General features: G+C 41.3%; 1 long non-coding RNA gene across 1 annotated transcript in view; it reads left to right on the top strand.

Annotated features, from left to right (window-relative positions):
- The window catches only part of LOC147828532 (uncharacterized), a 13,444-nt gene extending 11,528 nt beyond the window's left edge, over nt 1-1,916 (top strand). The window contains exon 3 of the long non-coding RNA XR_015450639.1: nt 1,017-1,916. This is a non-coding gene — a long non-coding RNA (uncharacterized LOC147828532). The remainder of the gene's footprint in view (nt 1-1,016) is intronic.
- Nucleotides 1,917-144,179: the final 142,263 nt, after the last annotated feature.

Here is a 144,179-nt window from a genome sequence, read left to right as displayed (position 1 = left end):
GAAGTATAGGTACACTAATTTGTATTGCTCTTATTCCATCTGTTTTCTGGTTTAAAATGTCCTGTATTGTCTTAGACTCTATATGTAATATTTTCCACTTACAGAATTTTCCTGCATAACCCATTTTATTTTTCTGAGAGCTTTTGAAAAGCAGTATTAGTTAGTTTCAAATTCTCAGAGTCCAGTTTGATGTGATATGATTCTTGATCTTATAAACAGATGATAAAACCTAAAGGGGGAATCTAGGGAAACTTCTGGGGCTAAATACTTGTCCTGAAGATGCAGTGTAAATTCTACCAAAGAATGGATAACATAGAGCAGCTGGTCTTTGTACAGCATAGCCCATGTATTTTCCAGCAAATTCTTTCTGAGGCTACAGCTTCTTACCACCGCCCCCTGGTTATGCTTAAATACATGCTGCCTACATGCCTTCATGGAACTTGCTAATTTTTTGGAGCCATGGCAGCGTGAGTGTTTATAAAATTTTTTCTTCACTACTCAATTATGAAAGGGGGGTAGAAATGAGCAAAAATGTTAGTGATTACAGAAAAACACCATGCAAGTAACAGAAGTCTGTCTCTGTGACTCTGTGGGAGGAGGGTTGGAGGTGAGAAAGCAGCAGCTATAAGCCAGGATCTGGCCCTTCTCCTGTCTATTTTTCAGCAGTTACACTCAGCCACTTCTGTTCACAGCACTGGGAGGGCAGGCAAGGGGATCATGGAGCAAATAGATTCATCAATTCCAGCCACATTGTCTGAGTTTTCAAGTAACAAATAGGATTGTTTTGAAGGCAAGTTGGCAGACTATTTTCATGGTAATTGGAACTGTTTAGAAAAAAGATCCTTTGAAGCTCTTAGTCTAGAAACATTAGCAAGAATTTTCCATTTTGCCTCTTAGAGCATTAAACACCATTATACAGTTTACTTTTTATTCTACAACACTTCCATGGAATTATTTTACCTTACATTTTAATTCTACTTCTAGTATCCACATAATTTTCATAAATATTCTTCCAGTCAAAACTTCAGTGCGAGAGAAGCTGAGCCGGTCCCAGCACCCAGAAGGAAGCTCCCCCGCTGCCATCCCAAGCTCCTAGGGCAGAGAAGCTGAGCCACGCGGGCGCCAGAAGCCCCCCCCCCCACCATGGAAATGAGAAGACACATAAACAAGCCTCAGAAACAGATTTCCAGATCACCTACAGCAACCTCAAAGGGAAACAAGATGGAACAATCTAATACTTAACCACCTGGACTCTCTGAACTGGCAACAAAAGAGGATCTGGGAAAAATGAAATCAAAAATAATTACTCAGATAACAGCAAAGATTTTGCTCATGGTGCAAGATGTGATTAATAAATCTAGAGAGGACACAGATAAAAAAATAGAGGACCTGAGGAACATGATGGAATCCCAACATAGGAAACAAATGGAATGCATAAAACAGATGCAAATAGATTTCCAGGAGATTAAAAACTCCACTGAAAGTCTGCACAGCAGAATGAACCAATGTGAGGATAGAATTTCAGACATAGAAGAAAAGACTGCAATTATTGACCAGGAAAAGAAAAATTGCTTCAAAATTGTAAGGGAACATGAGAAATCAATCCAGCAGCTGCTAGATGATGCAAAGAAGAATAACATAAGACTGATTGGAGTCAATGAAGAAAGAGGAGAGAGTGCAGATGACATAAAAAAACCATTCACAAAAGTGATGGCAGAAAACTTTCCAAGGAGGGGAAAAGAACTTGACATACAGATAAGTGAGGCATATAGGACTCCAGCTAGCCTTGATTAAAAAAAAATCTACACATAGGCATATAATAGTTAGGATTCCAGAAACCCAATGGAAGAACAAAATTCTACAAGCAGTGAGAGAAAAGAAACAAATCACATACAAAGGCAAGCCCATCAGAATCACAGCAGACTTCTCAATGCAAACCCTCAAGGCAAGAAGAGCTTGGAGTGATGTATTTCAAGCCCTAAAGGAAAACAGCCTCCAACCCAGACTGATGTACCCTGCAAAACTATCTTTCAAAATTGATGGAGAAATAAGATACTTTCATGATAAAGAGCACCTCAGGAACTTCATGAATACCAAACCGGCACTCAAAAAAATTTTAGAAAATACCCTAGGAAAAGACAATGAGGATCACAACCCCAGGAAACCCAGCAGAACGAACCCATTGGGCGTGACAAATTAAACGCAAAGGGGGAGAATCCAACAAAAAGAAAAAGTCATGACAAGGATTTTAAACTTTTAACTTTATCTCCCTAATGAGTGTATAATTCAATCTTGTTATTGTACTGATTAGTATTTTTCTGATTCTAGAGTTGCAGACCTTTCCTTGTGCTACACTGGTTATTTATCATCTTATGTCTACTTTTTAATTGGGTTGTCTATTAATGAGCTCTAAGAATTCTTTATATATTCTGGTCATAGGTTATATGCATTGTAAATATGGTCTGTTTAAAGACTACTTTTCATTTTAATGATGTCATTTAAAGTTCTAAATTTTGATGGAATCTCATTTATCAATTTTTTACTTTTATACATCATGTCTTTTGTATCCTAAGTAGTTCTTGCCTACCCTGAATTCATAAACATTTTCCCTTATAATTTCTTCTTAAAGTTTTATACTTTTAGGCTTTCATATTTAGGTTCATAGATCCCTTCAAGTTATTTTCATGTATGGAAAAAAAGGGTTGAGGTTAATTTTTTACATACGGATACCAGGTGTTCTAGTGCCGTTTGCTGAAGACACTATCTCTTCCTTGGCTCTTGAATTGAGTTTATATTCTATAAAATGCTAATGTTAAATAATCTTTCAAAACTCAGTGAACCATACATGTGTGGTTCTATTTCTAGATTCTCTGTTTTATTCCAATGATCTATATGTCTTTCCTAACACCAACACTGCCTTGATTTACTGTAGCTTTAGAAGAAGTCTTTTTTTTTTTAAGAAGTCTTAAAATTAGGTACTAAACGTCTTCCAACACTGTTTCTTTTTTTTTTTTTTAACTTTCCTAGGTCCTTTGTACTCCTACATAACTTTTCAATTTCAATATCCAATTCTTCATTCATAGCAAGTATACACAGACCTGAATTTTTATATATACCTTGTGCTTTCTAATCCTACTAAATTCAAATACAAGTTCTAGGGGCTCCTAGAGATTTCTTAGTATTTTCTCTGTAGATAATCATTTCATCTACATATAAAGATTTTGCTTCTACCTTGCCAATCCTATCCTAACTGTGTCATTTTATTGCCATACTATTTTGGTGGGGCCTAGGTTTCAAAGTTTAATGGACAGATAAAGAGTAAGCATATCTGCTCTTGTTCCCCACCTTAAGGAGAAAGCATTGTATCTTTTCCATTCATATAAGGCGTTCTCGCTGGAAGTATGGAGTACATGTCTTTAATCTGTTGAGAAGGTTCTGTTCTACTTCTAGTCTCCTGATAGCTTTTACCATGAACAGCTGTAGAATTTAGTCCAATACTTTTTCTCCAACTAGTGACAGGATCATATGGCTTTTTCCTTTCCTCTGTTAAAATGATGACTTATGGGGGTGGATCTTCCAATGCTGAACCAACACTGCCATCCCTATAACAAAACCACTTTCTACATCCTGCCAGATCTGACTTCTAATAGTTTGTTTTGTTAAACAAATTTCTATCTATGTTCATACTTTTTTCTTCTATTTTCTTTATCCAGTTTTAGGATTAGCACAATGTTGAGTTCCTAAAATGAGGGGAGAAGTGTTCCTTCTTTTTTCTGCTTTAAATGTTTGATATAATTTACCAGTTAAAATGTATATGAGCCTGCTGTTGTCATATAGGTAGGTTTTCAAGCTAGGAATATACTTTCTTTAATAGGTGCTAGTCAAATTTTATATTTCCTCCAGAGTTAGTTTCATTAATTTGTCTTCCAAGGTACTTCTTAGAAGTTGTCAAATTTATTTCAAAACAGATTTTTATAATATGCTTTCTATATCCTTTTAAATTCTGTAAAATCTGTGGTAATGTCTCCTACACCTTGATTTTGTAATTTAAAAAATGTATAATTGATATTGTGTAACAGGAAGAAAAGGTCTAAAGGAGCAGGGGAAGTGGGAGGGGTAGGGGAAAGGAAAAAAGGGAAAAGAAAAAAATATGAGAAAAGGAAAAAATGGAAACAAAGTCTTTGCAAATAGGGAATGGTGGAGGGGGTGAAGGGAGGGCAAGGGAAAGGGAAAAAAAATCAGAACCAAGAGACTCATGTAATGGTACAAGATCCCAATGATGAATGTAACTGTATTTTATACCTCAAATATATCAATAAACTTAATGGGAAAAAAAACCTCCAGTGAGCAAAACTTCACAGGCACTAGAATGGATGGTATTATTATTTTATTGATGTAGGTGTGGAAATTAAGAGAAAGTGTAACTTGTTTAGGGACACAAAGCAAATAGGTGGCAAAGTGGGGACTTAGAACCAAAGTCTCCTGACTCCTTGTGCAGCCTTCATTCTACTGGAAAAGGCAGTGCTTAATGACACCGAGCACTATAGTGTCGTTCATGAAGAAAGGACCCTCTGTGTTCTGGACAGGAGGTCACTGCACTGTCCTTAGTAGACACTCATACCTAGGTCATTCTTCAGTTGGTGGCTGCAGATAGTGTCTGTCATGACAAGTTAGTCCTATCTGGCCTACTGGATTTTCTGGACAACTCACAACTTTTGCTGAAGAAGAGCCAGAATGCATCCTGTTTCTGGAACCTCACTAGTCTGTTGGCACACTCAGGTCCTAGAGGTACCTAGTGGTTTCTAAGTGCTTGAAACTCTGCTTCCCACACCTGTGAAGTTCATTGCTGTTTTCCCAGCATGCACTTGCCCTGGCTGATGCTTTAGACAAAAGCTGCCCAGTTATCACTAATCCCTGTATTGGTCCAGCCCGCAGGAAGTGCTCAGGAATGCACACTGCTCCCCAGATGGTAACTTGACTTTATTCTAGGAGATTTTGGTGTTGCTGTCTTATTGACTGGCATTCTGAAAGGCTGAGAGGAGACTGGTCTCATTGACCTAGCATGATTGTGGAATGTTTTAGTTTTGCTAATGTGTACAGAATACTTTCCATGCTTTTGACTACAATGAGGAATTCAATGCCAAATTGATGGTACAAACACCCAAGGAAGTGCTGGCTTTCTTTTTTTGTTTGTTTTAGCTTTTGTTTTTTTGAGACAAGGTCTTGCTATGTAGTTTGGGCACTTGTGGCTTTCTTGAAGGTGCAAGGAGTGGAAGTTGTAATCATTTAGTTTGCTGATAATCTGCACATTTTTTCTTCCCTCTATCCTTATTGCTGAGCTTAGTTAGTGTAGGGAGTTGCTTCAGAGCACTTCAAAGCCCAGGGCATTTAAGGACTCTTAAGGACACAACCCCTCCATTTAGTGCAGGTGCACAATGGGTCCTAATTATTTAAGAGCAGCTGAGCACAGACAATCATTCATCTGCAATATGGTCATGTCAGGACACAATGCTGCAATATCTGGAAATCTCTGATAATGGCTAATATAAGGGCAGAGAAATAAGGATGCTTGTTGCTGCTTTTGCTATGTTGGCCCCTCCATGTGTTTTCTTTACCTTGGGGATCTCACATAGGAAAGTACCCCTTTAGCCTGACCTCAAAAACTGGTATAGTTGGCAGGATGAGGAAACTGTGTCCCCAGAGTCTGTGGAAACAGAGCCTGAAGGTGAGGGAAAGCCTCAGGGAGTTACTTGCATGTGCCTTCTGGCCATGCTTTGGTTGCCTGTAGCAACCTTTTTGCCAGCATGGAAAGCCCCTAAGGACTGGCAAGCAGTCCACCTGACACTGGGAGATGTTTTAAGGGACTTAAAAGTGCTGAATGCACAAATTTCTCCTCTGTACCATGAATTTATGGGGCAGGTGAGCTGTTTTTTATTCTCTTTCACTGTGTGGGGCGAAAGACAGATGACTTCTTCCAGTGAATGAACCAAATGGAACAAATTAAGGAGAATTTGGAGCAACAACTGGCTGCCACAGAAATCATGCTGTGAAGCACAGGAAATACCACCTTTTTCCGTAGCATAAGTCCCCATCACTGGGAGAATCCCCTGCATGCAATTTCTGCATGCAAGGCCTGCCATTTGGTAAAGAGTAAAAATAGAGGAGCCCTTGGCCCAAGGTAGGGGGGCAGAGAGACCATGTATGTCTACTCACCATACCATATATATGACCTATGCAGCTATGGAGTTACGTGAGTTGGCAAAACAACTGAAACAAAGGGTAGGTAAAACAGTGCCTACATGGGTGCTGTGGTTGTGCAATAAAGGGGCTGATAACATGGAGTTTAGCCCACAGGAGATGTCCCAATTAGCCAGCATAGCCAGCATCCCTCTCTGTGTCAAGTTTTATAGGACATACAGAGGACTGACCTGAAAGAGGGTAACCAGACTCTGATTAATTGGCTGATAGCAGCAGCCTGCCTGGTTTGGGTGAACCTGGGTGACTTGTCAGAGTAAGTCACAAAATAGACAACCTACCTGGACTTGGTAGCTCTGCTGCAGGAAATGGGCATGTGACAGGTGATCTTTGCGGTGCAGTATCACAACCCTGATGAGGAACTGCTCACAGTGTGCATGAAGGATTTGATCCTGGACAGTGGCCTGGCTGGCATGTTTGGAATGGTCACAGCCCTGGTGGCACCTTTTACACATCACCCAATTCATGATATAGTAGATGCCTTGGTGCAGATAGGTGACGTAGAAGTGAAGTGCGAGACGTATGAGAACTCAGCCATGTAAACGAGTGGCTCCCAGCCAAAAAGATCAATCCCTGAAGGACAGACACTCGGACCACTAATGGTAAGCCAAGGCCAAATCTGGGTACACCTGCTAGCAGCCAGCTTAGCAGCAGAAAGGCTAGATGGACAGCCCTTAGACGTGCTGCTGTCTCTGTGAAAGCAATTGTGCCTGGAACAGCAATACTGGCCCAAAGGTAAAAGCAGCCCTGGTAAAATAGGGAGACATGGTGCTGGCATCTTTTTATCCAGATTAGGAGGCAGGCTGAAGAACTTGATTACTGGGGACCCCAGGAGACCAGAGGCCACATGTGAAATTAACTATTTATTGGTCTCCCAGAACATACAGCATATGCTGGCATTGGTGGATACCAGAGTCAAGTCATCGCTGATTTGTGGCAACCCAGATTGTTTCACAGGACCTACTACATGCATAGAAGAAAATGGAGGTCATTCTATCGGGTCCAGAAGGCCAAGATGACTTTGGGTATCAGGGACTTGGCCTCGAATCCTTATGATGTTTATGTTTCTTCAGTTGCTGAGTATACACTGGAGATGGACATATTAACTGGTGCTCAGATTGATACCACACAAGGAGAGTTCTGCTTGTGAATCTGCATGGTAAAAACTATTGTCTGAGGACACCCTAACCATGCAACACTGACTCTCCCTCAAGCTACATGGGTTGTGTGTGTAAAGTAGTATTGGCTGCCTAGGGGCCATGAGAAAATAGGACAGACTGTTTTAAAACTAAAAGAGGCGGTGGTGATATGCCCCCCACAGAGCCCTTTCAATTCTACACTGGTATGGCCAGTGTAGAATCCAGGTAGAATGTGGGAAATGACTATAGATTACTGGTAATTGAATAAAGTGACTCCCCTGTTGCATGCAGCAGTACCTAATATTACAGACTTGATAGATTATCTCACCCTGACACTGGATCCATATCATTACATGGTGGACTTGGCGAATGCCTTCTCCATTGCTATCACACCTGATAGTCAGGATCAATTTGCCATCACCTAGGAAAGCAGGCAATAGACCTTCCAGGTGTTGCCACAAGGCTATTTGCGTAGCCTGACTTTGTGTAATGGCCTGGTGGCCCAGGGCTTGGCCTCATGGATCAAGCCATTCTCAGTGCCATTGTTCTATTACATTGATGATGTCATGTTAACCTCTGATTGCCTTGCAAACTTGAAAGCTGCCACACATAGTCTAAAGGAAGGTCTGCTGGCTTGGGGGTAGGTCATAAACAAAGACAAGGTCCAAGGACCCAGCTTGTCTGTCAAATTCTTGGATGTTATCTGGTTGGGTAAGACAAAAGTAATCCCTGATGTAATCATTGATAAGATTCAGGCCTACCCCAGACTGACTACCATGTACCAGTTATAAGCGTATGTGGGCTTGCTAGGTTTCTAGCAGCTGTTTATACCACACTTAGCTATGTTATTGCACCCTCTGTACCAGATGACCTGTAAGGGCACAACATAGGAGTGGACTGACACAGCAGAAGCTGCTTTTCAGGACTTGAAGAAGGCAATCACACAAATAGAACCCTTCTGAGTCTTTGACCTTTACCTGTGTTTTACCCTGTTAGTGTAGATGGTGTTGGATTTGGCTGGGGCCTATGGCAAAAACAAAGAAAGTGAAAACACCCTGCTGGGTTTTGGTCAAAGTTGTGAAAAGGAGCTGAAAGCCAGTGTTTCTTGATCAAGAAACAGTTGGCAGTGGTATATGCTGCTCTGCATGCCTGTGAAGGAATCACGGGGCAGCAGACTGTGAAAGTATAGACTAGATACCCAATAGAGAGCTGGGTCCATGCATGGACATCTTGTCCTAGAAATGGGAGAGTCCAGGCCCCCACCCTCATGCTTTGGGGAACATACTTACAACAGGGTCTCCTTTTCAGCCAGCCCATTGGCAACAATGTTTGGATCTGTGATGTATACAGCACAGGAAACCATATAGGATGATGGACTACAGGTCATGGCACCTAGCCCCTAAATGGAAGGGAAAGAGGGACCTCCAGCGGAGGCTTAGTATACTGATGGGTCCAGCTGTAGCACAACCCCACAATGGACAGCAGTCACTGTCAGCCCAGTATGGAAACCCTCGGGTTTAAAATCAGAACAGACAAGTCAAGGCAATGGACAGAGTTATCAATAGTATGGTTACTTATAATACATAAAAAGGGACCCTGAATGTTTGCACAAACAGTTGTGTGGTATTCTGGGGGCTAACCCTTTGATTACCAACTTGGATGGCCCAGGACTAATAGGGCATTGACCCCTATGGGGCGCTGACTTATGGTGAGACTTATGGGAGCATGGCCAAACAATAACACATGTACCATGTGTCAGGGCATGAGCCTCTCCTCTTGCCAGGAAATGATTTAATAGACATCTTGAAAAGGGTAGCCATCCTCTGAAGACCACCTTCAGCTGTGGTACCTTCACTCCACAAGAAACTGGGACATGTAGGACTCTGCAGCATGCAAGCGGTAGCATGGCAATGGAACCTGGACCTGACTCCTGTGGAATCAAGAGGGACAATAAAGGCATGCCTAAATGTACTTGTCTGACTCCCTGGAGGAGAAGAGCACCCACACAATTGGGTGCAATACCCTACCTCCTGTAACACTGACAGGTAGATTATATCAGGGACATAAATATGCCTTGACTGCTGGGGATACAGTCACCAGTGTAGGCTTTGCCTACCCCTTGCCCTCTGCTCACCAAGCCCATACTATTAAGGAAGTACAGTGGTTGATTGCAATAGGAAGGATGCTGCTAGGAATAGCTTCAGACCAGGGAACCTTTCACAGGGGCTCAAATACAACAAGATCCCCTAACGCAGTGGTGGGAATTGCTGAAATCCACCTGGTGCTGGGCAGCCGCAAATGGCGCTGCGATAATGATGGAATTAATGGTTGTATGCTATTGCCTGCATTGTTGCTATGGTCTTTGTATACAAAGGTCAGCCCTATAGGCCACTCACAAGAAAAGGTAGTCTCCCAACCTTTGAGGGAATGGGACGTAGGGAGCCACTTCAGTGCATTTCAAAGCCCAGGGCATTTAAAGACCCATAAGGACATGATTCCGCTATTTAGCACAGGCACACAACGGGGCCTAATTATATAAATGACAACATAGACAATCATGCATGTGCAACACGGTCATATCAGGACACAATGCTGTAATGTCTGGAAATGCCTGATAATGGCTAATATAAGGGCCGAAAAATAAAGATGTTTGCTGTTGCCTTTGCTGTGTTGGTTCGGCAAGCTTTCTTTTTCTTGGGGATCTCACCTCGGGAAATACCACTTCAGCCCAACCCCAACAGTAAGAGTATCCTAAAATATATACCATTTCTTCTCAGTTTAAGTGAACCCCTCGTTAATTATCACAGAAACCTCTCTAGAAAGAGATCACCTGCTTGGCTTTTGGGAATGTGACTCAGTCTTTGCTCAGGTTATGTTTGTACCCTCTGTGTGTCTGCCAGAGCTCAAACAAAGTCCTTCATCAGGTATGCCCTGGCTTTAGCTCTACTCACCCCCTGTTTAAGAGGCTTCTCTACCTCTAGATCTGTCCCTTTTGCCTTGCTATGGTTTCAGTGTTGCTGTCCCTCCAAAAGCCAGTTTGAAATTTAGCCCACAATGTAATGTAGAAGTTTTCCTTTCTCCAAGGGGGCTAAGTTCCAAGGCCCTCAGTGGATACCTGAAACCACAAATGGTACCAGACCTTCCATGCTGTCTTTTTCCTATCTATTCACATTTCTATGATCAAGTTTCAATAACTAATAATGAAAGAGAACAATTATGACAATATGCTATGGCACATGAATGTGTTCTCTCCATGCCATGACCTTATTTTAATAACTGATGGACCCCTCTGTTACTTCTAGAGTACTACCCTTATGTTTTCCCAGAGGGAAGCTAGAGGGTGTGATGCCTTAGTCCTGAGGTGGTTCTGATCAGTGAGGAAGCACTTGGAAGAAGTCAGGATTATTGTCATCCTAGCTTATCACTGGGTGTCTACCAAAGTTGCTTTTTACCTTTTCTCTCTCATCCTTTCCGAAGAAATGATGATCCAGTGATCTTCACTGGACATTCACACTACCCAGGGTGAGCTTGGGTGGCTTTGGCTGTTGCTGTCACTCACTCTAGATGACTTCTGTGGAGCTCAAGGCACAGCAGAGGTGATATCCATAACTGTCAGGCCCCAGCCACTGCCAAGCAGAGGCAGGATGCAACAAGACACAAAAAAGCAGAATTCTTCTTGTTCCTGTAACATTTCCAGCTGGAAAACAAATCAGAGCCACACATTCCAGCTATGCTTGAGAAGCACTGAAGCATCCAGGCAGTAATCATCTAGGTATGCTAACTGCAGCTCAAAATAATTCAGGGGTTGCCAGTACCATATGCCTTGTAGTCTTTCAATTAACTGTGCTCACACTCTCTTTTCTCCAAGGAGCAATTATTGAGAAATTCAGCATTTCTCCTCTTCCCACCCCTCAGTCATTCAAGGAAAGGCTGTTATACAACAGAATACATAATCATTGCAATAAAGCTATCAGGCCATTCAGATGTAGGTGTTGGAAGAGTTAGCCCTTGAAATGTGGATTAAATACTTGAGGTTTATGAACATAGAATTTTCATTAGTGACTAATGGTTGGAAAGTTCTCTAGAGTGAGACAAACACACCTTCCAGTTTGACCAGGATGCTTCTTGTCTCAGTGTAATTACTAATAATGTTTTCTTTTCTCTCAAAAGTGCTCAGTTTGGGCCCACAATCACGCAGTCACTTTGCCTTAAGGATTATCCAGCCTGTCTTTCAGTTTGGTTCAAATTTAATGTAGAAAATATCTTTCTTTTTCTCCTCCTTCCAAACAAGTGATCTTCGGTTTACTGCTTAATATCACCAGTGATGGGAGGGTCACTGCTTTGTAAGGAACCCAATTGATGACTTCATGGTTCTGCATCAGAATCTTTTCTTTCTTTTTGGTCCACCCTTTGAGTCTAGTTTCTTCCTCTAGAAGAACACAAGAACAAGTTTCCTCTCTCTTCCACAAAGTATTTTCCACCTTGGTGTCACTTGTGGTATTTTTTTTTTCCCCTAGGAACCTACTTATGTTTTCTGCAATTACTTTTTTCAGGACTTCAAATTCCTGGGCACTTGTTCTGATTTTGGGATCATACATCTAAAAGACAAAAGCAAGAATTTTGCTAAGCTCTGTCACAGATTTCTTGGGAGAAACCAGACATAGTTGTTTGAAGTTGGTGGATAAAAGATGCTGGAGTTAACATGAGCATCCTGTAGTGAAAATTTCTTTAGAGCATTTATCATTTTATGAAGCCAGGTGGATGACTTAGATAATATCTCTAGATGAACATTACATGAATAAAACAAATCTTCAGTTAAAAACTATCATAAGCTAATGGCATGAGTAGGATTCATGCCTTGTTTTATTCTATGACTGTAGCAATAATACAAGATGATTGTTGCAGATTTATAGCATCTCAAAAAATAATGAAAAAACTTACATGTAATCCCACCATCAGAGGTAATATTTCTGTTAATATTTTCATATTTGTTTTTATGTTTATATATTTGATAAATACAGGATTTAACATGTATCTTTAAAAAGTAACAATCATTTTGTTCCTCCTCCTTTTCATCCTCTGTAGTCTGGGAGAGCTTGTCAGGCTTGTTCTCTATGTTACAGGTTTGATTTCCGAAGGTCTATTTCTCTGCCCTCCGTGCTGACTTTGTTTCTCGTCTTGTAACCTCAGCCTCCTTATCTCAGCAGCTCCCTTTTCATCCAGCTTTATTGTCTTTTCATTGCACAGTGTTGGCTTTTTATCCCATCGTGTTCTTTCAGTTCAACTTTTTGGCTTTTTGCTCCTGTTTCAGAGAGGGCATATATTCTCAGATACAATTAAAGATATAAAAACATTTCATACTATATCTTCTTTTGGACATAAATAATTTTCAAAGGTGTGTTCTTCTTGATCTCCAGGATATTGATCCCTTTCTCAAGAGGTTTGGAACTTTTTTTCATAGGCCTTTTTTTAGTTAACTGACTAATCTTTGGATTAGACAGGTTACCTCTGGATTCCATATTTGCCAACAGATTTGAGGTTCTCACCTATGGCCCAATTCTCTGACTCTCAGAAATGAGGAAATTGGTGGACATTTACAGCCCAGGCCTGCATAGTTGTTAGCTTTCAGTCTGTTTTCTTCAATTTGATAGCCACACCCTGTAGATGAAAAGCATCATGCTAGACCTTTTCAACCCTGTTCCTGCTTCCAGTTTATAGAACTGATAGAAAATGTGGGTGGGATGGGTTAGTGGGAGAGGACAGAGTGGAGAAGAGGTGACTGGTGTTTTATGTCAGTACTTTAGAAAGAAATTCTTGTATGGTAGTGTTTTGACCTGAGCAGACAGTGGGAAGGACCGGGACACTGTACTCTTCCTGAGGTGTAGGCTTCTCTGCTTTGCAAGACCAGCTGTAACTTGGCTACTCACTGTTTCTCTGAAGCTGCCTTCAGCCATCTTGGAGTGGGTGGAAATTCTTTCCACAGCTGGGCAATTCTATGGATTTCATTCTTTAAAATGTATAAGCCTATGTCTGTTTAATGGGATTTGGGAAGAGACTGAGTCAGGGACTGCTAAAGAGGTATCATTTTAACCTGGAAGTTCTTCACACTGAATCTTGTTTTTCTTCTTTGTTTTGTTCAGCAGTTTGTTCTTAGAATGCTGAACTTTGCTTACATGGGCATCAATGGCACCCAGTGTCAGGACTCTTCTTGATGCCTCATTCTCCACTTACCCGTTGTCAGGTCGAGTTTCTCACCTGTGTGGTCTTCACCTTCCCACCACTCCCACCAAGCTTTGGGCTCCTCACAACCTGCCTTGATGTTGTGTGGCTGCTGCCTGATTCAGCTCGCAGTCACCAGCCTCGCCCCTTCCCATCCATCGTGCTACTGTTGGATGTACTTCGCTGGCTCCTCACAGCTCCTCAGAAGCTCCTCTTCATGATTCTGGTAAGTTTTAGCTATGGACTGACGTCTAGATGCACAGTACTCCACCTACTGCACCCGTCTTAGTGCCTGAATTCTACCCTGGCCCCTTTGCTATGCCAGTCCTTCCACTGTGCTGTGGTCTCTGTCTCTCCATGTCTTTGTCTCTCTGTCTCTCCACAGTCTTACCCATCTTCTAGAACTGCATCAAATGCAATCTTCTCCAAGAGGCCTAAATGCAATCTCTTCTTTCTTTGATCCCTGAAAGCTGGATCATCTATCGAATTTATTCTTCTTTGTGTTAGAGTGTGTGTGAGCACTACCTGCTGCCTCACTTTCCAGCTTGTAAGCTTTAAGTCGCTTAACCACATTAAGCTTAAGCTATTCTATCTTGCTAGGCCTTACATTCCTGATAAAAAAAAGAACGAGTATATTAGTGCTTGCCTAGTGACTCTGCAACACTGTTCAAGGGGAAAATGTAAGAAGAGCACAGGGCAGACAACTTGGCATAATAAGGTGTACAGCATTTGTTGGTGGACTAAATGAACCAATGAGTCTTCTGATTTCCTTCTGTATCTCACTTTATTCTACATGTAAGTCATTTCCCCATCCTAAACTTTGCTAGATTTGCAAGGCTTTTACTACCAGTTGCATTTTATATATTTGTTGTGTGCTGCCAGTAAGTTTAAGGGCAAGGAGGGAATGATCAAATGTAATGACCATTAGTGAAAACCACAGGCGCTGAACAGCTGGGTAATGTGAACAGACAAGTTCAGCAGAATCTCCAGAAATTCATTAATCATAGAATGATGGCAACTTTCTGGGAAAGTTAAGAGATGCTTGAAAAGGAGCCAGAATGTGGAAGAAAAAGATTCTCGGATCTGGGTTTTCGAAACCAAAGTCTCCATCCTGGCCAAGGCACTTTGGGAAGGTGGTGAATTTGTGTGTAAGAAGACCTCTTCATTTTCTGGCCATCTTTAGGAAATTGGAGAGTTTGTTTTGTTTGGTTTTACTTTTTTGGGCAGCACAATAATAGAAATTGCCTCAGGGATGGCATCTGCCATTGCTCTAAGAATGCAACACTGCTCCCCCTCTGGGTATTGTACTGCAGGCTCTTAAAATGAATATTGCAAAAGCCACTAATAATGTTCCTTCTCAGGTAACATTTTCTGGTATAAAATATCTCAGCTTAATACAGTGTAAACACATCGAAGTGTAATGTGGTCAACATGATAACTTTCTGATATGTAATACTATCGTCTTTACTTCTGTCTTGGTTTCTGTGGTGTCAGGGGTCCAAAACGAGTCAAGACGACAAATTTTTATGAAGGCCATGTGGAAGCCACCACTGTGCTATATAGGATTTATAATACTTGTTTTCCCCATGAGAGGAAGTATGGAGTAAAGCAAAAGGCGATGAGTGAGTGTCAGGATTCAATCCTAATGGTTCAGGTGGGTGAAGCCAATAGACTTGGTCCTAGCACTTAACCACTGTGGCCCTTATCTCTTAATTGAAAGGAGCTTGGGAATCCTTCAGAATACAGACTTTTCAACTCTAAGATTTCTCCTGGCTGGAGAGGTATATATCACTATGGCTAGGTCTCTGGAATTGGCAGGTTTTGAACTAACCAAACCCATTTGTAGCTGAGAGTCTTAGACCAGTTGCTTAGATTACTGCTCCTGGTCTCACTTTCCTTATCTATAAGATAAGCACAGTGATAACAACCCTTGTAGCACTTTGGCTGTGCCACAGATGTTGGTTGAGCCCCTCAGTGGATTTATTAGGGCACCAGGCTCTTTCGGACAACTCCAACATCTTTAATTCCATCTTTCTTTTGGTTGCTTCATCTCACAAGATGGCTGAGGTCTCCCCATATGGAAGGTCTATATTCACAGCAGGAAGTAGGAAGGTGGAAGTGGGAGGTGATAGCAGGATTAAACACACACACACACACACACACACACACACACACACGTGTATATGGGAGAAGAGTCTGTGTTCCAGGGCTGCTTTCTCCTTCTTTTTTTGGTACCGGGGATCAAACTCAGGTCCTTGCGCTTAGGCAGCAGGCAGTGAAACCACTGAGCTAAATCCCCAGCCCCTATTGTCTCCTTTTTTATGAAAAGCTTTCCCCAAAGCTTCCAGATGACTCTCCCTCATATTTCATTGGCCAGAGCGAGGCCAGAGACCCCTCAGCTGCAAGTGAAGTAAGCTGCATATTTTTTCAGCTTCTGTACTGGTAGTTAAGGCAGGAGGTGTTGAGAGTGTTTCGGGATCAGCCAACAAGCAGGTTTTCTTCACTGCCCCACAGCCATGTCAGAACGTGGCAGGGAGAGAGCAGTTAATACTAATTGAGTGTTTAACTTCCAGGTAAGAGCCTGAGTCAGTGCCAACACTAGATAGCTGTTAGCTATTATTCCCCGGGAGCATATTCTTTTTGTGTCTGATTTGGCCTTACCGTAATAGTTTTCACCTTCATAGCATGGAAATCCAGGATCATTGCTGTTTGGCATTAGAATGTGGTTTGATTTCTCTCCCTTGGAGTAATGCGTTACTTTCTTGCAGGTGCCTTGCTTCTACGAGCTCTCATGTGCTGTCTGGAGTATGTGCATTTGCATTTGAGAAAGGAAAGCTGAGTGGCTGGGTGGAGGAGGTCACAATTGTCCTGGACAAGTTGTCTGCCTGTCTGTCCTCCAGGGCCCTCTGAACACAGCCATGGGGTGACACTTTTGCTTGGGTTGCCACACTTTGCACAGTGCACTGTTCTTTGGGCTTGGCCATTTTGAACAGAGGATGGCTTTGGATTCAAAGGCAGCCAGCCAGAGATTGCTGGGAGGATTTCTGTCCAATAAGAAAGTTCACAGTTCTTCTGTCTTTGTGTCACTATTTGAGCGTCAGTTTCTGGTGTTGTACAGAAATGAGAGGCATGCAGAGAACGGACAAGTAAGCAGATGTCATGAGCAACTGAGCTGTGAGAAGGCAGAAGCTAGGAGGTGGATGGAGGCACTGGTGCAGGAGCTGTAGAGTCTGAACAGAGTGGTGGAGTTGCCATGTCGAGAGCAATGGTCCATGCTGTTGAGGGACAAGGAGACCAGGTCTGGCCGTGGCGGGGACTGCTGCTTTGGCAGATGGTTTCTATAACTCCCCTGAATCCCAGGTTGGGTCACTACCTTCCTTGCTCCTCCTGTGTCCCTATTCTTGGCCCGATTCTGAGATGACCGCAAAAGCTCCGGTCCTGGTCATTGTGGGGCCTCACTCACAAAGGAGATAATTTAGATAATTTATTGTGAGATAATCTAGGTGTAGCAGAGAGCTGCTTTGTTATTAATTAGGGTAAGAGAAGGGGGCTGAAGTGCAGGCACTTCTCAGAGTGGCCACCCTCAAGGAGGAAGAAGCTACAGGCCAGAATGAGGCGACTCTGTCCTGAGCAGGCACAGTGGCCCAGCAGCTGGGCACCAGGGCACTGTGGCCCTGATGGCTGGCTGGAGAGTCCTTCAGAAGAGAATTCAGGGCTTCTTTTGCCACCAGACACCAGCTCCATTTACACAATCTTCTCTGGGCTGTGGCTGGTGTAATTTAGTTATTTGATTGACTTTACCTCGTGTGGTGCTAGAAGCAGTGAAGGAACAACAGGTTTTGGCTATACCCTCTGGCCTGCCCTGTTCTGTCTTGTTGGCTTCCAGTTTACCAGGCTTTGTGCCTCTGCCAGCTGTCTCCCCGGGTGTTGCTCACAAGCAGGATCCTGCTTCCCATGTGCAAATTTCCAAGGGACTCGCAGGAAGTGGGACAGGGATCTAGTCTTCTGGTTGTTGCTGTGTGGGTCGGGTGTGCAGACTGTGGAGGAATCCCATCCATGACCCCACATGTTGCAGAATCTCTCAAATCTTTCAGGCTCAAGCTCTGCCTTTTTCTCTTTTCCCTGGGAGGAAGGGCTGTATTTGATTGGAATGATCGCATTTTGTCTGGCAGCTCTAACACAAGTTAACACAGTTTTAAAAACCAGTTTCCCTAACATCTTGCCACAGCCAGTTCCTGGTATGGCTTTGTTCAAAGCCACATTTCAATGTCATTTCCAGACATGTGTCTTCTTTATTTATTAACTCCAAGTCTCTGCCATTTCTTATACAGCCCCATTCCTCTGTTATTTATTGTTGACATATTTTTTTCCTTTTCTTTCAACTTTAACTGAATTCAAGAACTCCCTGACGTGCAAGCACTGGGAAGTTTCTCTTGTCACAATGGGAACAGAATGTGGGCCTTCCTTGGGGACCCAGGAGGGGAAGCTTGGCCACCACCTTTGTCCTCGACCTCCCCTGGCTGTCTACACATTGCAGTATGTGGGTGGGTAGCACACGGGGTGTGGGGGCTGTTTTGTGCCTGACATCTGGAGTTAAAACCTAAAAAAATTTCCCCCAGAAACAATATTATTCATGGGCGCAGAACTATCCCCCTTCTAGAACCAAATACTACCGTGTATTTACATTTCTCATTTTGGTCCTGGCTATACATTTAACCCCCAGGGTATGTTTTTAACGCCCAAGTGGCTACCTCTACTGGAGATTCTGATGCCACTGGTCTTAGCATGGACTCAGGTACAGGTCCTTTAAAAATCTCCCTGAGCCTGGCTCATGACTGTAATCCCACTTTGGTAGGCTAAGGCAGAAGGATTGAAAGTTCAATCCCAGCCTAGGCAACTTAGCAACTTAGCAAGACCCTATCTCAAAATAAAAAATAAAAAGGGCTGAGGAGGAAGCTCAGTGTGAAGGCCTCGTGTTCTTCCCAGTAGCAGGGGTGGTGGCTAGTCTCTGGAAATTCTAATGTGCACACAGGGTGAGAACCTTGAGATTCTAGGCAAGACTAAGACTGATACTAAGTGGTACCCAGGTGCGCAATTTAAGGAGGGGTTTACTCTCAGGCTGTACAAGTCAGCCCTGTTTTGGGGTCACATCAGGAACTTAGTTAATGCACACAGGATTCAGTGTTCTGGGTGGAGATTAGCTTTTAGGTTTATACATTGTCAACAGATTTGCTAGGGTTCGACTCCTTTATAACTGGGGGATTTCTCCCTTCCTTTCTTCCCACTTATTGTCATCTGTCTTTTTAACTCTGCTCATCCCAAGCCTTTCTTGTTTGTTTTTTTTTCTCCCAGTCTTCCTCCTTTCCCTCTTTCCTTTTTTATCCCATTTTCCAGGTGCTTTGAGGGCAGCACTTTTCCAAATGCTCTGGCCGTTTCTGTACACTTCATTCCCTTTCCTAGTTCCATGCCTCTTCCATGGTTTGGACCTCTCTATTTCCCTTCTCCGGGTCCTTCCTTCCAGCACACCCACTCTTCCCCAAGTTGTTCACCTCGTTGGCTGAACCTGGCTCTCTTCGGTTGCACACCTTGGACCTCCGCTTGGTCTCCTTGACATCAGGCAGAGTTTCCAGGCAGGAAGGGTGAGGAGAGGCCCCTCAGCAGGAGGAAGTAAAGATTAAAAAGATCAAACTTTCGCTCATCCTTCTTCCTCCTGCAGCTATTTTGAGAAGTAAAGTTCTGTGAAAGTTTTCAGACTTTGATTCATGGCGAGGGGAGGCGGTTCTCATCTTGCTCTCCCGTCCCCATCCCTGGCAGCAGCTAATCTTTTGCCTGTTCCTGCCCTCTGGGTTTTTTGAAAGATAAACAGTTCTATCATCTTTTCTCTCTGCTGGGCTGGATTCCCCTTTTCTTGTGTGGGAAGATCAGAGTAAGGAAAAAAGCCCGAGGCCCAGAAGCATCAAGTTGGAACTGTTGAAACATTTCCTTTCTGCTAGGCTTTGTCAGGAAAGGCGGGAGAGGCAGCATCCTGGGGAAATTGTCCCTGGAGTGGCCTATGAGACTCTTGTGGAAGAAGAATGAGGTGCTCGGCCAAGGTTCTCTCTTTCACACAGCTGGCTGCTGTAACTCTAGAGTCTTGGCCTGTCTCTACATGCTCTGTTTGCATCTATACTAGGAACACAGGATGGGAGGAATGAACAGGCGGTGGGCAAGTGTGTCTGTGTATTTTCTGTTGCTGTAACAAAATACTGGAGCTCTGTAAATTATATAGTGAAGAGGTTCATTGAGCACACAGTTCTGGAGATTTGAGAGCATGGCACCAGCATCTGCACTCATCGAGGGCCTCATAGTGGTAGATGACACAATCATGATACCACCATGTCAAACAGAGATCACAAAGCCAAACAGGAAGACAGGAGTGGGGGGTGCAGCAGGAGAGAGTGCCAAGCCAGCTGAACTTGCTTTATAACAACCCATTCTTGTAAGAACTAACCCACCCTTTGAGACTAGCATTAATCTCTTCTATGGCGGTCCCATGGCCTAACCAACTTCTACTAGGCCCTATATCCTAATTGTTCTACCTCCCCCACTGGGGACTGTGTTTTCTGCATGTGAACATTTGTGTGACAAACATATCCAAGCCACGGCAGGGAAGGCCTGAGGTAGGCCTGTTTCTGGGGCTGTCTGGTGTGGACTGGGGGTGTCTGCACATGGACTGGTCTCTGGGACCCACCCCTTGGACCCTTTCATTCCAGGTTAGCATTAGTAGAGTTGTAAGAGGCTGAGATGGCCACAGCACACCAGAGAGAGAGAGAGAGAGAGAGAGGGAGGGAAAAGCAGGGCCACATGGCATTCACTGTGTGTCCCTCTGCAGGGCTTGGGGGTAGAAAATGAGTTTATGAGGGGGCAAGGAGGGGATGGACATAGTTTGGCTCTAGGTTGGCCGGTCTCTGGAGGGGAAGAGGAGACTGAAGCAATATTCATGTCCACTGTAACAATAATAATAATAATCACCTGTTATGTGTTATAGTCTTCAATCATTCTCATATATTATACCTTATTTGAGCCCAAGGATAAATACAGGACAGCAAAGTATTGTGCTATCCACATAGCACAGGAATCTACAGTTAAGTGATTTGCTCCAAGTTTACACTGCTGGGAAATTGCAGAGCCAAGTCCTGTTCTGGCCAGTGGCCTGGAGCATCTGCTTGGATGTCACGGTATTATGAGCTTGAAGTGTTGACCCAGCTGCTTTGGTAAGACACACGACAGGTGACACACACAGAACAACACAAATAAGTGAAATGAGCAGCTCCACGCCGATTTGGAAGGTAGGAGAACAAAAACCAGTGCGCTGCTCCAGGCAGGAGCTTCTTTGGAAGTGACAGTGGGCAGAGACACAGAATGCCCACCCCAGGGCAGGCCAGTGGGCTTCTGCTCAGCTGGACTGGGTGGATATGGGCCTTGAGGGGCAAAGTGAGAGTGGTAGAGCCCTCTCCATGGTGCCTGACAGGTTTGCATTAGGTCAAAGCGAGTCTGTGTGGTCAACATGGCAATTGTCAGGGCAAGAGTCCAGCTGGGAGGGGCTGCCATGGATGAGGGGAGGAGGCTTGGGTTTTTCAAACACAAAGGCTAGAGTTTCAGTGGGTAACCAAGGACAGAATGGGATCCGAGGTCACGATAAGAAGTAGAGCAGGATGTTAGGACCAAATGCTCTTACAGGATCTAGGGGCTGAGTCTGGCTATTTACAGATTTTTTTTTTGTATAGCCTTTTATTGGTACATTTTAGGTGTACAACATAATGCCATTCATCATTGGAAATTTGCACCTTTACATAGTCTCCCTTGGTTCTTATTTTTCACCCTTGCCCAGCCCTCCCTTCAACTCCTCTATCCCTCCCTATTTATGAAGACTTTGTTCCCTTTTTTCCATTTTCTCATATTAATCCCATTCCTTCTCCTTTCCCCTAGCCCTCCCACTTCCCCCTCCCCTTTGCCCCTTTTCTTCCTATTTCACCTTACCTATTATACCTTTTAGTCCTTATTTACACTTTCAGTTTCTCACGCTAGAGAAACTATTCGGTATTTACACATGTGTCCTATTTATTTCACTTAAGGAGTATCGCCTCAATGTGCATCCATTTAGCAATAAATGTCTCTAATTTCTCATTTTTGATGGCTGAGTAGTACTCCATTTTATTAAGAAAACCACATTTTCTTTATCCAGTCTCCAGTTGATGGGCATTTGAGCTGTTTCCAAGTTACCACCCTCCTTTTCAGTGGATGTGACAGTTGTATTTTTCAGGGATGGCTGCAGTAATCTCCCTTCAGACATCCTGTGTTTTCATTGTGGCTTTAACACGCATCCCATACTGAGGTGGAATCTGCATTCCCTCTCTGCATTTTGGCAGGTTTGTGACTGTGGCAGAGTGATACCATATGCCATCTGAGGCTGGATCATGACAGGTGCTGCAGTTTCTACCTTGCTCTCAGGAACTTTGGTGCTGAGCCCAGAGCCACTGTCCAAGCAGTCCAGCTGCCCTGAGATCATCATGATAGGAGAACTGCACCAGCAGAGGCCCTGAAACTTCGAAGACTGTGCCAGCTCCCCACCCACTGGCTGCAACCTCATGAGAGACCTCTGCTAGAGCCGGATCCAGAATGTCCCTCAGAGGCCCCGTGTTAAAGGGTGGTCCCCCACCTGCACTACAGGAAGGTAGTAGAAACCTTAGGAGGTGGAGATGAGTATAAGGTTTTAGATCATGGGGGAAAATGCCTTCAGAGGGGATCTGGGGACCCAAGTCTCTTCGTTTCCTTCTTTTTTGTGTCTAGGGTGTAAGGGGAACAGGTTGCTCTACCATGCCCTTCCAAAGCAGAGGGGCGTTTGGTCCTGGATTGAAACCTCTGAACCATGAGCCAAAGTCTGTCTTCTCCCTTTATAAATTGATGGAAATCTGACCAACACAGCCTTCAAGCTAGAACACTGCCACTGAGCATTTCGCAAATTCCTGATCCAAATAAGACACAAGAAGAGATAGAATGTTTGTTGTGACTTAAGGCACCCCTGGGGATCACTTGTTAGCAGGACCTGGAGCTACAGGAGCTCAGTTTCCATAGAGCAGGAGGTATTGAGATCAGTGGGAAGCAAGTGTGAATGGGTGAGGTGCCTGGGGATGGGTGACGTGGGGTCAGATCCTGGTGCTTGTGTTCAGAGAAAGCTCCATTTAGCTTGAATAACAGGGGATCTTGAGGATAAGCAAAAGCTCCAGAAGGTGCAGCTAGGTGGTGTTGAGAGTGTCCCACCTGGAAGAATGAGGTATTCCGGTGGAAGGTGGACTAAACCAGTATTCATAAATCCAGGATTCTTTAGCCCTTGCAACTGGCTGGTATGGGGGAACAGACCCTGGGTGTGATAGTGGCTTTCATGGGACATGCTAAACACTAATGAAATGAGCTTAAGCACTCAGGATAGTACCTGCCACATAGCAAGTGCTCAACTAATATTAGACCTTTATTGTTATATTATTATAGACTTTTTCCATATTAGGTTTTGTTGTCTCTGGTATTGCTGTTATTAGGTCTGGGAGTGTAGGCAGAGTCACAGCCCTGACAGAGCTGGTATTAAACCACAAGCAAAGACCCTGGTGCTCCTACTGATGGTCTGGCCTCCTAACACTGACAATTCAGAACTTACCACTTCCATACAGAGCCATTAGTTCATTCAGTTCCCATGGAAGCAGACAAATTAATATCTTTAATATCACCAGTTTCTACATGCAGCCCAGAAAATCCACTAACATCTAAAATCTTACAACTAATAAGTAGCAGGATCAGAATTTAAACCCAGGGGCTCCAATTGATTTGCATATGTTGAACTATCCCTGCATTCCTGGGATGAATCCCACTTGGTCAGGATGTATGATCTTCTTGATGATCTTCTGCATTCTATTTGCCAATATCTTAGTAAGGATTTTTGCATCCATGTTCATTAGTGAGATTGGCCTATAGTTCTCTTTTTCAGTTGGGTCTTTGATGCTTGCTTCCAGGAATGATTTTGGGAGTATTGCTTCCCTTTCAATTTCATTGAAGAGTTTAAACAGTAGTGGCAGCAGTTCCTCCCTAAATGTCTTGTAGAATTCAGCAGTGAAGCCATCAGGACCCGGGCTTTTCTTGGTTGATAAGTTTTTAATTACGTTTTCAATTTCAATTGATATTGGGTTGTTTAGAGTGTTTAGGTCTTCTTCATTCAACTTTGGTAATTCATATGTATCTAGGAATCTGTCCTTTTCTTCTGTGTTGTCCATCTTATTGACGTATAGGTTCTGGAAGTAGGTATTGATGATCCTCTGGATTTCTGCTGGGTCTGTTGTAATTTCACCCTTTTCATTCCTAATTGCATGGATTTGGGCCATTTCTTTCCTTTTTCTGATAAGGTTGGCTAAGGGTTTGTCAATTTTGTTGATTCTTTTGAAGAACCAACTCTTGGCTTCATTGATTTTTTGTATTGTTTTCTTAGTCTCCGTTGCATTGATTTCTGCCAGGGCCTCCAATTGAACAGCAATTATGCTTTCTTTATGTTCACGTGTGCACTGAGGTGTTAAACCAGAGGTCCTCAACTCCCCCTGGCTGAAGACCAGAGCAGGGTTGAATCTGAGGATGGTGGCAGAGCCTGGGGAGCTGGAAGATGAAAGTGCTTTCAAAGACTTCCCTTCTGCAAAATGGAGATCAGGGCCTTGTGTGGCAGAGACACTACCTACTGCTCACCCAGAAGTAGTGCTGTGTTGTAGGCTGAGGGCCTCCTGATGGTGGGGTCTGAGGACATCACCTTGCTTTTCAAGTTACAGGAAATGGTCAAGTTCATGAAGGCTGGAACATATTTCTTTGACTGTGAAAGTGGGTGTTTTCTCTCAAAGTCTTCATGGAATTTCCCTAGCAGAGATTTGGTTTCTCCTCCCTGTGTCATTGCAGTCATGATTCTCTAAGTTTATTTTTGTTGCATGATAGAGCCTCGTTTTAAAGTTGCCTGTATGTGAGCCACTTTTTGGCTCCCTCCCTCCTCACAGATTGTTGAAATGTGGTTGTGCAAAACGTTCCTACTTAATGGAAAGCCCTTGTTGTATTAGGACTATGAGTCTGTGCTGCAACCCATGGAACTGGATGTCTCTGGATTTTGGTTACAGCCCCAAAGCTGGGGATAGTTGGCATTAATGTCTCTGTATTTTAAGGAGAACAGCCCCTCCAGAGGGAGGTCAGGCTGGCCTTTGCCCTTCCCCCTCATCCCAGGCCATGTATGTTAGTACATATATGGGGGGATGTTGAGTAGTGAGCTGAGGGCTTTAGGGCATGAGGCTGTGGCATTTTCCTTTCCCTTCCCATGGTGCATCTTAATCAGGTGAGGGAGGGTCAAAAAAAGCACTCATCAGAACTGTCTTCAAAAGGAGTCCCTGCCTCCCCTCTACATCATACAGGTAGTCTCTCTCCCAGCAGACTCCTCCCCACAGGGACATGGTTCCCTCACACCTCTGCCTCTTCTCCCTTCACCCTGTTCCATGGGTCCAGGTTTCCCAGAATGCTCAAGTCCCCTACCAGGTTCTGCTCAGATCTGTCCTGGGGTACAAGGGCCCAGGGTGGACTGTGCTCAGCTCTGGGCCTGAGTGTGGTCAAGGGGCAGTAGTTTGTGGGGATGCACCGTCTGGGTGGCTACACTCATGTACTCCTGACTTCTTTGATGTGGGATATAGAGATGGGGGCAGGAAGGGAAGCAGCAGTACTTTAAGCTTGTTTTGTAACTTTTAAATATTTAAATATTTGGCAAGTGGACCTCTGTATTAGTCAGCTTTTCCATCATTGGGACAAAATACCTGACACTCTCATTTAAAGAAGGAAATGTTTTTTATTTTGGCTTATGGTTTCAGTTCATGGTCAGCTGGCTCCAAGGCACAAACATTCAGTGCATGGTGGATAAGAGCAGCTCAATTCATAGCATCTAGGAAGCAGAGAGCAGGGGAAGAGTGCCAGGGAGGAAGGGCCAGGGACCAGACATAGTCTTGAAGACCATGGCCCCATGACCCACTTTCTCCAAGTAGGTACTACCTCCTAATAGCCCATTCAACTATAAACTCACCCATGGGTTAACCCATTGATGAGGTTCGTCACCTCACAATTCGATCTCCTCTCCAAGAGTCTCTGAACCCAGTCAAGCTGGCAATCAAGATTAACTGGCACAGCCTCCCTTTGAACTCTTGCCCTGGGGCTTACAATATTAGGGATGGATGGTCCCCCGTAAAACTGGGATGCCTGGAAAACAGACGCAGGATTCTTGCTCCCTGGCTGCCTTGCTGTGAGCTACAGATGACCAGAGGCTTACCTAATGTCACGAGAGAGCTTTCCACTTATCCCTGAGAGTTTGTGGGTAGATACAAAGCCAACTCCCCAAACTAGGATAACCCATAATAGCAGGGAAAGGAGATAGGATGGCTATGACTGTTGACAGCTTGGTTCTTCATATTTTTGGCTGGCCTGTGAGAGGTTCCAGGGGGCCAAATGGATACCAAGAATCTTCAGGGGACCTTGGTTAAGAGGGCTTCCTGTGAGGACAAAGGGTCAAGGTGGGGCCTAGCAGCAGGTCCATTGTTATGGTTTAGATCTAGAATGTCCCCAAAAAGCCTCATGGGGGCAGAGGTGGAGCTTTCGGAAGGTGATCAGATCATGGGGGTGCTGTACTTATCTGTGGATTCATTCACTGATGAGTTCAGCAGCTGAATTAGCTGAATGTACCATCTAGAGGTGGTCATTGAGGATGTGACTTGAAAAAGTGCATTTTTAAATCCACGCAATCAAGAATGAAAGAGGTGAAGTTACAACACATCCAGGAGAAAGCCAAAGCATTATCAATACCTACTTTGAGAACCTGTACTCTAATTAAACAGAAAACAGAGACGAAATGGTCAGATTCCTAGGTACATATGAATTACCAAAGTTAAATGAAGGAGATACAGAAATTCTAAACACCCCAATTACAATGAGTGAAATTGCAAATGTAATAAAAAATTTAAAAAACAAAGAAAAGCCCAGGTCCTGATGGCTTCACTGCTGAATTCTACAAGACATTTAAAGAAGAACTACCACCATTACTCTTTAAACTCATCAAGGAAATTGAAAGGGAAGCAAAGCTTCCAAATTCATTACTGGAAGCTAGTATTACTTTGATTCCAAAATTAGGGGAAGACACAACCCAAAAAGAGAACTACAGGCCAATCTCCCTAATGAATATTGATGCAAAAATCCTCATCAAGATACTGGCAAACAGAATACAAAGGGTTATCAAGAAGATCATACACCCTGACCAAGTCGGATTTATCCCAGGGATGCAAGGATGGTTCAACATTCGTAAATCAATAAAAGTAATACACTATATTAACAGATTAAGGACAAAAACCATATGATCATCTCAATAGACACAGAAAAGGCATTCAACAAAATCCAACAGCCATTCATTATAAAAACCCTATAGAAAATTGGAATAGAAGGTCTTTATCTCAACTTGATTAAGGCTATCTATGAAAAACCAACAGTCAACATCACAATAAATGGTCAAAAACTGAAAACTTTCATACTAAAATCAGGAACAAGACAAGGATGCCCACTATCACCACTCCTGTTCAATATTGTTCTGGAAACATTCGTCACAGCAATTAGAAAAGAGAAAGAAATAAAAGGAATAAAGATAGGAAAGGAAGAAGTTACACTGACATTATTTGCTGATGATATGATACTTTACATAGAAGACCCAAAATATCCTGCCAAAAGACTTCTAGACTTAATCGATAGATTCAGTAGAGTAGCTGGGTGTAAGGTCAACACTCAAAAAAAAGTAGCCTTTTTATATACAAATAATAGACTCACTGAGAGAGAAATTAAGGAAACAATTCCTTTTACAATAGCATCCAAAAAAAAAATATCTAGGAATCAATCTAACAAAGGAAGCAAAAGACCTCTACACTGAAAACTATAGCACTTTGAAAAAGGAGATTGAGGAGGATATAAGAAAATGGAAAGACATCCCTTATTCCTGGATAGGAAGAACCAATATAGTGAAAATGGTCATGCTTCCAAAACTATTATATAGGTTTAATGCAATGCCAATTGAAATTCCAACAATATATTTCACAGAACTAGAGAAAACAATCCAAAAATTCATTTGGAACCAGAAGAGACCTAGAATAGCAAAAGAAATTTTAGGCAACAGAAATATGGCTGGGGGTATTACAATCTCCAACTTGAAACTATACTACAAAGGTACTGTGATAAAAACAGCATGGTAATGGCAAAGAAACAGACCCGAGGATCAGTGGAATAGATTAGAAGATGCAGAAACAACTACAGATATGCTCAGCCACCTCGTTTTTGACAAAGGAGCCAACCATCTTCACTGGAGGAAAGTTTGCCTCTTTAATAAATAGTGTTGGAAAAACTGGATTTCAACCTGCCAAAGATTAAAAGTAGAGCCATTCCTATCACCATGCACTAAATTAAGATAGAAGTGGATTAAAGATTTAAATATTAGGACAGAAACACTAAATTTGCTGGAAGATAAGTTAGGTAGAACTCTTGAAGATATTGGTATGGAAAAGACTTTATGAACAAAACCTCAGTGGCACGGGAACTTATGCAAAGAATCAACAACTGGGATCTTACCATATTAAAAAGCTTCTACAGGCAAGAGAAACCACCAACAGAGCTAAGAGACAACCTACAATGTGGAAAAAAAAGTTTCAACAGCTGTACCTTAGACAAAGGACTACTATCTAAAATATATAAAGAAGTGAAAAAAATCAGAACCCCAAATACAAAGACCCAATTCGAAAATGGGCATCTGCATCTGAACTGAACAGACATTTCTCAGACAAAGAAGTAAAAGCAGCAAATAAATATATGAAAAAATGTTCAACATCGCTGGTTATTTGAACGATGCAGATGAAAACAACATTGAGATTCCACCTCACTCCAGAAAGAATGGCTGCTGCTAAGAAATCATCTAATAACAAAGGCTGGTGGGGATATGGGGAGAAAGGAACCCTCCATTGTTGGTGGTAGTGCAGACTGGTTCAACCACTGTGGAAATCAGTATGGAGATACCTCAAAGAACTAGGGTTAGAAGTCCCATTTGAGCCAGCTATTCCCATGCTGGGTATCTTTTCAAGAGTATTAAAAGAATCATACCACAGTGATATATGTGTACCCATGTTTATAGCAGCACAGTTCATAATAGCGAAAGCTTGGAAACAGCCCAAGTGCCCATCAACTGGAAACTGGATAAAGAAGATGTGGTTTTTTTATAAAATGGAGTACTACTCAGCCATAAAGAAAGAGAAACTAGAGACGTTTATAGCTAAATGGATGCATATTGAGGCCATACTCTTAAGTAAAATAAATAGGACACACATGTGTAAATACCGAACAGTTTCTCTAGTGTGAGAAACTGAGAGTGTAAATAAGGATACACATGGATGAAATGCCCTACTAACAGATTTCTCGGATTGTGTTTCCATTGCGAGTCATATGATTGTATCGAAATTAAAATTAGGGAGAAGTCTGGCTTATGTGCAGTCTGCTAACTAACTGGAGTTTTTTTTCCAGATCATTATTTGTTCAATGTTGGTTTGGGGGACCTTTCTGAAACAAATCACATCCGCTGGTGTCTTGTTAGTGCTTGAGAAGCTTTTTTAAGTTATATGGAAAAACATTTAAGTGCTTTTCAGTTTTGTTTTGGTTGAGTTTACTGTGTTTGAATATTATTGTGGGTTTTTTCCCCTTGTATTGGTCTTCTTTGAATGGTTTTAATGTTTTGTATGTGTGTGTGTTTGATAATAAAGTTATTTAAAAATAAAAAAAATTATCTAGGTCAGAAAGAAGAGCTGGGAATATTTTTCACTATTTTGGGCATTTTCTAGAGTTTAAACCTAATGCTTGGTTGAGGGGTAAATGGTTTCCATTTATGTCTCTACAAAAACATTAGCCTTTCGGATGGTTATTAAAACAGAGGTTTTGTATTAAAAAAAAAGAAGAAGAAAAGAAAAAGTGCATTTTTGTCCTCAGCTCTTCCCTTGCTCAGTAGTTCCTGACTGCTGTGGGATAATTAGCTATTTTCTATCTAGGCCCTTCCACTGTGCAGTTTCTACCTTGGAGCCAGCTGACCATGCACTCAAAACATGAGTGAAAAATAAACCTCTCTGCCTTTAAGTTATGGGTGTTTGGTATTTTGTCCCAGCAGTGAGAAAGTGATTAAGACAGGCACAGATCTTCAGAATGTTTTTTTAACTATAACATGGAATTGTGTAGAAAAAAGGTTTCTTATGTGGGATATTCAGAGAACACCCTTCAAACCCCTCCAACACAGACCATGTTCCTTGTCGAGAGATACTTCTAGGAGTGCTGCCAAGCAAAACCCCAAGCACCTCCTAGTCCCCTTCCCCTCTTCTGACCCAGAAAGACCCAGAATGGGAGGAATAAGAAGGGGACAAATAGCCCTACCTGCCTTGCTTCTCCTGACTCAGTGGAGCCAGGCCCAGATGCAGGAAGAAGGAATCTTCAGTGCAGAGTGACAGAGCTTTGACTCAGATGACACTCTTATTTAATACTTGAAAGACTCTTAACTGTGAAAACAGTGCTTGTGCTTATAAGTGGAAGCAACCCAGAAAGCTGTGGAATGATGCAAAGATTCTGTAGGGTGGCAAGAGGCAGCATCTTCGGACTTGCGGTGCGAAGTGGACAAGCTGATTTCTTTTTGTTTTCCCGCGAGATCATTCATTACCTTCTTGTTGAAGATTGTAATGAGGTACCCCTTTCCTTGACTTTAAATCAACCTTGAATACACATTTGTCAATACATATTGGTTTGATGCGTAGTCCTTGGGTAGAAATCATATATTCTCTTTTAGTCTCCTCTATCCGTAGTCAGGGAGACGATGGGCAGTGAGGAAGTGCCTGTGAGCAGGCGTTCCTATCAGGCAGCATGTGGACTCATATGTTCAAGAGGAGAAATGTGAAAACGCTCTGCTTTGCATATGAATGACATGGGCCCCAGTCTTTCCCATGTGGCTGTGTTCCTGGTGGCTGCTGTTCTGTACTCACAAGTCTTCTGATGGTGAGCCCTACCCTTTCTGCCACATCTTCAGAGAAACGCTCTGCTCATGCAGGAAAGGGTGCAAGTTGCTGGCTCAGCCTCTTTCTTCCATTCTTATGTCTGGAGATAATGACCTCGTCATGTCTGGTCGAAAATGCCACTTCCACACCAATGTGTATTGCTGCATTGTTTATTCTAGAATGATCGTGGGATGGCCAAAGATCACCTTTGGCACTGGCTCTTCCTTTGTTCTACACATAGCAAGCTTGAGAACAATGGGCTCCTTATTCTACTTAAGAATTAGGAAGGATGAACTTAGCCAGACTACTGCTTGCTGGATGGCAACCTGGTATTTGTGAATCCCCTTTAAGGAGTAGGTTGTGCCTTTGGGACTGAGTGTGGTAAGGAAGGTTGTGCGTCTAATTCACTTGCCATTTATTGTTCTGCATTAAAAAAAAAGTCTCTTCTCTTTCCTGCCCAGATAGTGTTCCACTGAGGAAGGCCTCATCCTAAGTAGATCTGTGTAACCACACCAGATAACATTCCTTACATTCCCTTGGTTCTCTCTCCTGCCTGGTCAACCCCATTGCTTCCTCATCTGCCTGTGTTTACTTGTCAGGTTCAGATGAAAGTGGTCACTTGGGTGAGGTACTGAAATGAGGAAACAATGGGGTACCTGTGTAGCCCAGAGTAGCAAGTGGCACGAAGTAGCTGTGACACTGGAGTGATGTGGAGCCCCAAGTAGAAGACTGAGGTGTGAGTAGGGCTGACATAAGGTCATGGTCTTTCCTCACTGTATTCTTGTCCTACCAGGGTCCAGTGGTCCAGTGTCTAGCTGAACTCCTATTCAGTGACATGAGGGCTACCGTCAGTCTTTGGATGGCCCCTTATACAGATTCTTCGGCATTTTTTGGCCAGTTCCAGAGATGAAACTTTAGCTTTTGGTTTGTGTCTTCTCAGCAGTAGGTGTTTAGGGCAGTGACGATGAACCTTTTGGAGCTTTCAATGATAACAAACTGCTGGCTATAGCACTTGGGCAAGAGGTTTGTCACCACTGGTGGGGATATGATCCATCATATGCTCTTTTCATGGCCGGATGGCAATAAGACAGTGGTGTATCGGACAGGTGATTCTCCTTTCCATAGAGTCAGAGGAGCTAGAGGAAATCCACTCTCCGAAGTTTAATCTGCTGTGCTTCTAGAAGGGTGTGTGCTGGCCCTGGAGGGAGTCCTCTGGGTACCCAAAGCCCTGAATGATAGTATTGTTGCACTTGAATACCTCACCTGAACTGTCTGAAAGGAAAGAAGAGATAAAGTTGAAATGTTAAACGTTTTCAACAAAAGCCATTAGGGGAGAATTTCCTGACTCAACACTCCTTGTCATTTTTTTGAGGTTTTTCCACAGACAACATAATGCTACTTTTTTTGTATACATTTTTTTTCTTTTAAAAAGCTTTTTTTTTCTTTGATGCAGTAATTGTGCAATCTCAAGGCACAGGTGTTGGCAGAAGAAGCTGTTAACCAGTCAGTAACCAATCATTGTCAGTGTCCGAGGAAGCTGGGGTCTGACCTTTACCACCCTGGCTTCTGTTGAAGTTTGACAAACCCCCCCCCCCCCCAATGCTGGTCACTGGGCAGCTTTGACTCTCAGAAGTCTGTCCTTTCCTACTCCTGTAGAGCTCTGACTTTCTACCCTATAAGACATTTGGCCCTATAGGACATGTGGATTGAATTGTGTCCTCTCAAAAATCATATCTGAAGTCCTCATCTCCACTAGCTCAGAATGTGGCTGTATTTGGAGAGAGGGTCTTTATAGAGCTAATGAAGTAAAAATGAGATCCCTAGGATGGACTCTAATCCAGTATGACTGTGTCCTTACAAAAAGAGCAAGTTCAGGCCGTGGGTTTAGCTCAATGGTTCCTCCTCCTGCCTTGCAAGTACAAGGACCTAGGTTTGATCCCTGGTACCAAAAATAAAAACCAAAGAAACCCCCCAAAAGAACAAGTTTGGGGACAGGACAGAACTTCAGTGGGGACAACACTGTGTGCAAGGTAAAGACAAGAGCAGGGTGCTGCTCTACCTCCCAAGCACTGTCAAAGATCACACAGATTTTGGAATGTCAGGTATAGTACTTTGGCATTTCTGAAAAAAGCAGAAGCAGAAAAGCCACTCTCGCCTTTCCCTAGCTCTTATTGCCTGAGGTAAATCATAAGCCCTAAAAAGAATTACTCAAACTTCCCCCGAAGTAGGTACTAAGACCTACAGTCAAGAAGTGGTTGCCCTATACATGGTGGAAAGGAGTCCTTATCTCTGAAGATAGCATCACCAAGCAGAATCTGGACAGACAGACCTCACTAAGTTCCCCCAGCTTATGATCATTAGATCACTCCCCCATGTCCAAACATACTTCTTCACAACTATCTACTTCTTCATCAAACTTAGCACCAGAATAATACAGGTTTCCTTATTTCTCTGGGTTTTCATGTCCAAAGGCTTCCATGTCACACAAAATTTAAGATGTGATGTTCTCTTATTAATCTGTCTGTTGTTAGATGAGCCAAAGCCATGAGCATACCATGGGAAGAAAATGCACTCCTTTTTCGTCTGCAGACATCCAGAACAGTGAGTCTACACATTTCTGTTGTTTAAGCCAATCAGTCTGTGGTACTTTGTTTCAGACGTCCTACTAAATGAGTACAACTTGGAATTCTCTGTATCTCTCTCTCTTCCTGTTTATGGTTTCTCTTCCTTCCCTTTCCCCAAAGCTTCCCTTACATCATAGTGGATCAGACCATCCTCTGAGCCAGATTACTCAGCTCATAGCTCTCATTTACCAGTTGTGTGTCCTAACTCCTTTGTGCCTTTGTTCCTCATTTACAGTGAGAATAACAACAGTAATACCTTCTGTAAAATAAATGCAAGAACTGATGTAAAGCAGGCATGGTGGCACATACCTGTAATCCTAGTACTCTGGGTGACTGAGGCAGGAGGATCACAAGTTTGAGCAAGATTCTGTCTCAAAAAAAAAAAAAAATTGGAAAAAGGGCTGAGGATGTAGCTCAGTGTGAAGGCCCTGGGTTCAATTCCTAGCACTGCAACAACAGTTCTTGTCTACAACAGCGGTAGTTGACTGTGCATACCAAGGGCAGAGTCTTCAGGTGTATTGAATGTGTACTCTCGGCATGTCCCGTGGTGCTCGTACTGAAGGAACAGAGGCCAAGGCTTTCTAAGACATTGCTACTACTTGGCCTTTCCACTCGTGGGAGTTTATGGGATTACGTGGGACCCATATCCTGGCTCAGCCAAGCAGTTCTTGGCTCTGGCACCATGTGAGACCCCCACCTGGGGTGCATGGAAAATTATATCATTGCCTGGCCCTCTCCCCAGACCAGCTCATTTTACTTTCTGAACCTTGGGTTTATTGGTGAATCCAGCTCTGCCTCGATTTCCTCATCTGTTCATTGAAGCAACTTGCATCTATCTCAAAAAGTTGTGAGAATGAAATGATTTAATGCATAGTAAACAATAAATAGTAGCTTTTATTATTGAATAAATGTCTAAATATTAATAACCAGCAGACTTTGGTCCAGCTGTATAGCATGTTCATGGATTTCCTATCCACTTGAAAACTTCTAAGAATGATTTATCCACCACCTTTCTCATACAAAGGCTGGGCCAATTTTAGAAGACTTCAAACCAGTTCTCTGTTTGGGGCAGCACAGGCAGGTGGGTTCCTAAGTTGTCAACTTGTTAACGTTTGTACAAGATTCAGAGACAATGCAAAACCACAGTCAGCAACTTGGAAAGTAGTGTTGCAGAAATCAGGTAGAGAACAGCGGGCTGGATCCAAGAGGAAAGGGAAAGAAATTTTTAGGTGAATTCAGAGAAAAAAAGATCCCAGAGCATAAAGGTTTGGGATAGTAATGACTCCAGGCCTTTGCTAGGTACTAGGCCTTCTCCAGCTGGCTATACATGGATTATTTTACTCATTAGTTTATTATCCATCCCCAGGTGACAAGGAGGGATGAAAGGCACAGAGAGGTTTGGTAGCTTGCATGAGGTCTCACAAATGGAAGATGGCAGACGAAGGATTTGAAACCAGGCTATCTCTCTCCAGACCTGTTTTCTTAACCACAAAATCACAGTCTGGGAACACACGTGGGTACCCTGTGGCTGAATCAGTAGATGGGCCATCTCAGGGCTGACTCCTTTCCTCAGAGTCTCCTTGTGGTATGTTTTCCTCCTGTTTTGATCACCTTTCCCCCAACTGATGACCCAGAGATTCCTGCCCTAGTGTTGTGGGGAGGGCTGAACACGTGACACCTGACCGATGAAACTTACATCAGTTTGTTCGTGGTCTGTGTTCCCAGGCCAGTGGAGAAAGGCTCTGTAGGGCCACATGGGTGTCATATTTGGGAACAGAGTGAACAGCAGAGAGAGGCAGAAGCAGGCAAGCTCATCCTGTCAAGAGAGTGCGCTGCTTCCTGCTTCCTGAGGGAGGATGGGATTGGTCTGTGTAATTTCATGGGTGGTGGGAACTGAAACCCACTTCTTGGAATAAGCAGGAAATGTACCTGGCCTTTTTGATGAGGAAAGCTATTAGCTAGAGGGCCTCATCCACGGGAGCTGAGTTGAAGAGAACTTACCATTAGGGTCTGCCATGTTTTGTAAGTTGTCAATGCAGCACATAATGTTGAACTTTAATTTTACATCTCATACCACATTTTCTTTTGTTTTCATCTTTCCCTCACTTCCTGTGCCTTTCTTTCACTTTATTCTCAAGCAAGCAGTGAATTTAAAGTCAAAGACAAAGAAAGACCTGGGCTCAGATTTTGACCCCGCAACTTACAAGCTGTGCATTGGTAGTGAGGTTCTCAAGAGCTCTGGGCCTTGGGGCTTCCTTATCCTTCTAAATCAGAAAGGAAGAGTCGCTTTTCAAAGGCATCTCTTCTGAGATCTAAATGGAAGGCTGAAAAGCACTTTTAACACATAGGAAGTGCTCAGTAAATGTCAGCCATGCTCCTGTAGGTGGTTCACCCTGTGGTGACATTTGGGGCTGGTGGCTGGCTCTTGGCCCTGGGTCTTAGAACCCATCTCAGAATGAGACAGTGCCTGCTCTGCTAAAGGGACGGGGTTGGGCTCAGTTCTTAGGGGCGCGGCCCCAGTCAGCCTCTAGCCGAGGTGTCTTCTTTCTCAAGAGTCTCATGGGCTCAGGCCAGCACAGCCTGTGCACTCACATTTAGAAAAAATGCAGTGCCAATGGCTGTTTGGGCCCACGTACGTTCTTATCTCCCACCAATGCCTGGGCCAGCACAATCAATTGTTTCATTGTCTCCCTGAGTAATGTGGAGACTGTTTGTGCTGGGGATCTATGATAATCATTTTGGCTAGAATTAATGTCCTTTCCAAGGTGAGAAGTGAGAAAAGAAAGCCATGTGACACGGACAAGAGAGGCAATTCTCCAAATTTTGAGAGAAAGGGATCGAGTTTTTGAAAGAAAGTAACTAGAAAGAGAATATTGTTCTCCCTTTTTTTTTCTTCATTTTCTGGGCTCACATTTCCAAGATCTGGAGTTTTCAAAACTAAAACAAGAAAGTGTATTAATCTTAAATGTCTCCCATTAATCACCAAATCCGGCCCCATGGCGAGAGAGATGACTCACTTCCACAGTTGATTTCTTGGTAATGGGGGGTCAAGACTTGCCCTTACATTTCCCCTCCTGTTGAGCTAATGGAGAAAGCTTCCCCTTAGGAAGCACCCAGCCTGGACCAATTTTTCAAGGGAAAATTGCAGACAGGAATAGCCACTGACATGAAAATATTTCTCTTAGGAAAACAAGGTGCGCAGTACAGCATAGTGATTATCAGCACAGGCCATACCTTGAAGAGTTGTTGTGGGATTACTTTACAGGATTAAATAAAGCACATAATTCAGTTTGTGACATATTAAGGAGGTTTGCAATAAATATTAAGCATTTGCTGTACCCCTTCTGTGTGCCAGACACTGTGCAGAGTGCCTTCCTTTTGCTACTGTGAGGTCCTCATCATATTTTACATGACAGGTGCCACCATCTCCTCTAGTTTATGGATGGGAAATCCAAGGTGCTAAGTGACTTGTGCAAAGTCAAGCAGCTCATAAGAGAGAGAACCAGGATTAGTACCCATGTAATCTGACTCTGAAGCAAGTTTCCTGTCACTACTCCTGCTGTCGTTCCCGGAAAGAGGGACACATACCACTATACAGGTGAAACCAGCTTGTTCCTGTGGGACTGAGACTAGGGCTTGTGGCCACAGAGTGATGTTTCCTCTTCTATCCTAATGACCCCTGTGGGCCCTGTGAATGGACCACCATGTACCCCACTGCGTTTGCCAGCCCAAACCCAGGTTTCTCTCCAGAGACTTAGAATGCTGTCCCCTTGGTAGGGGAGAGGAAGGTTAGGTTTAGGCCCCAGGCAGCCATCCAGAGGTTAAGAATTTTAAGGATGCCCTTTCTGGGCATGGTGAATTTCATCTTATGGATGTCAGATCAGCTGATCTGCCATGCATCTTGGTCTGTCCTGACTTCCTGTTGCTGCTGAGCCCTGGTGGAGCCTGGAGCATCTGAGTGGGTTTCTCCAGGTGCAGATGCACTGGGTAGGGAGGGACTTCTAGAACCTCAGTGGGAGGCAGTGCTGAGGAATTGCCCCAAACCCTAGGAATACTTGGAGCAGTCAAGAGGCTGGTTCACTTTAATATGGCTGAAGGGGCTCGACCTTCTAAGAAAGCTTACAGAGATGTGAGCCTAGCAGTTCCTATGAAGCTCCTCTATCCCCAAGTGGGAAAATCTAGAAAAACCCCATGGGGTTGGAATGGCCCTATCTGGAGACTCCCGGCTTTGGTCACTCTGCAAGCCATTCTGTCTCCCCAGGTTGCAGCAGGCAAGGCCGGAACAGACGGCATGTTCAGGAACACCTTAATGATGTCAGGATGCTTTTCATTGCTCATTTATCACTTAGCAGCTCAGATTTGTAATGTGCTACCCGAGTTCTCCCCTTCGCAGGGACAATGCGTTCTTTCAACAGTGCGAGGCTTGCTGGGAGGAGCTTGGCTGAAAGCAGAACAGTGGTGTGTGAGCTGGCCCCTGGGGACGAAGCGGGTGCAGGGGCAGGTGGGGACCAGATGCTTGGCCACAGCTGAGCTTGGGGATGAGCACATAGAACAGCCACTTCTGCTTCTACTTACTCATTTTCTCTGTGCTGAAAGGTGTCATATAAATGCTAAACAGAACACAGAGAGAAGAGGCCTATCTATTTGCATTTTGTCTAATGTGAGCAGATGCAGATGGGAAAACAGCTTAGCTTGGGCTGTTCACCTGCGCCACTAGGCCTAATGTTGTGGCTCATGTCAATGGCACCCTCGTCAGTTCTGCTCCAGTGCTGCAGCAGACATGGTACTGGGTACAAGGGGGGCACATGATCCTCAGTGGGTTTACAGGGCTAGTTGGGAATACGGGTCTAACCACAGGACCCATTTGAGGACATCATAAGTATCTGGGGGAGTGGAGGGAAGGAAGGAGGAAGCCCTGGAGGAGGTGGTAGAAGAAAGAGCCCCGCCTGTGTGGGCAGGAAGGCTTCTTAGGGGAAAAGGACCACACTGGCCTTATGGAGGCTGACCCAGGGGCTGGAGAGGCAGAGATGGTGAGAGAAGATGGTCTAAGCCCTTTGTGGGGTTTCCCATCTGGTGTTCTTCTGCAGATTTGCTCCTTTTGTCCTATTGGATGGTGGAGTCCTCCTCATTCGTTAGGACTGCCCTTAAATGTCACACTTCCAAGAGATCTTCCGCTACTATTCTAGATAGCATCCTTCCCCATCACATCGTTCTCTTTCGGAGCATGCTATTTGCTCCTCCCTCCTCTTTACACAAAGAGTGACTAGATGTTTGCCTATTGCTGTCTTCCCACTGCATTGGAACTGCCACACAGGCAGGAATCCTGACCATGTGTGTCATTCATTATTATATTCAGAGCAGCACAATGCCTGGAGTCTGAGAAGCACTCAGGAAAGACTTGTTGAATGAATGAGTGACATTTGAGGAAAGCCTCATTTAGCAAATGTATTTGTTGGCCAATTGGATCCAAGCTCTTGTATTATATTCTAGGAAGACAATCTGCAGATTTCACAGATCCAGCATGGAGACGGATATCTTTCAGGAGGAAGAGTTTACATTCAAACATGCAACAACAACAAAGCAGGAGAAACAGAGCAATTGATGTAAGCATGCCTGTCAAGTCTGCATGTTAAAAAATAGAAGAAAAAGAAATAAAAATTTGTGAATAATTGTCCTGGGACCTTGCATACTTATGAGCTGCTATTATGCATATGGGGATTTTAGTCCTGGATCTTATCCAAGGAGGTTTATTGCTAGATGAAGAGAGAGAATCTTACTCAAACACAGCTTCACCTAAAAGGTGATCGCTAGTCATGGACTCAGTGGGTGATGTTATAAGGAGATTCTGATGTGGTTTTAAGTAAGGAGAAAGAGTTCTTCTTTCATCTTCTATTCAACTTCTTGTTTTGAATTAGTAGCCTGGATTATTCTCCTTTTAAAAAGAATTGTTTTGTTTAATGAAAACCCAAAGAGCCATGTCACCAACAGTGTAAGAGAGAAATACATTTTAAAAGGTAAATATGCTTAGGTATACAACTGATTGGGTTTCTATTCAAATTTAATATGAGCAATATATAGTTTTAGTTATAGAAATCAGGGGCTACAAATAAGAACTATTTTCAAATTTCCTTGAAAGAATAAAAATAATCTCCCCATAAAATTTTATTTGCAAAAAGGTAGAGGAAAGGGAGGATATCCAGAAAATATGGAGATGGTGATTTCTTCCTGTCAACTCTGTGCAGTTAGTATTTTGATAGCCATATTTTGTAAAACCTGAGTGGCTTAACCAGAGTCAACATGTTTTAGAAATTCCCTCCCTTCCCTGCCACCCAGAAAAAGTCCAATTGTAGAAAAATATATTCTGATATGGAAAATAATCTTCTGATGGAACTATGGCATATTCTTGAAGCTGCCATGCAGGAGTTTTAAAATTCTACAGATTTGGTACTTTATGATTTATAGGATGTGAAAAATGAAGCTGGTGGTTTGAGTTAAAAAGCATTTTGTCAGGCAAGCTACGAGTTGCTTCTTAATATTGACTAAGAACAATGACTCGTATTCCTAATTGTGATGGTTGGGCTGGGTGATGGTTAAGTGGTTGGGCTCTATGAAATACCAGTTCCTGAACTGTCCCCATCCTTGCCATGCCTCTGTCCCCTGAGCTTGGTCCAGCCTCTCAGTCAGAGGAGAGAGAGAGAGCTGCTGCAGTCAGTTCAGGATTGCTGTGGGGATGAGAAGTCCCATCTATCCTTCTTTACTTCAGGGTGCTCATTGATCCATGCTCACATTCTCTACCTATGGTATGTGTGAATGTGCTGGAGAGGACCTTTCCCAAGAGCTAGATTCTAGATCATAAATAAGTACAGAGAGTTTAATTCTGCCATAGTTTGGATCTTGAATGTCCCCCAAAGGCCCATGCATGAAAGGCTTGCTCCCCAGTTTGTGATGCTGTTGGGAGATAGTGGGACACTTTGGAGGTGGGGCCTTCTGGAAGGAATTAGGATTGAAGGCACATCCTTGAAGAGGATATTTGGACTCTCATCTCCCTTCTCCCTCTCTTTGCTTCCCAGCTACTTTGACATGAGCAGTTTTGCTCCTCCACAGGCTCCCTGTCTCCTGCCATGATATTCTGCCTCACATAGGCCCAAAAGCAATGAAAATGGCAGAGCACGGACTGGACCTTCTAGAACCATGAGCCAAAGAAAGCTGTCTTTCTTACAAGTTGGTTATCTTGGGTATTTGAGCTATGGAAAGCTGATTAATGTAAACCTTGTGAAATGCTAAAAACTGCAGATCAAGATGGGAATAAGGCTGGGGATGTAGCTCAATGGTGCCTGCCTGCCTGCCTGGCAAGTACAAGGTCCCAAGTTTGGTCCCCAGTACTGGGGAAAAAAAGAGATGGGCATAGAGGCACATGCCTGTAATCCTAGCACTTTGTGAAGCTAAGATAGGATTGGAAGTTGTATCCCAATCTGGACAACTTAGTTACTTAGTGAGATCCAGTCTCAAAACATAAATAAATAAAAAAAGAAAAAGATTGAGGATATAGCTCAGAACAAAGGCCTTGGGTTCATTTCCCAGTACTCCAATAAACAAACAAATAAAACTATACAAATAAAACTAAAGATCATTACACAATGTGAATAGTGTTGTTTACCAAAACTAATATGATTCTGGAACTGAATTTTCTTTTCAGTTTTCTTTCTATACTTGTATTATCAAAAACTGGGATGTTTGCTTAATGAATATTAATAGAATAATGATTAGGAATAATGTGTGATCACTGCTGCTGTCAGAGAATGGATATCAGCAGTGATGGTGTCTGTGTGGATGCATGACTGAAGACTCATTCCTTCCTGCTCACTACCTTTAGAATTTACTCTTTCTTCCACTGCAGGGGAACACACTCCATAAAGCTAGGTCTCTCAGTAGTGCAAGTGGAGTCTTCAGCTTGAAAGCTAAGAGACTATGTGCTTTCTGGTCTATTGTCCTGATGAAGTGTTAGGAACTTCTCAAACTGTAGGCTTCTGTTTAGCATCAGGAAAATAATCATGTGAAGAGATAGGAGGCAGCAGGCTTAGACATGCACTATTTTTAATGTAGACACCTAAGCTGAAAGGAAACTGAACAGAAAAATAAATCAGTGAAATAGCATAAATGTTCAGGTAACAGATCTATACATATGGCTTTTGGTCATATATGTTAAAAGTGGAGTTAGAAATCAGTCAGGAAAAGATAACTTACTGAATTTATGGTGATGAACATTTTTCAAGTAGAAAAAAATATTAGCTTTCTTCTTCATACCACACACTAAAGTAAACATAAGAAACAAAATTATAAAACAAGAACAAAATATAGAATTTCCATACCAATATCTAGAATCTCTTCTACGTTAGACAGTGAAAATTCCTTCTTTAGAGTAGCAAATAAGTGCACCTTATAAAGAAAAAGATTTATGGATTTCACTATATTGAGTTTAAAACTTCTATATAAGAGAAGACAGGAGAGATGGGGCTGAGGGTGGTGAGGAGAGTACAGATCAGATATAATAGGGAAAAAATTGGTGTCCAAATTATATCAAGGTGATAAAATACATAAAAAAAGAAGTTACTTTAAAAATAACCAAGGAACAGATAAAGACAAATCAAAAAACAAGAGTAACACTAAGTGGCAAACATATTTTAAAAACTCTCTCTTAGTAATCAAAGTTGCAAATAAAGACAAAGAGGTACCATTTCCCATTCAACAAATTGGCAAAATTGAAAGGTTTGTTGATATAAAAGTTCCCTGAACTTTAATGTATGTTTAATTAATTATCTTTTAAGGATGGAAGAAGGAAGGAAAGAAGTAAAGGAAGAAAAGATAGAAGTTTTGAGCCAGATGTTAGGAGGCTGAGAACTAATTCTAGTTTTGCTCCATGTGATGAGAAGCTAATCATTTGAACTATTTTAGACCTAATTTTTCTGCCCTGGAAAACCAAGTTAAGGAGCCAATCCCAGTGCCCAGGAGGAGGCTCCCGGCCCACCATTCCACTGCTCCCAGGGCAGAGGAGGTGAGCCCCACAGGCGCCAGCATTACCCCACTCCACTGTGGAAATGAGAAGACACATAAACAAGCCTCAAAAACAGACTTGCAGATCATATACAGCAACCCCAAAGGGAAATGAGATGGAACAATCTGATACTCAACCACCTGGACTCCCTGAACTGGTAACAAAAGAGGATCTGGAAAAAATGAAATCAGAAATAATTTGGGCTGGAGATTTAGCTCAGTGGTTTCACTGCCTGCTAAGCAAGTGCAAGGACCCGAATTTGATCCCCAGTACCAAAAAAAAAAAAAAAAAGAGGTCTTAGAAATAATTTCTCAGATAACAGCAGAGATTGTGCTCATAGTGCAAGACATGATTAATAAATCTAAAGAGGACACAGATAAAAAAAATAGAGGATCTGAGGAACATGATGGAATCTCAACATAGGAAACAAATGGAATCCATAAAACAGATGCAAACAGATTTCCAGGAAATTAAAAACTCCATTGAAAGTCTACCCAGCAGAATGAGCCAATGTGAGGACAGAATTTCAGGTATAGAAGATAAGATTGCAATTAGTGACCAGGAAAAGAAAAATTGCTTCAAAATTGTAAGGGAGCATGAGAAATCAATCCAGCAGCTGCTAGATGATGCAAAGAAGAATTACATAAGACTGATTGGAGTCAATGAAGAAACAGGAGAGAGTGCAGATGACATAAAAAAACCTGTTCACAGAAGTGATGGCAGAAAACTTCCCAAGGAGGGAAAAGAACTTGACATACAGATAAGTGAGGCATATAGGACTCCAGCTAGCCTTGATTTAAAAAATCTACACATAGGCATATAATAGTTAGGATTCCAGAAATCCAACAGAAGAACAAAATTCTACAAGCAGTGAGAGAAAAGAAACAAATCACATACAAAGTACAGCCCTTTAGAATCACAGCAGACTTCTCAATGCAAACCCTCAAGGCAAGAAGAGCTTGGAGTGATGTATTTCAAGCCCTAAAGGAAAACAGCCTCCAACCCAGATTGATGTACCCTGCAAAACTATCTTTCAAAATTGATGGAAAAATAAGATACTTTCATGATAAAGAGCACCTCAGGAACTTCATGAATATCAGTATCAAACCAGCACTTCAAAAAATTTTAGTCAATACCCTAGGAAAAGACAATGAGGATCACAACCCCAGGAAACCCAGCAGAAGGAATCCATTGGGTGTGACAAATTAAACACAAAGGGGGAGAATCCAACAAAAAGAAAAAGTCATGACATGACTTTTTAAAACTTTTAACTTCAGGGCTGGGGATTTAGTTCAGTGGTTCTGCTGCCTGCCTGGCAAGTAGAAGGTCCTGAGTTCAATCCCCAGTACCAAAAAAAAAAAAAATTGGGTAATGTCTTCAAAACTTTTAACTTCATCTCCCTAATGAGTATATAATTCAATCTTGTTATTGTTCATGATTAATATTTTTCTGATTCTAGAGTTGCACACCTTTCCTTGTGCCTTACTGGCTATTTAGCATCTTCTCTGTAGATGATCATTTCATCTACATATAAAGATTTTGCTTCTACCTTGCCAATTCTACCCTAATTGTGTCATTTTATTGCCAGACTATTTTGGTTTAGGCCTATGTTTCAAAGTTTAATGGACAGATGAGTAGGCACATATGGGGCTGGGGATTTAGCTCAGTGGTTCTGCCGGCTGCCTCACACGCACAAGGTCCTGAGTTCAATCCCCAGTACCAAAAAAAAGAGTAGGCATATCTGCTCTTGTTCCCCACCTTAGGGAGAAAGCATTGTATCTTCTCCATTCATATAAGTCGTTTTTGCTGGAAGTATGGAGTACATGTCTTTGATCTGTTGAGAAGGTTCTGTTCTACTTCTAGTCTCTTGATACCTTTTACCATGAACAGCTGTAGAATTTAGTCCAATACTTTTTCTCCAACTAGTGACAGGATCATATGGCTTTTTCCTTTCCTCTGTTAAAATGATGACTTTTGGGGGTGGATCTTCCAATGCTGAACCAACACTGCCATCCCTACAGTAAAACCAGTCTCTACATACTGCCAGTTCTGACTTCTAATAGTTTGTTTTGTTAAACAAATTTCTATCTATGTTCATACTTTTTTCTTCCATTATCTTTATCCAGTTTTAGGGCTAGCACAATGTTGATTTCCTAAAATGAGTGGAGAAGTGTTCCTTCTTTTTTCTGCTTTCAATATTTGATATAATTTATCAGTTAAAATGTATATGAGCCTGCTGTTGTTATATAGGTAGGTTTTCAAGCTAGGAATATACTTCCTTTATTAGGTGCTCTTCAAATTTTATATTTCCTCCAGAGTTAGTTTCATTAATTTGTCTTCCAAAGTACTTCTTAGAAGTTGTCAAATTTATTTTAAAAAGATTTTTATAATATTTTTTCTATATCCTTTTAAATTCTGTAAAATCTGTGGTAATGTCTCCTAGATCCCGATATTGTAATTTTTAAAATGTATAATTGATATTGTGTAATAGGAAGAAAAGGTCTAAAGGAGTAGGGGAAGTGGGAGGGGTAGGGGAAAGGAAAGAAGGGCAAAGAAAAAATACGAGAAAAGGAGAAAAATGGAAGCAAAGTCTTTGCAAATAGGGAAGGGTGGAGGGGGTGAAGGGAGGGCAAGGGAAGGGGAAAACAATAAGAACCAAGAGACTCATGTAATGGTACAAGATCCCAATGATGAATGTAACTGTATTTTATACCTAAAATGTACCAATAAATTTAATGGAAAAAAAAAAAGAAAACCAAGTTAAGAATAGTATTTATTTAGGAGGGTGTTTCTGAGAGTTAAATGAGATTTGGGAAAAGTTCTATACAGGCTAAAGCTCTACTGAAATGCCTATTAGAAAAAAATTGGATTGTTGGATTAATGATCCCCAAGATTTCTCTAGCTCTAATGCCATAGGTTAGTGGAGGTTTATAGAAGAAGAAACCAGGTAATGTCTTTAAATTTCTTAGCTCAGGAGTCGGCACCTAACTCCTGGTGGATGCCCACAGTGTTCTTAGTTCCCATGACACCACCATGCTTTGTTGGTGAGTTGAGGGAGCTCTCCTCTGGTTGTCAGTGTTTTACTTGCCACCTTGAGCCATATACAAAGGCAAAACAACAAAAGGAGACAAAAATAGCTCTCCTTGCAATTGAAAAATGGGAGAACAATATTGATTACAGGTTCATTCTTTCCAAATCTTGCACTTCTTATGTGATCAAAAGCTTTCTATGTTTTGATCCTGGAAATTGCAGCATGCATTCTGTAAGACAATAACAATACCAGTTATAAATGAATACTAATCAATACTAAGCAGTAAGTAAAACCTTAGTCAAATTCTGTCCACATGGAAAGTAGATGATTGTTTTTTTTTTAACGTAGCAGGGAGAAGAAAGAGAGACATAAGATGTTCCCTAGCTTGTAGTAAAGAGGGCATAAAGGGAATCATCAGCCCTTTGGAGCTACATGTAACATGAAAAGTCCCAGATGAGAAATTCTCTGAAACTTAATGTGTTAGCTCTAGCAATTTCACCCAATATACAGATGTCATTAAAGAAGTAGGTTAAAAAAGAAATAAAAGAGAATAAAAGTCAGAAATTGAGAGAAGGAAGGATATAAAGGAGAAAAGGAAGAAATGAAAAAAAGAAGAAAGCAAATGAAAGAGATAGCATGAAAGAAAAGAAACAGACAAACAAGCAAACTTCCTCAGAACCCTTCTGATGGAAATGGCTCTACTTCCTAAGTCAGTGGAAGCCCTTTTTTGGCACTGGCTCAGGGTGGAAGGGGTGATTGATAAGAATTCGAGACAGAGTCCAGGAGCGGTGGGTCTACCCATTCCTGGTAGTGGGATCCTCAGCCGCTTCTGCTCTGTGCTGATCCAGTCAGGGCATTCCAGGCTGTCTTCCGTGGCTGCCATGGACTTTGTGGTGCCATCTTCAGGAGGTAACTCAGACCTCATTTCTGGGCAGCCTTAGTGGGTTTTGCTCCTGCTTCTGTCTTTTAAAAGCAGTAGAGCCCTGGTAGGCAGTAGAGAAGAAGGGGCCAGGGGCCAGCTACAGTAACCCAGGTCATGCCTCCATGACTTACACACCCAGAAGTGTGGTTTACTAACTAATCCTCTGGGTGACTCTCAAGCCAATCAGGTTGACTATAAAGCTTAATGATTACAGTGGGTATATTTTGGTTAATTCACACACAAAATATTTTACTGAAGGTGAACATATCTTCAAAATTGAATTTACTTTAAAAATTATCATTTAAAACCAAAGAATAAGTCTGGTAAGTAAAATATTATAATTGCATAATTTAATAGTGCCTAATTCATGCTTTTGTAGACATTTTCATTAATTTTTGTTGTTGTTGTTTGTGCAGAGTATGGTCAGCTGGCTCCAAGGCAGAAACATCATGGTCCAAGGGGTTTTAATTAAAATCTTTTGCTGAGTATGTTGAGTCACACAGAGTCCCAGGACTCTATGGAGTTTAGGCAGGAGAATTGCAAGTTCAAGCCCTCCGTGGGCAACGTAGCAAATTTTTTAAAAGTATGGGATATAAAATTTTCTTAGAAGTTAATAGACAATTTTTATATAAAACAATGTATTATATTATGAAAAGATCAAAGTTCAAACCAAGGTGACTATAAAACTCTAAAGAAATAGTTGCATTTTTTCCTTTTATACACAAATTTGTTATATAACAAAATAATCTCTCTCTTTCTGGCAAAATTATACATACCAAGTACAATAAAGGAAAAAAATTTCACTGCCTTTCAGCCCACACTTTAAAAAAGTTTTATTTCAAGGTTACTGATAGAAATGATTTATTACCAGAGGAAGGGGTGCTAAAATGGTCTTCTGTGGGTGTTATGTAAAGTGAGGAGGCCACTTACAAGAGGTCTCCCAGGCCTCAGCACAGATGCACAGATTGCCCCTGAAAAGAACATGGTGTCCAAGGCACAGGGCCTTCCAGTTGCTGGAAGAGTACAGTTTTTCACTGCTCAGGGCACTGGCTTCCCAGTCCTGTGAGCTCCAACCTTAAAGAAAATAGCAGCAGCAGTAGTCAAAACAAATAGCTTCTCCAGGCATCAGGCAGCTATTTCCATCATCTTCTTGCCCAAGTGGCCCAGACTCAGGCTTCCTTCATTCTGTTTCAAACAGTCCAATAATTGCACCTTAAAATCCACCTACTCGACAAATTGTACCAGTGAGTGGCCAAATGGAGGTCTTTTCTCCATGAAGTTCATTGATTCTTCCCTGGTGAAGTGTTTTCTTTCTTTCTTTCTTTCTTTTTTTTTGAATCCCCTTTTGACACTGAATTAAAGTTTAATTCTAGCTGAGAAGGAAGCTCTGGGAAGGTTGGGCAGCACTACTGTACCATCAGTGAGACTGTCTGGGAGCTAATTATGCCATAACCCTTCTGCTGCCTGGAATGCATTTGTTCTCTCTCCTGGCCTCTTTTCTTTCAAGTGTTTAGTTATTTCCTGATGAACTTGCTCATCGCCTGCCCAGAAGAGTCCCACAGGATTCGACTGCTTACCAAACAAGAACTGGAGCTCTTTCTGCTCCTGCTATTAATGCTATCCTTTGCTGGAGAAGCTCCTTTTGGATGATGAAAGCCTGGATTTGCATATAGTCAGGGCACTGTCCTCTGTCAAACTGGACTGGGCTAGGCCAGGTCAGTGAGTGGTAAAATGCAGCATGCAGTGAGTCACTGGCAGACATCAGCTAATCTATTTCTCCTGGCACATCATTAACATAGGCGAACACAAATCCACATCAAAACTGGGTTATTTTTTAAAAGCCATATTTACAGCCCATTAGAAGTTAGGGCGAGTGAGAACAAGGCTATTGGTGGTAAGTATGCAATCCATCACAGTAATTAAATGAGTTTAAGTACGATATCACTCTGGAGAGTGCTAAGAGTTCTGTTTTGACATCTAAACCTAAAAGAAATGAACACAGGTAAGAAAGTTCCTGTGCACTGTCTTCCTGTATCTCTTTTAGTCTGTTTTTCCTTTTCACATCTTTCTATCTCTATATTCTTCTGTATTGGCTGCCTCTCTGAATATCTGTTTCTCTATAATCCCTTTCTTTCTTTTCCTAAATCTCTCTTACAAAATCCTTCTTCCTGAATATTAAGTAAATTCTTCCAAGAATTAAAACAGAACAAAATAAAACTCCTTTACCTCATTGCTCCTACTTTTAACCCCCCTTCCTTTTAAGGCATTTTATCAATACCAACTGGAATAATGTGCTTGACTCTGCAATTAGATTTTCCATGAAGATTTCAGAGTGGTTCTGGTACTGCTTCCCATCTTCCCTGCTACTTGCTTGGTTCAGGTTCTTTAGTTCATGGGCAAAAATTCAAGCCCCTCAGCTGATTATCTAGGTTTCTAGCCTATAGCCTCCTGAGAACATGAGCATTCTCATAAAGTGCTGCTCTTAGATGTAAAAGAAGCAGCCAAAAGCTGTTTTTACCTGTACACCAGAGCATATCATAAATCCTACAGCTGAAGTGAGGTGCCAGGGATATCAGACTCATTTCACACAGCCTCCTGATGCAGCTGCCTGAGCAGGGCTCTGGCAGCTGTTGAATACACAGAGCAGCAATGCACACTGATACAGGACAGAACAGAAGAAGGGGACCATATCCAATTGTGGCCACAGAGGGCCCTGAAATAGGCAGGATGTAATTACTCTTGATGCATCTCTCTGCCTCCCAACTTCAAGGAAGTTTATAATTCCTCTTTATTTAAAAAATAAAAAATTACACATGGTCATAATGCCAGTCAATGTTGGCTTCTAGAAACAGCTTTAAAATTTGCCTTTGTGGAGGAAATGACTCCAGGAGGGAGAACACAAGCAGTATGAACCACACTGCTGAAGGCCCAGCTCCAGGCAGACGAGACAAAGCAAGAACTGAGAGTTATCAGAAAACACTGGATCGATTCATTTTTCATAAAGAGATAGCTTATGGTGCAGTAGTTTTCTTTTTTTTTTTTTTTACCTTTTCACAGCAGCTGCTACAGTAGGCTATGCATGATAAAGCAGGGTTACCTACTTAATGGTTGTAGGAAGAATTTATGTTCATTGACATGGACTCTTGGATCAAGAAGATGATGACTACATGTTTTATGATAATTTCTTAACTATGAGTTTCGATTTAGACAACTTCCATTCTCATTTTCTATTGTATCTCTTTAAAAATCAACAAGTGTTTTATACATACAGAAAAGTACAGGATAACAAATAATGAACAGCAAGTTCCCTTTTAAGGATTGAGATATTACCAGCACCTGGAAATACTCCTCTTACTTTCTCCCCAACTCCTGTCTGCCCAGAGGTTTTGTCTACTTTGGAGCTTTATATAAAGAAAATTATGTAGCATATATTATTTTGTGTCCTTGCATCTTTCACTCTATATTATTTATGAGCTTTATTAATGGAAAGTGTACCTCCAGCTTGTTTGTTTTTATTGCAACTCATATTCCAAAGTATAAATGGACAACACTGTGCTTGTTCCCATGGGGTATTTATTTACCCTCTGATATGAACTTTTGGATGTGTTTCCTAATGCACATGTTTCTCTAGAGCTTTTTTCTGGAAATAAAATTATTGGATCAGAGGGATGTGTATCTTCAACATGAGTAGTGTTCTCTGTTTTCTTAGACTCTGTGTGTCTTGTATCTACTCATCGCAGGGCCAATTATGTTAACCATATTTTCTAATTTTCTGTATTTGATGCTCTAGCACTTGAGGACCTTACAGCCCTCTGGTGAGACTGTCCTTCTCAGGGCTACTCATTCTTAGAGATGGTAAAGGGCTCAGCTAGGAGTGCACTTTTCTTTTCTTCTTTTTTTTTTTTTCTTTCTGGTACCAGGGATTGACCTCAGGACCTTGCGCTTGCCAGGCAGGTGCGGTGCCACTGAGCTACATCCCCAGCACAAGGAACACACTTTTCATACAAACCAACAAATCCAGAGTCTGCGCCTGCAACCACATCCTTATCAAACTCACACACCAAGCCAATATTTTTCTTGCTCTAAATCTCCCTGGGCTTAATTCCAGGCAACTGGAAACCATATTTAAGCCCCACGACCTGACAAAACTATTCACACTGGTGGAGACCAAGCTGTTTACTTTGCCCCACTTTACCCCAGGAAACCCCAAGAAAGGATGTGTTCTCACCTCCTCCTTGCTTTTATCTTTTCTTTCCTCATCATTCTGATGCTTTCCTGTGGCCTAACATGGCATGGCGTATCTCCTCTTGGGAAGTAAAATCATAAGTTCTGTCTTCATGTTGTTAGCTTCTCCCTGTTGTCATTCAATCTTGCCACTATAAATTCTATCTTGGATACAATTTCACAATAACTAGGTATTGCCAGAAGGATTTAAAAAACGGTGGTATCAATTTATACTCCACTGCCAGTGTGTCTGTACATTTCCAGAAATACATTGTAATGGCATAAAATTTCATTATAATATTATAAAATTGGAATTTGAGTAAATCTGGGTAGGCTTCCTGTCTAAGGAATCTATGCTGAATCCTCACTAGGCTCTCTGTTGCATAGACATAGCCATTAGCTTTAACCCATATTCAGGCAGGAAGTAGAAATCATGTTCACTAGGATTTTAGGAAGGAATCTCAAGATTCATATTAAGTGGTGATATTGATTCTCTCTCATTCTGATATAATGCTTCATTTTAAAACCATGGAGGTATTTTCTGAATTTGCCGGTGGCTCAGTTGTGAGTACAATATCTAATTCTCCTTTCTTCCTTACCCACAGAAATATTTGTTTGGGAGGCCATATGCCCAGCCCTAGTGAAGGATCACATGTGACCTAAGTCAGGTAGGATAATTTGTTTCAGCTTTCCCAGCCTTTCTCACTTTTATGGCTGGGGGATCCCAGAGTTCAGGTGGCTTTAATGTTGGCCAGAAAGCTATGGGAAAAAGCAGATAAGGATGAAACCCTTCCTTCCGTCATTTCTTTGTGCCCTGAATATTGGAATTATCCACAGAGCTTTAGGAACCATCTTGAGGTTTTAGTTTGATACAATTATAAAGCTCTGACAATAGTGGACCACTGAGTCAACATCAGCAGGCACTTTCAGATTCTCATGTGAGAAAACGAATACTTGTTTGTTTAAACTGGTTTGTCAGGTTTTCTTGGTTGTGCAGCCAAATGCACTCTTAACTGATTCTCTAAAGGAAGCTCAAAATATTTTAGTACAGAAATTTGTTATTTAAAGGGGAGTAGAGTTAGAAATACTGCCTTTGAATGATTCAAACACAAACATATGGGGGGGCACTGCATTTGCCTTTTATTCTATATTCACATCTTTATTTTCTGAAGATTAATCTACATATTCATTTATCACGTATCTGAGCACCTACTATGTGCAAAGGGATTAAATTATTGTGCTGGGGATAAATAAGACAGTGTTTCTGTCCTTAAGGCACATATAGTTTATTAGAGAGAGAGTGATGCAAAGGCAGCAAGGGTAGTAGCAGTTGTGGTAGTAGTATTAGGACTAGTAGTAGTAGTACTAGCAATACTAGTATAATAAGTGAACAACAGAAAATGGGAAAAGTGCTTTGTTAGCACATAAAGGAGTGATTTCTTTTGCTGGCATTGACAAGAGTTGGGAAGGGGTAGAAGATAACATAGGGAGGGAGGGAGTTATGCTTGTTGGTAATGTTTAATTTTGAAATCTTGATGTATCAGGACCATTTGTTAATCATCTACAAGAGCAAAAGCATTCCAGTCAGAGAAATGGAGGGCATAAAGGCACAGAAGCATGGAACCATGTGATGTATTGGGGGAACCACAGTTCAGCATTACTAGAGTATAGCCCTAGAATGGCCCTAATTGGAGTTCCCAGTGAGAATAGGGCAGGGTCAAGTGCACATTTATGACAGAAGATGATGGGACACATTTTGAATTATTACCTTCTCAGTACTGGCCATGGAGTCCAGTTGTCATTGGGACCATGAGTGGGACCAATTGTCATGGGATTAAGATCAATCCTGGACAAGCTTATTTACTAGGGATCATCTATATTTTAAATGGCAAGTAATTTTCATCTTGTAGTCAGGTCTGATTGGTACATACCAAGAATACTATGTTTGGAAGAATCTGATTCCATATTTGATATCAACAAGAAAGACCTGATTGATCGCATGGGGTCCATATACTGTGGATTTACACTTTTCATCTCTGTGCCTCCTCTGCAGTCATTCAGACACAACCGAGGAGTTCTGCAGAACCCAGCTCATGCTTTTCTGCATCTTGTTTATTTCATCCATGTGCAATGCCGCTCTGATCACCAGAGTTACCATTATAAACTGCATCAGCCATCTGTGTGCCTGAGAGCAACAGCTACTGGGGCAAACAAAATTTTAACTCCCTTGGCTTTCAAATGACAGGAAGATGAGGTAGTGAATGTCAAGGTCTTATTTAAGGAATGATAAAACAACCAGTTTCATGTGCTATCATTACAGCAACCACATTTGTTATAGATAAAAACAAAAAACAATTTATATTTTGAGTCCCTCCCTGCTCCCTCTCTCAAACCAAAATGATCTCAACATTCCATTTGACAAACTGAAATGTACAATGTGTTCATAGCAGGCTAGTTTGATTCACAAGTCATGAAAGTATCAATTTCCTGGTGTCAACCCCCTGCCTCACAAAACCCAACAAAACAAAATCCCAAAACAAAACCCCAACAAAGCAACAACAACAAAATAACTCAACAACAACAAACAAACAAAAAACCCACAAAACAACAACAGTGACAAATCATGCCAAAAAAATGCCCTCTGTATTACGGCAAGATTTTCTGTCAGGTTCTGGACATAAATTTATCAAATTAAGTGGCCAAAAAAGACTAGGTTTATGTGCTGAAGGAATACCAATGGATTGCTAGTGCATATAAGGAAGACAAAGGTGAGCTTTCTTGTTAAGCAGCCATTCCCAGCCTTGTGTGCCGAACCATGGTCATGGGCATGGTACATATTAAACCTAAAGGACAACTGACCTAGTAAATACAGATAAGAAACCAGATGCTCTCCTATGCCATATGACACATTTAAGAACAGCTTCTGGGTGTTTCTGGTAGAAAAAAAAGACCACAGAGCATTTTAGTGCTGAAGTGGAGGTCATAAATCCCAGCAGAAACCACTCTTGCGTGAAGTTGGATGTGTTCTTTTTGTCACCCCTAAACTTCAGTTTCCTCTTTTGTAAAATCAGAAAGCTACCTCAAAGGGTAAGCAGGGTTAGAAAGAGCTAATCAACTAAGATTATACATGAGAAAGTGGTCTTTAATTATATAGTACTGCTGAAACTTAGGCATTGTTATTATCATAACTATTGTTACCTCCTAATGTCATTACAAAGTTCAAAAGAAATAATGCAGGTGAAACCAGTTGGAAAAGGATCCAGAAAATCTGTCTGTAGAAGTACAAATGTAAGGTATCAGCTAAAGTACAATTATGCCTTTCATAATGATTTTTTGGTCAACAATGGACCAAATATGCCACATTGGTCCCATAAGGTTATAATGACTCTGAAAAATTTCTAAGACCTAGTGATATCATAGCTGTCTTAACATGGGAGCACGATGCATTGCTCATGTGTTTGTGGTGATGCTGGTGTAGGCAAATTTATTGTACAACTAGTTGTATAAAATATAGCACATATAGTGGTGCACACGAGGTGTGTAGGAGGCTATACTATTTAGGTTTGTGTAAGTACATTCAATGATGTTCATATAAAGATATATGTCTCAGAACATATCTTTGTCTTTAAGCCATGTATGACTGTAATAGCATCAGTGCTTTTAATTCCGGGTGGCTAGAGACCCAGACGGAGCAGAGTAGCAAAAAAGTACAACGGTGTTTATGGAAATAAAAGGCTTTAGAGAATTTTTAACAGGCAAAAGATCAATTCAATAAAAATGGATGGACCCTAGAATATCCCAGAGCAGAAGTATTTGTGTCAATGAAATTGTGCACAGGTTGAAGACATTGTTCAGCAGATGAATCCATATGGCTAGCATTTTATATTTGGTAAGGTTTTGATGATAAGAATGAAACACTGACTCAGGTTACAATGAAGAAATGGAGATTCATTGATGAAAATATGTATGCAAAAATCTATGCCACCCCTCATGGGAAATTACCAAGAGCCAAGTCTCCTGTAGAATGGAATGTGCAGCAGGAACTGGGAGGTTATGGATCAAAAGCACCTCAGGAACTGGATTATCTTGTTACTCTAGAGCAGCAGGAGTTTTCTAATTTTCTACTGTTCACACCACTACACAGCCAATCATCTCATCTTCTTGTCCATGTATCACTCGGCTTCTACTTTTTAGCACTCCAGACTTACTCTTAGCTTCCACCTGCTCTACTCTCTCTGTCTGTGTCTTCTGCTGCTCTTTGCTTCTGTTTCCTTCCCACCTTCCATCCCATGAATATCTCTATGATTGTCATTTAGACTCTTTAGGAGAAAAATCTGAGTAGTTTAATTTGTTCCCATTGTCTTTGTTGGGTGTAGCTTTTATAAAAGGCCACCTTGGAGACAGGCTGCTGTTGGATCAGGATTCCATAACTGGGCCAATTACCTGGGGTCATAGAGGTAGAGTCACATGATCTGAACGTACCAATTTGTGCTCCAAGAGTGATTTCAATCAGTCTGTCATTGGAAACTCTTGAGGTGATGCAGTGTGATCTACTGGTGGGCAAGTACTCCATGGCTTCCCTGTTACTATATGTGTAAGGGTGCTTGAATTCTGGACACTTGGTTTACTTCCTGTTATGAAGTCCATAGGATCAATGACTACTGTAAAGCACCCTTATAAAAACACACACCCACTGTAATTATGATAATGACAATAATGATGATAAAGATGAAAGAGGAAAAGAGAAGGTAGGAAAAGGTAAATGTGGGGATTTTAAAACATCACTTTCTTTTGAGCCACTTTGAAAGGAAATGCATAATGCAAACTTATAGGAATATAATGGTTGGCCAGAACCAAGCCTTGTTTTGAGTTCTAGTTATTTTACCTACAGTCATTTCAAAGTAGCTTCCTGGCATGATGAAAGATCTTAGAATTTTGGAACACTAAGAAACTTCGAAGTATCCTGTACTTCATTTTGCATGGCTTATCCCCTTCATCTTAGAGAAGCAGGAACAAGGTTCTGGAAGGCTGAGGGCCTGGAGCTAGCCTCGTCTTCCCTCTCTCATTGCGGAGCAGAGGCATGATCACTGAGGTTTCTGGTGGTGGTGGTGTGGATTCTCTGCCACAGAATTGCTAACTGTGGTCAGAGGCGTTCTTGTGGCCACATGTACAGATGGAAAACTTACTGGTTGAATAGTTCCTTCTTCCATTTGGCACAGCTGGCCTGGAATTCTTGTCAATATTTCTTCTGTAAAACAGAAATCTGCTTCCTCTATAAAGGAATGGTGTGTTTTCTAAGCTTTGTCTTCACCTCAGGTTAACAAGCCATCTTTCTGTGTCCTGTTCTCTCCTCCCATTTCCTAAACCTCAGAGTCAATATCAAAAGCCTGCAATGAACAAGCCACTCTGGTTGCCATGTTCTTGTGAGGTCTGCAGCTACTAAATAAGTAAAACAAAGCAACAATTAATAACAAAGTGCAACTGCCAGCTTGATCAATCTTCTAAATTTATCAACCAGGATTACCCTGGGGTGAACCTTTTTATCAGTTTTGTGTTCTGCTATCAGTCAGAAAAAATATTTTTTTAGTGAAAAAATATTACCACTGGATTAAAAAGTTATGTACATAGTGGTAGATAAAGCCCTCTTGATTCCAAAATGATAAACAAAATAACTAAACTATGTTTTATGTATCTGCTGTATTTTCACTGTGTCCTTGAGCCAATTACTGTCTCCACTCTCCGCATTTCTCAGAAAAAGTCTCTACTCTTCATAGAAACAGAGTGGAGACAAAGTAACTAGGGTACTTATTGTTTATAAGTGTGTAGTTTATACATGGCTTGGATGTGTCCCCCAAGGGTTCATGTGTTGGAATCTTGGCTGCCAGTGTTAAGATGTTAAGAGGTAGCGGGACTTTTAAGAAGTGGAGCCCAGTGAAGGGTCATGAAGGTTCTGACTTTGAAGGGATTAAAGCATTTCTCATGGGACCCCAGTTAGTTTTTCGAAGAAAGTCGCTGTAAAAGAGCAAAACCAGCCCCTCCCTAATCTCTTTGGCTTTTTGCCTCACCATGTTATCTTGTTATCTCTCTCTCTCTCTCTCTCTCTCTCTCTCTCTCAACCTCTCAGCTATGATGTCATCTGCTATGTGACACAGTGGAGCAAGGACCTCACCAGAGGGGTGCAGGTGCTGGTGCCATGTTCTTGAACCATCAAAAGTGAGAGCTAAATAAACCTCTTTTCTTTGTACATTACCCAGCCTCCAGTATTTAAACTAGAGACAATGGAAATGAACAAATACACAGAAAATACTTAAGAAACACATAACTGATAGCATATACCTTTTTGATATATAATAATATTTTTATTTAGTCATCATGATCACTTTATGAGGAATGAAGCTCAGAGCAATCTACTAATTTGTTCAAGTTCTGGGAGGAAGCAGTTCTAGAGTTGAAACATTTAGACCTAATTTTCTGACTTCAGTTAGGTGGTATTTTTGGTGCACCAGAGCTACCTCCAACAACCGTTGTAAATGCAAGGCCCACGGCTGGAAAACCTTTTCCTGCTTTTCTCTTTTTTTGTAAGAGGGCAGGGAAGTGGAGGACCCACTCTATGCCTGACTCTCTGTCTTAGCTGCTTTTCCATCCCTGAGATAAAATATCCAACATTCACAACTTAAAGGAGGAGGAGTTTATTTGGCTCACAGTTTCCAGAGGGTTCAATCCTTGGCTGGCTCCAAGGTAGGAACAGCATGATAGAAGGGCATGGTGGAGGAAAAGTCAGGGGGAAGAGAGAGAAGGGAGGAGCTGGGGATAAAAATACATCTTGTAGGTCATGTCCCCAGGGACTTACCTCCAATCAGGCCCTACCTCCTAACAGCACATTTAGCTACTGAAATCATCAATAGATGAATCCACTGATGAGCATGGCACCCCATGATCCACTCTCCCAGGGTTCAGAAACAAATGAGACTTTGGGGGGATATTTTAGATCTAAACCATAACACTCTCCTCTCCCAGGATTCAGAATTCCCTGTGCAGACTTTGCCTCAGTACTCTGTTGTTACCAGCATCTAGTTGGGCCACTTTAGCACCCGCCACCTCTCTGCCCTGACAGGTGGTAGCATCCTGGGATCAGGTGGTATTTGAAGAGAGGTTGTATCCTCTTCCACTCTTACCTGTGGTTTGGGTTATTTGACTCTCCCTGAGGGGCCTCAAGTACTTCTTGCCACAAACTGACTCTAGCCTAGGTTCCTTATCTTGGGAAATCAATATAAGGCTTACCAAGTTTCGCTTTCCTCAGGTCAGGGTGGCAAATATGCAGGAGATTGCTCAATGAGTTTATGAGGGCCTCACATGAAACTTAACATGCTTTAGTTCTTAGGTGATACAAAAAGGTGGCCCTAGCTAGTGAAAGGCCACAGTGTTGGCTACCCCTTCTGAAATGGTCTTGTTGACTCAAATTCTGAGTGGGGTTTTATTGGCCCCCCAAAATAGACAAATTGGCCACTCCTCATTTTCTTTTTCATTGACAGCTGTGGGGTGAGCCCTGTTCTCAGATGCTTGCCAGCCAGAGTCTAAGCAGAGTGCATTTGGTACCCCAGGAGGGATCAGTGAGAATTAGAGTGACAGGGAAGTTAGAACTCTTCTGACACCACAAGGCATCTTCTGGAAAAGAATCTTTGCATACATCATCTAGAACCATGACGCTTAGGGTTTACGCAATGCAGCCTAAGAAGTGTGCCATGGGGAAATGTGTGTGTGTGTGTGTGTGCACAGAAAGATGCCCAAATGAATCCACAGTCACGTACCTATGCTGAAGCACATTTCCTAAGACTTTAGCCTCCAGTTTCTGTGCAGTCACTGAATTTGTTGACTTGCTTGTCTTTTTTTTTTTTCTTAAATTCTTTCATTGGTACATTTTAGGTATACAATACGTTTACATTTATCATTGGGTGCTTGTACCTGTACATGATGCATCTTGGTTCTTATTTTTTCCCCATTACCTGTGCACCCTTCACCTCCTCCACCTTTCCCTATTTACATAGACTTTGTTTCCATTTTTTTTTCTTTTCTCATAATTGTTCCTTTCCCTTCTTTCCTTTCCCTATCTCCTCGCACCACCCCTACCCCTTTGGACCTTTTCCTATTTCAAAGTATCAATTATTAGTTATTAATCCTTTTAATCCTTAATTTCACTTTCAGTTTCTCACACTAGAGAAACTATTTGTATTTACACATGTGTGTCCTATTTATTTCACTTAAGAATATGGCCTTGATATGCATCCATTTAGCTATAAATGTCTCTAGTTTCTCGTTCTTTATGGCTGAGTAGTACTCCATTTTATAAATTGACTTGCTTGTCTTAACACAAGTTGTAGATTATTTTAACCATCCTTCCACAGATTATGGCTAACTGGCTAGTCTTCTGGCCAGCTGGAGCTGCCAGACAACCCAGGAGCATTTCAGGAAATGCATAATTTCTAGCAAAGGAATTATTATTATTCATCTTCCATTTACCCCCACAAAGAAGGAGAGCCTCTGCCCTTGACCTTAACCTTGGCATTCTCTTATTGCTTTCTGTTCTTCCATGACACCTAGGCTTGATAATTTCTGTTTCAGATATTCTTGGGAATATCAGCTGAACTTTAATTTACATTTACTATAATTCTGAAGTCACAGATCTTCTGAGAAAAGTGTGAGTGTGTCAGAGAAAAGCTTTCAGCTTGTCTCCATGCTGAAAGGCCTCTTGAGACATCTGAGCTCAATCCAGAGAATAAAGCAGATTGATTACCCCTGTCTGGTGAGTTTTATCAAAAGGTGATAAAACATGGTAATGAAAAATGGTGGGCTGAGTTCGTCATAGGTTTCTTGAAGGGCTCTGTACAGGTAAACCAGGCTATAACTCATGTGTCCTATGACAGCTTTTATTCTTCTGGTTTTTTGGTGCAGTTCTGAGGAGTGGAGGGAATTGCCTAGACAACAGATGTGGGAGATGTTTTTTTTCTCCCCGTCCTGTGGACAGGCTTGAGACTCCAGCCCAGTGACTCACTGTTGTGGTATTATATACCTCAAGATTAAGTGTGTGCTATAGAAAGTGTGGGGCAGGATTTATCAGTTCGTGTTTGTCCTTTGAAGTATCAGGGCAGGCTACTTTGCTGATGATTTCTGGAACCTGGCCAAGCCCCAATAAGCTGTGAGAATAGCCGTCTCAGGTTTTCTTGGCACATGAGCACATTTGCACTCGATTCTCAGCCCTCCACAGCTTTCTGATGTTTTTGAGGCCAGTGTTCTTGGGATTGAGGGCCCAGGGCCAAATTGTAATCCTGCCTGTTTATGCTCCTTCAAATGCCCCATCTCAACATGGTTTTGATGGCTCCAGATACAGACTGTAACACCAATTTGATTTCAAAAGTGCCGGCTGGCTTTGAGTTGCTTCTAAGCATTTGTGTATACATTTCTCTACAGCACACATTTCCTGCTGTCCTGTCCTTACTAACAAAATGTTGACACTTCAGTGTTTTTACTACAACAACACTTTCTACAATAATACGTGTGCATATTTCCAGGTGAAAATGAAAGCAATGTGTATGTGAGAATAAAACTGGAGAAGCCATTATAACTCTATCAGTAAGTTAAACAAATACAATCCATCCTCCTCTAGTGAAAAACCCATCTCTGCCTGTGTCTTCCTCCTGACATCTTTACTCATCACCCTGTTACTAATTTTGAGAAGAAAGAAGTTAACAGCTTAAATATGTTAGATTCCCAGACACCTTCCAGAGAGGTTAATATATCAGCTACATTTCTCATCATCCAGCTATGTGTAATAAATAGCTTTCTTTTAAATACATATTTCCCAATAGACTCTCTAGTTCAGGTTTCTCTGTAGTCCTGGAATCAGGACTGTGCTTCATGATTTAAATCTTGCCAACCTGGGTTGGGGAACCCTGTGGAATCCTTCTGGGAATCTTTCACTCTCCCTGCTTTTGAGTGGGCAGATCCTTTAGTAAAGTACCTTGAGACAACTGAGCTTGAATCTCAGGGAAGACTCAGAATGTTGTCAGGTCCATGCCTATTCTTCCTGGTTGCAAACATAACCATATGTAGTTGCAGGCTGAGTCCTGTTGTAGAATAAATAGTGTCTCTTCCCTGCCCCTTAGTTTCATATCTTAACATCTTATCCCATAGTGGGTAAGAATGTAAGCTTGTCTGGAGATGACATCTTTATATAGGTAATTAAGTTAATATAAGGTCATTAATGCTATGGTTTAGATCTAAAATGTCCCCCAAGATTCTCATGTGTGTGGAAGGTAATTGAATTATGGAGGTGCTACATCATCAATGAATTCATCCATTAATCAGTTCAGGAACTAAATGTGTTTTAGAAGGTGGGGCCTGGTCTGAGGATGTGGGTCACTGGGGGCGTGACCTGGAAGGGTGTTTCTTGTGCCCCCCTCCTCCTTTCTCTCTCTACCTTCTGGCTTCCATAGGTTGAAAGCCTTTTCCTCTGCCATATCCCTCTGCCATCCGGTTTCTCTCTCATTGCCAGCCAGCCTGGACTATAACTGGAGTCAAAATCCATTCATCTCCTATAAGTTGAGGGTGTCGGGAATTTTGTCCCAGTGACAGTAAAGTAACTAAGACAATTAAGGTGGGCCTTGGACCAACATGGTTGGTATCTGTTTAAAAGGGGGATATTTGGAGATAGGCCTATGCAGAGAAAATGTCACATGAACATGAAGACAGCCATCTTCATGCAAGGTGAGAGGCCTGGAACAGACTCTTCCCTCATCCTCCAATCCTTTGGAAGGGAACAGTCTGTAATGTTTATAGCAGTCCTACAACTGCATATATGTCTGTCTTAGTCTGACTGTACTTCTATAACAAAGTACCTGAGACTGGGAAATTTACAAAGGAAAGAAATATATTTCTTATCATTTTGGAGGTTGGGAAGCCCAACATCAAGGTGCCTGCAGATTCAGTTACTACAAGGGCTGCTCTCTACTTCTGAGATGATGCCTTGTTGCTTCATCCTCCCAAGAGGAGGGACACAAGATTCTCACATGGCAGAAGGTGAAGGACGAGATGGGGAACAGGGGAAGTCAGCAGTGTGGCTGAGTCCAAGGCAGCTGATGGTATAACCCTCAGTCTGAGGACAAGACTTGGGAACTCAGGAGACCATTGGTGGGAGTCCTGGAGTCCTAAGCCAGAGAACCTGGAGTTCTGACACCCAAGGGCAGGAGGAGAAGGGTGTCTCTTCTCCAGAAGCGGGGTGTTTTCCCTTCCTCTGTCTCTTCATTCCATCAAGTCCACAAGCTGACTGGATGATGCCAGCTCATAGTCAGGACAGATCTTCTCCACCCAGTCCACTGGCTCCCATGCCAGCCTCTTCTAGAACCATCTCACAGTCCACCTGAGGCAGCCCAGTTGTTTGAACCACATACTGGACCACCTGGGCCTCCCTTCTGGCAGGGGGGTGATGGGCTCAGTGACTACTGAAGCACTGAGAATAAGCAATGTTTTCCCAGCTATCTATACTCCCTTAGTCCAGGGAAGCTGAAGCCAGCCATCACAAGGTTCCCTTGGCAACAGACTCCCAGGAAGAGACTGGCATGTCAGGGAGCACTGGGGATAAACTCAAGAGGAGGAGATGGCAGAGGAGCCAATTGGGAAGAGGGAGAGGTGGAGCTATGATGGAGGCCCAGCCAAGGCTTCAGCTTGCTCTGTGGGCAGCTCTGGAGCCAGGATGGCCTTCACAGTTGGGCCCTCAGACCCTACTGCCAGCCAGTCCTCGAGTGGTGTGGACTCTGGAAGGAGCTGTGACCTCTAGAAAGGCAGTTTTCTTCCGTCAAGGCAAACCCTAAAGAGACTTGATAGCTGGAGGAGGTCTCTTGAGAGCAATCCCAGTAGCTACAGGAATGTCTTCTGTTCCTCAGGGGCATCTTGGTGGCACATCACAGCACCTACCATGAAGGGATCCTAACAGGTTTGTTGACTTAAGGGTGGCTTGTTCAGTTTCAGAATTTTCATAATGGAGTTGAATTTTGCAAGGTGTAGCAGTCGCTGAGGTTCTTTCTTCCTCATTTTCTTGATGAAGCAGGAGCCCTTAGTTCCCTGAGGCATGCCCTGGGAGAGAGGCAGAGCTGCAGTGCTGAATGTATGGACCAATATTTAGACAGGGACCAGAATCCACTCTAGGTGTTTCATGCTGACGGGATTAATGGGAAAATAAGGTTACAAGGGTTAGGGTGGAAGGTCAGGAGAACAAAGGGAGTGGGAGATGTTCCCCAGAGACAAGGAAGCAGGTTGTGGCCTGTGTTGGAGCCTACAAGTTCAGCCTCTCTGCTGAGCTGTGCAAGGATGCTGCTGTTGTCATTGCCACAGCTGTGGCCAAGTCTATGTGGTTCCCTCTGAAATGGAACTCAGGACAGTATGTTTTGATCCTGGCGAAATCAGGGCTGATATTGCTAGAGCTCAGGGTCACCTGTGGTGCTGCTGGAGCCCAGAGTTGCTGTTCACAGTGCTGCTGCTGGTGGTGGCAGCACTCCCTGAAGTAGGCAAAGCAGCCGTCTTCCTTTCCTCTAGCCTCCCTTCTGGCAAGGGAACTGCAATTTAGAGATGGTCAGGCAGGAATGGGCCTGGATCTAGAACCAGTAGACAGCTGTCCAGTCTGTCCTAACCTGGCCTCCTGCCATGTCTCTAGTCTGTGGATTGTCCTGATAGGGAGATCACATTGCGACGGCCAGAAACCCCTCTCCAAATCTGAAGAGAAACCAGGGTCTACTAGCTCTCAGCTAATGTGCTCTTGATTACACCTTACTTCCTCTTCCCCCTTTTTGGGGCTCCCAAGAGGAGTGCTAGGTCACTATTAAGGCATACTGGACACTGCCCACAAAAGGGCCATTAAGCCAACCACAAGACTCAGTTATTGCAGACAAGTTCATGGTCAAGCTGATGGTCAGTGGAATTTCTAAATTCCAGTAGTGGAAATGACCAAATATTCTTTATATAAATTTAATTCTCTGGGATATTGATAAAATAATTACACCTACTTTATCATGAGTAAAAATTCTTGTGTTTATTATCTGTGATTATACGTTTCCCCCCTCATTTTCTCAGGGTGATGGAACATATCATAAGTTATCCTGCATTCATTCATTTGTTCTTTCAGGAACTATTTATTGGGTGCCAACTATGGACAGGGATTTGAATTGTGTATAGTGGAAAGAATACAAAGAAGTAAAAGAAATATCCCCACCAAGAAGTTTATCCTTATGAAGAAGGAGGGTTTTTTTAATGATAAAGTAGCTGAATTACAGAAAGAAAATTAGTCAAGGATAGAGGCACCCAAGACTCCTGACTGGCAAACCAAGCCATCCCAATAAATAGCCCCTTTCTTATGAATACTGATGTGATTCACTTAGTAGCATTCAACTCTAGGATTCAAGTTATTGTCTCTTATTATTTTGAATGTCGTCTGATTATACATTGACGGGGGTTTGGTCTGAGAGCTTACTTTGCAGCATCTTCCTTTATACTCATGAAAGTGTCTAGGTAAGTTTGTTTTTTTCCACATCACTTAGCTTTGTAGATACAAAATAAGCAATGTATTGTATTCCTTCAGTCTAAGCATGTGGTTGGTGCAATTTTTCCACAAACAGCTGAATTAGACAGCCTGTGTGTGGTGATTCAACATGAGGATGAAATAGTAGGTGATAAAGGTTATCAGAAAAGGCACTGAGGATTTGCTTAGTTCTGTTCAAATTCAGCAAGCCCAAAAGTGCTGCCAAATCTTACTGAGCAAATTCTTTTCACCCGGGAATTTTAAGCAAAGACTAAATTCTGTAATTCTCTTAAATATAAAAGGCTTGGGGAGAATTTTATCAGATCAATACTCCAGTTAGTAACGTGTAGCCAGCATCTAGCATATTACCTAGCTGGCCATCAAATCATGCAGTATTTTGGAGCATTTTCCAAATCATACTTCCGATCTCAGACAATAGGCTGAACTCACTTCTCAGTCTTTTGAGCAGTCACTATGCTCCATGAAGCAATGGTGTTACCGTGGTTTCCTTAGCAACCCACATTTTACAAAGGAGAGAGTGTGGTCTGATGAGGGAAAGAATGAAAGGGAAAGGGCGCTTTGATATCTTGAATGGAGGATGCCAGCAAGACCTCCCTGCCTCATTCTGGGGACAATCATCCACTCATGAAAAGCTGTGATCAGCTGAGAAAAGCTTCATTCATCTCATTTAAGATTTGTGAAATATGTTCTGGGCATGATGCATTTCGCCATTTTAACTCCTAGAAAAAAACCTCTAATTTTTCCTTATACATCTGGAATGCTCCCCTAAGAGAATGAAACAAGGGAAGGCATTCTGTGGTGCCACAGTTGTATATGGGCTTAATTTGAAATAATTGGTTTCATTGGTCTTGATATTCTAATTATGTTTCCACATTTCACCATGCAACACTGTGCTGCATGAACAAGTTGGGTCCCATAGTAATTGCCATGTTCTTGCAGAGAGAATACACAAAACAAAGGACTATTGTGTCAGGGCTGTAAGCAGTGTATTTTGATTTTTTTTCTTGTTTCCCTTGGTGTTTTTAACAGAAGCCAATCTGGAATGTCCAGTAAGGTCCTGGAACAGCTGAAGCTGTCTGGGAGATCCGTGTAGGGTGTGGTTCACCTGCACAGATTTCTGACAGGTCATCCCCTGTGAAGACTGAAGTATGACACACACTAAGATTCTTCTGATGCTGCTAGAGAGCCTGTCTCCTTCTCTGGTTACCTCAAGTTCCATGGAGAGCAGGGGCCACCAGATTTGACTTCCATGACATTCCCTTGCCATTGCCAGACTAACTGGAAACCTACGTAACACTGTGTGTTTGTAAAGTGATGAGGTTTTATAGGATAATAAACCTTTGCAGTTTCTCGGTTGCTAAGGGACCTCAATTTAGTCCACTTTGTGATAGGGAAAATATGATAGGGAAAAGAGAAGTAAATTTCTTGGAATATTTCCACCCATGCTTAAGTGCTGATGCAAAATTCTGGAAAGACTAAATGTCTCTAATTTCTCATTTTTTATGGCTGAGTAGTACTCCATTTTATAAAAAAAAACACATTTTCTTTATCCAGTCTCCAGTTGATGGGCATTTGGGCTGTTTCCAAGTTTTAGCTATCACAAACTGTGCTGCTATGAACATGGGTGCACATATATCACTGTGGTATGATTCTTTTAATTCTTTGGGGAAGATCCCCAGCAGTGGAATAGCGGGGTCAAATGGGACTTCCAGTCCTAGTTCTTTGAGGTATCTCCATACTGATTTCCACAGTGGTGGCACCAGTCTACACTCCCACCAGCAGTAGAACAGGGTTCCTCTTTCCCTACAGCCCCGTCAGCATTTGTTATTGGTTGATTTCATGATAGCAGCCATTCTTTCTGGAGTGAGGTGGAATCTCAGCGTTGTTTTCATTTGCATCTCTCAAATGACCAGTGATGTTGAAACTTTTTTTCATGTATTTATTTGCCATGTCTACTTCTTTGTCTGAGAAATGTCTGTTCATTTCAGATGCCCATTTTTGGATTTGGTCTTTAAATTTGGGAGGTCTGATCTTTTTAAGTTCTTTATAGATCTGAGATAGTAGACTTTTGTTTGAGGAAGAGCAGGTGAAGATTTTTTCCCACATTGTGGGTTGTCTCTTCACACTGCTGGTGGTTTCTCTTGCTGTGCAGAAGCTTTTTAATAAGAAGAGATCCCACTTGTTGATTGTTTGTGCTGGTTCACTGGCAATTGAGGTTTTGATCATTTGCACATTGAGGCGATACTCTTAAGTGAAATAAATAGGAAACACATGTATAAATACCGAATAGTTTCTCTGCTGTGAGAAACTGAAAGTGTAAATAAGGACTAAAATGTGTAATAGGTAATGTGAAATAGGAAGAAAAGGAGCAAAGGGGAAGGAAGTGGGAGGGCTAGGGGAAAGGATAGAAGGGAATGGGATTAATACGAGAAAATGGAAAAATAGGAACAAAATCTTGTAAATAGGGAGGAATGGAGGGGTTGAAGGCAGGGCTGGGCAAGGGTGAAAAATAAGAACCAAGAGAGATTATGTAAAGGTGCAAATTTCCAATGATGAATGTCATTATATTGTATACCAAAAATGTACCAATGATTAGAATGAATAATTGATAATGTAAAATAGGAAGAAAAGGTCCAAAGGGGTAGGGGTAGTGGGAGGGGCAGGAGAAAGGAAAGAAGGGAAAGGAAAAATGCTGAGGAATGGAAAAAATGGAAATAAAGTCTTTGTAAATAGGGAAGGATGGAGGGCGTGAAGGGAGGGCTAGGAATGGGGAAAAAATAAGAACCAAGATGCATTATGTAAAGGTACAATTCCCAATGAGAAATGTAATTGTGTTATATACGTACAATGTACCAATAAAAGAATTTAACAAAAACAACAACAACAAAAACAACAACAAAATTCTGGAAAAACTAATTATCTTAAGCCCATGTTGGTCACTTCTCAAGGTTGAAAGCAAAAATCCTGGGAAAGTATACAGCAGTAAAAGGAGAGGTGAGGTGGTTCCTGCAATGGGCCATTTCTCCTTGGAGCTGCTTGCCTCTCTAGGAGGATCAAAAGGTTCTTGAGATCCAAAGGTTCCACATCCAGATCAACAACTGATGGGATTTATTGAGCAGTTATAGCCTGTCTAGCTTTGGGCATGGTGATGTGATGAAAACAAAAGTCACAAAGACCTGGTCCCTACTCTTTAAAAACGTCCTCAGTCTGGTTAGAGAGGTAAGGCTCATCTAAATGAATTAATTTAGGAAGGACATCAGGTAGTAGATAAGACTGCACTCAGTGTGTGCTGGTAAGACTTTACTTTCTTGCCACTGAGGCAGAGAAAAGACAGAGGACACCAAGGCTCACAGTGCCCACCAAAAGCTTCTGGAAAGACGAGAAGCTTAACTCGTGGAATAAAAAAAGAAGATCTAATTGGTCCTAGAAGCGCATACTATGAGAGTTTCACCAATACCATGACGGTATTTATTTCTCCCAATCCCATTTATTTCTCCCACAAACCACAGTAAACACCGACAGACGTTTGGCCTCTGCAGTGACAAGCAAGAAACCACAAGGCCCTGGTGAAATGCGATGAGAACTTGTTCCCTCCCAGCTGAATGACTCAGGCCTCCAGTGGAGGGTGCAGGGCTCAGGTGGAGGACAGAGAAGGATGGGCCCTGAGCAGTGCAGTTTGCTCTCAGACAGATAAAACCAGGGCTCTATTGTATTTCAAATTGGCGAGATTTTGCACAAGAAGAGAGGCAAGACTGATAGAAAGTCTGATCCAGCTAGTGATGAAATTTTTCGAGGAAAGCAATAGAAACAAGATTTGCTGGTAAAGTTCCAATGCAGTAACCAAGGAGAAATGGTTATATTTTACTGGGCAGGCTAGTGACATGGGAAAATAGATCTTTTGGATATTCTTGAATGGAAGTAGCATATAAAAGAACTGGAGGGGAAGATACATCCAGAGTCAGGGAGATGAGTGAAGAAGCAGAGGCTGAGGTGATAGAGATAGCATGGACAGAAAAGAAAGAGTAAACTAGCAAGACTCGGCAAATACTAGGCTTTGGTGACAGAAGTGCATGGACTACAAGGAAAAAGATGGAGAGAAAGAAGGGTAGGGAGAAGAAGGGCGTCTTAGTAATTCTCCACAGTTTGCCTGTAACCCATCATCTGAAATTGCTTTTCCACTGAGCCTAAGTGCTCTGTGATGCTTTGTGTACAACACACTCCCACGGCCCCATCGTTGCATCTTTAAATAACTTAAAAATTTTAAAATGCGGTAAAATATGCATGACATAAAATTTTCCATCCTAACAGATTTTGATTATATAGTTCAATAGTATTAAATACATTCATGGGGCACGTGGACCAGCCACCAGCATACCAGCGCAGGCACCTGCAACAACAGCCCCCCCCCCCCACCTCTGGCCTCTTGGCCGTGCAGCTACCTGGTTCCATACCACAGAGGCACAGGGGGACATAAAGGCCATTGTCCTGAGCTGCAGAAGTGAACAACAGAGAACGGGCCTCTCTCAGGCTCCCTGATGAAAACTGAAGCCCACTGGAAAAGTGAAGAGAATCTCTGCAACAAAGGCACACCAGACCACTGTGCTCGGTAAATTGGAGGGATCATCACCTCCCATCAGAACCTGGACTATCTTCAGGGGAAGGGCAGCTGGAACCTGCAGTAGAGCCTTGCAGAGTTTAACCCTTCAGGAGGACAGGGAGCTCAACTTGGCACTTGCAGCCAGAAATCTGCCTGAATTGCATGGTTCTATGATTGGCTTATGAGACTCATTGACTTATAACTGAACACTATAGCCCACGTTGTCTATTGTGACAGCAGAGACATACCCTGAAGGAGGCCCTTCATTTTGATCTTTTATTTGTTATTTTCAAAATTACCACTATTTTTTTTGCTCTTATTTTAAATTTTTTTCTTCTTTTTCTACTCTTTAAAAATTTTTTTTCTTTTTTTATTTCTTTTCTCTTTTCTTTCTCTCCCTCTCTCCCTCTCTCCCTCTCTCCCTCTCTCCCTCTCTCCCTCTCTCCCTCTCTCCCTTGCTGTCCCACATTGTTCTTCATCTCCCTTTGTGATCCTGTCCTGGCCCTAATTCATATTTCTTCTTTATTTTTCTTTTCTTCTCTTTCCTTCTCTTGCCTATGTCCTCAGCCTCACTGTAACCTTCCCCTATCCTTCTACCTACCTATCCCTCCCTCCCCAACTCCTAACTCCCCATACCTAAGGGTAAAGTTGCTATATTGAAGAGTTTATTCACTATAAACATGCTGGGTTGGTCCTTGATTTTGATTTAATTCACACAGTTAAAGGTGATAGATTAATAACTACCACAAATTGTCATTTTCTAAGAGGTACTTGATGCTATTGTGTTGCTGATTGTATCACTTGGGCTAAGCTGTTATGATTGATCTAATCAGTTATCCTTCCTGGTATAATGAAATTGAGACAGCCTCAGGGCCACTAGAGACTCAAAACCTAAATACCAGCCATATCTGGAAGACACCTTTGAGAAGTAATCATTCCATAAGAGTTCTAAATACATCAACAAAGATACTTACAATAAGCAACTTCAAAGTATCAACCCAGGAACTAAACCATGGACAGCATCAAAAACAAAAATGAGAAGACATTTAAGCAAGGCACAAACTCAGACTTCCACTTCACAAAAGGCAAATTCTGGGGGAAATGAGGTGGAAGAGTCTGATAAACAACCACTGGACACCCTGAACTGATAGCACAGGAAGTAACAAAACAGATGAATGAGGCTCTAGAAAAATTCAAAGCAGAAATAATCTCCCAGATAACTACAGAGATGGTGAGCAGAGTGAAAAACATGATTAGAGGCTCTAGAACAGAAACAGATAAAAATAGATGAGCTCAGAAACATGCTGGAAGCCATGAATGCCCAGCATAAGAAAGAAATGGAAATCATGATTGTCCAACATAAGAAAGAATCCATGAAACAGATTCAAATAGATATTCAGGAGATCAAAAACTCCATTGAAAGCATGCACAGCAGATTAAGGGAATCTGAAGATAGAATATCAGATACAGAAGACAGGATAGTGGTTAAGGACCATGAAAACAGAGATTTCTTAAAAAATAGTAAGGGAATATGAGAAATCAATTTGCAGCTGCTAGATGATGCAAAGAAGAATAACATACGACTGCTAGGAGTCCATGAAAAAACAGGAGAAAGTACAATTGACATAAAAAACCTGTTCACAAAAGTAATAGTGGAAAACTTCCCAGACAGAGGTAGAGAATTAGACATACAGATAAGTGAGGCATATAGAACTCCAACTAGCCTTGATCAAAAAAAAATCTACATCTAGACATATAATAGTCAAGATCACAGAAACCCAACAGAAAAACAAAATCCTACAAGCAGTTAGAGAAAAGAAACAAATCACCTACAAAGGAAAGCCCATCAGAATCACGGCAGACTTCTCAACACAAACCCTCAAGCCAAGGAGAGCCTGGAGTGAAGTATTTGAAGCCCTAAAAGAAAACAACTTCCAACCTAGACTGTTGTATCCTGCAAAATTATCTTTCAAAATTGATGTGGAAATTAGATACTTCCATGACAAAGAATACCTGAGAAATTTCATGAACAACAAACCAGCACTCCAAACAATTTTTTTTGTATTAAATTCTTTTATTGGTACATTGTAGGTATACAACACGATTACATTTCTCATTGGGAATTGTACCTTTACATAATGCATCTTGGTTCTTCTTTTTTCCCCATTCCTAGCCCGCTCTTCATGCCCTCCACCCTTCCCTATTTACAAAGACTTTATTTCCATTTTTTCCATTCCTCAGCATTTTTTCCTTTCCCTTCTTTCCTTTCTCCTGCCCCTCCCACTACCCCTACCACTTTGGACCTTTTCTTCCTATTTTACATTATCAATTATTCATTCTAATCATTGGAACATTTTTGGTATACAATATAATGACATTCATCATTGGAAATTTGCACCTTTACATAATCTCTCTTGGTTCTTATTTTTCACCTTTGCCCAGCCCTCCCTTCAACCACTCCAGTCCTCCCTATTTACAAAGATTTTGTTCCTATTTTTCCATTTTCTCATATTAATACCATTCCCTTCTATCCTTTCCCCTAGCCCTCCCCCTTCCTTCCCCTTTGCCCCTTTTCTTCCTATTTCACATGACCTATTATACATTTAGTCCTTATTTACACTTTCAGTTTCTCACAGCAGAGAAACTATTTGGTATTTACACATGTGTGTCCTATTTATTTCACTTAAGAGTATTGCCTCAATGTGCAACCACTTAGCTATAAATGTCTCTAATTTCTCATTTTTTATGGCTGAGTAGTACTCCATTTTATAAAAAAAACCCACATTTTCTTGATCCAGTCTCCAGTTGATGGGCATTTGGGCTGTTTCCAAGTTTTGGCTATTACAAACTGTGCTGCTATGAACATGGGTGCACATATATCGCTGTGGTATGATTCTTTTAATTCTTTGGGGAAGATCCCCAGCAGTGGAATAGCGGGGTCAAATGGGACTTCCAGTCCTAGTTCTTTGAGGTATCTCCATACTGATTTCCACAGTGGTGGCACCAGTCTACACTCCCACCAGCAGTGGAGCAGGGTTCCTCTTTCCCCACAGCCCCGCCAGCATTGGTTATTGGTTGATTTCATGATAGCAGCCATTCTTTCTGGAGTGAGGTGGAATCTCAGCCTTGTTTTCATTTGCATCTCTCAAATGACCAGTGATGTTGAACATTTTTTCATGTATTTATGTGCTATTTCTACTTCTTTGTCTGAGAAATGTCTGTTCATTTCAGATGCCCATTTTGGGATTGGGTCTTTAAATTTGGGAGGTCTGATCTTTTAAGTTCTTTATAGATTCGAGATAGTAGACCTTTGTCTGAGGAAGAGCAGGTGAAGATTTTTTCCCACATTGTGGGTTGTCTCTTCACACTGCTGGTGGTTTCTCTTGCTGTGCAGAAGCCTTTTAATAAGAAGAGATCCCACTTGTTGATTGTTTGTGCTAGTTCATGGGCAACTGAGGTTTTGTTCATAAAATCTTTTCCTACACCAACGTCTTCAAGGGTTCTACCTAATCTCTGTTCCAACTGGTTCAGAGTTTCTATTTTAATATTTAGATCTTTAATCCATTTTGATTTTAGTTTAGTGCATGGTGAGAGATATAGGTCTAGTTTTAATCTTTGGCAAGTTGAAGCCCAATTTTTCCAGCACCATTTATTAAAGAGGCTATCTTTCCTCCAGTGAGGGTGTTTGGCTCCTTTATGGAAGATAAGATGGCTGAGTGTGTCTGGTGTTGTTTCTGCATCTTCTAATCTGTTCCACTGGTCCTCAAGTCTGTTTCTTTGCCAGTACCATGCTGGTTTTATCACAGTAGCTTTGTAGTATAGTTGCAGGTTGGGGATTGTGATACCCCCTGCCATGTCTCTGTTACCTAGAATTGCTTTTGCTATTCTGGGTCTCTTCTTGTTCCAAATGAATTCTTGGATTGTTTTCTCGAGGTCTATGAAGTATGCTGCTGAGATCTCAATTGGAATTGCATTAAATCTATACAGCAGTTTTGGAAGTATGGCCGTTTTCACTCTATTAATCCTTCCTACCCAGGAGCAGGGGATGTCTGTCCATTTTCTGATATCATCTTCAATCTCTCTTTTCAGAGTGCCATAGTTTTCAGGGAAGAGGTCTTGGATTTCTTTCTTTAGGTTGATTCCTAGGTATTTCAGTTTTTTGGATGCTATTGTGAAAGGAATTATTTGCCCTATTTCTCTCTCAGTGAGTCTGTCATTGGTGTAGAGGAAAGCTATTGATTTTTGTGTGTTGACCTTGTAGCCAGCTACTTGACTGAATTTGGTTATTAAGTCTAGAAGACTTTTGGTGGAGTTCTTGGGGTCTTCTACATAGAGTATCATATCATCTGCAAATAATGACAATTTGACTTCTTTATTACCTATCTTTATTCCTTTTATTTCTTTCTCTTGTCTAATTGCTGTGGCTAATGTTTCCAGAACTATATTGAAGAAGAGTGGTGATAGTGGACATCCTTGTGTTGTTCCTGATTTTAGAGTGAAGGATTTCAGTTTTTGAGCATTGAGTATGATATTGGCTGTTGGTTTTTCATAGATGGCTTCTATCAGTTTGAGGTAGAGACCATCTATTCCAATTTTGTGTAGGGTTTTTATCATAAATGCATGTTGGATTTTGTCAAATGCTTTTTCTGTGTCTATGGAGATAATCATATGGTTTTTGTCCTTGGCTCTATTGGTATAGTGTATTACATTAATTGATTTTCATATATTGAACCATCCCTGCATCCCTGGGATGAATCCCACTTGATCAGGGTGTATGATCTTGTTAATGATCTTCTGCATTCTGTTTGCCATTATCTTATTAAGGAGTTTTGCATCTATGTTCATTAGTGAGATTGGCCTATAGTTCTCTTTTTCAGTTGGATATTTCTCTGCTTTGGGGATCAAGGTGATGCTTACTTCCAGGAATGAATTTGGGAGTATTGCTTCCCTTTCAATTTCATTGAAGAGTTTCAACAGCAGTGGAAGCAGTTCCTCTCTAAATGTCTGGTAGAATTCAGCAGTGAAGCCATCAGGGCCTGGGCTTTTCTTAGTTGATAAGTTTTTGATTACATTTTCAATTTCATTGGTTGATATTGGGTTGTTCAGAATTTTTAGGTCTTCTTCGTTCAACTTTGGTAATTCATATTTATCTAGGAATCTGTCCTTTTCTTCTGTGTTGTCCATCTTATTGGCGTATAGGTTCTGGAAGTAGGTATTGATGATCCTCTGGATTTCTGCTGGGTCTGTTGTAATTTCACCCTTTTCATACCTAATTGCATTAATTTGGGCCTTTTCTTTCCTTTTTCTGACAAGGTTGGCTAAAGATTTGTCAATTTTGTTGATTCTTTCAAAGAACCAACTCTTGGCTTCATTGATTTTTTTGTATCATTCTCTTAGTCTCCATTGCATTGATTTCTCCTCTGATCTTTATAATTTCCTCCCTTGTATGAGCTTTGGGGTTGTCCTGCTCTTCTTTTTCTAGAAGCTTGAGTTTCAGCATCAGGTTGTTTAATTGGGCTCGTTCTGTTTTCCTAATATGCGTATTCACTGCTATAAATTTCCCTCGTAAGACAGCTTTCATTGTGTCCCATAGATTCCAATATGTTGTATTGTCATTGTCATTTAATTGTAGGGACTGTCTGATTTCTTCTTTAATTTCCTCTGTGACTCATTGGTTATTCAGAAGTGTGTTGTTCAATTTCCACATGTTTATGAAATTTTTTGAGTTTCTTTTGCTATGGATCTCCAATTTCATCGCACTATCGTCTGATAATGTACAGGCGATAACTTCAGTTCCTTTGCACTTACTTAAACATGTTCTATGTGTGATTATGTGGTCTATTTTTGAGAATGACCCATGTGCAGCTGAGAAGAATGTGTATTCTGATTTTGTGGGGTGGAAGACTCTGTAAACATCTGTTAAGTTCATTTATTCAAGAGTTCTATTGAGTTGTAGTATTTCCTTACTAATTTTTAGTCTAGTTGATCTATCTATTTGTGACAGTGGGGTGTTGAGGTCCCCCACTACAGTTGTATTAGTGCATATATGACTTTTCATGTCCGTTAGTATTTGTTTTATATAGTTGGGTGGACTAGTGTTTGGTGCATAGATATTTATGATTGTCATCTCTTCCTCTTGGATTCTTCCCTTTACAGGGATGTAGTGTCCTTCTTCATCTCTCTTAATCAGTGTTGGTTTGAAATCTACTTGATCTGCCAAGAGGATAGCTACTCCTGCTTTTTCTTGGGTTCCTGTTGTATGGAGTATTGTTTTCCACCCTTTAACTTTCAGTCTATGAGTTTCCTTTTGAATGAAGTGTGTTTCTTGTATGCAGCATATTGTTGGATTTTGCTTCTTGACCCATTCTGCCAGCCTATTTCTTTTGATTGGTGAATTGAGACCATTAACGTTGATGGTTATAACTGAAACGTATTGACTTGTCATTGCCATGACTTTTTCTTTTTGTTGGGTTCTCCCCCTTTCCATTTAATTTCTTGTCATACCAGATGGGTTCATTCTGCTTTGCTTCCTGGGGTTGTGATCCTCAATGTCTGTTCCTAGGATATTGTGTAAAATTCTTTGGAGTGCTGGTTTGGTATTCACAAAGTTCCTAAGGTGCTCTTTGTTATGAAAGTATCTTATTTCTCCATCCATTTTGAAAGATAGTTTTGCAGGGTACATCAATCTGGGTTGGAGGCTGTTTTCTTTTAGGGCTTGGAATATGTCACTCCAAGCTCTTCTTGCCTTGATGGTTTGTGTTGAGAAGTCTGCTGTGATTCTGATGGGCTTTCCTTTGTATGTGATTTGTTTCTTTTCTCTGACTGCTTGCAGAGCTTTGTTCTTCTGTTGTGTTTCTGGAATCTTAACAATTATATGCCTATGTGTAGATTTTTTTTGATCAAGGCTATTTGGAGTCCTATATGCCTCACTTATCTGTATGTCAAGCTCTTTTCCCCTGCTTGGGAAGTTTTCTGCCATTATTTCTGTGAAGAGATTTTTTTATGTCATCTCCACTCTCTCCTATTTCTTCATTGAGCCCAATCAGTCTTATGTTATTCTTTTTTGCATCATGTAGCAGCTGCTGGATTGATTTCTCATGTTCCCTTATAATTTTGAAGCAATTTTTCTTTTCCTGGTCACTAATTGCAATCTTATCTTTTATATCTGAAATTCTGTCCTCACATTGGCTCATTCTGCTGTGTAGACTTTCAATGGAGTTTTTCATGTCCTGGAAATCTATTTGCATCTGTTTTATGGATTCCATTTGTTTCTTATGTTTTGATTCCATCATGTTCCTGAGCTCCTCTCTAGATTTATTAATCATGTCTTGCACTAGGGGCACAATTTCTCCTGTTATCTGAGAAATTATTTCTGATTTCATTGTTTCCAGATCCCCTTTTGTTGCCAGTTCAGTGGGTCCAGGTGGTTGAGTATCAGAGTGTTCCATCTCATTTCCTCATTTCCCTTTGGGGTTGCTGTAGGTGATCTGGAAGTCTGGTTTTGAGACTTATTTACGTGTTTTCTTATTTTGATTGGGGTGGGGGGCTGTTAGCACCTGCATGGGTTACCTCCTCTGATTTGGGTGAGGTGGGACAGGTGCTGGGAGCAGTGGTAGGGATGGTGACCCAAAAGCCCTTTCCTGTGGGCTGGAAGCAGCCAGAGGGATGCTGGCCGGAAAACCCCTTCCTCTGGACCAGGAGCAGTGGGATGGTGGCTTAGAAGCCCCTCCCTCTGGGTCGGGAGCTGTGGGAGGGATGGTGGCCTGGAAGACCCTTCCTCTGGGCCAGGAGCAGTGGGACTCAGTACCATGGTCTGGTGGTCTGGTGTCCTCTGCGTCTTTGTAGTGTAGAATCACGTGGCTGCCTGTCTGCAATGGGGTGATTTGGTGTCTTCTGTGTGACTCAGGACCTCGGTAGGGCGTGCACAGACCTGCCTGTCTGCAGCGGGCTGATTTGGCTGTTCTGTGCGACTCAGGACCTGCCTGTGGGCAGCGGGCTGATTCGGCGTGTTCTGTGGGACTCAGGACCTCGGTAGGGCATGGGCAGACCTGCCTGTCTGCAGCGGGGTGATTAGGCGTCTTCCGCGCCACTCAGGACCTCGGTAGGGCGTGCACAGACCTCACTCCAAACAATTTTAAACAATAACCTAGAAAAAGATAATGAAGGTCACAACTCCATGAAGCCCAAGAGAGGGAAACCACCAGGCAAGGTAAGAAACTAAAGGGAAAGGGGGAAAAAGTAAGAAATAAAAGAGCCCACAACACTAAAACATCATGACAAGGATGAGTCAATATCTATCAATTATAACTATCAATGTTAATGGCCTCAATTCACCAATCAAAAGAAATAGACTGATAGAATGGATTAAGAAGCAAAATCCAGCAATATGCTGTACACAAGAAATACACCTAACTGAAAAAGAAATTCATAGACTGAAAGTAAAAGGATGGAAAACAGTTCTTCATGCAACAGGAACCCAGAAAAAAGCAGGGGTAGCAATCTTATTTGCAGACAAAGTAGATTTCAAACCAAAACTAATTAAGAGAGACAAAGATGATCACTACATCCTTGTGAAGGAAACAATCCAAGAGGAAGAGATGACAATCCTAAATATATATGTCCCAAATATGAATGCCCCCAACTATACAAAACAAATATTAATGGACATGAAAAACCACAAAAGCACTAATATAATTGTAGTGGGGTTCTTCAATACCCCAGTATCACAAATTGACTGATCATCTAGACAAAAAATTAACAAGGAAATTCTAGAACTGAACCAAGCTATTGAACAAATGGACTTAATAGGTGTTTACAGAGTGTTCTACCCCACAAAATCAGAATACACATTCTTTTCAGCTTCACACGGGTCATTCTCCAAAATAGACCACATGCTAGCTCATAGGACATGTCTAAGTAAATGTTAAAGAATTGAAGTTACTTCCTGTACATTATCAGACCATAGTGCAAAATAATTGAGATCAATAACATAAGAAACCACAAAACTCCCTCAGACACATGGAAATTGAATAACATCCTCCTGAACAACCAATGGGTCACAGAAGAAATTAAAGAAGAAATTAAACAGTTTCAACAAGTAAATGATAATGCCAGTACAGCATACAGGAATCTATGGGACATAATGAAAGTAGATCTGTGAGGGAAATTCACAGCAGTGAATGTCCATATTAGGAAAACAGAGAACTCAAATAAATAACCTAATGCAGAACTGCAAGCTTCTAGAAAAAGAAGAGCATAACAAACCCAAAGCTCGTACAAGAGAGGAAATTATAAAGATCAGAGCAGAAGTCAATGCAATGGAGACTAAGAGAATGATACAAAAAAATCAATGAATCAAAGAGTTGGTTTTTCGAAAGAATAAATAAAATCAATAAACCTTTAGCCAAACTTATCAAAAAAAGAAAGAAAAGGCTCAAATCCATGCAATTAAGAATGAAAAAGTTGAAGTCACAAGAGACCCAGCAGAAATCCAGAGGACCATCAATACCTACTTTGAGAACCTGTACTCTAATAAATGGAAAACACAGAAGAAATGGACAGATTCCTGGATACATACAAATTCCCAAAGTTAAATGAAGAAGATAAAGAAATTCTAAACGCCCCAATTACAAAGAGTGAAATTGAAAATGTAATAAAAAATTTACCAACAAAGAAAAGTCCAGGTCCTGATGGCTTCACTGCTGAATTCCACAAGACATTTAAAGAAGAACTATCACCATTACTCTTTAAACTCATTAAGGAAATTGAAAGGGAAGCAATGATTCCAAATTCATTCCTGGAAGTAAGTGTTACTTTGATTCCAAAACCAGAGAAAGACCCAACCCAAAAAGAGAACTACAGGCCAATCTCCCTAATGAATACAGATGCAAAAATCCTCAACAAGATACTGGCAAACAGAATACAAAGGGTCATCAAGAAGATTATACACCCTGACCAAGTCGGATTTATCCCAGGGATGCAAGGAAGGTTCAACATATGTAAATAAATCAATAAATGTAGTACACCATATTAACAGAGTTAAGGACAAAGACCATATGATCATCTCAATAGATGCAAAAAAGGCATTTGACAAAATCCAACACCCATTCATGATAAAAACCCTACAGAAATTTGGAATAGAAGGTCTTTATCCCAACCTGATTAAGGCTATCTATGAAAAACCAACAGCCAACATCATACTAAATGGTCAGAAACTGAAAACTTTCACACTAAAATCAGGAACAAGACAAGGGTGCCCACTATCACCACTCCTGTTTAACACAGTTCTGAAAACATTAGCCACAGCAATTAGAAAAGAGAAAGAAATAAAAGGAATAAAGATAGGAAAGGAAGAAGTTAAGCTCTCATTATTTGCTGATGATATGATATTTTACATAGAAGACCCAAAAAACTCTGCCAAAAGACTTCTAGACTTAATTGATGGATTCAGCAGAGTAGCTGGATATAAGGTTAACACTCAAAAAACAATAACCTTCTTATACACAAATAACAGACTCACTGAGAGAGAAATTAGGGAAACAATTCCTTTTATAACAGCATCCAAAAAAATGAAATATCTAGGAATCAATCTAACAATGGAAGCAAAAGACCTCTTCACTGAAAACTACAGCACTTTGAAAAAGGAGATCGAAGAGGATATAAGAAAATGGAAAGGCATCCCTTGTTCCTGGGTAGGAAGAACAAATATAGTGAAAATGGCCATAGTTCCAAAACTAGTATATAGAGTTAATGCAATGTCAATTGAAATTTCAATAATATACTTCACAGAACTAGAGAAAAAAATCCAAAAATTCATTTGGAACCAGAAAAGACCTAGAATAACAAAAGCAATTCTAGGCAACAGAGACATGGCTGCGGGTATCACAATCCCCAACTTGAAACTATACTACAAGGCTACTGTGATAAAAACAGCATGGTACTGGCAAAGAAACAGACCTGAGGATCAGTGGAATAGATTAGAAGATGCAGAAACAACTGCAGACACACTCAGCCACCTCATCTTTGACAAAGGAGCCAACCACCATTATTGGAGGAAAGATAGCCTATTATAAATGGTGCTGGAAAATCTGGATTTCAAGCTGCGAAAGATTCAAACTAGACCCATACTTATCACCATGCACTAAACTAAGATCAAAGTGGATTAAAGATCTAAATATTAAAACAGAAACACTAAACTTGCTGGAAGATAAGTTAGGTAGAACTCTTGAAGACATTGGCATAGGAAAAGACTTTATGAACAAAACCTCAGTAGCATGGGAACTAACACAAAGACCCAACAACTGGGATCTCATCTTATTAAAAAGCTTCTGCACTGCAAGAGAAACCACCAACAGAGCTAAGACACAACCTACAATATGAGAAAAAAATTTTAGCAGCTGTACCTCAGACAAAGTACTACTATCTAGAATATACAAAGAACTTAAAAATATCAGACCCCGAAAATTTAAAGACCCAATTCAAAAATGGGCATCTGAAATGAACAGACATCTCTCAAAGAAGTAAAAATAGCACATAAACATATGAAAAAATGTTCAACATCACTGGTCATTTGAGAGATGCAGATGAAAACACCACTGAGATTCCACCTCACCCCAGAAAGAATGGATGCTATCAAGAAATCAACCAATAACAAATGCTGGTGGGGATGTGGAGAGAAAGGAACCCTTCTCCATTGTTGGTGGTAGTGCAGACTGGTGCAACCACTGTGGAAATCAGTATGGAGATACCTCAGAGAACTAGGACCACAGGTTTGACCCAGCTATTCCCCTGCTGGGTATCTTCCCCAAAGAATTAAAAGAATCATACCACAGCAATATATGTGCACCCATGTTTACAGCAACACAGTTTGTAATAGCTAAAGCTTGGAAACAGCCCAAGTGCCCATCAACTGGAAACTGGATAAAGAAAATGTGATTTTTTAAAAAATAAAATGGAGTACTACTCAGCCATAAAGAACAAGAAACTAGAGATATTTATAGCTAAATGGATACATATTGAGGCCATCCTCTTAAGTGAAATAAATAGGACACACGTGTAAGTACCGAATAGTTTCACTAGTGTGAGAAACTGAATGTGTAAATAAGGATTAAAATTATTAAAATGAATAATTGATAAGTTGAAATAGAAAGAAAAGGTCCAAAGGGGGTGAAGGGAGCACAGGGAATAGGCAAAAAATAAGAACCAAAATACATCATGTACAGGTACAAGGACCCAATGATAAATGTAAACACATTATATACCTAAAATGTACCAATAAAAGAATTTAAGGAAAAAAATGCATTCACATTCTTGTACAACCATTCTCTAGAACTCTCATCTCTCAAAACTGAAATTCTGTAGCCAGTAAACAATTCTTCATTGTCTCCAACTCCTTTTAAGATTTGCCTACTTTTTGCCTCTATTTCACCTGACTACTTTCTTAACAATATTTGTTGTTTGTACTTGGCTTATTTTACTCATTATTTTGTCTTCAAATTTCATGTATGTTGTGGTTTGTCTTAGAGTTTTCTTTTTTGAATGATGAATAATATCCCATTATATGTGTGCATACATTTTGTTTATCCATTCATCCATTGATGGACATTTGGGGTACTTCTACCTTTTGGCTATTGTCAATAATAGTGTTCTGAATACAGGTACAAATATCTCTTAATGACCTTGTTTCAGATATCTTGAGTATGAACCAAAAAGTGGAATCTTGGATTACATAGGTCATTTTCAGTTTTTTGAGGAACCACCATCTTGTTTCCCATAACAACTGCACAATTTTTTTTTTTTGCTTAAATTCTTTTATTGTTACATTTTAGGTATACAATATGTTTACATTTATCATTGGGTGCTTGTACCTGTACATGATGTATTTTGGTTCTTATTTTTTCCCCATTCCCTGTGCTCCCTTCACCCCCTCCACCCTTCCCTATATACAAAGACTTTGTTTCCATTTTTTCCTTTTCTCATAATTTTTCCTTTCCCTTCTTTCCTTTCCCCTTCAACTCCCATTTCCCCTACCCCTTTGGACCTTTTCTTCCTATTTCAAATTATCCATTATTCACTTTAATCATTTTTATCCTTATTTACACTTTCAGTTTCTCACACTAGAGGAACTATTCGGTATTTACACATGTGTGTCCTGTTTATTTCTTAAGAGTATGGCCTCAATATGCATCCAGTTAGCTATAAATATCTCTAGTTTCTTGTTCTTTATGGCTGAGTAGTACTCCATTTTATTAAAAAACCCCACATTTTCTTTATCCAGTCTCCAGTTGATGGGCATATGGGCTGTTTCCAAGTTTTAGCTATCACAAACTGTGCTGCTATGAACATGGGTGCACATATATTACTGTGGTATGATTCTTTTAATTCTTTGGGGAAGATCCCCAGCAGGGGAATAGCTGGGTCAAATGGGACCTGTAGTCCTAGTTCTTTGAGGTATCTCCATACTGATTTCCACAGTGGTTGCACCAGTCTGCACTACCATCAACAATGGAGAAGGGTTCCTTTCTCTCCACATCCCCACCAGCATTTGTTATTGGTTGATTTCTTGATAGCAGCCATTCTTTCTGGGGTGAGGTGGAATTTCAGTGTTGTTTTCATCTGCATCTGTCCAATAACCAGCGATGTTGAACATTTTTTCGTATATTTATTTGCTGTTTTTACTTCTTTGTCTGAGAAATGTCTGTTCATTTCGGATGCCCATTTTTGAATTGGGTCTTTGAATTTGGGGGGGTCTGATTTTTTTCAATTCTTTATATATTCTAGATAGTAGTCCTTTGAGGTACAGCTACTAAATTGTTTTTCCCACATTGGGAAAAGTTGTTTCTTAGCTCTATTGGTGATTTCTCTTGCAGTGCAGCTTTTTAATAAGATGAGAACTCAGTTGTTAATTCTTTGTGCTAGTTCCCGTGCTACTGAGGTTTTGTTCATAAAGTCTTTTCCTATGCCAATATCTTCAAGAGTTCTACCTAACTCATCTTCCAGCAAGTTTAGTGTTTCTGTTTTAATATTTAGATCTTTAATCCACTTTGATCTTAATTTAGTGCATGGTTATAGATATAGGTCTAGTTTTAATCTTTGGCAGGCTGAAATCCAACAACTGCACAATTTTATATTCCCACTAATGGCACAGAAGTGTTCTAAGTTTTCCATATCCTCACCAATATTTGTTATTTTATGCTTGTTGTGGTGGTTGTTATATTCAAGTCATCCTAATGAATATAAAGTGGCCTCTTGTGTATTGAAGTTGTGCAATTTCCTTCACTGGCTATAATTCTCTTTATCTGACACTAAGAAAACATACTGGAATATATGGGCTTATGAATATCTCTGAAATAATGAAGATTTTGAGTTGGGTCTAATCTGTCATTTGTAAAGGACCCCATGTCACACTTTGACACTCTATCATAGGCAAGACCTTATTTGTCACACTCTCTATGAGTCTGAGACATGTCAGCCTCTCCTTACACCACAGCTGAGGACACAGCCCACAGAGACAGCACATTCTCCCCTCACAAGGGCTGCCAAAGGGAAGGGGGATAGCACAAGGACAACAGAAAGCCCAGCACCAAACCCTCATGGTTTTATCAGAGATATTTATCAAAAACTATCTGTTTTCACTTACAGAAACTCTGAAACCAATGTTTGGAACCAAACGAAGGCAGAAAAACCGAACCCCCCTCTCTTGGGCAGATGTTTAGTGATTCCCACTGGCCTACTTGGTTGTGTGGCAGCATCCAGTGGGGAAAAGTTATAACAATGAGCAAAGAAAGAGATTTTATTTACTCAAATAGATTTGGTTTAGTTTAAGGAAACTTTGTTTGTTTGTTTGCTTGTTTTTACCTCTACAAACACCCCAGCAAAGAATTTACCTCTGAGGAGCTGTATAGACCACTTAAGTAGTATTCTAAATACTTATATAGGGGCTCTTTAGGTGTCCCCCAAAGAGGGGAAGCTAAGAGTGTTAAGAGCTGTGCTTTAGACCACTGTCAAATAGCACAGTGCTAGGCTTTTGGTAGGAGATCTGGTGGTCACTCTTTCCCAGCAATTTCTCCTCAAGGTCAAGGAAGGCCAGGCACACAGGGTGGGATGATGGCAGAAAGGTCATGGATACCCCCATGGGTTCTCTGTCTGAACAAGTCCTAACTTTAGTCTCTCTGAGTGCTGCATCCTTGTCAGCAACCTCTTAGGTAATGGCAAGGGGAAGTTTTGTGGTCTTCAACTTTAGCTTGAGTCTTTAAAAAACACTTTGGTGTACTTGGAGAATTTTTAAATCAGGAGAGGGGCTCGTGAGGTGATGACTTCCCCGGGAAACCCTGCCTCTAATTACCCAATGCTCAGGATCTACTGAAGAGCAAAGGAAAGTCAGAGTGCCCTTGGAGGTCGATCTCTAAGCCCCTGGTCTTTCTCTTACGCTGGGCTAGTCATGTGTGGCTTGCTTTTCTAAAATCTACTTGAGATGTCCTTCCATCCAGGTTTTCTTGTTTTAACTTACAATGTTGTTTTTGAGACACTATTACTGAGCATAACTGTAAAAACACACTCAAGTACTGTGTCCTTGGAGAAGTGGTGGAGAGGGTGGGTTCTGGGTCAGAACATCCATGTTAAATCTTGGGCTCTCCACTTCCTGTGTGACCTTGGGCAGGCCATTTGCTCTCACTCTGAGTGAGGAGAGCAGTGTATACACTCTGAGACAGTTGCTGTGTGCATTAAGGAAGTTGAAACATGGGAAGCACTTGGAAGACAGCCTGCACATGGTGTGTGTCATGTAAATATTAGTCATCATTACCCTTCTGGGTCTGGAATGCCATTTCCTCTGCCCTCCAGAGGAAAAACTCAACAAGAGTCAAAATCCAACTTTTATCTATACTGAATTCATATTTTCCATCTCTCAGACTCTGCTAGGTGCCAAGTCTGAAGGTTTAATTTGCTCTAAAGTCACTCAGAATGTCGACTTCTTGACTGTGAAATGGCCTCTCTTTCCCCTTCTCTGGAGTTCTCTTCTTCCCCTTTTACTAGGAGGCAACAGGTTTAGCTCCTGTGTATACACTTTCCTTTACCGTGGTATTGTAAGCATTATTTTAACTTGATTATGTTTGGATGCCCTGTTCTGTCTTTGTTTTCTTCTCCAGGTCTGACCTGCTGCTCCACCAGGAGGGCACCTAACACACACACACATCCATGGCTCTGTTGTACCCTGTGCAGACCCAGGAGCCATGGAGAGCACCTCAGGGAATGCTTGGAGAATAAATGGAGAGGGATGACATTGGGGGTGGTGCATGTGGTGGTGAGGCTGAGAGGGAAACGGGTGTGGTGTCCATGGTGGGCAGGAAGACACAGATAAGGGAAATCAGGGGCCCAAGCTGAGAGCAGAAAGGCAACCATGATGGCCCAGGGAAGTCCAAAAAGTGAAGGAAACTGAGGGTTTTTTTCTGAGTAAGCTTTAGGAACAGCTGATGTAACCTCACAGAACTTCCAGAGCCTTCTCTTTCCATCTCTTCATTGTCTATCTTCTCTGCACTGCCCCTCAGGGTCACTCAGACTCTGACTTCCCTTCCAGTACCTTCTGGAATTTCTTAGAGGTCCTGTCATGAGTATAGTCCTGCCAGGAGTCCTGCCTGGCACCATGTACCTCACTCACTGCTCAGAGACCTGGTTCCTCGGCAACCATCCTCTCAGACATGCACAGATGGTCAGATAAGGCCAATTGACAGCAGTTCACACTGCATAACAGGACCTCAGCAGGGAGGCCACTCCCTCTACACCCTGGCCCCCATTTCATATAAGGACTCCAATCAGGAAGAGGACTGGTTCTGTCAAGCCATGGACAGTTGAGGACCATGTAGGATGCTTACCTCCTCAGCTCACTGCTGAGGGGGCAAAGGGAGACTTAGAAGGTTCCCTGAAGACTTCCAGGCCTGTCAGTGCAGAAGTGTACCAAAGAGTCAGCCTCCTTGTGCAGACCAGGAGGCCTCCCGTCAAAGAAGCTATTCAGTAGTCCTGTGACAAGTTCCTTTCTGTGAACTAGTGACTGTGTTGTCTACATAACTGGGGCACAAAGCACACATATTTTCACAGTCTTGTTAAAATAGGTCAGACTGGGCCTTTATGCTATTTAGAATACACTTAACCCTGCCTTTCCATTGGCTAACATAGCACCTCTCATTTCTTCTCATGCCTATCCTTTGCCTTGATTTTTAAGTCCCAAGGACACTAAGTTCCATTATTTTTACCTTCAGAAACTTGAAACACGGCAACTATGTGATCCTCTTAACACTTTATCTCTTAGTAAAAAGTAATATAAAAGATTATTTTTATACTGAAATATGTGGGCTTCTTATGGGCAAAAATGAAAATGTCCATAAGTTTAAGATAGAGCATAAAACTTCTGTCACTCATTTGCTAAAATCCTTTGGACTATTCGTCAAGTAATATGTTGACCCTTGATCTTAACTGTCTCTATTGTTCCTTTTGGAAGAACAGTGATTTCTTGTGGACCACATGCCAAACAAAATTGGGAGATGTGGATTTGGGGAAAAGCTGAACAGATTCCATTGTGATACAATTTTGGATAAATAATTATGTAATACCACCATGGTGAGCTATGTTGATTTGCTTCAATAAGACAAATACAGGTGGCATAGAAATAGCTATGAGGTCAGCCTGTCTTCATTTTGAGAATCAGTATCCTTTTTTTTTTTTTTTTTTGTACCAGAGATCGAACTCAGGACCTTGTGCTTGCAAGGCAGGCGCCGGTACCACTGAGCTAAATCCCTGGCCTGAGAACCAGTATTCTTCAGTATAGTTGTCTCTATATTATAATTCCCTGCATTAGCCAGAATCCAAACATTTATGTATAATCTAAAAATGTGTGCTAATTTTTGGTTTTGTCTTCTCCAAATGCAGTGATCACATACCTAGACCCTTCTCACATAGGGAGAAACTACCTACTTAGATCATTATCTCTTGCTCAAGAGTCCAGGTAGAAAAGAAGGCCCTGGGTACCAGGGAGCTGGTAGCACTGGGCATTTCACATACCACCTGTATGTTTCTTATTATAGTAACTTCTAAATGCAGCCATTCCTCAGTATGCATTAGGATTGGTTCTAGGACGCCTTGCAGATAACAAAATTCTCAGATGCTCAAGTATCTTATTTGAAATGGTGTAGTATTTCCATATAATCCACGTACACCCTTCCATATGCTTTAAATTGCCTCTAGAATACCTACTACAATGTAAATGTTATGTAAATAGTTGCTATATAATATTATTTAGAAACTAATAATAAGAAAAAGTCTGTACATGTTCAGTACAGAAATAGGGTTTTTTTCATATTATTATTTCTTTTTCTTTTCTTTTCTTTTTTTTTTTTTTTGTGGTACCAGAGATCGAACTCAGGACCTTGTGCTTCTGAGGAAGGCATGGCACCACTGAGCTAAATCCCCAGCCCCTTTTCATATTATTTTTGATCTACCATTGGTTGAATCTGCAGATGCAGAACTAGTGAACATGCAGGGCTGACTACATACATCTTTCAGCCCCCTGTGCTGGCCACAGCTTATACTCTGAGGTTCAACTGTGGATTTTCACATACAGAGGAAGAAACACTTCTGGTATCCTTGAGCTCCCAGCAAAGTGACTGGGAGGAGTGGCAGGCTCTTCATTTATAAGCTGAACAAATGCTGACAGTCACATTTTTCTCTTACATGGGAATATTGCAGACATGTTTATGTGGGAATCGATCACAGATGCAGTGTCCACTCATTCCTGGCTCCAATATGTCGAACAAAGATACAGTCTTGGGGGAGTGGTTCTGGGATAGAGACTCAATGCATATGCATTTGCAATTTTTCAATCATTTATTATGTTATGTGACCTTGGGCAAGAAATTTAATTTCTTAGCATTATCAGTTGTAAAATGGAGAGATAAGATATCTATCTCAAAAGATGACTGTTGTCTTTAAATGAAATAATATATACAAATAGGCTAAGCACAGAACCTGGCACATAGCAGACACTTAATAAACAATAAGTGAGCCAGAAACTCCAAGACCTCCATAGTACATAGCAGTAAAAGCAATAATAATATTCTCTCCCTCCCCAAGCTAACACACACTACAAAAGACCTTCAAATAAAACCTCCACCTCAGCTAAGGACTGAATGCCAGCATATTCCACAGGCAGAAAGAGCATCTGCTAAGCAGATCCCATGTGACTGCCCCTCCTGTCACACCAGTGACCATGAAGATAAGTTATTAGCATAATCCTGCTTTGAGTCTTCTGCTCACGGAGAGTAACACCATCTTCAAGTTGGTAAATAAGCTCAAAGGAATTTAATTTGCCCTATGAAGTACGGGTAACACTGCTTTATCTCCTACAGAAGACATGCTGCCTCCTCCATAACATCAGTAATGAGGCCATTACCATCTGAGAGCGGCTCCCTCCTGAGTTCTGAGAGCTGTGGGCTACACAGACATGATTCATCTGTAAATCACACTCTCTGTTTAGAAATCTTGGCAAGGAGGACAACTCCCTGGCTGTGCGTTGTTGTCTCTGCGGAAGGAAGATGCAGAGAGGAAGGGAACAGAGGGAAGGGTAATGGGGCCCTGGGCTCACTGCTGTATTTTGTAAAATCATTACCTTTCTCCGTTACCACAAGAGTACCCCATTTCTGCATGATATTTTATACTCAATTGATTCCTGGAGATATTGCCAGAGACTAATATGTTTTGTGTGCATACTGAACAACCTTGGGATGTTTTTATGTTGTTATTTATTTATATCATATTTTTGCTGAGAGCAGTAATATGTTAACTGTTCCCTGGGGACATAGAATAGCTAGCCTGAAACTATCATTCCTCATTTGATTTAGTTCATCCATTCTTGTCCCAAATGCCACTGGCAATGAAAATCCAGAGCTGAGGATCCTATTGCGATGGATTGGGGGGTGTTAATTATCTAGTTGTTTATTTGTCTTCAATTTTCAAATTCTTTGATGAAACTATGCATGAGAATGATTAGCAGTGAACTCAGAAGCTCCCTCAGTGTGGAGACACTGTAGCTGTATAAAAATGGTGACTGGGGCCAAAGTCCCCAGGTCTCAATTGGATCAAATGGCACCTCACTATTTTAATCCTCACTTGGTTATGTTCCTGGCCTAGTAACAGGATTTTGTATGTTTGAAAAATTACTATCAGACAGCTGTCGATTACTTGCGCCAAAGAAGAGGACTGGGGCCTGTTGGACTGTTTGAGTTCTCTGTGGAAGGTCAATCTACAACCTTGGGCCCTGTCCCTTCACTGTCTTCCTGACAGATCCAGATGTTGGAAGAACTGAACTGAGATGACAGAGGTTGTACAACAGGGATCAATCCCTCATTTCCAATTCTTCTTTAGTAATGGGCTTTCACTGTTTGTTTTTTTGCATGGTTGCTAAAGGTAGGATTGGGGACCATTTTTGAACAATTCACTGGTGCCTGAAAAGGTCCCATCTGAGCATTCTTCCACAACCCCCTATTCTTAAAGGATACATTTTTCCTATTTATCAGCAGGAGTTAGAAAACAGGCTTTCTGTCTCTGATTCTGTCAGTAGCATTCTGGGTCTTATTATGGTACTGGGTTAAGTTTCAGAAGAATTATTCCACTCTGAGCAATTAGTGCCTTTTAAAAATTCAGACATCTCTTAGACTCCGGTCCTGCAGACTCCACTGAAGTGGTTTGTCAGGGTAGTTTTATCAGCCCTAGATCATGTTTTGCCAGCTGCTCTGGGCAGGGGCAAACAGAAAACACTTAGGCATATGGTTCAGCTGCTTACATTTTTATCTGAGGAAAGTCTGTGTGAAAAAGCCTCAGAATTTAAAAAGCCAATCAGCACATATGATGTCAGAGTGTTCACTGTTTCTCTCCTGGGGACATTTTCTTGGCATCCCTTAATGATCTCCTAGATGTGTCTAATTGTTCTAAAGGCACAGCTGTGTGAATCTGATTTGTCTACAGAAAAATATCTGTATCTTCTAATGTCAGGGAACAATCTTCAACTTCCTGCTTGGTTCTCACCTTTGACTTTCTATGGAGCCTTCAGACTTTAAACTCTTTTGGCAGCAGAGTAGAAAGCATTTTTCTTCTACCCCCAGAGGCTGACTTTTGATACCTTTGAACTTATCCTGAAGAACAAAGACTATTCAGAATTGATTGGCTTCTTCCCTTGCACTTGTAAGCATGTTCATAGCTGAGAGAGAGGTGGGGTGGGGCGGGGGGGGAGGAATATTTGCTGATTTTCCTTTATGGATGCTTGGGTGACCCCTGCCTAGAGGTTTCTTTGGGGTCGTTGCCCAGAAAGTTTTCCTCCCAACAGCAACTCTGTTGAGACACAACTCATTTTCCTGGAGCTGAAGTAAGTATTTCAACTTTGATATTGAAGAGGTTCTCTGAGCCTGATTTTGGGGAAGCAGGAAGCTACAATTTTTAGTTAGGAAAAATATCAACATAAAGTGAAGAGAATCGGGTTAAGGCCAATATTCTACTATTTCTTCATGTAACTCCAGGTTAATAATGTCAAAGATACTCACTGAACAATGGACATATTCCTCTGGGCAATTTTTTTAATACTGGGGTGCAAACCCAGGATTTTGCACATACAAAGTATGTGCCACATCAATACACCCCAGCTCTGGGCAATATTTTGACAAGATCTAGTACTCAAGCAATGCATGGAAGCTGCTGCCAAAATCCAGCAAGGGTAGACACTTTTGTGAACAATCCATCCAGAGGGCCACCTTTCTGAATTTGTAGGTATAGCCTTCCCCCATTACCTCCTATCCCCATGGAAAGCTTCATGGTATGTAAGACTTGTGTGTTCCACCCTGTGCTTCTGCAGGTGGCAACTACTGGTTCAGACAGCTGTCTGGTCCACCCTTCCTCTTGTCTTGCTTTGGAGACTCCAAATACACTGCTCTAAAGGTGACTCAGGCATCAGACTTCCCTTACTGGCCCAGCTGGACAGCTGCTGAAGGACTTACCAAGCACAAATCCTATTATTCTCAATTGTTAGTGCTCACAGAGGAGAGCAATGATATAAAACAAAACCCAGATCCATGTTGAAGTCACTTCCCAAAACTTTTGCTTTGGAATTGCTATGTTTTCTACTGCCAGGGTGTGATAGTTCCTAACATAAGCACAAGTACCACCTACCCAGCCCTTTCTCATATGCCATGAGATGGGATTACTTTTGCAGTTGATAAAAGTCAAAGTAGGTTCTTGTAAATGTTTATCTCAGGGACTCATTGTCAGTTATACATGATAGAAGCTCAGACAGCTTAAGTGGAAGAAGGAATTCATTGATAAGAGCAGGGAGGGCTTTAGGAATGATAGGTTCAGGGCTCAGCAGTGTAGCTCTGACTGTTGCAATCCTTATATTTTGACTTGGTCATTTTATTTTTTTGTTCTTGACAGCTTTGAAAATCTCAATTCTATGTGAGAGCAAGATGGTTCTTAGCTTCAAATCCAATAAGCAATAAGCGTGACTATTTCCCTCATGAATACTTTATTAAAAATCCTGAGGTGCATCATTGGCCCTGTCAGGTCATAGGCCCTTCCAAAGCCAACTCTTGAGAGAGGAAGTGATCACTGTGCGTGGCCTGAATCACATGTTAAAATGAGTCATCTCTCTTGGAGCCACATAGACTAAAAACAGGAGGTGAATAGATTCCCAAATGAGAGTGGGGGCTGTGTCCACAAGAAAGGTAAGAGGAAACTGGGTATGGCAAAGGGCACACATGCATAGTAGATGAAGAAGCATCATTCTCAAAAGATGTCAGTTTCATGGCAGACCCTGGACTAAGTCTGAGGAAAAGGAAGGACAGGTAGATAGTCATAAAGACCAAGAGAGCAGAGCAGCTCAGCCTCTCAAGTTTCACTTCACCAAAGACTGAATTCATGGTTCAGGTGCCTTTTTTTCTCTTTTAAATAAAAGTTTAGTTCAGGTGCTTTTCGAGCTAGATGTGGCTTTAGAATTCCTTGCCTCACAGCATCCCAGGAAGCCACTAGAAGTAGATCGTGGAATGTGAGAAGATACTTTTCAATTGTGTTAGGATCAGGGAGGTGTACCCAGTGAACTTTCACTTTCAGTGAGGTGGGGCAAGTGGGCGGGCTGTGAATTGGGATTAGGAGATTGCTGGTCAGTAACTGACCACAGATCACCTACTAGGGGTCAGGGAAACGCTGAATCCGTATGTGGATAAATACCCATATAGGTAACAGTATTTCATAGCTTGAGACTATCTAGCTTCTTACCAACAGTTCAGTGAGCATGTAACACTTATTCCTTTTCAAAGCACTTCAATATTTTAAATAATACTAACTGAATACAACAGTAGGTGACCAATGGGTGACGAAGTCTTTTTTTTTTATTTAATTTTTTATTACTTTGTTGAGTGAGATCTGTGTAGGGCGATGCAAAGAAAATTCCTATTTCACATTGCTCTAGCAGAATTAATCTCTCTATCTCTCAATGTTTAGAGATCATATTTAATTGTTTTAATGGTACATAAAGGCCAAATTTGCCAGATAGTAATATATGAAGCCAAGAGGAAGGATGCAGGGTATAAACACAAGAAAAGATTTACAATTTCACATTTCCAGGTGCATGTTTTCTTGGAGTCCTGAAGATCATCATGAAGGGGTGTTAACTGAAAGAACATGGAGGGACAGGCTTGAATGACTGTTTGGAGGTTAGCACTTCTGAGCTCATTTGGATGGAAGTTAACAAACAGAGCGGGAAACATTTACTGAGCTCCTACCAGATGGAAGTTGATTTCAAATGCTTTGTGAGATACAAAGAGGATAAGCTGCTCCCTTTTGAGAAAGAAGCTCAATCAAATTGAAAATGTAAGTTTTATAAATATGAAAACTTAAACAACAAAAAGCAATTAACTACAGTAAGCAATGATGCAAGAGATGTTGGTAAGCAGTGAGTGGTCAGCTACCAAATGCATTATCACACTTGTGCTGGGGAAAGCAGCAAAAGAAAAAGGAAGATGGAAAGATCAAATGGTATTTGGAAGAGAATGACTAATAAATTTGTCTGGAGTTGATATTTTGTGTAGAGGATGAGGGGAGGTTGTGAAAATATTTTGGGGTCCATAGTAAAGGGTCTGAGATGCTGACATGAAGTTTTTAGATATAATCCCATAGGGAAAGGAGAGATGAGATATAATCCAGTAGGCAATGGAGAGTCAGAGAAGGTTCCTGAGTGGCAGAGTGTTTTGATCAGTGTTGTGGGGAGCAATAATTAGACTTAGATGTGGGGGAGGCAGTAGCAGTAACAGAGATCAGAGTTGAATAAATCATTCAGGGTCCTTCTTAATAATCCTAAGCAAAGTATTCCAATTTAGTTTTCTGCCAGTAGGAATATGATCAACATTGTGAAATAAAAATCAAGATTTGGTCACAATGAGATACTTTCCATAGAGAAGGGAGGAGAGATTCAGTTCTACCAGTTTGGACTAAAAGAGGAACACGAGAGGGAAGAAGACAGTGCTGAGCTCAGATGAGAAGAATGAGAAGCTAAAGTTTCAGTGAAAGGCCCAGGATCAAGGGCAAAGTCCTTCACTGCATGGACAGCTAGTGAGTTTTTGGCTCGAGTTTCAAGACTCATATACACAGAGATGTTAGAAAAAAGAGAATAGGGTGCATCCTAAGGGGGCTGGACCAAGGACGAAATTAAACTAAAGGTATTCTCATTTTTAAAGGAGAAGAGAAATAGAAGGAGCCAATGAAACCAAAGAAGTGGTCAAGAAGCTGAAGGAGACCCCAGGACGATGTAACACCTGTAAGATAATAAAAATGTATAATTTCCAGAGGGAAAAATAGTCAAGAGCCCAGACAGTGCAGAAAAACAGAAAAAGGCCTTTAATTATGGTTATTAGGGTGTTAAAGTTGACCTTCTAGGCATCACAACTGAGAAACTGAGAGAAAACTAATATGAACTAGAGAGAAAGGGTCAAATCACTAAAATCAAATAGATTCTAAGTAAATCTTGTACTAACAGATGCTGCTACCATTCCCAAGGAAGGGAATGTTATTACCTTTGGAAGATACTAGATTAATTATTCATGTGCTTTATACCATATGTGTAGCCTTTATTTCAATGATGGTGGTAACATGAAAGCATTGCTAAAAGCGAACACATTCTGTATTCTAAGCACTATAATAAACACTCTAATATGTTTAGGTTACCCATAATTCTACATTTTGGAATTGAGGAAACTGAGTCTTGAAATTTTAAATACTGAGATTATACAACCAGTGAGCAGCACAGTTATTATTTGCTATAAATTGGATCTTTAATATTCCCTAAGGGCCTAAATGTTAAAGCCTTCATCCTGTGGTGGTGCTATTGGGAAATAGTGGCACCTCTGAGAGGTGGGGACTAGTGGGGGTTCCTTAGGTCACTGGGAATGTGCCTTCAAATGGAACTGTGAGAACCCTTTCTCATTTGTTTCCAGCCAGGAGGTGAAGAGTTTCACTCTTTCCTGTGCTCCCGCCTGACGTGCTGACCTGTTACAGACCCAAAACAATGGAGCCAATCAAGCGTCTGCTAGATCATCCAAATCCAGGAGGCACAATAAACGTTTTCTATTTATAGCCTAATTATCTCAAGTGTTTTGTTATAGTAACAGAAAAGTTAGTACAACAGTATTCAAACTTAGGTCAGCCTGACTGTAAAATCCAACATTGTCTCCTGCATGGTGGCGGGGAAGACTTAAAAATGAACACTTGACATAAGAGAAACCTTTCATCTATGAAATTATCTCTAGAGGTGGGGATTTAACTCAGTGGTGCTGCCGCCTGCCCCTGAAGTTCAAGGGCCTGAGTTCAATCACCAGTACCAAAACAAAACAAAACAAACCCCAAAAAACCCAAACAAAAAATAAAGAAAGTTGTCTTTTCAGTATCAAATCTTATTGGTTATGAGAAGATTCCTTCTTGATGGAAAGGTTTTTTTTCTATAACCTGAGCATTTGTCTCCATTTGGATCTTATTAGACTTATTGTCTGTATTAATCATCTGGTATTCACCTTAAATGCTTTGTTGCATTCCTGAAATTCTTAGAATTATGCCAAATTTCAAAATTACTTGAAATAGAAACAGCAGTATAATAATCTCCAAGTATCTACCACCTAGCTTCAGCAATTATCAATAGCCGGTTGATCTTGTTTCACTTATCTCCTACTTCTTCCCTTTCCCCCACTCATTTCTCAGATAGGAGACTATGCTGGTTGATTTTTCCTGTTTCACCGAGAGTCAGTCCATTTATTTTTAACACAAGACATCTTATTTAACATAAACTTGTGGTGAAATTGATGGACCTGAGATTTGAGGATGAAAAAATATTCCTCCTTAGAAACATTACTCTTAGGTTACTGCTTATAACTAGAACAAAATGAATTGGTGAATATATCTTGTTCCCAGTCTCTCCTTAGCTCCAACTCAGGAGGCCCTGAGTTTTAGAAGGTATGTGCCTATGGTAAAAGCTGCCTCTTGGGAATCCATCTGCTGAGAGGTGACTATCTTCTCCTTTAGCAGGCAGGCATTTTGGTGCTGAGAGTCACCAAACTTGGAACTGAAGTGTGGAAAATGAGCAGGAAGGAGCAGCTCTAGTCTCTGTGAGAGGCTGGAATCAGAATTAATTGACTCCTGTTCTCCTTTCTTTCCTCTTTCTACATCAGAGGTGTTCAAAGCCATAAAGAGGAAGGCTGCTCTGAGAGGTCACCAACAGGAACCTGTGATAGTGCCACCACTGAGGTCTTTAGCAGTGTAGGAGACACCTGGGCCTGGATCTCAAGTAAGTTTCAACTTACACTTCTTTCTAGGTTTTGTTCTTCAGAAAATTAAGAAAGTTCATTTATTAAATTAGCAATTTTCATTTGCAAAGTCTCTTACTTTTTATTGTGGGATAATACATATACAGAAAAGTGTACCAAGTGTACAGCTTGATGAGCTTTCAGACATACTTGAACATACCTGTGTAATGAGTAGCCAGATCAGGAGATAGGACATTACTGCATCCTGGTGCATCCATGAGGTCCTGCACAGCCATGATTCCTTCCCCCTTACAGCATGGATTATTACTTAGTAATGCTTTTAACAATAGAGGTGCAGGTAATTCTTAGAGAAAAGTCCTTTCCTTTCAGCACCAACTCCTTTCTCATCATACATACTCCTAACATCTAAAAACTAAACCAGCAAAGCCAGTGGTGTGGGAAGTGCCCAGGCAAGAAGCAATAGCTGCTAGTCAAGAGCAGGATCACCATCTCCTCCTAATCTCACATGGATTTTCTCTTAGTAATTGTCTTTCTGCTCTTAACTAGCTCCAAGGAAATGCCTAGAGTTGACTATTATAAGTAAAGGTTAAGAATTTGATATCAATGTTTTGCAGCACTGGAATATGCTAGAAATATTGAGTCCTCCATGAACAGCCATAAACAATGGAAGAGGAGACCCTGGGGAGTTGAGTTGAAGTGTGATGACTACAGCCTATGTCCTCACAGCCTGCTTCTGTGGGGACTGAACTTCCACTCACAGAGAAACATGGCAGAGCAGAAACATGAGTCCTTCAACTATCTGCCCCTCAACTAGTCTGGGGTCAAAGGGAAAGTCAGGGAGGAGAAGTGAAGAGCCAGGGCCTGTTCCCAAAGTTAGTTCCTTGAGGACAGACCCTAACTTCAGTTCTGTCTTTACTTTGGGTACTTTAAAAATTTCTTTAAAGTCAATTTCTGTGTGTGTAAAATTAGGACAATTGTATCTTCCTGGGAAGACTGCAGTGAAACTCAAACATAGCAATGCATGCAAAGTGGTAGGAAATTACATGGCACCCCATAAATGATCAATAAATATGCAATTTAATTATTTTTTAAAATTTGTTTTGCCAGAAAAAGAACAAAGGCATTTTAGATTTGCAGAATGATTCCATTTTTTCCTTGTATTTTCATTTCTTTTCTTGTCCCTTCATAGGGAGCTGAGGGGAGGGGAGGCATGCCATAGGAAAAAAAGGGACAGGATGTACCATGTATAGGTGCAAATTCCCTATGATGAGTGTTATCATTATGTATGCCTAAATTGTACCAATAAATGTTGTGCTATTAAAAAAAAGATTTGCAAAATGATCCCACACTTCACTAGCTTTTGTTGAAACAACTAACCAGGGTTGAATTAGATAATCTGGATCCATCCAAACTTTGTGGTTGCATCTGTAAAATCAAATTGGCATTAGTATCTCAGGGACAGCACTGAGGTGGCATGGAGTGGTAAGACAACAGAGGACTTAACCCACCATGGGCCCATATTTTGCTGGTGGGAGAGCCCCTAGGATGAAAGAAAAAAATGGTTTTGATAAAAGTCATAAGGGAGAAAATCATCTTGAAGTTAGGGGACACTGGATTTTTTTTTCTTAGATTGTTTTAGATTAAAATGGAATCCTTTCAATGCCTCTCAACTACAGTGGAAGCTAAAATGTCCTTTGGAAACAAAGTTTAATCAGCTACAGTTCTCTAATTTCTCCCCTTCAGGTCCCCCCTGCCACCCCAGTTGTCAGCCTTGTGGGTCATCTCCTACTCTTCAGCTTGCTGTGTTCAGCAAACTTTTCAGTACTCCATTGTTCCTTGCTCTCTTTCTTTCTCTCTGGACCATTTCCTAAGATCATAGCCTGGTGTTTGTCATTTACTGGTTGTAAAATTGGGAAGGATTCTTGAACCCTTGAAACTCCAGATTTCTCCTCACAAAAGCAAGGGTACTGACTGTAATTCACTCATAGACCTATTGTGAAGAGTAGATGAGATAATGCATGTAAATGGCTCAATACACAGTCTGGTACTTAGTAAGCGCTCAAGCAATAATAGCTGCTGCAGTTGTTAAAATCGTCATTGTCATCATTGTTATATCACCACCACCATCAACATCATCAACTCCTGAGGCACAGAGGTCTCATGAACAATCTCCAAGTCTCATGGTACAGTCTCATCTCCTGACTTGCTTTAAGTGTGCACTTTTGAATTTACCTCTTTAGGTCATGCAGTTGTCTAATGTATTTCTGGATGGGATATCTACCCACCACCCGGTTATTCCTATGTTCTTTCTGCATGCTCAGATGAAAAGTGAAAGGCTCAATCCATGCAGTACACATAATACCAACTATTTATATTATTCTAAATATCTGGAGCATTGACTGAACATTTTAGTTGGGTTTTGGATGTTTCGTAGACTGAAAATCAGAAGACGCAGCCTTGTCTGGACATGTCCAGAAAGAAAGAAATAACTTTCGTTTGATCAATTTGTCACAGATGTTGATGTGGAAGACACTTTGATGAATGAAACAACTTAAAAAATTGCTTTTACCAAATGTAGATATACTACATATCCCTATAAGATGATGGATGGGATGAAGATTAGGAACGAGGTAAGAATTTATCTTGCAAACATTATAATGTGTAGTTCCATGATATATATATATATATATATTTTTGATACCAGGGATTAAACCTAGGACCTTGAGGTTGCAAGGCAGGCAGCAGCACCACTGAGCTAAATCCCCAGTCCCTAGTTCCATGATATTTTTAAAAATTGAAATATAATTTACATTTGATGAATTTACCAGTTTTGAGTACTATACAATTCAATAAATTTTCAAACATGTACACTGTTATCACATCAAGATATAGTATATTTCCATCACTTTATCTTCCTTCATCACTTTCACTTCCTCTCCCACCCATTTCTTTCAGCCACCAATCAGCTTTCTGTGAATTCTGTTTTTCTAGAACTTCACGTTAGTGAAATCATATGATATATAGACTTATGTCTGGCACTTTTAGCATAATTCTTTTGACATTCAACAAGGTATCACATCCGATAGTAGTCCATTCCTCTTAACCACTGCATAGTATTCCGTGGCACTTTAGTATGCTATTCATTTGCCTGCTAATAGACATTTGTATTATTTCTGCTTATTGGCTATTATAAGTGGTATTATGAAGCTTCAAGTACAAGTTTTTGGCACAGATATATGTTCTAATTTAATCTAGATAAAATCTAGGAGTGGAAATGCTAGGTTGTAAGGGTAAGTATGTTTCAGTTTTGAGGAAACTATTCAACTGTTGTCCAAAGCAGATAAAATATTTTACATTCTTGCCACCTCCCTAGTTTCATTAGAGCTTTTTAAAAAAATTTAATTTTATTGGTACATTTTAGGTATGAAATATAATGACATTCATCATTGGAAATTTGCACTTTTACATAATCTTTCTTGGTTCTTATTTTTTCCCATTCCCTTGCCCTCCCTTCAGCCCCTCCATCCCTCCCTATTTACAAAGACTTTGTTTCCATTTTTTTCATTTTCTCATATTAATTAAATTCCCTTCATTCCTCTCCCCTACCCCTCCCACTTCCCCTTCCCCTTTGCCCCTTTTCTTCCTATTTCACATTACCTATTATACATTTAGTCCTTATTTACACTTTCAGTTTGTCACACCAGAGAAACTATTTGGCATTTATTCATGTGTGTCCTATTTATTTCACTTAAGAGTATCACCTCAATGTGCATCCACTTAGCTATAAATGTCTCTAATTTCTCATTTTTTATGGCTGAGTAGTATTCCATTTTATTAAAAAACCACATTTTCTTGATCCAGTCTCCAGTTGATGGGCACTTGGGCTGTTTCCAACCTTTAGCTATTACAAACTGTGCTGCTGTAAACATGGGTGCACATATATCACTGTGGTATGATTCTTTTAATTCTTTGGGGAAGATCCCCAGCAGTGAAATAGCGGGGTCAAATGGGACTTCCAGTCCTAGTTCTTTGAGGTATCTCCATGCTGATTTCCACAGTGGTTGCAGCAGTCTACACTCCCACCAGCAGTGGAGCAGGGTTTCTCTTTCCCCACAGCCCCGCCAGCATTTGTTACTGGTTGATTTCATGACAGCAGCCATTCTTTCTGGAGTGAAGTGGAATCTCAGTGTTGTTTTCATTTGCATCTCTCGAATGACCAGTGATGTTGAACATTTTTTCATGTATTTATGTGCTATTTCTACTTCTTTGTCTGAGAAATGTCTGTTCATTTCAGATGCCCATTTTGGGATTGGGTCTTTAAATTTGGGAGGTCTGATCTTTTTAAGTTCTTTATAGATTCGAGATAGTAGACCTTTGTCTGAGGAAGAGCAGGTGAAGATTTTTTCCCACATTGTGGGTTGTCTCTTCACACTGTTGGTGGTTTCTCTTGCTGTGCAGAAGCCTTTTAATAAGAAGAGATCCCACTTGTTGATTGTTTGTGCTAGTTCATGGGCAACTGAGGTTTTGTTCATAAAATCTTTTCCTACACCAATGTCTTCAAGAGTTCTACCTAACCTCTGTTCCAACTGATTCAGAATTTCTATTTTAATATTTAGATCTTTAATCCATTTTGATTTTAGTTTAGTGCATGGTGAGAGATACAGGTCTAGTTTTAATCTTTGGCAAGTTGAAGTCCAATTTTTCCAGCAACATTTATTAAAGAGGCCATCTTTCCTCTAGTGAGGGTGTTTGGCTCCTTTATGGAAGATGAGATGGCTGAGTGTGTCTGGTGTTGTTTCTGCAACTGCTAATCTGTTCCACTGGTCCTCAAGTCTGTTTCTTTGCCAGTACCATGCTGGTTTTATCACAGTAGCTTTGTAGTATAGTTGCAGGTTGGGGATTGTGATACCCCCTGCCATGTCTCTGTTACCTAGAATTGCTTTTGCTATTCTGGGTCTCTTCTTGTTCCAGATGAATTTTTGGATTGTTTTCTCAAGGTCTGTGAAGTATGCTGCTGGGATCTCAATTGGAATTGCATTGAATCTATATAGCAGTTTTGGAAGTATGGCCATTTTCACTCTATTAATCCTTCCTACCCAGGAGCAGGGGATGTCTGTCCATTTTCTGATATCATCTTCAATCTCTCTTTTCAGAATGCCATAGTTTTCGGAGAAGAGGTCTTTGATTTCTTTTGTTAGGTTGATTCCTAGGTATTTCAGTTTTTTGGATGCTATTGTGAAAGGAATTATTTGCCCTATTTCTCTCTCAGTGAGTCTGTCATTGGTGTAGAGGAAAGCTATTGATTTTTGTGTTTTGACCTTGTAACCAGCTACTTGACTGAATTTGGTTATTAAGTCTAGAAGACTTTTGGTGGAGTTCTTGGGGTCTTCTATATAGAGTATCATGTCATCTGCAAATAATGACAATTTGACTTCTTCATTTCCTATCTTTATTCCTTTTATTTCTTTCTCTTGTCTAATTGCTGTGGCTAATGTTTCCAGAACTATATTGAAGAAGAGTGGTGATAGTGGACATCCTTGTCTTGTTCCTGATTTTAGAGTGAAGGATTTCAGTTTTTGACCATTTAGTATGATATTGGCTGTTGGTTTTTCATAGATGGCTTCTATCAGTTTGAGGTAGAGACCATCTATTCCAATTTTGTGTAGGGTTTTTATCATAAATGCATGTTGGATTTTGTCAAATGCTTTTTCTGTGTCTATGGAGATAATCATATGGTTTTTGTCCTTGGCTCTATTGATATAGTGCATTACATTGATTTTCGTATATTGAACCATCCCTGCATCCTTGGGATGAATCCCACTTGATCAGGGTGTATGATCTTCTTGATGATCTTCTGCATTCTGTTTGCCAGTATCTTATTAAGGAGTTTTGCATCTATGTTCATTAGTGAGATTGGCCTATAGTTCTCTTTTTCAGTTGGATCTTTCTCTGCTTTGGGGATCAAGGTGATGCTTGCTTCCAGGAATGAATTTGGGAGTATTGCTTCCCTTTCAATTTCATTGAAGAGTTTCAACAGTAGTGGCAGCAGTTCCTCTCTAAATGTCTTGTAGAATTCAGCAGCGAAGCCATCAGGGCCTGGGCTTTTCTTAGTTGATAAGTTTTTGATTACATTTTCAATTTCATTGGTTGATATTGGGTTGTTCAGAATTTTTAGGTTTTCTTCGTTCAACTTTGGTAATTCATATTTATCTAGGAATCTGTCCATTTCTTCTGTGTTGTCCATCTTTTTGGCATATGGGTTCTGGAAGTAGGTATTGATGATCCTCTGGTATCAAGTAGGTATTTCTGCTGGGTCTGTTGTCATTTCACCCTTTTCATTCCTAATTGCATGGATTTGGGCCGTTTCTTTCCTTTTTCTCACAAGGTTGGCTAAAGGTTTGTTAATTTTGTTGATTCTTTCGAAGAACCAACTCTTGGCTTCATTGATTTTTTGTATCGTTCTCTTAGTCTCCATTGCACTGATTTCTCCTCTGATCTTTATAATTTCCTCCCTTGTATGAGCTTTGGGGTTGTCCTGCTCTTCTTTTTCTAGAAGCTTGAGGTTCAGCATGAGGTTGTTTAATTGGGATTGTTCTGTTTTCCTAATATGTGTATTCACTGCTATGAATTTCTCTCATTAGACTGCTTTCATTGTTTCCCATAGATTCCCATATGTTGTTTTGTCATTGTCATTTAATTGAAGGAACTGTCTTTCTTCTTTAATTTCCTCTGTGACCCATTGGTTATTCAGAAGTGTGTTGTTCAATTTCCACATGTTTATGAAATTTTTTGAGTTTCTTTTGCTATGGATCTCCAATTTCATCACACTATGGTCTGATAATATACAGGGGATAACTTCAATTCCTTTGCACTTACTTAAACATGTTCTATGTGTAAGTATGTGGTCTATTTTTGAGAATGACCCATGTGCAGCTGAGAAGAATGTGTATTCTGATTTTGTGGGGTGGAAGACTCTGTAAACATCTGTTAAGTTCATTTGTTCAAGAGTTCGATTGAGTTCTAGTATTTCCTTACTAATTTTTAGTCTAGTTGATCTATCTATTTGTGACAGTGGGGTGTTGAGGTCCCCCACTACAGTTGTATTAGTGCATATATGACTTTTCATGTCCATTAGTATTTGTTTTATATAGTTGGGTGCACTAGTGTTTGGTTCACAGATATTTATGATTGTCATCTCTTCCTCTTGGATTCTTCCCTTTACAAGGATGTAGTGTCCTTCTTCGTCTCTCTTAATCAGTGTTGGTTTGAAATCTACTTGATCTGCCAAGAGGATAGCTACTCCTGCTTTTTTTCGGGTTCCTGTCACATGGAGTATTGTTTTCCACCCTTTAACTTTCAGACTATGAGTTTCCTTTTAAATGAAGTGTGTTTCTTGTATACAGCACATTGTTGGATTTTGCTTCTTGACCCATTCTGCCAGTCTATTTCTTTTGATTGGTAAATTGAGACCATTAACGTTGATGGTTATAACTGAAACATATTGACTTGTCATTGCCATGACTTTTTCTTTTTGTTGGCTTCTCTCCCTTTCCATTTAATTTCTTGTCATGCCAGATGGGTTCATTCTGCTTTGCTTCCTGGGGTTGTGATCCTCAATGTCTGTTCCTAGGATATTGTGTAAAATTCTTTGGAGTGCTGGTTTGGTATTCACGAAGTTCCTAAGGTGCTCTTTGTTATGAAAGTATCTTATTTCTCCATCCATTTTGAAAGATAGTTTTGCAGGGTACATCAATCTGGGTTGGAGGCTGTTTTCTTTTAGGGGTTGGAATATGTCACTCCAAGCTCTTCTTGGCTTGATGGTTTGTGTTGAGAAGTCTGCTGTGATTCTGATGGGCTTTCCTTTGTATGTGATTTGTTTCTTTTCTCTGACTGCTTGGAGAACTTTGTTCTTCTGTTGTGTTTCTGGAATCTTAACAATTATATGCCTATGTGTAGTTTTTTTTGATCAAGGCTATTTGGAGTCCTATATGCCTCACTTATCTGTATGTCAAGCTCTTTTCCCCTGCTTGGGAAGTTTTCTGCCATTATTTCTGTGAAGAGATTTTTTACATCATCTGCACTCTCTCTTGCTTCTTCATTGAGCCCAATCAGTCTTATGTTATTCTTTTTTGCATCATGTAGCAGCTGCTGGATTGATTTCTCATGTTCCCTTATAATTTGGAAGCAATTTTTCTTTTCCTGGTCACTAATCGCAATCTTATCTTCTATATCTGAAATTCTGTCCTCACATTGGCTCATTCTGCTGTGTAGACTTTCAATGGAGTTTTTCATGTCCTAGAAATCCATTTGCATCTGTTTTATGGATTCCATTTGTTTCTTATGTTTTGATTCCATCATGTTCCTGAGCTCCTCTCTAGATTTATTAATCATGTCTTGCACTAGGGGCACAATTTCTCCTGTTATCTGAGAAATTATTTCTGATTTCATTGTTTCCAGATCCCCTTTTGTTGCCAGTTCAGTGGGTCCAGGTGGTTGAGTATCAGAGGGTTCCATCTCATTTCCCTTTGAGGTTGGTGTAGGTGATCTGGAAGTCTGGTTTTGAGACTCATTTACGTGTTTTCTCATTTTGACTGGGACGGGGGGCTGTTAGTGCCTGCAAGGATTACCTCCTCTGAGGTGGGAGAGGTGGGACAGGGGCCGGGAGCAGCAGTAGGGATGGTGACCCAAAAGCCCTTTCCTGTGGGCTGGGAGCAGCAGGAGGGATGGTGGCTGGGCAGCCCCTTCCTCTGGACCAGGAGCAGTGGGATGGTGGCTCAGAAACCCCTACCTCTGGGCTGGAAGTGGTGGGAGGGATGGTGGCCCAGAAACCCCTTCCTCTGGACCAGGAGCAATGGGACGGCAGCTCAGAAGCCCCTACCTCTGGGCCGGGAGCAGCAGGACTCAGTACCTTGGTCTGGTGGTCTGGTGTCCTCTGCATCTTTGTAGTGAGGAACCAGGTGGCTTCCGGTCTGCAGTGGGGTGATTTGGCATCTTCTGCATGACTCGGAACCTTGGTAGGGCGTGGGCAGACCTGCCTGTCTGCAACGGGGTGATTCGGCACCTTCCAAGTGACTGGGGACCTTGATAGGGCGTGAACAGACCTGCCTGTCTGCAGCAGGCTGATTCGGTGTGTTCTGTGAGACTCAGGACCTCGGTAGGGAGTGGGCAGACCTTCTTGTCTGCAGCGGGGCGATTCGGCATCTTCTGCGTGACTCAGGACCTCGGTGTAGCGTTATGTTTTTGAAAGAAATTATTTGGGAACTCCTTGTATTATAATTCTCCTCAAAGCAGTTTTTCTTTAGAATTCAGGGTAACACCAGAAGAGACTTCTTCCTACCCACTTTTGCAAGAAAATTAATTTTTCATTCTGCCATACTTCTGCATTAGTTTTGTCTCTCTAGCCTCCTTTCCTCTGGAGAAACACTGCTCTCCATGCAATGGCTCTTTTAATTACATTTTTAATTTTATTGATTGATATTCAGTTGTTTGAATTTTTAGGTCTTCTTCATTCAACTTTGGTAATAAATATCTAGGAATCTGTTCATTTCTTCTGTGTTTTCCAGCTTATTGGTGCATAGGTTCTCAAAGTAGGTATTGATGTTCATCTGGATTTCTGCTGGGTCCATTGTAATTTCATCCTTTTCATTCCTAATTGCATAGATTTGGGCCTTTTCCTTCCTTTTTCTGATAAGGTTTGCTAAGGGTTTGTCAATTTTTTTTTTATTCTTTTGAAGAACCAACTCTTGGCTTCATTGATTTTTTTGTATCATTCTCTTAGTCTCCCATGTATGAGCTTTGGGTTTGTCATGCGTTTCTTTTTCTAGAAGCCTGAGGTTCAGCATGAGGTTGTTTAATTGGGGTCACTCTGTTTTCCTAATATGACTATTCACTGCTTTGACTTTCCCTTGTAAGACTGCTTTCATTGTGTCCCATAGATTCCATATGTTGTATTGTCATTGTCATTGTTTGTAGGGACTGTCTGATTTCTTCCTTAATTTTGTCTGTGACCCATTGGTTATTCAGAAGTGTGTTGTTCAATTTCCATGTGTTTATGAAATTTTTATGGTTTCTTTTGCTATTGATTCACTAGCACTTTTAATGTTTAGTCTTCCTTACTTTAGTTGTCTCTATGTGTTCCCAGTAGTATTTCATCATGACTTTTTTTTTCGTTTCTCTAGTTATGTATTAGTCAGTGCTTACTAGAGAAATATTTAATGAAAGATATACAAATGTGTAAGAATTTGCAAGATTGGCTTACAATACCCACCCACAGAGTTCAATGTGGAGGAGTACAAAAGGTTTGTGTGCCCAATGGAGATCCAAAGGCCCTAGTGGTAGTGTCCTATGTGAGTCCACATCAGGAGGCTGAAGAGTCTGTTCTCGAAAGCCAGGGGACAACATCCAAGGTGAATATGAAGACTGGACCTCCTTGGAAGAAATAGAAGCAAGCCTTCCTTCTTCACATTCCTTTTACCGCATTCTGGGTACAGTCCTCCCTAGGGTTGGTCTTCCACACCCAAAACTATGCTGAGCCAATCTAGTTGGGCATTTCTTAGAGTAGACACAATCAGTTAACTATCACAAATGACTATGATGTTGAACTTTTTATAGGCTTATCAGTTATTTATACATCTTTGGTGAAGAGTTTCTTCATTTTCCCACTTAATTTTTTAAGTTTGTCTTATTTCTATTATGTTCTAAGAGTTGTTTACACAGTCTTATTATCCTTTAAAAGACACATCTTCTGCAGTTTTTTTCCCCAGCCTCTGGTTTGCCTTTCTTTCTTTCTCTTCCTCTCTCTCTTTATTTCTTTCTCTTCCTTTTGTGCTACCTTTTGAAGAGCAGAAATTTTAAACTTTGATGAAGTCCAACTTATTAATTTCAAAAAAATGCACTTTCTATGTTCTTCCTACTGAAGAAATCTGTTTATCCTAAGGTCATAAAGATGTTTTTCTTATTTATTTATTTTTATTTTTCTTATATTGTCTTGTACTTTTATATTGTTTCACCTCCTATGTTTAGATCTAATATTCTTTTTTTTTTTTTTTTTTGGGTACCGGGGATTGAACTCAGGTCCTTGCGCTTGCGAAGCAGGCGATGAAACCACTGAGCTAAATCCCCAGCCCCCATCTGATATTCATTTTGTGGTAACTATCTTGTAGAGTAAGGTGTAGTCAGAACTTCATGTATTTGCACATGGATATCTATTTTTTACAGTACTATTTTCTGGAAAATGCATTGGGTTATTTCATACTAAATTACAGTGAAGTAGTATATTAAATTATACTATTTAATTTTTAAAGAGTCAAATATTTTCTTTTTCTCCAAAATATCAAAATGAATTCTTCAAAAAGATGTGTTTTATAACACTTTTTTTGGCACAGGGATTGAACTCAGGACCTCCCTCTTGCAAGGGAGGTGGGGCCACCACTGAGCTAAATCCCTGGCCCTATTGAATAACACTTTTAAAAATTAGAAAATTATTGAAAAGGTACTCAAAGATCTGTATACAGGAATGATTTTTATAGCATTATGTTTAATATCAAGAACTGGAAACAATTAGAGGAGATGAAAGATTTCTTTTCCTTACCCACTGCTAGGTTTATGGGTTAGGTATTATAATAAAAGATTAATAGGAGAAAAGAATGAAATTTTATTTAATACAATTTTGTATGACACAGGTACCTTGAGAAATGAAGACTAAAAGAAATTCATGTATTTTTATGCTAAGTTTGGTGAGGAAGTGGATAGTTGTGGAGAAGTATGATTGGATAGAGGTGGTATGATCTAATGGTTATAAACTGGAGTAACTTAATGAAGTCCGTGCCCCTGTCTTTAGGGATGAGGACATTTATTCCCTCTCAGTGTAGGGCAGGCACCTTTGGAATGAGGGTCATATGACCTACTTTGGGGGGAAGGTCAGAAAATTCTTAGCTTATGACCTGCTTCAAGGCAGAGGGCAGAGCAGGTTCGAGCAATTGTCCTGTTTCTATGTTCTTCCAAATGTCAAGGTACCATATTTACAGTGCACTGTGTCCTGAATTCTATCACAGTCTACATATCTACTTATAGATATTAAATAAAATATGGTATACTCATTCAGTATGATATTGCAACCAATAAAAAATTGATGAACTACATATATGAACAAGGAAAAACGTTTACCCTATGCTTTAAAGGAACATGTATAGATCAAAATAAGGTGTCTGATTTTCCAGTTTTGCAAAAATAAAAATAATCATAAACATTATAATTACTCATGCGTATAGAGGAAAAGATGTAGCATAGTGTACAGTAGCTACTTTGAGGGCTGGAATTCCAGAAAAATCTGTTTTTTAAAATATTTATTTTTAAAAGAGTGCAGATGACCTTTACAATCATGGAAAGCCTTTCTTTACTAAGAAACATATGTACTGTTGGCACCAGTGTTTAAGGATTCCCATAAATGTGTCTTAACATACTGATATATACAGTATTTTCACCTTAAATACTATTAGATGGTGCCGAAAGCCCACATACAGCTGAAATCTAGTTGGCTCAAATTAGAGAGACCCACAAAAGGCTTCAAGGACTGAAGGCAAAGAGACATTTGAAGCTTCCTTTCCATTAGGATGCAAATTAGAGTTAAGGTTACCTATATGAGGACATGTCTAATTCCCCACAGTACTCTCTCAAACCCAAATAAGGGACAACTTCTATTTCTAAATTCTTCAGTGATGTAATTCATCACAATGATAAGTACATGTAAAAAGCTCTATTTTTCTATCTATAGCACACATAAGTGCATCTGATCACTCACATGGCCATATGGTGTGATGAGACACTAATCTACTTTTAAAAGTTTTATTTTCCCAGAATATATTCTGCCTTCACCTATATGTAACTGTCATTCAGCTTTTTAGTGAGTGGCTCCCAGAACTTTGAAAAACCTTAAAGAAGTTTAAAAAACTGAGAACACGTGGGAACTATGGCATATTATTAGTGAAGTAAATAACAAGGCAGACCAGAACTGGACTAGAAGGCTCTGTGGGGACAGGGCATCTCCATGCTCAGCACTGTGCCCAGTGTCCAGCAGCCTCCAGAAAATGAGCTGGAGAAGAAGCTGCTCACTTAAGAACCAAGGTCAGGTTTATAGTTCCATGATCAAAGAAAATAATGCTTTAATTTCAGGGTGACTTACATCTTTTATGATATGACCATAGTAGAATCCTTAGTGTTATCTTATTTAACCCTTTTCTTACTCCTTTGTTTTCAATGTGAGGAAATTGAAGCTTGGGTCAAAAGTATCAGAGTCTAGAATCCATCCTGGGTCTTCTGATCAAAGTCCCAAGCCCAAGTTTCACTCCCTGTGGATCCCGTCTGGTCTCAGCTCAGAGTTACCCAGGGAATAATCAAATAACCTCTTAGAGAGTAGGGGAGAAACTGTACATGAGTCATGCATAATGTGAATAACACATTTTATTCCATTACACTAGATCCTCTGCTGGCTTGCCCATTATTTTTTTGTAAAACGTATAAAAAGACCACAGAACTCACGAGTATGAATCTGGCCACTTGTAATCACAGACACATCAGAAAAAGCTTATAGGATTAACCAGTTAACTAATCCAGTGAGTATGTATTGCATCCCACCATGAATGAGGCACGTGGTACAGTTTATCACATTCTTATTCATACTGCAACAGGAATCCGGTGGTGGTGGTAGAGACTAGGTAATTGGCACAAATAGGTACAGATTGAGTTATTTAATGGCAGGAAACTTTTATATGTAGGTTAGAAAGCTCAGAGGTATTTCATATAAAAACATGTAAAATAAGTAATATATAGTGCTTTCTAATCTTCAAATCACTTATTCATTTGTTGGATTAAAAAACTACACCAGTGAGCTGAGCAGCTGTTATGCTACTCTGCAGACAAGGAAACCAAGACCCAGAGGAGTGAGGACTACATCTAACCAGTAAGTATGTGATCTTGCCTCTTTGGAGCCTTAGGTGTTTCTGCAATTCATTTTAAGGTTTTATTTAGACAAACTCATTTTATTGATTTAAGAGATATAGAAGTATGTCTTGGTTTGCCAGAATAGACAAAAAAACTATTAACTAGCTTGGCGGGATCTCCCTTTCCTAGAGTGGATGTAGCAAATTACAACACATAGCATTGGAGGGCCCAGGTAAAGCAGCCACCCTGTGATCACCCTCGTCATCCCTGTTGTGAACAGGGCATATGTTCTTTCTCAACGTGAAGACCTTAGGAAACAGCCCAAAGAATCGTGTCCATTCTGATGCTTGCACCTGAGCATTCTAAAGATGCGCAGACTGAGAACCCAGGTTCATCAGCCATTTGAGAATTTGGTTGGGGACGTACAGAGCACTGTGGTACTCCACCTGGGCAGGGACTGCTGGAAGACACCAGTCAGGACAGATCCCATGGTGCACATCACAGAGCCAACCCCATGCTCTTGGATTTTGTCCTGGATGTTCCCAAGCAAAGGAGAAAAGCAGGGCTGGGGAGAGGAAACCCTGGGGAAGATAGAAAGGTCAGCTAAAATACCTCAGGTAGAAAGTGCTTCCCACAGGTTAATTAGTTTGGGGTGGCTGTGAGAACTTTTTTCAAGGAATGATTAATAAAAGTGAAAACTGTCCCCAGTGAAACAAGGTCAAGATATATATGATGCCTGAGGATGAATGGCATCATACCAGGCCTTCTGCCTCCTACTGCCATTTACTTTTTAAATTATTTTTGTTTATTCACTTCATCTCTGGTGCTTCAATTCCAGAATATAATATGGACTAGTGATTCACTGTGGTTAGAAAAGCAAAGAGTCTAACTTATTAGAGTGAAAACAGGAAGAGTAGCTGGTTTTTGAAAATGGTTTATTGAGAGTATCAAGGCTATTTGTCTTCATGACCTTGCTACTCTCCACTTCATTGGGTCATCTAGCTCATACTGTGGAAGAGGTATATGCTAGGGGCTGCACTGGACACCACCAGATTAGAAGTGAATTAAAGTCAGTAGGTTTACAGTGGACGAGGAGCGATGAGGGGATCCCCTGGTGGCACAGGGAACTCTGGACCTGCAAGAGGGCTACACCTGAGACAAAGATCTTTTTCTGCAGGAGTTAAGGGAAGGAAGGCTTTGTAAGGAATGAAAAAAAAGGCTTGGGGAGACATTTTAATTCAGAGAGTGGTCAAAAGGGGTGGAGCTATTTTGTAGGAGCAATAAGTTTTCCTGTTTGGCTGAGTAAGGATCTAAGGAACGATGTAGCAGACACAAGACTGGTGGGTAAGTTGGAACCACATTGTGCATGGTTTCAGTATCAAGCTGAGGAATGTTTCCTGTACAGTGGGGAGTTACTGAAGGACTTTCTGGTGAAGATAGATGCCAACAAGCCTGTGCTTTAGAATGATCAATCTAACTAATGTATTAGGTTGTCTGAAGTGGAGAAATGCCATGGTGAGAGAGACAGATGAAGTGGGAGGCTGTTGTAATAGAGCAGATGAAAGGTCACGCAGTACTGAGCCAAGGAAGGGGATGCACAGGCAGTGTGCTATTCAGAAATGAAAATCAGCAGGCCCTGGAGACTGGTGAGCTGTGGGTTTTAGGGAGAAGGAAGAGACATTGGTTTTCCAAAAGAGGGGATGAAGGAAGAGGGGAAATTTTAAGGGAAGATGAAGAGATTTCAGCCTGGAACATGTATTAATTTGCTAGGCTGCTATAACAAAATACCAGAGTCTGTGTGGCTTAAGCAACAAGTTTATCCTCTCAGGTTCTGGAAGTCCAAGATCAAGATGTTGGGCAGGGCTGGTTCTCCTCAGACCTTTCTTCTTGGCTTATAGAGAGTGTCTTTGTTGCTTTTCCTGCTCAAAGCCTTTCCTCAGTGTGTGTGCACCCCAGTGTCTCTCTGTGAGTCCGCGTCTCCTCTTTGTCTCCTCTTCTTATAAGGACATTAGTCAGGTCAAAGCAGGACCTACCCCAATGGCCTCATTTAGCTTACTTACCTTTCTAAAGGGCCTATCTCCAAGTACAGTTACATTCTGAGATGAGATGTCAACACAGGAATTTTGGAGGGACACAGTTCAGCCCCTGATAGGACATGCAGAGCATGAGGTGCTGAGGTCATCCAGAGGAGGTATTAGTACATGGTTTGAAGCATGAGATGGAGCTCAGGGGAAAGGTCAGGGCTGGGACGTGAAGCGGAACCGAATGGAGATGTGGTCAGGGGGGATGAGAAGAGCTCACTGGGGAAGGGTGGGTCCAAAGATAATAATGCCAGAGTAATCACTGCCATGTGTTGAGTTGTGGATCAGCATCTTTTGTCTGTTTGGAACAACTTGAAAGAATGACTTTTCTTAATATTATTATCATTTGCCTTGCTTTTTCTAGCAGAGAAAACTGAAGCATGGAGGGTTTAAGAGACTTTTTCAGGATGAATAATTCATAAGTAGCAGTACCAGAATATAAAATTTAAGGGTCTCTGACTTTAAAGATCTGTGCCTAAGTTGTGGGCTGCCCTCATTCCAAGGGAAGCGACTAGAAGGCAAACAGAAGAAAGTCAGAGGCAGGATTGATTTTGAGGGGAGAAGGGGATGCAAGGAAGGAAGGACAGGATCAAAGGGGGTAGAGCCATAAGTTTTCCTGTTTGACTGAGTAAGGGTCTAAGGAAGGATGTAGCAGACTGGTGGGTAAGTTGGAGCCACACTGTGCATGGTTTCAGGCTCAGGCTAAGGAATGTTTCCTGGGGGGGCGGGTACTGAAGAATAGCTCCACCCCTTAGTCAGAAGAGTGAGGAAGAAATGGTTGTGAGAGCATAGCCACTGAGGGCCAGTGCAGAGGGAGCTGAGGCATAAAAATACCCCTGTAGGGTGGATGACAGAGAGACTGCTGGCAACCTTTGGGAGAGCGGGTTTTCTGGAGGACTGGAGGCAGATGACAGATGGCAGCATGTGGAGGAGAGAATGGGAAATGAGAAGAGGAGGTGGCAAGCTTCGTCATCATCACTGCGAGAAGGTGGAGGGAAAGAACTGTGACCAGAAGGAATGGGAAACAGAATCAGGGGACATTTATTTTCATAATGGGACAGAAAGATTAAAAAATAGGGAGGTGACTCCTGAAGATAAGACAGAGGAGATTATTTAATGAGTAAGCCTTTGGCAGAGGTAGGGGAGGCAAGGTGGGACCCCATGGTGAAATGGCTGTCAAAAGGAACAGGGACCAAAGAAGGGATTGATTGAGGATGGGTGATGAGAGGGATAAACTGGGAGGTGGACTGGCTCGGAACAAAAGAAGGGTGGAATTATAATAAACAGAAGTCTCTGAAGGAAGTTAGATGTGAGAAGGATGAATTTCAGAACCCAAGTTATATCAAGGGTAGGTGACTCTAGTTATTAGTCCAAGGCTTGGGCCTGTCCTAAGATTCTGGGCAAAGCCAAGCCCAGATCAAGTACACCCAGAGGGATTAACTTGAAGGGATTACTAGGCTGTCCGGGACAAATACATTCTTGAATATACACGTTGAAAAACATTTCCTATCAGATAGTATTTGTGAAATGATCTCTATATGCAAAGCATTATAAATTCTTAGGAGATTAATTTTACAGATTGCTTAATTTGCAGTCACGTATAAATTCAGTCCTACTCCTAGTCTACGACATAAGCAGGTGCAAATGTAGAGACTGGATTAGAAATGGTTCCGTGTAAACCCAGGCCTTCTCTACCTTGTCTCTATAGATGTTTTAATTTGTTAGAGTTGGTCTGAGTAACAAGCAACTCATACAGTCAAGGGACTCAGCCTCTAGTGATCTGGCCCGGTAACACCAAGAGCCAACTAATTAGAAGGCAATTTAACAGCACTGCTTTAAAATCATCCACATGACACAGCAGAAGATTCTGGGCTCTTTGAAGTCATGGGAATTGTCTAGGGAAACTACAGTGTGAGTGCACCACACGGTGTGGTAGTGATAAGGCCACACTTGCTCAGCTCTTCTTCGAGATTCACCTAGGCTCTCCCCACAGTGGACACCATGATTGAACTCTGTTCGGATTCTTGAGCACTGAGAATGGAAGATTTCTGCCCAGAGAAGCTTCCTTGGGGTGAGGAGAGCTTGGCCTGAATGTTTGCATTGAGCATGAAGTGGATTTTGAGGTGGTACAAAACAGAGGAGGTTGTGTGCAGACACTGCAAGCCATATAGACCACATCAGAACTACAAGGGAAGGAGGGCCAAGGTGGCAAGCGTATTTCCCAGGGGTTGGCAGTCACTCACTGGGATCTGGCTCCTTAAAAGCACCTGGGAGCTGGCTTCTAAAGTATTTAAAAGCAAATCAATGCTGTTTGAGTGGCTAAAGGATCCTAGGTCTGGTGTTCCAGCATGGACCAAAGTTCATGCAGGGGAGTTTTGCTGCCGACACCTAAGTGTAACCGGTTAGGCGGTGCTCAAACCTGCCCCTTTCTAACTTCAATGCCCCTCTGGCATTACAAAGCAGACATCTATTTTAAGATGATAAATGACATAGTGTGAATTTCAACAAAATTTGTCATGTAGCTAATGAAAGATTTGACATGGTTTCTCTGGGAGACAAAGAGGGGGTGTGCATAGGCCTAGGGACCTGTGCTCTAAGATAAGAGACTTTCAGGCTCTGAAAGAACATAGGATACATCATCTAAAAGTAAAGCCCCATTTTTCAAAAAGGAAAGATGGTAGGACTGCAAGAGACAGAAGTTGTTCAAAAAACTCATTGTTCCCTACCATTGTCTCTTTTCAGACTAGTGCAGGGCCTGCCCAGAGAAGGAATAAATGAACAAATCTCTGTTTCTTTCTTTTGCACAAGAGCTCAAGGAGTTGTTTGCGTTAATTGCTTAGCAAACATTTTTGAAATGGCTTACATTACAAACTAGGGTCAATGTATTTAAAAGGTATGCAAATGAAAATCAAAACCCTAAAGCAGAGTAATAAGGTGAGAACTAGAGGGATAGTTATATCAGAAACAGCTAAGGAATGCTACTAACATCGAGTGCAAAGGATCTCTGAGTTTCCTACTGGTCAGAGGATAAAAGGAAAAGAAAAAGCTAGATTCATGAATTCTCGTTTTTAAAAGCATGTTGTTTGTAAAGAGAGAAATGTCAAATGCTGACTGGAATTTGTTCACTGAGCTATTAGATGAGGGGATGGTGAAAAATTAAAGCAGCTCTAAACATGGCTGTTCTTACACCGATTCTTAACAGCAACATTGAGCATGATCTAAAGTCACACTGGTGTGAAGGAACTCTCAAGAAAACTTAGTATAATCTGGCTGTGTAAGTCTGTGTGATTTGACATGAAGTACTGCCCCTGGCCTTCCCAGGTACCTAAATTGGGATGCCAGGCAGAAATCCAAAGTCATAGTATATACATAGCACAATTAAGGATGTTTCTTTCATTTAAATGTGGGAACAGAAGGAGATGAGGCCAAGTGTTTAACTGGTATCATAAAATACAACATACTAAAACAAACATGGATTATATTATGATATATGTGTATAAGAAAAAAAAAATCTCAAGAATATTTCTAGGATGGAATCTCTTTGAAGAAATTTCTTTTCTTTTCTTTTTTTTTTTTGGTACTGGGGATTGAACTCAGGTCCTTTCACTTGCGCAACAGGCGGCGAAACCACTGAGCTAAATCCCCAGCCCAGAAATTTCTTTTCATAGCAGGCCACTTCAAGCTATGATCCTAGACCTTGTGGCAAACATATTTACTTCCTGTTAACTCCGTTGAACGATTTGATGGAAAACACTATAGAATGTTATTTTACCTGGTATTTTAATCTTTTTATCAGGAGACATATAGCTGACAATTTGAAATTGGGGTTCCCAGAAGATAATTGAAGAGCACATAAAATAGTTTGAAGAAAGAACCCCATACCCTTCCTTAAGCAGGAAGGCAGAAAAAATGAGGTTTTGTTGTTAAATGGATGCATTTCCCTTCACGACTTCTAATAACAAAAGTTTTATTCCAGCCAACACACAAATGCTGGCAAACCTAGGCATGCCTGGATTGAGAAACAAACTGTAAATAATAGAAGCTACTTTAGTAAAAGAAATATGTAGTTCAATAAATGATTTTCCATTTGCTTGTAATATTCATTTCTGTCATTTTAATTTTCACATTAAACATGGGTCTTCACGTTTAATTCGAGTTATTACCAATGTCAAAGACCAGTACTTGGGTTGCACGCAGAATAGACTTCTGCTGTTTAGAACGGGAAGCAAATGCCACTCAAATCTAGGACACAGAGGCGGCAGCCCCCTCTGCTTTTTTTTAGAACTGTCATAGTCCCAAGTTTTCAAAATGATTTGGGTCCAGTTGTTGCTGGGTCCCCTGCCCCAGGCTCACTGTTGGTGAGATTTTGGTCAAATGTCCTTTTCCTTTCTTTTTTTCAAGTGTTTCCTCTGCCAGTCTTGACAATGGCACACTAGGCCCTAGAAGTTCCATGCCCTTTGCAACCCACTTGTGGTCTACTTTGCTCCTCTCTAACCAGTGGCTGATGGGTCCTCAGACTGCTAAGTTTATATCTACCTCTGGCTCCACTTATACCCGGAGTGTTCTTGCCTGATATCAACAATGCCAATCCCGACCCTCGAGCATCTGCTCAGTTTTAACCTCAACTGTGTCCTCTCTGTCACCTAATCAAGGCTTTTCTCCTTTAAAGTACTTATGGCTAACAACACTACAAAGTAAACCCCATGAGGGTGGAGGTATTTTTATTTTATTCACTGCTGTGTTCCCATTATCTGAAACTGTACCTTGGTCAGTATGCTTGATAATCTTCTTTTTGATAGAATTGGTTAATATTTAATATTCTCTTCATCTATGGGAGATGAGTGGGCTGAAAGAGGCCACTGTATAAGGTTAGGTGGCTGTGGCCAGAAACAATGGGTTAAGAAAAGGCCCAAGAAAAGCAAATGCAATACTTTTTAGTCTCCTCTGGTGGGAGAAAATTCTAGAGAATCAGAATTTTTAAGGAAAATGCCAGAATGAATTAGAGTAGAGCAGATGTTGCCTTGGGAAATTGTTTCTAGAATTTTCATCATCAAAGATCTCTTTTTAAAATTTCTTTCATATATTTTGTCTCATCTTCCTATCAGAAACTTAAAATTTTATGTAGTAATTCATTGGTTTTCCTCAGTTTTGTTACTTAAAGTCATATGCCAATTAGAACATCAGATCAAAATAAAAATAATCAGAGGATCAGGAGACTATGAGATAATTCCCTGTAAAGTGAAGGCAGGGCCTATGCAGCTTCAGTTCCAACAATTAGATAGTCCTTACTGGGGTTGTCAAGATTTGGAAACCTGCTACCAGGCCCCCATTAGCATTTTCAATGCTGTGACTAGCCCAAGATCACATAGTAAATTATTGGCAACACTGGAGTGGAATCCTGGACTTGTGGCTCTCACGTTGGTGCTCTGGAATTTTATAGGAACAATTTTCTCTGGGTCTAGGCACAAGTTAGCACAGCTTGAGTTATGTGCTCAGAGACCAAAGGCAACAATAGCTATTAGAGATAGACAATGTCTGCACTAAGTGACTTACTAAGTTCAATCTGATACTCAAAATAACCTTTAAAAGAGGGATCATTACTCTCACCCTACTATTGGAGAGGTGCAGAGAACGTTAAGTTCCTCAAGGGCTCACAGCTAAAAAGTAGCAGAGTCAGGACTGAAACCCAGGTTTTTTTTCATTTCCAAGCCATGTGTGCTTCGCTACACCTTGCTGCCAGCTCTTGTATCTGACTCCTCTGTTGAGACAGTGTATCCTGGAGTGATGATAGTGTTTGTTTATTTCAGTGATGGAGACCTTTCACTAGGTTTGTATATATTTTTTTAAAAACTGCCTCTTTAACTCACTGCTTTCTGAACCCCAGGAAGAGGAGGATATGATGGTAGGGAACATGTTTAAGAAGGTGGGGGGCCAGGGATTTAGCTCAGTGGTTCCAGTGCCTGCCTCACAAACACAGGATCTTGAGTTCGATCCCAGGTGCCAAAAAAAAAAAAAAAAAAGAAGGTGAGTGGAGGGGATTTCAGGACAGAAGGATCTTTAAAACTCTATAGACATTCAAATCCCCTTAATTTTCCACAAGTTTTCCACCTTCTTCTTTCTTCATCTTCATCTTATACATGAACTGCTATTTGGATTGCCATGAACTGAAAGTCTTCCTATCTGGGAAAGACATTTCCTGGTATTTTTGTGGACTGCTTGATCTCCTTGTCCATGTGAGCTGCTCTGGGGAACATTGGCAGACACAGGGCCTCTCAGGCAGTGGTCACAAAGATCTAGAAACTGTAAAGGTCAAGTCGATTGGCTAATGAATATTTGGTTTCTAATAATGGACTTGTGACAAACATGTCCTCATTGGCTGCCTTAGGAGAGATGTTCCAGAAAGTTCCTGTTGGGTGAAAGACATAGAATCATGTTTGGCATTGAGATGTTAAAAAGAAAACAGTACACTTTGTTCTTTTGGCAAGCTCCCACTTAACTGACAAATCTGTTGAGCTGGAGGAGCTTTGTTTAAGGAAGGAATAAGGAATGATTTAATTCATGTGACAGTCTAAATATGATATTTCCAAGACGGACTGGGAGATGCCTGACCTCTTTTCTCTAAAGAAGAGAGTGTAGTCTGATGGGAAAAGCATGAACTTTACAAACAAAGAGACCTGGATTTTTAATTCTAGCATTGCTGTTGTAAGTAATAATAACAACAACAATGTGCACATGTAAACAGTATACAAAGTGATAGTCTGATCACCTTAATTACCACAATGACCCTATGGTGCATTATTATGAAGTTTATTAATCACCTTCAGTTATTATGAAGTTTATTAGTCATCTCTGTTTTAAAAATGAGGGGACCGAGGTTTAGAGAGTGCATCACTCAGGAGTCTGAATCAGAATTGAATTGAATTGAATTCAGTCGGAAATGAATTCAGATGGTTGGTTCCAACGAGGGCCCTGTCATACCAGGATGCTTAAACAGCCAGAGCCGGGTACCACCTGAGGGAGAAATAGGGAGGCAATACTGAAATCTTTTTCTTCTTTGCTCTGACCTGCCAGACTCTTGAGTAAACCAATGGAGAGCCAAAGGGCATGAGAGATTGGGATTGTCTTACAGATCACTTCCGGGGCATGGGTGGATTACAAAATAAGAACAAACTCAGGGTTTCTCCATCTTCAAGAAACAGGAGGGCTCCATCGACACTTTAGTCTGGATGTAGGAACTGGAGGCACCACACATAGCTCCAGACAGTGTGGAAAGGTTTAACTCACATGGTGCAGCTCTCTGGGGAGGGCAGGGCAGGGCAGGGCAGCAGGCTGGGAAATGGCTTGAGAGCAGGGAAAGGAGATGGGCTTGGGCTGTGGGGATAAGGTCAGGGTGAGGGTTTTCCTGCATGGTTTGACATTCTAGCCAGCACTGCAGGAGGGTACACCCAGACTTCCCAAGCAGCTGCTGAGGTGGGGGCAGAAGAGAATGAGGGAGGGGTGAGTTCAGATTTGTCTTTATTACAAGAAGCCAATGGAGAGACCTTAGCAGAGACTCGGGATTGTGCTCCAAATCACTCACTTAACTATTAACTGATAGGGCTGGGCTTTCAACCTCTCAATATTTGGTCAAAAGACTATCACATCAATTGACTTGGTAACTTTGAGCAAGTAATGTAAAGTTTCTGAGCCTTGGTATTCTCATCTATAAAGTAGAGGCAGTATTTCTGTGCCTGGCATAGGGCAGGTGTCTCATCTTTGCCAGGATGATTGTTGCCCTATTGTTTCTGTTGAGGTTGTTGCTGGCAGTGTTATTTCCTTCTCCCATCTTGCCTATCTCCACCAGGGCTTCAGGAAAACCTTGTGTTGTAGCATCTTTTTGTGAAAAGCCTCAGTTTTCAGGTTGGATGCCCATGTTCCTAAGGAGCATATCCGTGACACCAAGCTAACAGCTCGTTCTGCAGACAAGTTGAAGAAGATTGGTCTTACCAGGTGAGCAAACAAGTTCAATATCTGCCTTCAGAAAGGAAGATTGCAAAGCCCAGTCATTCAGATGCTGCCAGGATGTAAACAAGCTGGGGAATGAAATGGCCCCTCTCCCTCCAGCCTTGGCTATCAGGTTTGGAAGACTATCCTTCCAAGATTCTAGGGAGGAAGGGGTTTGTGGAGGAAACTTTTTCTTCCAGTCTTAAAATGTGTTTTTAGAATCTTTTATGTCTTTAGTACTACCCCCGCTCACCACTGCATGGGTGAGGAGAGGCTTTGTACTTGTCTTTCCTGTATTCATCTTTGCTGAATTAAAATGAACACATTAAAGAGTGATTTTTCAAACCAGTGGCATGTCAACCAAGCTACTTCTGGCTTATGAATTTTTCTTTTTAAACAAGGCACACAAATGTAATTATAATAATAAAGGGTGCCTCAGATGGAGCACTTTAGAAGCCACCTTTTCCCCATGTGGAAGCTGAAATCGCTTCTGAAAAACTCCAGGTTCCCAGACTTCCTGTGAACCACAGATCAATGACACTAGCCCACAGCCCCAGGCCAGGTAAATACCAGGCCGGCAAAGGCCAATTCTCCCAGCCCAGGAATGGAGCCTGTGAAGCAAAAATGCCTCTCAAAGATCTGTACTAAGAACTTTCCTGGGAATTTCAAAAATCATTACCAGGAAAAAAAAAATCCTGGGATCCATCCTTCAGCCTGGAGTCCTGTTGTGGATGAGAGCAGATGCTGTCCTGGCTAAGTAAAATGCTTAACACGAGTCTTTTTCTTCCCAATTTTAAAACTAGAGAACGCCATCCTCTGGAGGCCAAAACCAGACAGATGGTATCCACAGAATTGGAAATGAGGTGCTAGGCTAATGGACCCTGAGTCCCTGGGGCCAGCTTTGAGGGAGGGGCTCCCTGTCAGAGGGCTCATTGTTTTTCCCTTTTAATGAGAAAACTCTATAAAATGTGCAGCGCCTGATACCACTTTGATTCCTTAAATTTATTAATTGTTCTTTTGTGTGCTGCCATTGGTGTGCTTTGCTTTTGATGAACCCCAGCCATTCTTTCATTAGGACTGGACACAGCTGGCTCACAGAGACCGTGGGCTGTGTGGCATGACTCCCCATGGCTCTGGGAGGCTCCAAAAGTGCCTCCTTGGCTCAGCCGCTCAGTGCACAGGAGTTATTGGAGCCAAGTGAAGTAGACAGAATTTGGGGGAAATCACAGGTTCTTCAACCATCATCTGATTAGGAAAGGCTAAACTATGTGGCAGGTTAAGTGACCTATGGGCCTCTCTAGCCCTTCTGGGGTCACTCTTGTCTTCCTCTCCCATCCCAGGCCAATATCTTTGTTTGTCTCTGACTGTGCCACATTCAGCTCCTCACTGCCAACCCTGCAGGGTGGGGAGAGTCCAATGTGGAGAGACAAGACCCAAGTTTCTGATCCTTCCCTTCACAGTGTTTCTCATTGTTATGTACCTGTACCCCTACAAGCAACAACCCCAGACTTCCTGGTTGTTGGGGCTCAGTGAGGAGTTCCTGAGCTGAGGGAAAGTGCTGACTTGAAGCATTCACTTAGCATGGCCTGGGGGATTTGTGTGCACAAGGATGTTTGGGAAGTGCTGCCCTGGGAGGCAGCAAACCCAGTACATCTCAGAGAGAGAAAGAGCAACCCTCTCTGCATCCTAGTATGGTGCCCCAAGTGGGGACACAAAGCTTGGAAGGGGCCCAGCAGGGGCCATGGTGCTAATGGAAGGAGGAAAAGTGGCTGCAACACCATCCTTAAGGGAGTTTTCAGATAGTGGAAAACAGTGGAAAGGGCTGGGAGAAAAGTGCACAAGGGCTATATGGGGACAAATGTGAAATCTGCTTCAGGTTTCAAAAATAATGATTAGGCATGGAGACAGAGGGAGATGTTATAGGCCCCACAAGCTCTCTTTGGGTTCATGTTTGTATCATTAGGATGGAGAGGCCTTGGGTCACCTAGGCCGGCTAGGATGATCTTCACTGCACCAAAGTTTATAGACAACAGAATATCATATTTAAAAGTGGAAGGAAACGTACCCCAATGCATCTCCATGTGACTACAGATTTTACCTTCATAAATATCAGTAGTGGCTCCTTCTGAGTGGTCACCATGTGGGATTCTCTATTTTTATTTGTATTTTTATTGTACTTTTCATAGTTTCTGTGTAAAGTGGTCAAACTTTTGTAGTTAGAGGGAAACAGAAAGAAGCCCAAGATGTAGATAGACTCCTTCCCCTAATAGTGCATAGCTCCCATCAGCCTTGCTTTAGGGTCTCTTTGCTCCTGTAGAAAGAGGGTACTGTCACGGTGCCCCTGAGAAGCCGAAGGAAGGTTGTGGGCCGTTTGGTGAACTGAAAGTGCTACCCAAATACAGGTCAAGAGGCTGGCTCCGCCAGTCACGGAGTCCCTTCCTGAGAGGGAGGGCTGCTGCTTCAGCTGAGCCCCAGGCCAGGCGCCAGACAGGGCTTTTCCTTCCCACAATGAGTGAAATACGTGGGCCCAGAATTCTTCCTTCCCTCTGACTGGTTTGAGAGAGAATTCCTGAGCTGCTCTTACCATATGCCAGCTGCCCTGTGTCAGGCTGGAGCAGCATCTCTTATTAATGCCCTTGGGGACTGCCAGGGTGGTTTTCTATAGAATCCTCTCTACCTAGTGGGGCAGTGGTATCCTTCAGACCAGTTTCTTGGATTTCTATGAATTAGGACCTAAAACTCAGACAAGAGTAACAATACAAACAACAAAACCAGCAAGGATATGCATTTGAAATCTTGAATGGGTTTCTAAATCAATGCTACATATAATTAACAAGCAGAATGGAAGAATCCCTTATTCCTACTCAAATGTCCCTCCAGGACCCTGCATACACAAGGTCACCTTGTCCCACAAACCCAGGGAGGTTTGCTGAGCCTACATACTTTTTTTTTTTTTGGTATTGGGGATTTAACCCAGGGTCTTCACACTGAACTACATCCCTAGCCCATTTTTTACTTTTTACTTTGAGGCAGGATCTTGCTAAGTCACTGAGTTGCCTAAACAGGCTGGACGTGAGCTCATGATCCTCTTTCCTCAGCTTCCCAGAGTGCTGGGATTACAAGCGTGTACCACTACACCCAGCCCCACAAACATTTTTGACCTGGCAGCGTGAAAGCTGCAGTGCAGGCCAATCAGAAGGTTGATGGCAGAGCCCTATGGCCCTGCTTTCTCCTAATGTTAGTGCAAATGTGCCTGGACGGGTGATGATTCGGGTGAAGGCTTAGAGACGGATCCTTTAACTCACCATCCAGGGCCTAAGGATAGTGCCTGATGAAGTCAGGAGAATAGGGTCTCAACTGACTCCACTATGTATTTATTATTTAAAATTTTGAGATGGTCTCCCTAAATTGCCCAGGCTGGCCTCCATCTTGTGACTCTTCTGCCTCAGACTCCCAGGGTGCTAGGGTTACAGCCATGCTCCATTATGCCTGGTTTTTAAAATCCTATCTATCTATCTGTCTGTCTGTCTGTCTATCTATCATCTATCATCTAATCTATCTGTGTGTTTATCTTAGAGACAGCATCTTGCTATATTGCCCAGGCTTGTCTCAAACTCCTGGCTCAAGCAATCCTCCTGCCTCTGTCTCCTGAGTGCTGGGACTGACTTCACTTTTAATTTTTGCCAAACAAAGAACTAAGGCTCAGATATTTTCTCCAGTTTTAGAGAAATTTCTTTGCAGATGTGGAATGTCAGGCGTTTTGTTAGGATAGGAGCACAGCCCAGCTCTCTGACTTATTTCTTAATGGCCTTGATCCTCATCAAATACGAGCAAGGCCTTTTGTTGACTTATTTGCCTTTGTTTGTGTCATTGGCTTTGACAGATGGGGACCAACCTGGTGGTCAACAAATACTTGTCGGGCCAGCTCTCCCTGGGGTCTCTGGTGGCCTCTCCTCCTCACTACCTCTGCAGCCTTTTCATGGTCTCAGCTGGGCCATGATCCAGACAGGCAGCTGGGGAGGAGGAGTCTGACATGGGTGGGAAAGACCCTTGCGCCCTTGCCCTTGCCGTGTTGGCTCCTAGCACCCTGTGGTTCTCATGAGGAGGGCAAAGCAGCGCTTTCTTCCTCCCCACCCTTGCCCTTCAGGCCAGAGGCTGCCCTGCCTCTACTTTTTGCTCTTTGGGGTGGCAGTGGATGCTCATTTTTATTCCTTTGTAACTGGATTCAAGAAGAAAGGAGGTTCCCAGTAGAGGTCACACAGAGTATTTTCCCAAGGATGAGCCTTGAAGACTAGAGTTTGGGTTTCTGTGACTTGGGAGAGAAGTTAGAGGCACAGGAAAAGATTGTACAAAAAAAAATACAGTGCTAGTAATGTTTTTAATGATTCTCAATGTTTTCCAAACGTCAAGATTGGTGCTTTGTATGTAAATATGGAGAATTTAATGTAAAATAATATGCAACTGTAACTGTTTATTTCTGCCACTTGGAAGAAATAGGCTTGGTCTCCACCACTTTTCTAAGGGCTGCTCCTTCTTTCCTTTAAGCTAGCTCTTGGCAATGGGCCACTGGCTCTAAAGTCATCCAGCCTTTCTCCCAGAGCATCACAAGCCCTCTTTCTGTTGTGAAACTGAAGGGTAGAAATACACATCTTTTTCCTTCTAAGTGTTGAGAAAGAGGAGCCTCAAGGCAGAGGGAGTGGATTCCCTAGGAGTCCTGCTAAGGAAGGGGTGGTAGGCAGGCTGGGGGGGGGGGGGGGAACCTGAGCTGTATTTAGCCAGCCCTTGCAAGGCTGGAGCTCAGAAGGAAGCAACTCAGAGTTGCCTGTGGACCCTGGACACCAAAAGCCATGGGTGTGGCAGGAAGTATCTTTGGGGTGATCTGCAGGGGCCAATAACTGGAGGCCTCTTCCCAGATTTCCTTGATGGGGTTCCTGTACTTCCAGGTTAAAGAAACAAATATTAGATTGTCCATGGCTTTGATGAGCAGAGTACTGGGCCTGGATTTGACATGCTTTAGAAAAAACCAATGTTTTAAAAAGCCCTTGATAGTCCAAAATGGGCAGAATGAAAGTCAACATTTAGAAATCAATACTGTATGTAGGTAATAAAACTGTACAGAAAAGCAAAGGAATAATGATTAGGAAAGCCAGGTGGAAGGAAGGGTGATTTGGTGGGGAATAGCTACCTAAGAAGGGTCAAAGAGAAAATTCAGGATACTTAGTGCACTCTGAATTTCAGATACACAATAAAGAATATTTTAGAAGTATTACTCAAATATGCATGGGCGAAATATATACTTTAAAAAAATCATTCATTTTTAAATCTGAAATTTCATTCCTGTATTTTTACCTGCCAATCTGGCAATCTTAACTTTTAAGGTAATGGCCATGTTCTGTTTCTTGACCATGGGATTTACTTTATTTTTATTTTATTTTTTTACTGTACATATTGACTGTGCTCTTCTGTGGATGTGCTATCCTTTATAAGGGACTTTTGTAATTATATTGTATACCTAAAATGTCCCTATAAAATAAAAATTAAAAAAATAGTTCCTACTTCTCCAGTATTGTGGAACAATTCGTACCAGTTACAAAAAACATCATCTTATTGATCACTTCTTTTCCCCTGCAACATCCTTTAAGAATATTCATAACTCATTACAGATGAGGCAACTGAGGCTTGAAAGTCTAATAACTTGTCCAAGTTTACAGAGCTGGAAAGTAGGAAAATTAGGTTTCATCCTGAGTTGATCAGACTTCAAAGTCTGTGCTCTTAAGCACTGTAAATGCCTGGGTTATGCAACAAAAAATGACTTAGACCCAAATCTCCAGAGGTCCAGAGGAGACTTGCAAACATGCTTGTGTTTTTGGAGCAAGGGGCAGTCAAGTTTCTCTGGCAATGCTGTTAGTAGAAAAGGTTTTATAAAAGAGAGTAGAGGTGTATTATCAGTGTCACATTATTACAGCAAAACACATGGAGATAATTAACCTTGGAGAGAAGGGTTATTTTGGCTCAGTTTTGGAGGGTCCAGTCAAATGGGGTGGACTCGTTGCTTTGGGCCTCTGGATGGCCATGGTGTGAGCAGAAGGAAGAGCAAACCGCTCACCTCATGGGCAGGAAGCAGAGAAGAGAGGATGGCTGGTCCTTATCCCCTTCTGGCCGTGCTTCCAGTGAGCTAAGGGGCTCTGGTGACAGCCCACTCCAGAAAGGGCACAGCACTTTCCAGTCCTTTAGCACATGGCCCTTTGGGGGACACCACCCACCTTCAAAGCAGTAAGAGGGGACCGATAGACATCAATACCAAGATGCCACACATTGTGGAATGGATTTTAAAGCAGCCATCATAAAAATGCTTTGACAAGCAATTATGCACATGCTTAAAACAGAAGGAAAAGCAGAAATGGCAGAAAAGAAAAATAGAAAGTATAAAGGAGAGCCAAGGGAAAATTTGAGAAATGAAAAATGTAACTTAAATAAAGAAACTTACTAGAGAGGCTTGATAGCAGAAAGGAGAGCACGAGAAAAGAATCTGTGAGTTTAAAGACAGAACAGTAGAAGTTGCCCAGTCAGAGCAACGGAGAAGGAAAGGCGACCACAGGAAGGAAGTAGATGCACACTTAGGGCCCTGTGGGGCTACACAGCAGATCCCACTTCTGCACCACACAGGCTCAGAAGAGTGTGGAGCTGCAGAAAGATTCATCCATAAAAAGGTGCAAAATGTCCCAATTTGGGAAATCTATCTATGGTTTCGAGAGGCCAAGAGGATATCATAGAGGATGAACCCAAAGAAATCTACACCAGGGTGTATTGTAGGTAAATTTCAGGAAACTGAAAAACAAAAACAAACAAGCAAACAAAACCTAGCTGGAGCATACCTATAATCCCAGTTCCCAGGAGGCTGAGGCAGGAGGATTGCTGCAAATGCAAAGCCAGCCTGGGCAACATAGTGAGTTCAAGGCCAGCTCAGAAAACATAGGGAGACCCTGCCCCCACCCCCAATTTTGAAAGCAGGAAAAGAAATGCCACTTTATCTACAGAGGAAAAAGTATTTAAAAAATAGTAGATTCGTCATCAGAAACCACAGAGGTCAGAAAGAAGTGATACTGGTTTTTTTTTGGTACCAGAGATCAAACTGAAGACTTTGTGCTTTCAAGGTAGGCATAGAGCCACTGAGCTAAATCCTGGGCCAAGAAGTGGTACATGTTTTATTTAAGAGCTGAAAGAAAACAAGGATCAACTCTGGACTCCTATGAAATCATCTTTCAGGAAGGAAAATCAAGGCATTCTTACATGAAGGAAAACTAAGTGAATTTACCCCCACAAGACCTACCTACCCTAAAAGAATGGCTAAGGGGAAACACAGGAAACAAAAAAAGGAAGGATCTTGGAATATTTGGAAGGAAGAAAGAACAATTGAGTAAAACTATGAATAAACACAATAGATTTTCCTTCTACATTTAAGTTTCCTAAATTATGTTTGATGATCAAAGTAAAAACCATAGCATGTCTACGGTAGATTCCAGTGTATGCAGAGGAAATACAAGACAGTGATATTAAAGTGTGTGTGCATGCGTGTGAGTGTGCTGCAAGGTTCAGCAAAGGGACTTAAAGGGAGATTAGGCTTCTGTACTTCACTGAGACTAGGAGGATGCTGAGACCAGTAGAGTCTGTGTGGTTTGTGTCTTGATTGCGATGGTGGTTACATGAATCTGTACATGGGATAAAATGGAACAGAGCCACACACATACATCACACTAATGTCAGTTTCTGTGTTTTAATATTGCATTATAACTATGCAAGATGTGACATTAGGAGAGCTGTGTGAAGCCTATATAGTAATTCTGTCCTATCGTTGCACTTTCCTATAAATCTGAAATTGTTTTAAGATGAAAGAGGAGAAAGACACACACACACACACACGGGGGTGGGGGGAGAGAGAGAGAAGTGCTAGAGTTCTCATGTTTTTCTTGTTGTCATTGTTTGGCTTTAGAGTGTCCAGTTAAAGCCCAAGCTGTTTGAAGAGGTCTGAGTTAAGCCCTGGCTAGCTAGAAACTACACTAATTGAACTGAGCTATCTGTGGGTCAGCCTGCAACAAGATGATCTCGGTCTGGAGCACATCCTGGTTTCCTGGGCCCTTTCAGGGGAATCAATATATTGATTTTTCATTTGCTGGGCCGTATGTGGCTAGGACAGGGTTTATTCAGAAACACAGCCTCTCTGTATGCATCAAAACACAGGGAGCCTAACGAAGAGATCTACAAAGCCTGTTTCCCTAGAAAGGAACACAGGTCACAGAATAGAAAGCTTCTTCTTTGGAATTTCTTCTTCTTCCTTCTGGACACCTTCTGTGTTCATGGTCTGGTCCATCCCGGGAATGTGGATATGATGCTTAACCAGATGCTTCTTAAGTCCTCTCAGCTCCACCTTCAAAGTGAATTTTAGTTTCCTCTTTTCTTTCCCCATTGTCATCTTCCTAGCCCACATTGTTTCATTGTGCATGTGAATTGCCTCAGTACTCTCTTCTTGGTCTTCTTTCTTCCATCTACCCCCCTTCAAGCCCACTCTCAACCGGTAGATATTCTAGGAATGGACAGCAGCTCACACATGCGCCTGCTTAGCACCTTTCCTTCCCCCCGCTTGGACTTGAAAGAGACCTTGCACTTGAGAGCATGGCCAGTGGAATCCTGCATGACCTCGCTCCTGACCATCTCTTTGACCTTAACTCTCTGACTCAGCCATTAGCACTCTTGCCATCTGTTTGTTCTTTTGTCACCCAAGCTCTTTAATGCTTTAAGGCCTCACCGCTCTCCTTGGAACGGGCCTCTCGCTGCTTTTTGTGCAGCTGGATCTTATCCTTTGAGTTAAAGCTGAAACGTCCCACATCCAGGTGGCCTTTTTGACGCCTGTCTAAAGCAGCTCTCATCCATTACATCAGCCATTTTATTTTATCCATCACATTTCTCTACCTTATAGCTATTCCATTTGTTCATTCCCCTAGAATGTAATCTCCATTAGAACAAAAGTTGTGCTTTCCTGTTCACTGGAGTAGCCTGAGCTCAATAGATAATTGTTGAATGAGTGAATTAATAAATGATGAATTATAGACTACTAGAGCTGGTAGAGACTTTCTTGCCTTTAGACATGATGTTTCCTGGGGACATATGGAGAACCTTAAGGAGAGAAGATAATGGCAGTAATCTCACATGTTTATGTAGCACCTTATAATTTATAGAGTGCTTTGAACTCTAGCACCTATGGCTCTTAAGAAGTTGGCAAAATGATGTTATTTTCACTGAACAGATGAGCAGTGAGGATCCTTAGGGTCAGGTGACTAGCAGGCAGGAACCTGGGATCCAGACGGGACAGCTCAGCCTCTTAGCCTGGAGGTGCCTGGCAGAGTGCTTTAGAACAAGCCACCCTGTCCTTCCCAGCAGAGAGGTTTTTGGTGGTCAGGGGACTATATAGCAAAGTTAAGAAAGGGAATTCTCCAGGAAGGGAGGGGTCTTCAAGAAGCAATGGAGACATGCCAATCAGCGGCCCACAGAGAGAGACAAGAGCAAGAAAGCAGTACAGAAACGCATCAAAGCTTTTTTAAATGACCTAGTATTGTACCTCAGAGGCCACAGTTCATCAAAGCTTCAGCCCTTGTTCATCCATTCCAGAGAATGTTCCGAGCACAGCCTGGTCTCAGGTCCCCTGTGAGTCTCCTGGTACCTCTTGTCCCAGCCCAAAGCATAATGGAGAGATGTTCATTCACTCTGGAATCCAACTGCCTGGCTGCTGGCTTGTGGTCTTCCATAACACTCCTGCATTCCCTCAGTCTTTCTGAAATTTGAGATAATGATTAAAGAATTTCAAAAGTGACTCTTTGTTGTTCTCCTTCTCCTGTTTCAAGAGTCATAGGATTTAAGAGACTACCAATTCCAGGTCCCAGAGAGTATCAATTTGAGCTAGACTGTTACCACAGAAATTCTCCTTGCAAATTCCTTTAATCATGTAGCAAATTACCTTATTAACCACCAGGGAGCCTAGTCTTATTACTTAATTAAACTATCTCTTTTCTTCTTATTCAAACCACATAGGTTTTAGCTTGCGTGTGGTTTTAGATTCTCTTCCCTGTCTTTAGATGTCTGAGTGATAATAGCTGCACTGAAGAATTTCTGTTATTCTGTGTTGCTGACTGAAGGGCTACAGCATTTGAAATAGAAGGAGAGGGCAGAGATCGTCTGGACAGGCTCACTCTGGCCTGTGATGGGGCAACCACTTGGGTGTAGGAAGGTCTAAGTTGTGCACTGGTGCTTACTGCTTTCTCTTGCCAAGACATCTGGAACACAAGATCCTGTCATTAGACAGCCCACATGTTAGAAAAACAAAAGGACAGAAAAAAAGAAAACCCAGCCACCCCCCCAAATGGCTGGATTAAGCCTCATTATTGCTGGTAGGAAATTAGACATTTAAGGTCATACTTCAAAGCAACGATTTTTATTACAACAGCCTCAACATTTTGATTTATTGGGCAGCAGAACAAGATTGTGACAAATATTTCCACCTCAAAGAAAAGACAAATCAGGCCTCTGAGAAGTCTTACATTAAGTAGTTTAAAAAGAAAGTCTGTTGTAACAGTAGTTGTAATGATGAAAATTGTATGTTTCTACTCCTGGAACCAAATAAATGGCTGCTCTAGCACTCAGGCCTGGGTGAAGAAATGATTTAATCTTGTAGGAATTCTCTTGTAAGGCAAGTGCTAATATTTTGCAAAAATTAAAACAGCTAAAATTGTTAGTAGGTCTGTAGTACCTTTCAACACAGTTCAGTACTAAGCAGGGTCTATGTACAACCTTACAATTTAGTTTGAGCTGTACCTTTTAAGAAGGATGCTAAGCAGGTAGGGAAGTTTTTGAAGAGTATTATGTATACATGTAACTGAAGAACAAAACTGAATAAGATTTCAAAGTTGAAAGAATTTACACTCTTCAGTATTATTTTTAAAAAAGAACACCTATAGGGTTAGGTCTTATAACCATTTAGGTAGAAATGACCCATCTCCAACTGAACATGACCTTTTTTTGTATACCATAGACAACTCTGATGAGATTAAATCAGAGGGGGGCTTCAGTGAGAGCATCTATTATTAAATCTGTAAAATGAGTTTTCAGGCAAACCCTAAAGTTGTTTTCTCTTTAAATCTGGGGGTGGGGGGAGCACCTATCTTTCCAGGGAAAATGTGGAAATGGATTTGAGAAGAATGAATAGCAGCTGTGATGTGAGGCCCATAACCTGGGTTCAAGCTCCAGCTCTGCCACTAAGAACTCTGTTATTTGGCCAAGTCCCTTAACATCTCTAGGCCTTGGTTTCTTACCCATAAAATAAAATTGGACAAAGTCGTCTAAAAGACTTATGCGGCATATTTTGATTCCAGGAAGAGGTCAGAATGAGCTCAAAAAAGTAGTAAGATTCCTCATCTCATTCTAATGACTCTAGTACTTGGAAGGGAAGTTTGCCAGAGAAGTTAGAGTATCTGTGTCTAGGTGTGTGTGTGTGTGTGTGTGTGTGTGTGTGTGTGTGTGTATGTGTGTGTGTGGTTAAGTTGGAGGAAGGCACAAAGGGACTCTGTAAGCATGTTCATAAAACTAGCAGTGTAATTGGAAATTGTGTAAATTATCTCAGCTTTAAATGCTGCACAAAGGAATTCCAAAGGTGAATGCTTTGTAAATTGAATAATTACTGCCACATGTATCTATTTAGTAAGCACACGTTTTCATTAGCTGGCGGCCTGATGCAATTCTGAATGTCACGTTGCCCTCCATAAATGTGTGTTTAGATGAACTTCTAGGACAGTCTCACATGCAGCACTTCCACAGTCTATGCAAAAAACAGCAAGAGTGGAGTTTCAATAAAATGATCCTGAAATGCTACAGAATTTTGATGTACTTCTGTGAATCATCAGAAGATAAGTAAAGCTTGTCCAGAATACTTTTAAAATATAAAGGTGCTTTACTGAGTAGTAACTGAAATGATTAATACATTTTTATTCATTGATTGTATATATAATACATGAGATAAATTTCTATTAGCTAGAAGAATTTACAGGAACATCCCAGGTCTCTCAGGCTTTTTGTCTCCTGGGATCATAATGATATAGGGGGAAGAGATGTAACTCCCAAACCTGCTAGGTATCTGAAATGTAAGTTCCTGTTCTCTAAAATCGAAGAATGAATTCTAGGAGCAATGGAGGTTAAGAGTAGGAAAAATTTATTGAGAAAAAGAAAGCTTCTGTCTAAGAGAGACAGAAGGGGGACCAGAAAGCAGGTTGTGCACTCACCCTGCTTCTCAAAGGTGTTTTATGGGACAAAGCCACAAGGTGAGGCAGGTTCAAGGTGGGACAAAGCTATAGTCAACTAGTAAGATTACAAGTACGGTTGCTTAGGTAATATTGATTAAATGCAGATCCAATGGGGAAGCAAGTCACATATCAAGCATACAAGGAATGGGCAAGGATTTTCAGTGGTAAGGGGTGGGTCAAAGATTTTTCTTAGAAGATCTTGGTCCCCCACCCAGGTGGTTGATACCTATTTAGATTATCAATCACTGCTATTTATCCTATGTGGGTGTGGTAGCTTCTCTCCTCTTACAATGCTGGTCTTCAGTGAATGTGTCTTGATTGTCCTCCATGTTGGCTCCTCCACTGGCTTCCATGTTGGCTCCATTGTCCTCCATGTTGGTGCGTCCAGGGGCAGCTCTGTCTAAAGATTACTAATTAACTTACCTATCTGCAATAATAGGAATCAAGGAGACCACAAGAGGGAAAGCATGGTGGGAAGTACTGGGCTGATGGCCATTCAAACAGCTTGTATTAAAATATTGCCCATTGGGGACTTCATGTATCAAAGTTGGTTCCCGAAGTTAGCCAAGCATACCAAGGTCACTGAGCATTTGTGAGAGGGAAGGTCTTGGAGAGTGGGTAGAGGAGAGAAAGCTGCATGGGCCTCATGTGCCCTCATGGCTCCCTGAACTCATCTGCTGACGAACGCTGTGCCTCCAAACCTAGACTTCAAAGCATTTGGGAAATATTCATAAACGTATTCAGAATCCACCGGTGTAAGTACAACATTTTTATATGATTATAAAGTAGAGAAACCTGGCCCAAGCTTTGTTTGAACAAGTGCGTGTGTGATTTCTTTTCCTAAGGTGAGGAACCCTTCCACAAGTCTTAGTAATGGCTCTGAGGGAATTTTGTCTCTTAATTTGTGAAAACGTCATAAAATGCACTCAAATCTCTAAACCTCCTAGATGACAGCCCCTGGCCTTCAAAACTATGTGGGAAGAACTTGAATGAAAGATGGCTTCACTCAGGATAGAGTTTGAGAAGCAGAAGTTAAAAAGAGACAATGGGGTTCTTACTTTCATCTTTGCTTATGTGGAAATGTCACTGGACAGGATTCAAGAGATAGGGAGCCTGGACTCACCCCACCCTTGGACCAGGTTGCAAGTTCTCTGGCTTCCATCATAGAAAAAGAATTTTCAGGAAGTGTTAGCAAGAGGAATTACGGGATTCATTAGACAGAATCTTAAAAGTACACATGAAAGAGACAAAGTTCGGGTCTAAAGAGCCCTCTGTAGCTAGGGATATTTATGTCTTTGAGGGGTGGAATCTATGGCATTTGTGAATCCATAGGAAGTTCCATCTTGGTTTACAGCAGAAAGGGATGACATAACCACAGAAAGATAATGACTCATTTCAAAGATGAAAGGATCGCCCATTTCACAGGAGAAAGGCAAGAGTCCAGTCTACTTAAAGGTCAGGGTTCTGCCCTTTACCTCACCAACTGTGGGGAACCTTGGCTAACTTTGTGTCCTAAAGTTGCAATCTTCTTAAAAATACAATTTTTAAATGATGATGTGTTTCCTTTCTACCTGTCTTTTTTCTTTTATTCTACTTTAGGAACATGAGGAATATGAGAGTTCCTTCATGTGAAGAATCCCCAAGTCTTCTTTAAGAGGTTAGCAGGCCCAACCGTTAACATAGTAGCTATTTCCAGAAGAATAAAGCCTAAGTTGTCATTGGCTGATTCATATAAGTTGCCTTTATTAACAGTTAAAAGCTTAAAAGGAAAGAATGGAAAACAAAGTTAATTTCTGGTACCTAGCTACAATAGAAATGATCCATACCCCTACCCCTCCTCTTTTTTTTTGTACCAGGGATCAAACTCGGGACCATGTGCTTGTGTGGCAGGCTCTGGAACCACTGAGCTAAATCCCTGGCCTACTCTTTAAAGAATTTTGTAAATCTCCTGGATTTGAGGATGGACTGAGAAGACTCAAGGGAATGGTGATGGGAGTTGGGGCTGGCCAACCCTCGTGTTCCTTTTCTGACCTTTGTCTACTAGTTTCAAAGGCCTTTCCTTTAAAGCTGGAGTGCAAAAGAGAAGGCAGGGCTCCTCTCAGGGGAGCTGGGAGGACTGTTTCCTTTCTAGGAAGAGAGAACAATGGGAAGAGGTTTATTTAGGCAGCAAGCAATGGGTGTCTGATGAGAGAGGCAGCCATCGCACTGACACTGATGTCCAGGTCTCCAGCTAAGGGCCAAGCATGGGGTGGGGGAAGATGATCAAAATTGCTTTAGGACAAAATTGCTGACATTCCTGAAATCATCCCAGATTCCTCACATCCCTATAAACAAGAAGCAAGTTCAGTGGGTCGTGAGGAGGAGTCACTACAGCCCTCTGTTCTTTTGTTACCTTGACTTTTGGCTCATTGTCCTGGCTGACCTACTCTTCAACTAAAGAGTAATGACTCCTGATTTAAACATTGTTCTCTGAGCATAAAGGTGTCAGAGGTCAAGATCTCTAGCTACAGAGAATCCAGCCCTCAAGGAAAAAAACCTAGAAGAGGTCTTCATTCATGTGGTTAAATACTTAGACATGTAAAGACAGTTGTCCTGAACAGTAATCTAAAAGAAAACATTGAAAGGAAGTGAGACTCATAATTGCCTCATTAAGGTTTTGAGGAGTTCTGGAAGTAACAACACACACAAAATCTAAAAACCCAGAATCTTCTCAAGGTCCTTGGGAGATAATAATATGTATCTGTTTGGGTCTGAAGTCTCTTTTCTAACCCATCAAATACCATAATAGCCTTTATCAGTTTATGCTAATATTGATTGAGGAATTCTATTTTCTAAATTTTCAGAAAGATGTAAAGAAGAGAAAGAAAAAAAATTAGTCATTCAAAATATTAAAAATTATATAACTTATAGAAAACATGTTAGCCTCTAAAAACATAGCAAAACAAATGCTAGGAATGTACCCTTCTTATAGTGCAGTCATTGCTATAAGTCTTTGTGTACATACATATTTTCAATTCCTTGGGTAAATACCTAAAAATGGGATTTCTGGCTTATACCAGGCTTTATATATTTAACTTTATACCAAACTGTTTTCCGAAGTGGCACTATCATTTTGCATCCTAACAGCAATGTGTGCCAATTATGATTGTTCTACATCCTCACTAGGTCTTGGTGTTGTCAGTCATTCCAGTGGATGATTGGTGGTAGCTCACCCTAGTTTTAATTTGCATTACTGTAATGACTAATGACTCTGAGCGTCTTTGCATGCATTTATTTCCTTTTCCTGTTTTCTTGGGGGAAGCTTCCAATTTATTATTTATTTTATTGATCACTTATTTTATTGGATTGTTTGTCTTACTATTGAATTCTAAGAATATTTTTCAGATATATGTCTTAAAAATATTTTTTGCCAGTCTGTTGATGGTCTTTTTATTTCCTTAAGACTGTCTTGCTTACAGCAACATTTTTTATTTTGATGAAGTATAAGTTATTGACTAGTGCCGGGTGTGGTGGGACACTCCTGTTATCTCACCACTAGGGAGGCTGAGGCAGGAGGTTTGCTGTGAGTTCAAGGCCAGCCAAGGTTACCTCATGAGTACAAGGCCTGCCTGAATTACATAGCGGAAACCCTGACTCAATAAACCAAAAAACAAAACAAAACAAAGGCCAAGTTACTGATTAGTTCTTTTATGGTATCTGCTTTCTTTGTTGTCTTTAAGAAATCTTTCTTTAATCCAAGGTAATAAAGATTTTCTATCATGATTTTTTTCTTATATGATCCATTTCAAGTTAATTTTTATACACGGTGAGGTAAAGATTGAAAGTTTGTTTTATTTCCCCTTTCATGTAAATATCTGATTCCTTCACAGCTTTTTGTTGAAAAGATTATGTGTTTTTCCATTGAATTATGTTGGCACTTTTGTCACATATGATCCAAATTCCAGTGGGTTTTTAAAAAACAGAAATTGACTAGCTGTTTCAAAAATGTATATAGAAATGCAAAGAACCTAGAATAGTTTAAACTGTTCTACAGAAAAACCCCAACAATTTTTAAGGTCTTATTTTTATTGATTTTAAGACTTAGCTATAGTAAATCAGACAATGAAGTATTGGCACGCATATAGGCATATAGAAAAATGAAGCAGAAGAGAGTCTAGAGATAGACCCACATATTTATGATTCATCAGTTTCTCTTTATTTTTTAAAATATTTAAAGCAAGCTTTTGTTTGTTTCTGGTGCTGGAGATTGAACCCAGGGCCTCACACCTGCTAAGCAAATGCTCTAACCACTGAGGCATATCTCCAGGCCTTTAAATTTTCTAAATTTAGTTTTATTTTATGGCAGGATCTCACTAAGTGGTCCAGGCTGGTCTTGAACTTGTGATTCTTCTACTTCAGCATCCCAAGTAGCTAGGATTATAGGGGTGTGCCACAATTCCCAGCCATGGAGGTAATTTTTGTTTATTATTTTCTGAAGCTACAAGTGAAGTGACAACATCAGTAGTCCACCTTTGCCCACTCACTCATGAAGAGCCACCAGTGTCCCTACCATGCTGAACCACCTCAATGCCTTCCTTCTCAGTATCTCCTGAAGTTACAAGAAGAATCTCCCAATTGCTTGGGAGCAGCAAGGATACCCTTGGCCTTCTTGCACTGTGTGCCTGCACTTCCTCTCTGCTCTAGCTGTCCTTTCAGCCTACTGTCCTGCCATTAACCCCATGGGTGCCATGTTGAGAGTACCCTTGTTCACTTGCAGTACCATCTCCCTATCTCTAATGTTCCTGTCAAGTTCTGAGGTATTTGGGGACTGAGGAGAGGTTTTCATGTAGCAATGGAGAGATGAAATTTCCTTCACATTCATGGTCTCCAGCTTCAAAGCAGTGTGGTTTTGCCCAGAGTTTCACAAATTCTCTAAGAAATCCAGCTTCTTCAACTGCTATTTTATTCCCAGTGGACTCAAGGCAAACCTAGGAGATGGGTGGAGAACAGGTAACAGGCAAAGAGCCCACAGAGAAAGGGCCCGGGGTCAGATATCTTTTTCAAAGACACATTCCCAGTAACCCATTTCTTCTGACTGGACCCCACCTCCTAATAGCACATTTAGCTATGGACTCATCAATGGATTAACACATTAGGTCAGTGCCCTCATGATTTAATCACCTCTCTATACCCTACTTCTAAACATTGCTGCTTTGGGGATCAAGACCTCAATGTAGGAATCTTTAGGGGAAACTTCATATTTAAACCATAACACATTGTAAAAAACAAAGAAATACACAATGGTCACAACTTTCTTCCTCCTCTTTTAGCCCCTAGAACAAAATAATGTGTTCCTTTCATGCGTATTGTCTCAAAGCAAACAAATGCTAGAAGTAATAATTATCATTCTTAACATTTTGAGTATTTCTTAATTCTGGTAATCCCAGCCTAAAAGTAATAAATATTGAACAGCAGTTTTGTCTTAAATAGATCCTTCTGCTTATCATTTTCAGGTCATGAAAACTGAGACAGGAAGTGATTTTATCTGGGGTCATGTAACAAGGAAATGGTTGCTGGACTCAGATACTATAACCTCGAGGTCATCAGTATAGGGGCTCAAATGATTTACTGATTCTGCCTTCGTCCATTTAGTTGAAGGAGAAATCGTGTCAGGAAGGCAAACATTAATCAATTCTGATATTTCAATAAAGCTGAATGGTTGCTTCAATCAAAATGGTCACCCCAGCGGTACTCAATAGAGTCTGTGTTTAAAGAGAAGGGTCCCAAGGTCTCTGGAGAGTGTTTCTTACTATGTAGTAATTTTGTGGCTTTGAGGTAAGATTTCAGCAAAAGACCCTGTCATGAAATACTGGGGAAATTTCGCAAAAGGTATTTTTGGGAAGTCACTGGGAAAGTTAAGGAAAATGTGTGTATTTGGTTCTGTCAAAAGAGTCCTGGTGTATGCAGTAGGTGGTATGCAGTCCATCAAGTCAAAATGTAATCAAAGCACAACATGAAGAAATATAATTATAACTTGTACTCCCTTCTAGAGTCCAGACCTCACCTTGGCAACCTCCCACTTCAAATTCAAATGAAAATGAAAGCAAATCTGCTGTATTTCAGACAAAGCAGTGTAGTTTATAAGTACAAAGCCGATGGAGGTGGGTCTATGGGGAAGACTTAATTGTAGGCCTGAAAGACTCCACTGAGTAAACCACTCTAAACATTACAGAGTCCAGACCCAGGCCCGGCTAGCATAAAGGTCTGACTGATTTCCAGAAACAGAATCATCCATCAGGAGACAAAGGCTATTCTGCTCACTAAGGCTGTGCTCCTTATTGATTATGGTTCAATAACATTCTCACATATTTGGAGTTGGAAGACACCATCACCGCTTCCTTAATAAATACTGTCCTCGAGAGAATGAACGTCCAGGATCTGAATCTCAGGAGTACACATTTAGCCTGAATTCTCTTTCTATTCGGGCAAAGATGTGAGGCTGTGAGAGGCAAACAGGTGCCAAAAGAGCTGAGCTCTCAGTAATAAGCTGGAGGGGCAGGGGAAAGGAGCTGGGGGCAGCAGGAGGAAACTTGCCCCCTGCCGGCAGACCTGGGGTCCTTTGCAGGGCAGACTCACTGGGCTGCCCTCAGAGCTGTCATAAAACCTGGTGTGATTGTGCTTCCTGGACCTGAATACCTGATCTACAGCCCCATAATCCCAGGCCATCCTGCTCAGGAAAGACAAGATGATTCTCACACCAAGAGGCCCATATCTCAAGTCATATGAAAGTAATGGGGCCAGCAGTGTCCCCTGAGAGTCTGAGGCAGAAAACATATTTCAGGTAGGGAATTGTATCTTGCAGACAGGAGAGCAATGAATCATGGGATCTAGGGCTGAAAAGTCTGAGTAGGACTTTGACCACACTGGCGGCAATGCTTCCTTCTATCCACGGTTGGCACCACAAGGGACTACATTTAAATGGGGTCCCTGCCTGCTTCGAAGGTCAGAGGAAGAGGTGGCACAGCTTCTGGCCAGTGTTGGCACCACCACATGCACACAAGGCAAAGCTCCTGACACCTACTGGTCTGGAAAATTTGATCACACTGAGATGTAGTCTTTCTTGTCAGACCCAGACAGAGTGAGAGGCTAGAAGTAATAAGGCAGAGAGCCTCATGCCTGCTTCTCTGAGATAAGGCCTTTTTAAAGGCTCCGAATGTTTCTTCTCATTCTATACACATGCCATGCTTTGCACATCTCTAGAACAAGGATTTCTTTAAGCCTGCGCCAATTCAGACAAGGTACTCTTGGCAGAATAGCATCAGTGAACTGACACCAACTCCTGCCTCAGACCATGAGACCAATGAGCTTTATATTCAAGGAGCTTGTGAAAATTTCCTGCTTTTGCCTTTAAAAATGGCTGTTGCATCTACTCCCTCCCCCTCACTGCCTTGTCTAGGTTACTGTGGCATATGTAGACCATCTGCAGTGCATTGTTCCATCACAAAATAAGGATCATCTTCCTTTGGGGGATTTCTTTGATTGGTATGTAGAATGACAAGTCCCAAGGCCTTTCTCAGTGGTCTCATACTCAGACTGTCTTTTCCAACTCACCCTGACTATGCTGCTTCGACATTCCCCTTTGTGATCTTTACTTGGCTGGACGAGCAGAGATTTCCACTATGACTTTTCCAGAAAAGACAGAGATGACATTAGAGAGGCTGTGATCACTAAAGTGATTTCTGAAGCGTCTCTGAATCAGTCTGCACTCCCTGTACGGCCTCTATCCTCATCCCTGCATCAAAGACACACACAGTTCTGACCAAGAAGTAATAAGGGAAGCACTCCTGAAGCCAGCGCTATTTGGGGAGATTGTCACCTATGTTTCTCACACCAACCTCCTTCTTTTGCTAAATGTTATTCCTGTGAATTTTAAACACTCCACCAAAATATCAGTTTAGAAGTTTTAAGGGGTCAGATTGCTTGAATAGAGGCCATGGCGGGCGGGGGAAGAAGAAAAAGGAAACATAGAGTGGACACTGAGGTAACTTCTAATCTCAGCAGGCAGAGTGAGCCATTTTCTCCTCAAAAGTATGCGACATTAATTGCCTCCACCAAAAGTAATTTTCTGAGCAGTGAATGAAGAAGCTTATGAAGAAATGACCCTTGAACAACTTTGTAGGCTAAGATCCCAGCTGGTGTGATGCAGAGCTAAAGGCAGGTGGGAGCTGCCACCTTTTCTCAGGGATGAGCAGGCCCTTCTCCTCTGGAGCCTGAAAAGAGCAATTTGGCAGCTTTGTGCCAGTCTCACTGAGGAGATTTCCATAAGCCAGAAGGTTTTCAGGCAGTGCAATCAATGCCACTTGAAAAGCACCAGGGGCTGCCCCCCAAGACACTGCCATTCAGCAGATTTAGGTCAACTCCACTGAAATAGAAAGTTGAGATTTTTGCCCATTGATCCTAGAAGCATTAATCAGAAAATTATTCTTCCTACCTTGATGCAGGGCAGTAGAGACAGAGACAGAGAAATCTTACAGGACAATAGTGCTGGGAAAATTCATTTTGCCTTTGTGCCATTGCACGCCCTTTCCTGGTATTCTCTAGTTTCCTTAAATGCAGTCATGATAATAAAGACTAATCCTTCTCCAGTGAGCATTGTGTCACGGTTCTGTTTGGGCCTCTGCTGTGGTTTGGCCATGGATCATCTCCACCAAACACACGTGCAGGGTTGGTGCTTAATGGAACAGTGTTGAGAGGCAGAGGCCTTAATGGGGATTAATGACTTTCTTGCAAGACTGGGTTAGGAACTGTGAGGGATTTGGTATAAAGCAAGCTGCCCCTCGTGTTTTGACTCTTTTGGGTGCATTCACATGTCCTTCTGCTTTCCAATGAGTTGAAGCAGCATGAAGTCTTTGCCAGGTGAGTCCACCTGATCTTGGACTTCCCAGCTGTTAGAATGGTAAGCAAAAATAAACCTCTTATTTACATACTGCCTAGTCTCAGCTATTTTGTTATAGCAACAGAAAAGGGGCTACTCCATGAAGTAGGGACTGTTATTAATCTTCTTCTGCAGCTGGTAATTCAGGGAGATATGTTTTGGACCCAGGCCTTTTGTCCCCAGTGCCCAGGCTCTAAATACTAAGCCTTGCTCTCTTCCTGCCATTGCATGAGCAGATTCTCACTTGTCCCAACTTCCATGTTCTAAACCTTAGTGCTTTTTCTTCTTCTTCTTTTTTCTTCTCTATCAGCCATCAGATTCTTTTCTTACGTTTTCCTAATGCCTTCCTGAATGCTCCTTTGCTGCATTTTCTCTGTGTCTGCTAGGTAATCGATCTTTGGGCACCCTCACGGGCTGACGGAGGCTGCCTCCTCACTGGGGCTCCCACCTCCAATCTCCCCCTCTATCCGTCCTAACACTGCTACCACTTGGATTTTCCTGAAACATTGCTCTGTGCACATTATACCCAGCCTTAAAACCCTTAACTGTTTTCTTACCAAATAAAGTTGAGATTTTTATTCAAACCTCTGCAGCCTTCAGAAAGGGTTAGCAAACTGTGGTCAAGCCCAGCCCACTCTAGTTTCGTCTATCCTCGACAATAAGTATGGTTCCTATGCTTTTTTTTTCTAATGATTGGAAAAAAGAATCAAAGGAAAATAAGATTTTGTGACATGGTGAAAATGATATAAAATTCAAATTTCATTATCTCTTATTAAAATTCCCAGCTCATGGCCACTCTCAGTCCGTTCTTTCTCCATGGCTGCTTTTGAGCTACAGTGGCTAAACTGAGTAATTACAACAGAGTCCACATAATGGCAAAGGCTGACATTACTATCTGGCTCTTACAGGAAAAGTTTGCTGACCTCAGATATAAACTGTATTTTTCTTCCTAAACAAATTGATGTTCTTACTCTTCCTTCAGTGCATGTCAGGTCAATTTCTGTCTTAGAACTTTTGCTGCCCTCATCCTTTAGCTTAGGTCAGGGATTAGCAAATCTTTCCTGGGAACATCGAAGTAGCAAATCCAAAAGGAATTCTCACATTCTGCTAATTGGAATATAAATTGGTGCTTGGACATTCCTTAGCAATAGCCACTAGAGCTAACATAAATATACCTTGAATAACAGATTGCACTTATGCATAACAGAAATTCTTACATATGTGTAGCAAGAGAGAGACACACAAAAGTTCATTATTAATAATACCCCCAAATTAGGAAAGATCAAGAAGAATAAAATTACAAATGTATTTTGGTATATTTATTTAAAGAACATCATAAATAACAGTAAAAAATAACAAATTATGGTTGTGCAAAACATGTATAAATCTCACATACTAAAAAATACAAAACAACAATAACAAACTCTCAGGCACTAAAGAGTACACACCCAGGCTTCCATTTATTATGAAGTTAAAAATTCCATGAAGTAATTTATGATATTACAAGTTAGTCTAGTAGCATCCCATTTTTGGTTCTCCAGGCTAGAGAGATTTGTGGGCAGGAAGTCTATTAGGGCTGTGATCTGAGAGTCAGCACCTGTAGGGGATGAAGGGCAGAGGGGAAGTGTCAACCACGATGAAACCACTGTCAGCCAGGGCTTGGCTAACCTAGGGGCAGCTCTGAAACTGCTGTGGCCCTTCAGGTTCCATTGAGTGGGGTGAGGGGCCTGGATCTTTATGCCCTAGTCATTTATACAACAACCACTCCTTGGGTGCTGGATGCACCCTTGGATGAGGTCTTGGGTAAGGTCTTATTCATCTCAGGAAGCCTTGGAGACAGACCAGGATGTGAGCTGTTGGTCCCTGACTCTGCCAATAGCTGGGGAATAAATGCTCCAGTTCTGGAGGGGTCCAGAAGACTCACTCAACAGCCACTCCTAGTGGTTACCTCTCGGTAGGGGTGGCAACTAGAAGGCTTGCTGGGGAGCTTCTAAGGTGATAGTGATGTCCTGTTTACTCAAATGGTTATTATAAGGGGTGCATTCAGATGTAAATATTTATGTTAATAATTTTTGCACTTATTTGTCTATGTCAGTAAAATTGCTTGTTTAAGAATGCAAAGCTGCTGAGGAGTCAAGAAGAATGAGGACTGCAAAATGTTCCTAGAGGTTCATAGCAGGTGATCACTGGTCACCCTATTAACTGGTCACCTGGCTGGGTGGCTGGCAGGTTGGGTTTATGGAGTGAGTGAGAAGGGAGGAAATGGAGAGAATCAGGATGGATGACTCTTTTGAAATGTTTGCCTAAGAATGGTGGCTAGGGGTGGGACAAGTACAGACTGGATGAAGATTTTGTTTTGAATGGAAAATACTTGAGCCCTTTAAAGATCAGACGGATAGGAAGTGCTCAGTGGAGAGGAATTGGTTGTATACACTGGAAAAACAAGGGATGGTTGATAGGGAGTAGTTCCTAAGAATGTGGAAAGGAACAAGGTTCAAAGACAGGGTTACAAAGGTTCAAAGCACAGCCTTATATATAAAGAGGGCATTTAAATTTCTGATCACACCTCTCATCTGTCCTTATCACATGATATCTTGTCTTGATGTGTTTTTATTTATACCAAAGAAAAAAATTTTTTCCTGTACTGTGTATTGGACCCAGAGCCTTTACACTGAGCTATATTCCCAGCCCTTTTCATTTTTTTTAAAGCTTTGAAACAAGTCATTAAGTCCTAAGTTGATCAGGCTGGACTTGAACTTGTGATCCTCCTGCCTTAGCCTTCCACAGTTCTGGGATTACAGGTGTTTGTTACCATCCCTGGCATAAATGATTTTTTATCTTTCAGTTAAACCCCCATGAGCACCATAACTAGGATCCCCTACATTCTCTCTGATTGCTTAGCACAGTGCTTTGTAACTGTAGCAGGTCAACAAGAGTACTGCATGGTAGCAGATCCTGACAATGATGATAGAAGTAAAGAGAGAGAGCGAGCTTATCCACTCATTTGAATGGTTCTTAAAGCAAGGCAATTATGAAGATTTGGACAGATAATCCTCTTTGGACAAATTCTGTTTTTTTCTGTTATATTCTGTTTGGTTTGATTCTTAGAGTTTTATGCATCTGAAGATGGGATGGAAAAGTCAGGGCAGTGACCAAAGGGGACATCCCAAGTTGTGCAACCAGTGTTCGATCCCTCATCCAGCTCCATGATATAGCCCTTTCTTACCCTTCACAGTGCTGTCACACTACAGAGAAAACAAACTCAAAGGCCTTCGGCAGCTTGTCCGGAATCT

Source organism: Heterocephalus glaber, unplaced genomic scaffold, assembly GCF_053883595.1.
Source record: "Heterocephalus glaber isolate CG9 unplaced genomic scaffold, H.glaber_assembly_v1.0 deba00001056, whole genome shotgun sequence".
In the NCBI taxonomy this organism is placed as follows: Eukaryota; Metazoa; Chordata; class Mammalia; order Rodentia; family Bathyergidae; genus Heterocephalus; species Heterocephalus glaber.
This window is presented reverse-complemented; position numbering and strand designations above follow the sequence as displayed.